Below are 108,077 nucleotides of genomic sequence, written 5' to 3' on the forward strand. Positions count from 1 at the left end.
TGATATCTTGTATTCTGTCAGTCTAAAATTAGAAACAGATATGTCCTGCTTGCCTTTCATGTAACTACGGCTGAAATTTTTGGAACGAACAAATAATAATAATAATGAAAACGACTGTAAAGAAACTTAAACCTTATAAGGCCTAATCCTGTGGAACATGTATTTAGTTTGGCGCTATTTTTTAAGTATAAACAAAAAAGCTAATGAATTGAATAAAGCTACTTTTGAGTGGACTTAAATCACTCCATACCCTAATTATGAAAAGACATTCTCCAGAGGGCAGTAGAAACAGGGTTTGGCTTCAATGGCGAATATGACGTTTATTTGTCTAGCGAATAAGCATTGCGAATTATGTAACACACCCTTCTACGCACACATTGCCGATACCTTCAGAAGAATTGATAAGCGATAGAACGTGTATGTTAAACTTTATTATGGTATTGGTGTTTCGGTCGTTGGTAGAAACATTGACAGATGGTGAAAACGAAAACAAGGAAAAGAGAGAACTTTATACTTAGAGGCAGTATTGTTTATGCGCGACTATATATCTAAATGTTTTATCAAAGCCAAAGAGTAAGAGTATTTTTGATTTACAACTTATTTTTAAATTATATTAAGAAGAACGTACTGTAACTTATAATTACAATTTCAGTACGCAGTATTTATTAATTTGATCAGTAAGCTGCTTCTTTATAATTAAATTACACACTTTGCTGTATTGACACTTTAGTTAGTATATCAATTTTGTTTTATTTCGATAAAATTTATTACTATTATTATTATTATTATTAGTTGAACTTTATCGAGTTATTTCGAAGATAAAGTTCGTTATCAATATCATTTAATATCAATGTTTTACGCTTTAATAAAAGAGTTAGGTATTTACGTTATTCTACATAACATTTTGGTACCGTTCCGATCTCACGAGTTAATACTGAAGGAAACAGTCTTTACATGAAATTAAACAAGTAGACAAGCAAATAATTATATAAAACATAATTCTTAGAAAGGAGCTGTAACTACTGTAATTGGTTTTTGAGTTTGATTGGAATACAATTAATAAAGTAAGCTGAAATTTATGTATTCATATTCAATATTTTTATATGTTGATTAACTATATTAGAATATCCATTTTTCCCCACTATACCTGTTATTCTTTCTCTGTCATTTCAGTTTTAATTATCTACTCATAATTCAACTGAAGTTAAAAATAATATATTTTGGAGAACCCTGTTAGTAACAAGACCTTCAAAGCTCCTGCATTTACTATAGCATAATGACATTAGATTTCAAACTTCTCCATACTATGTCACTTCCTTTTTAAAACTGATTCTTTGCTTGTTACCAGCTACAAATGTTATCTTTCTAAAATGATATAGAGAGGTAAGGGTTAGTTAGACCCTCTTTGTCACTTAAAACCAGGTACCCTAGAACTTTGCACATAGGCAAATTTTGAGATTCATCTAGATTGCTTCATCAGTTTTAGATACAAGTTCTTTGATTGTTTCCTACTTTAAGTAACTACTATAATTTTGTTGTGTTATCAAGGTGTGACCCCATTCACCTTATCCTGTAATCAATTACAGGCACTCCAAAACTGTATAAATAATGTAAATGGTAAGATTTTGAGCTCTTTCAAACTGCTCTATTCCATTGTAAATATTAATTCACTGTTATTTTCCCCTGTAAATGGCTTCAACAATAATTATATGTGGAGCCAGCATAGTATACATCCATCCTAAAACCCTGAAAGTACATGAAATTTTAGATTCCTCCATACTGTCTCATCCTATTTTAAAAGTTAATCTTTGCTTGTTCCCCCCATTAAATTACTTCCCTTATAATTTACTGTGGAGGGAGTCAAGGTGGGGTATGCCCCTAGAGAAACTGTATTGTTTTCCCCTATTTTGTTGGGTACTTAGTGACTCTGTGTAAAGTTTATTTAAAGAGAACACAGGCAAAATGTTGAACAATTTCTCCCCTTGGCAGAGGTTTATTGTTCCAATTTTATTTTCATTTTTGTGTGTGTGTAGGGAATTTTAAGCAAGTAGTTAACATTAATAAAGCAGAAATAGGAACATGTGTATAATAGAAATGTACAGATTTTAGTATAGGTACAGAATTAGTGGTCATGAATAAGAAATGAAGAACAAGGAATAAGCTTCAGTTTCCTAGTTAATAATGAAGTTTAAAATAGTTATTAAATAACATTAGCATTGGAATATCTTGTCATATCACTATAATATTTTCCAACTAAAAAATTAGTAAAATCAGTAACTTCAGATATGTAAAGTTACCAAAGGTTCAAGTTCTTGCTACTAATTGTAAGTACTTTTTCTAGTATTAGTATTAAATAAACTGGACTTATGATTTTATGTTTCCATGTGTATATAGAAAGTATACCTGTGTACCTCAAGTATTCTGAAAATCAGAATTATTTTCTGAATATCATTAGGTTTATCTTGCTGCAGATTAAGTTTAAAATTCCCAATGAAATCATTAAGTACTTTCTTAAACTATTTAGATACTACCTCAAAACATTGAACATAAGCTTCAATACCAAGAAGAGGAGAGTGATACACTTTTTTGAACATTGATATTAACAAGTTGATTATAATTATTAAAAACATCCTAATTTTTTAATCTTTTGGCAGTATTGAAATGAATTGAGGGTTTTTTAATTTATTTGAAACAATCTTTAATTTAAGACTAAATAATAACAAAATGGGACTACCAAGAATAAGACTGGTGTCACCTTGTTTTGGTCCCTCATTTTGCAAAAAGAATATTTCAGACAAGGTGTAAAGATTGAATAATCTTAAAGATAATATAACAGGCAACAATCACTTACCATACCTGTCAATCCAAATTAAGTTTAATATAGCACTTCACAATCATATACCTATCCAACAAAAATCATATGGACAATAAGGGACTTTCTAGTTATTTGTAAACCCACATTTGAAAAAAAATAAAAATATAAAACTATCTTTCACTTTTCATAAAATCATTGATTCCTTTCTTAAATGCTTTTAAAGTGCCAACTTGCACTGCTGCTGACAGCACCTAATTCCAATCTGTAAGCTAACTATCCTGTTTGAAAGGTAAAGGCATTCCTAACTGAATCCCAATATGTCTTTTTCTAAAATTTAGCTTGTGTTCTCTCATCTATTATTGTCTTCATAATATGGCATAAAGAATCAGAGGTCTTAATCCTGTTGATTCCCTAAATAATCTTGTAAACTTTAATAATATCATCTCTTTAAAGAACTTCTTGTATCCATACAAGATGACCCTTCAATGCCCAGAATCATTCTAGTATCCCTCTTCTGAACCCTTTCTAATCAGTAAGTGCCCTTTCATGGATAAGGAGACCAAAACTGTATACGCTGTTACAAGTGAGATCTGACTAGTTATTTTTATAGGAATAATTGTCTTTTGACTTGTAATCGATGTGTATGTAAATGCACTCTTTAATTTGATCAGCTTTACTACTAGCACCAGAGCACTGCTTGAACAGTGTGAGTGAGTTATGTTACACAGTTCCAAAATCATCTGTTCAGTCACACTGTTGAGTTGGTTTGAACCTTTATTAATTGTGTGATCCAAATTATAATTCAAAAATATTAGCTTCTACTTTCTACTAAATTTGTCAACTTGCCAATAATTTAATCTGCATACATTACATTGCTGAGGGTGTTAATAGAAATATACTAATGATTTAAAAATTTTGGACTTCAAAGAAAGCTTCAAGGTTTGAGTATGTTTTCACTAAATCATAGAAAAATTAGATGCAGCTTGATAAGAGTTTAAAGCTAACTTAACTATTTATTAATTTAGAGTAATATGTTTAAATTTGATGGTACATATCAACACACTCACTTTGGCAGAACTGTTACTCTGTAAACCTTGTGAACTTATGGAATGATATTTGATATTCCTTTTAACTTGGTAACACTTGCATATATGTTTTGCAACAAGCTACATAAAGATATTAGGTTAATTGCTTCTATATGTGAATAGTTACTTTGCTGGACTGAGTATGTTTTTGTAACCACACTCAGGAAGACTTTTTTTTTTTTCTGATAAATTTCATTTTAATGATGTTTGTTTTCAGTTTTAATGTTTATGCTGTAGCTAGTGTACAATGTATATTATGAAATTGCATCAAAATAACTTAACATCTTGAATGTAAACTGTTGACAAACTAATTTTAAGTAAATAACCAACATAAAGATAAATATAACTGGACATGAAGGATTACGGCTGCATTCAAAAAGCTTGAAATGAACATGTGTCTGTATTTTTAAGGTAAGTTATTTTATAAATATGAGTTGACTTGACAATTCATACTAAGATACTTTTACCATTTTATTTACTTGTATTATAACTTTAATTTGATTAATTTCCACTTATATTATTACAGATCCTTAGTAAAGACAGAAATATCTTATAGTTGAGGTTATTGCTGGGAACGAAATAAAAGACACTCTTTATTCTGGGTTTTCTTATCCATTTAATGGCTAGTTTTAAGAACAAAACAAGAGATGAAATACGTAAGTATTTTGATCTGTTTTTGAGCTTTCTACTACTCTTATTTGTGTGCAGTGCGCTTCATTGTGTTTTCACAGCTGTAAATCGTATGTGTTAGTCTTTAAAACCTTTGAGTAGATCATACCATATACATGCTTTTAAGTGTTTGTTTACAGAGTCATTATAAAGATTCTTGCTTGCACATTATACACTAGATAATATTTTGCTACAGGATATTTTGTAAAGCTACTTCATACAAATTCACAACCTTGTTGGTTAGTTACATATTTGTACAAGTTTTGATGCATAACTGTAAGATGTAAGTTGATCAGAATATTGTATTACAATCAGTTTTTCCTTTCTTAATACATATATTACATATTAGGAATACTCTTTATGGATATTTAATCCAAGAGAACCTTTATTTAGTTTCTACATTTTATAATGCAACAGGGACAAGAAAAATATATATTAAATTCAGTAGCAAACAGGATTCTTCTTTGTAATTGTACTATTTTACAATAACATATTTTTAAATACACATACATATATGTTTACACAGTTACTGTACCATGTAAATTAGTATTACAAAATAATCAGTGATGTCGAGAAAACCCACTTGTAGAGAAATATATTTGTAAAAATGGCTCGTTTGGGTTGAGAAAATTTTTTTTTACGTAGAGGAGTGAACAACGTTTCAACCTTCTTTGGTCATCGTCAGGTTCACAAAGAGAGAGAGAGAGAGGTAACTGACTGGAAGCTGACCACATGTTTGAAAAGGGTTGTGTAACTGAGTGTCGGAATGTAGAAGGCGGGCTTAGATGTTTGAATATATAATTTTATATTATTATTTTATTATTATTATTATTATTTATTATTTTATTTTTTTAATATAGATATAAAGGTGTTCCTTTGTATTGGTTTATTTTGGGCTTAAACTGTTGTATAAGTAAGGCTTCTTTAATTTTGCATTTGTTTGTTTATTTGTTTCTTTATTTAGTATTTGAGTGTTTTCTATGGTCATGTTGTGTTTATTTGACTTGCAGTGTTCGGGAACGTGGAAGGTGACTTCTTATGTTCTTTGAATCTGGTTTCCATTTTTCTACTTGTTTCTCCAATATAGAAGTCGTGGCAGTTATCACATTGTATTTTATAAATAATGTTGGTGTGGTGTTTGTCAGTGTAGTTTTTACATAGTATAGACCTCAGTTTTGTGCCTGGTTTTTGAATAAATTTGGTATTAACTGGAATGTCATATTTTGTTACTAGTTTTTGCCAGATGTTGGTTATTTTTCTGCGATGTTGGGAATATATGGTATGCAGAAGTATATGGTTTCATGAGTTTTTGATTCGTGAGATATATTTACTTTTGTTGGTTGATTTTGCTTTCTGTCTAGGTGTGTGCGTATAATGTTTTCTACGGTTTGTGGAGGAAACTTATTGATGTTAATGAAGTATTGTTTTATGGTGTCTAATTCATCGTTAATTTTATCTGGTGAGCATAGTTTTATGGCTGTGTTTATTTGGTTTCATAGTATGTTGAGTTTTTGTTTTGTTTCATGTGCTGCGTCCCAAGGAATGTATAGTCCAGTATGGGGGATTTTTCGGTGTATTTCTGTTTTAAATTGTGTATCAGTTCTTGTAATTTTGAGGTTAAGAAATGATATTTGATTGCTTCCTTCTTGTTCACATGTGAAGTTGATGTTGGGATGTATAGAGTTAATGTAATTGTAAAAATTAAGTGTGTGCTCTATAGATGTGAATCCTGCAATTGTGTCGTCTACATATCTGTACCAGCGCAGTGGTGGATGTAATGCTGTGTTAATTGCTTGTTTCAACTTGTCATAAAAATATTGGCTACAACTGCTGATACTGGGTTGCCCATGCTTAGGCCATTTGTTTGTATATAGTTGTGGTTGTTGAACATGAAGTTTGTCTTCATCTTGGTGAATTCTATGAGGGTTGCTAATTGGTTGCTGGGAATGTCTATAGTTGGGTTAGGGTCTCGGATATAGAGTTGTAAATCTATCTTGCAGGCTTCAGTGGTTGGAACTTCTGTAAAGAGGGATATAACATCGAAACTGGCCATTAAGGCTTTATGATTTGATTAAGTTGATTAAGATTAGACTTGAAATTAAAAGTGTTTGATGAATGAGCTGGCTGATGTTGCATATTTTGAAAATGCCCATGCTATGTATTTACCAAGATTGTAATTAAACGATTCATATGTGGAAATTATTGGTCGTAATGGACAATCTGGTTTATGAGGTTTGGGGATGCCGTATATTTGTGGTGTGCGTGAGTCGGTTTTGCGTAGGTAGGTATAAAGTGTTTGTGAAATTGTGTTGGCTTTTTTCATTTTTAGTAGTATTTTGTTTAGTTGCATTTGGTGTGTCTTTGTTAGATTTGTGTGTATTGGCTTAAATTTGTTAGTGTCTTACAGGATATTCTTCATTTTTTGGATGTATTCATTCGTATTCATTATGACTATAGGGTTTCCTTTATCTGCTTTTAGAATTTTAATGTTTTTGTCTTGTTTTAGGTTTTTAATGAAATTAATGTCTTTTTTGTAAGATTATTTTTTAACTTTCTGTTTTGTGAAATTATGTTGATGGTTTTGTGAAAAAATTCTTTGAAAAAATCGTTTAAGATGTTGTTTTTAGGTGTTTCTGGAAAATATAGATTTTTAATTTTACCTGGGAAGTTTGGCTGTTGGATGTCAATAAAATTGTCTAAGTTGTCTTCTTTCAGTTGGTTGTTTTCTTGTTTTTGTTTTCTGTGGAAAGTATCACAAGTCTCCTGGCTAGATCTTCTAAACAAAGAATTTTCTCAAAAATCATCAACATAAGAAGGTTGAAACGTTGTTCACTCCTCTACGTAAAAAAATTCTCAACCCAAACAAGCCGTTTTTACAAATAGTATTACAAAATGTATATGGTTACTTTCCACTGTTAGTGTACTTTTCTTTATTAAAGTTTTTAATGTTTCACATTTAAAGTAATATTATATGCATTATTTATTTGTAAAGTATAAACTTTAGTTTAGGCTGACACAAACCATGAGACTGATATGTTACTTTTAACTTCTTATACATGTATCATAAAAAGAGGTTAAGTCTTTGTAGCAAAAGATGCTGTCATTTGTATGTATTCATGTGTATGTAAAGGATGTTAATAGATTTGAGTTGATCTTGTTTAGAGAAATGTAGAAAAATATCAGTTTTTTTTTTTTTTTTTTTTTTACAAGTAAGAGTATGACATTTCTTTGTACATATTGGTTTGACCTAAATGTTTTATGTTGCACCATAAAATTGAAATAGGATATTTATGTATGGTATTAGACTTCGGTTGTATAATCAGATCATAGCTACTAATGTTAGTTTACTGCTTCCAGTTTTCTTTGTATTTGTGTTATGGTAATAGAAGTAATGGATACAAAAGTATTTCAACAAGCATTCTGTTTATTTTTTGGACAAGTTTTTGATAGTAGTTTTTACAGCTTGGTTAATTGTTACATCTTGACGTAAGACCTTTTAACTACAGAATTGTTTTCCATTCATAACCACAGAAAGATATTACTTTTCTTGTATTTTTTTTAAAATATGAAATGATCTTTTATGTATTATAAAATGTTTTGCTATTTAAATAAAAAGTCTCATGACTAAAATAACAATTGCTAGAAATGAATGTGAAAATTCTTTGATAGAATGTGGAAATTAAGTTTCCCACATGTAACAATTCTGGTTCTGTTAAGCTTTGACTTTATTATAAAACAAATTTAATAATCTTGTTAGGCATGTGATAGGAATACCTTAGACATTCTTAAACTATTCACTGTATCTGTGCTCCCTCTCCTTTGTGCTAACTAGAAATATACAAACACTATATCTGCTGTCTGTTAAACATGGAATTACTGATTTGCCTGTGTATGTTATTTTTTAGTTACAGGGCCCCTAATTATATAAATCATGTCACAAACAAAATTAAATAAACCATCACTACTCCAATTAATCTCATGTACTAGAAAATTAGTAACTTTACAAAATTAAAAAAAAAAAAATTATAGTGAAGTAATGGCAAGCAAAAGCATAAAATCACTCAACATGATGTAACATGTAGAAGTGACCAGTAGTGAATGATGTGTGTGTGTGTGTATAATGGTATGTGATTTGTGAGTAAAATAAATTTCTCACTTTTTGGTTGCTTAAATACTTATGTGCAGCACATGTGAAAAAATTATTTTCATGAATTGTTTTAAGATATTAGGTTTTTGTTCACTTGTGAACACATGTAAATATTGAATAGTTAGCTGCATGGCTTAGTGTGTTAAACACAGATTGATGTTGTATAAAGCACTTTTAAACATGCACTAGAAACTATTACTTTATGCTTTAGCTTCAAGTTAATGTAGAGCTGCCAACCTGGAAAGGGTATTTTTAGGGAAATCCTCTGATGGAGCAGGTTGCTTGGATGGTTTGGGCATCAAATTACACCTTGGGGGTATATAATATTTGAAAATTTTATCTCAGTGGGAAGTACCATTTTATACATGAAACAAACTAAACATTCTGCTTACTTTAGTTTCAAAAGTATGTTAAAAATGAATACATTTATTCTAAACTTCTTTTGATCTAAACTTTGTTTAAATAGATTTGAATAAACTTCTATCCTTGAATTTTTACAACTGCTCATCTCCAGAATTTGTTGGAATGCTTATAGGTTTCAGGCCGATTAAAGGCAATTTTTCCATACAAATAAATAACATAATATTGACTTGTCTTTCTGACAGGCAAAAGTAGATGCTGCACATTGACCAATATATATGGCTTAAAATTGCTGAAATAAACTTTTATTTTTAAGGGTTATACTTTTAACTTTTGGGAAAATATTAGTCACATCTGTGAGATCTTAATTAACACAGATACAAAATGAGAGGGACTCCTGTAAAATCTAGGAGAGTTGGCAGTAATGTTAATGTTGTAACAACTTAGATTTCCAGAAAAATATTTAGTGACGTAAAATGCTGGAGCTCATAATACTTGTTTTTGAAACTATTAGAATTCTACTTGCTTGTTTCAACCAATAATTTTTTATCAATTTGTAAATTATGATGTTTCCACTCATACAGTTGATTTCACTGTGTAATTGTGTTACCTTTACTTCAAAATTTTCAAAAATTTACCTCATTATTTTTGTTAACTGTTTTCTGTTTTGCAGCAACAGCCAAGTTATTAGCTCAACTGAAGCCTTCTGAATTGAATGAGAATTACAACCCTAGTGGTTGGGAAACATGGAAATGTGCTTTTGCACCTGATGAGTCGTATTTTGCTTGGTCTTGTGGAAATCGTCTAGTCACGCTTGTACCTTGGAACAGATGCAAATCTACTTTGTAAGACATACTTTCAATCATTTATATCAGTTCTTGTCATGCCACTCTATTTCTTTCTCAAGACATACATGAAATGTTTTAATTCCTTTATAAAGGGACCTGAAAGCAGGGTTTTTTTATAATACAGGGATATGAAATTCATAATGATGAACACCTAAGACAAGTTTTACTGCTATACTTTGCCAGTTGGACAAATAGTTTTCTTTTCCTCATCTTTAGTTTGGTTGATAGAAGAGCACTTGATAGATTTATGGAGAGACATGCAAATTTCTGAATTATGACCTTCATAAGTCTAACACAGGTACATAAACATTTAAGAATAAGTTTTTCTAAATCTCAGATCAAATTCTAAACAGAAATTGTTAATAATTTTAATTTACAAACCCTGTCACATACACAGCATGAACATATTTAAATGAACATAATGATATTGTTATATTGTTTCTATTGACAATAGGGGCTTGGTAAATCTTGCTTGGGAGCTCAAAAAATAATATATAATATAATAAAATTTGAAAAACCTTAACTGTTATATATAGTTAATTAACTTTTGTGAAAAATTAAAAATAAATAAAAATATAGCCATAAAACACATTCCACATTAGGACACAAATCATGATGTGGATCACTATGTAATGTGTCCCAGATTTTTGGGGTACTAGCAAAAGTAAGATCCATATCGCATTGGGGATACACCATCTATCTGATGTAACCTGAATTTCATTGGCCTTAGCATGCTTCAGAAAAAATGGGTTGATAAGGGAGCAGATATGAGTGCTCAAGTTCAGTGTCTCACATCTTTACCACCATTTGCTGTCTGTAGCCAGAGATGTGAAAATGGTTGACTTGTTACATTTATAAAAAACAAAATTTAGGAAGAAAGATAATAGAGAATATATGTCAATGGGGGAGACAGAACAACTGTCATTTGAAGTTGGCATTTCAGCCACAAACATGATGTTTGAGTATAATACCAAAATGTTGTTCCATTATACTAAACCCAACCTTTTGCTTTTAGTATAGTTCACTTCCTCCACCCTCACATGCTATTATCTGGATCTCCCAGTAATACCACTGCAATGGTTCTTAAAAACATCCAAATAGTAACAGTCTTATATAGGGAAGATGATAACTATATATATCCACTTATATAAGATATCAAAATATTGAAGTAAGTGATTCTAAGTATTTATCTGTCCATTAAGACATTTTAAAAAGGATTTTTAATTGTGCATATTATGATTTCTAAAACATACATACACCCTTTTTCACTTTTAGCTATTACTTTACTGCCATGGTTTCTTTCTTTGCCCATCTAACTACTTTTGGTCTGATTTTCTCTAATTTGCTCCAGTCTTTTATACCACACTCGGTTGTTCTGGGCAATATCTGTCTCGTGAGACTCTCCACCTACGTCAATGCATCCTTCTCTTAGTACTGTATATAAGCACTTCATTGTCTAATTTTATCACTTTTATCTTGACAAAATGGATGATGAGCTTACTGTTTTCTAGTAGTTTGGAGATACTTTGAATTTAGTGATATGGAAACATGTATTTAGTTCTGTGGTGTTCCTGCTGGGCACTCTTATGCTGCAATTGAGAGCAGACCTCGACATTTAAAGAGAATTTAGATTAATTTTTCCTATAGCTTCTTTTAGTCTGTTGGATTTTCATTCCTCCTGTGGGATAGTGGTGAGTTTATGGCCTTGGAGTGCTAGCATCCAGGGTTTGATTCTCTATGGTGGATACAGCAGATGGTCCAATGTTGCTTTGCTCTAACACAATAAATTTGTCTGACAAAATATTGCTCCAATCAATAGTAATCAAAACAGTCTTTAAATGACCTGTCAAAAACAAAAAGCAGGCCACTTTGGGATAAACTGCCTTTTATTTGATTTCTTATGTTGATTCACTGAGAGTTTGATATTTTGAACTTTTTCCTGGTTACTTTTGAGCTTGCACTTTACTTGATAGTTGAAAGGTCTGGGAGCAGATTTGTTTTTGTTTCTTCTCCCTCCACAAATATCGTGGTTTATGCTGGTAGGTGTACTTCTCAATTAGGTGAAGGGACAGTTATGCCATACCCAATATGTTTTGGGCATTCATGATTTATGTACCACTCATAGGTGAAAAAATGTTCTGTCTTTAAAATAATACATCCACCCCTCAAATTTCAGAGTTCTAAAGATTAAATCCTAATACTTCAGATGGAAGAGGAACAGATTTTTTCAAATAAGAATCTGCCCCCACATCATCCCAGCTATTCACAATCAATTAGAAATTTCTTGTTATAACCTTCAATGATAAATTTTGTCCAAATTTATATGTATAGGTTATAGAAGTTGAAATAGCTATGTTATTAGCTTAGGTAGCTTTACTATTCTTGCACTAATAAAATTTGTATTCGTGCAGAAATAGGAAGTGAATTGAATACCAAGCTATGTTACTATTAGCCTTCACAGTTGCAGAAAAAGCTTCTGTACTAATCAGTCATGGGAATGTAATGATACATAAACAAGCTTCAAGTAGGCTTAAGAATATTTTTATGTGTCACAAAGAAATTTGAACATGTAAACTCTGCCATAAATCACCAACATTATCTGTGGTATTTGAGTTTTAGTTGTGTTTATATTTTCATCACATTTAAGTGAGACAAACTATTTGGTGATACTAATAAGAGAAGATTTCAGAATGGTTAAATAACTGAGCTAATCCACTTCTTGAAACAAAGAAATCGTTAAGATCTATTTAGTTCCCTTGTAGAAAATTAGGGAAATACTGTGAAAAGTATTGTATTAGAAAGTAAAGGGTTCAATCTAAATATTTGTTATTTTTTTAAATAAATTACTTGTAACCACTAAAACCAATGAAAAACACATCAAGTACATTTATTTTTATTAGTAGGATTGTGTTATTAAGTTCTTTTAAGTTAAGCATGTGATGTAAAATAATAAGTTTGAATATTGTTTTTATATGGTAATATTTTTTCTTCTGTTAAGAAACTTCTAAACTGTAAATTGTTTTTTTAAGTTTGTACTACAAAAAATTTTGTGTGTATATATATTTAAATTAATGATTATTAAAAATTCTATCCATTTGAAAATGTTCATACAGTGCCATATGAATTACAAATAAACAAGAGAAACAGTGCTCACTGTGAAACCCCCAAAAAAAGGCAAGTTAAAGAATTATTTTCTGTTCATTCATGCAACAATTAGGCCCCAGTTGTCGGAGGTTCTGGCTCAGCTTGTCCTTCCAAAGCCTGGAGCCAGGTAAGCTTGTTTGCTCATAGTTTCTGTTTGGATGTTGCATGATTGAATAAAAGAAAAGTTTTACTTTTATCTCTTTGTTTATATAATGGTTTTTTATTTCACTATCCTCCTAGTAATGTGCCTTTTTAATGTTTCTTCAGTAATAGAGCTATTTGTGTATTTTTGGTTATTACTACTTGAAATTCCATAAACTGTAACCAGTAGTAAAGTTTACGTTTTTTATTTAATTTACATTTATGGAAATTAGTGATGTAGTCAGTACTAAAACTTTAAATATTTATTTTTTACATTAATTCTGTATAATTTATCTGTAACAATAGAAATACCCCCCCTGTATCAAGACATGTTCATGTTTTAAAGAACAATACTTATTTGTGCATTAAATCTCTCATTCTGTAACAGTTATACTTCCATATGCACTTTGTGTTATGTTTCTGTATTCACAAGGGATGTATGAATGTTGTGGTCTAGTGGTGGGTTGTTGATAAAAGGTTCAAGCTTTGTGTCTAAGATATGCCACTTAACAAGTTTTAAGTTTCTGTATTATGAAAATTAGTATAACATACTCACCATCTGCTTTGGACTTCAAAGGTTTCCTTTAAATTCACAAAGTTCCCAACATACCTATCAAGCTGCTCCATTACTCCCAATTACATACTTCTGTGGCTACTCTGAGGAGAAGGGTGGTCCATACTCAAAAACCACTATTATTAAGAGTGTGTGCTTGCTTGTGGTATCTGAGCATGTGTGCAACATTTGGTTTTGCTAGCTTGTGAGTGGAAGTGTAAACACAATTTCAAACATAGCTCCAAGTCTACTATTACTATATGTAAGCTTTGTCTTTTCTTAGATTATTAATAATATAAATTATTTGTTTTATTGTTATTTGGCCTTGATGGTGGGGAAGAAATTTCATAATCAATGTACTTTGACAGTCTTTATACTTGATGTGTGCTTGTTTCTTCACATACATAACCATCTTGCATGTAATTGAACATTTGTTTGTTTTTTACAACCCTCAGGCATAATACCTTTTCCTACTTATATCTTCAAACTGTTTGTAGATTTTATTAAACTTTGAAATGTGTACTGACTAACAAAAGCCAGTATCATAAGTATTGACTTGGTTTTGCCATATTTTAATTGTTCACTGGCTTATCAGCTCTTGTACACAAATAAATAAGAAATTTAATAGGTTAAAATCAATTCTCTTTAAACAGGTTCAGCACTGCAAGGTTTTATAACTGGTAGGCTCATTACTAAATTCTGTCGGTTAACTGGCCAGTTTTTTTGCCAAAAACTGAAAGAATCTTCAACACTATAGGATTACATTTTTACACAAAACTGCTGTAAAATAATTCATTGCATTGTCTTAATAAGCTGGGATAACAGTCACTGCATAGCTTAATCTTTTTGTGTTTTGTGTTTATTAATAACATAAAGTAATTTTACATGATCTTCAAGATTAAACAACTAGGGCTTATTGGTGCTGGCTTAATTAAACCAGATAGTCTTAACTGTTGGGCTGCAGGAAAGAGTAAACATAGGAAAGATTGAAAATTGAATTGCCACTCTCATTTGCTCTGTACAACATCAAACTCAGACATGCTTCTACCTCAAAAACAAACTCAAATGCCTTATTAGCAGAACACCACTTAATGCTGTCAGTGAGATTCATCAGTAAACCTCATAGATGTATGTTTAATAATGGTAAACTACATATAATTCTTAGTAAATAAATGTTCATACTACTTGTGTATAAATCAAATTAAAAAATATCACAACTATAAAAGAGTACAATAATGAATTTTAAAATGGTATAAAGTATACAGAAAACCACTCTCTATTATCACACTGTACAAATCTTTTAACCCTTTGTACACCTCATTACAAATATTATTGATAGAATCATTAATAAGTGATAATTAGTTAACAGTGTGTTAACATACTTTGTGAAAAGTAAAAAATAATTCCAGTAAAAGGACACACTTGTCATATGTTCAGTCTGTTCAACACAAATAGGAAATATTTTTTAAAGTGTGCAGATTATGAAGTAAAGTATTTTCCTTGTGTTAAGTACTGGTATCAGTAGATTAATAAAAAATACAACAATGGGATATTCATAATAATAATTTTTGTGTAATTGTGGCTTAGTTTATATTAAACAGACATGTAGAAACTTAAAATTTTGTTTGAGAGAACATAAACCAATAACAGAAAAACAATGAATTAATGAAAGTGCAATAGCAGTACATTTGACAAACTTAGCCCACTTCATTGATTGGGAAGGTGTTAAGTTTCTTGAACAGATTTATGATGATGAATTATGTGCCATTAGCATCATCAGAAATTGTAAAAATAAGTGTGAATTTGACTTGGAACTCATTGAAGCTCATATTTTTGTATATTATCCTCTAGTTCACTTTCAACCTATGCCCATGGACAAGATCCAGGTATTATAGGGGTTTCTACTTTATTTATAGTATTGCAATTATGTTTTAATTATTTTGAGTAGTACTTGTTTCTTGAGGCTCAAGTCTAGAATATTTTTGGTGTCTAGTGATGCTCCTGCTTGTGTTATTTTCCATCTTGGAATTGTTTTGCAGTTACTGTTTTACATGATGACAAGAATTATTTTTTATAAAAAAAAAAACCAACAAAAAAACAATCCCACAGCTACCACAAATTCTCTATTGGAGAAACAAACAGAAAAACAGAAACCAGATTCAAAGAACATGAAAAAACACCACATGTTTTTGAATACTATAAATCAAATAAACACAACATAATTGTAGAAAACACTCGGATACTAAGTAGGGAAACAAATATAAACAAACACAAAATCAAAGAAGCCCTATTTATACAACTGAAGCCAAAATTAAACCAATATACAGGAACACCTTATACTAATTAATAACCTAACATATAATTGCAATGTCCCCTACAATCCTGTATCCATTTACACTCTCATCCCCAAGATGTGCCCAGCAATGGTCAGTTGTAAACACTCTGTGTTAACCTGAAGATGACAAAAGAAGGTCAAAACATTGTTCTGTACTTTCTTTTAATTAAAGTGCTAATACCCATACCAGCCATCATGAGAATACATAGTTACTGTTTTAGTTTCTCTCTCAGGAAACATTTTTTGATTGCAACTTTGGGTGTAACTACTGACAGTTATAACATGTACTTAGTATATTTGGTTACAAAAAATACTAAAATTAGTAGTTTTGCAACCACTTTTTTTTTTTTTTTACCAACCATTCTTATTTATTTTGCATTCTTTAAAGTTTGTGTGTGTATGAAATGTTTAGTTTCTGTGACAACAAACTACCATTAGACTTTTTTTTTTTTAGTAATTATAAATTTATACAAAAATTATTGCATGTTAGTGTCCTCATTTATTATGTATAGCACTAAGGGAATAATAACTTGACAACCATACACATGAAATAACTGATGTCAGAGTTTGCTTGGGATAGGTAACATATATCTGTACAAATTTCTTGTTCTGTGGTAAATTCTGTAATTTTTTTTTTCTTAGAAGTTCTAAAAATTTGTAAAACATATAAGAGTTCAAACATTCACAGAGGCCTCCAATTTTTTGCATTCTAAATGTATAGTGATTGTCAAACTAGTTCTGTCCAAACATCTTTCTTTACGATTAGCACTTGATATTCTTCACTATGCAAATATAAAAAATTGTACACCTTTTACTGTTTTTATTCTTTCTAATAGAACATATGGTATTATCCAACTCGGAATACTACAAAAGAATCAACATTATATTGTGCTCAGAATAAAATTTCAATAAATCCATTCAGTTCTCATTGTTCATAAGATAAATTACAGAAGCGTTTGAGAATGGCCAAGTGGTTAGCATGCTGGACAATAAATCTGACGATCTATTGTAAACAACCTGTTGCCACAGAAGGAAAAAAAAAAAACAATTGTGCTCAGCATACTGTGGTTGTAGGTACATTACAAGAGTGATGATCAAACCACATTGTTTGATAAGAGTAGTTGATGAGTTAACAATGAATGTTATTTACTAGCTATTTTGTCTCTAGTCTATCACTTCAAAATTAGCAATGACTAGAGAAGATACACTTTGTGCTAACAACATCCACAATAAACTTGCATTTTAATTGCTGTTTTGTAAAGTGTAAACATTTTTTATCAGCATATGATGTTTACACTCATTGTTTTGTATTATGAAATTGTAAAAAAATAAATGAAACTTGTACTTTTTTTATTTTTTTTATAAAGTTTAACCAAAAACATTTAAAATTACTCATGCTTTGTTATTTGTAAAACTACATTTTATCAACCTTAAGTACTGGATTGTGCGATCCTAGTTACGCTTTTAGTGACCCTTTGTGGGAATAGTTTAAGTAAACTATTTGTTTATATTGATTGTTCTGCCATTTTCACTTAATGATGACTATTGTTTTAAGTTGAGACTTGCATATTCTGAGTTATGTAAATCTGTCTGGTGTTTTAAAGAAATTTGTTATTGGTGCTTCCTTGTGGCAGACTGATATTGTGTTTCTGAGCAATATTTGAATGTAAGGTTCTAGTAAATTGGAAAAAAGAAAAGGCTAAAGGAACATGATTTTTATGTGTGTGTTTGTGTGTGTGTATACATACAGGTGTATCTATCTATTAATAATAAATATTTATAAATATAAAATTCTAAGTGTACCTTGAGGGTTTACACCTGGGTATTACATTTCTTATCCACGTGTGCGTGCATCTTTTTAATAAAGCAAGCTACCAAAAATACACATGGAAGAGAAGTGTTTCTATGTTTTTGGGAAATAAAAATATGTAAAATATTTTTTAGTTATTCTGTGCTGAAATATGTTCGGAACATGCACCCTGGCATAGTTAGCTAGAACTTATCAACCTCATAACCCAGGCAAAGCCAGATAATTTTGCTGTTATATTTTCTAATTTTTCTAATGTGGAATTTTATCTCTAATATAGTGATCCTTATTTGTGTGCTTATAGTCTAAACTATGATCATTTTTAATGAATTGAAAGAGAAGTATAATACTTATAGTAGTGAAAGTATTTAGAACTTATGATCTTAAAGTAACCAGAATCATATTCTTTGTACACTTGTGTTCATTTAATATGTGCCCTGCTATAGTATTTAATACTTGGAAGGTGTGCATCAGAGACAGAAAATAACTTAAGTGCTGAAATATTCACAGTCAACTCTTAGTGAGTAATCAATGTTTGTTAGGAGTTAGTAAAAAGTGGTTGAGGAAGACTTTTGAAATGCAAGTGATAATTATTTATACAAGGATGCTTTGAGAAAGTATCTGACAGAAACCAAAAGTGCCTTTTGTGTATGTAATAACCTCAATTTTGCATGTTATTTGAGCAAGTCAGAAATAGTTGTACAGTAAAGACAAAATAACATGATGACGTAAAGAAACATTGAGTCCTGTTTCATGCTAGATAAACAGTTATCTACCTCTTCACATAATGTTCTGGTTAGTGCCTGTAAAAACATACTGTAATTGATTTTTAAGTTTTAATTATTAGTTTTAAACACTTTAAACAATAAACACATCAAAGATCTAATGTATAATTCAAGTTTATTTTAATATAATTGTGACTTAGGTTAAAATTTGTATTCTGCATAAGTTCAGATGTATGAACAGTTACACTCATATTTAGCAGTACTTTACCCTCAGAGAGGAGGTGATGTTATGAACAGTTACTATAGTTTTTAATAATACATTTCCAGCAGATAAAAGCTGATGCCATGGACAGTTTGTATACTATTCAGCAATACCATTCTCACTAGATAGAAGCTGAGAATATGAAGAATTGGTTAATATATATATAATAATATGGTTTATAATGTATAACAGCTTGCACTGAGCAGTTACTTAGGTATTCAACAATACCAATACGATTCTTGATGTATAAAAGTGTATGCCTTCAACTGTTACTATGATCTTTAAGAATGTTGATTCTGACAAGGAGTTGATGTGGTGTTTTAAGAGTATAAAAGGTATTCCTGGTAGTTGGGAGCAGTTACTATGGTGTTTTAACATTACCATCCTAGAAGAGAGGAGCTGGTCATTTGAACAGTTACTTTGGTGCCTAAAATACTATTCCAGGTAAATATGAATTAACTCTTTAAGCATTTACTAGGGTCTTTAAAAAAAAAATACTATTTTCTGATTATCATAGTAGACACGTGCAGTAATAATTAGTATGAGGGAAAACTTGTGTTTTGCATATCCTAACATTTTTTGGTTGTTGTTTTACATTTGAATGCAAAAAAAATGTACAAAATGTAAAAGCAGTGTTGTGTATTTAAAGTAATTAAAACAGTTAAGGGAATTACAATGATTGTGAGTTTATACCTAAGTGGGTTAAATCTGTCTTAAATCATACGATACCCACCAAACACTTGTAGTACAAGAGACTCTGAGCTGAAAGGCCTGATGAAAAATGGCAAATCTATTAATTTTATGTAGTAAGAGACACCAGATCTAGTGATGCCTTCAAAACTTGGGTAACAGGAACAAGTATTAAAACTCAACTGGGTGATAGTAATGATACTGTGTCCATAAACAAAGTAAGGAATTTATACATTATATTTTACACAAACAGACGTGTATATATATAACAGTTTCAGAGTCGTGTAACAGCTTTAATTTAATTTGTTACCTTGAAGATGCAATATTTCCATGAGGTATTATTTAATCCATAAGTTTTTCTAATATATTGAGCTTTGAGGTTTAACCTTTGAAAAGGTAGTATGGCTAGAATGAATGGTATACCTGCAGAAGATATTCTAATCCATATTATGGTGGACCTGAGAAGCTTGCTGGAAGGCAGAGTTCCATCGAGGTCAGATGTAACAATGGAAATGTATTAAGGTCTTTGGTACTGTAAAGAGTGCTGTGCAGGCACTGCAGTTGTCAACAGCCTCAGTACACAATAACAAACTGCAATGAAACAATGGCAGGTTTGAATACAGTAGTGAAGAAAAAGGCATTTGTCATTTTTGGTTTTGAGTGTTACTTACAAACCAGGTGGCAGTGGCTCTTGCCACCAGTCTTTTTCAGAATAATATGAAAATGATCAGTACACTTGGGATAGTTAACCATTATGCAAGAAAATGTGGAAAGAGCAAGTTTAACTACAGTAGAATAAGTTGAGACACCAGAGTTTTAAAAAAAGATTGTTATATGGTTAGATGTTTCAGGGATCCATCTATACAAATTGTTTCAATATAACCTCAGAGCTAGCTGTATCTAACAAAGTCTCTAAAAATGGCAAAAAGAGACAGTACCTGATGTTTGAAATCATCAAGATTTGTCAGATCAATTTCTTCCTCAGAGAGAGAGAGAGAGATACAGAGAACTATGATTGTTACTAGGTAAGTGAATAACAATGTTTCATTTGTATATGATATGATATGGGCATGAATGAGACATGGTGGCTTACAAGTACTACAGTGGCAACTTGAACACAACTATCATAGATATTTTTTATGGACACCATTAAAAGGTGATGAATCAAAAGATATGGTTGGTAAAATTCAAGCTGGGCCTCAATGTCATCCAATTTTCAAAACAAATCTTAACAGTGCCACTGAATAAAAGTGGCAATAATCACCTTAAAAAGTTTCATTGGTTTAGGTGATTTCTGTCTATTTTACATAGTATTTTCATTTTCTTTCTATTAACTTTTATCAGATGATTCTTGGAAATTGAAGGCTGAATATCCCAATCACACATGGAGCTATTTCAGAGAGATGTTGAAAGAATAGTTATTATCCAGAAAGGGAATAATTGAATAAGACCTTTAACACCCAGCAATACTGGAAGCTAATAGAAAAATGAAAAGAAACTTTCACAGAACTGAGCCTCTGAAATTGACAGAATTGTCAGGTAGAGTGAAACATATTTGGAATGGCAATGGATGCTTATATTACAATCAGAATAGTAAAACATATAAATATTATTTTGCTTTAAAATTGTAATACCTATTTTTGTGCCTTAGTATAAGAGATGTTATCCAGCACTTCAATGTAGTATTTTGTCTTTTTGGTCCTTCCACATAGAACATGATTCTAAGTAGGAGTAGGAGGGGTGTGTTCCATGACTGCCAGTATTGTTGTGGTTCTTTCAACAAAAATGGAAACACCTTGGTGATCAGGAAATCTTGGAATACCATCAACACTGCCAGTTGAAACTTGGAAAAAGGATTTGGAACATGTAAGGCTATAAAAGCAAATTTATCAAGTACTCCTATAGAAAATCTAAGATGTAGTTTTCTGCTAAGTAAGATGTACTCTGAAAGCTGTAAAAGTCAAAAGAATTTTAATGTCTTCAGTCTTCAATGTTTCAACAAGTATGTCTTCTGACAGAATATTTTTGTAAGTTTGTGGTAATTAGCAAGTCCTTCTGAATAATGAAGGGTGGCATTTTACTTGGAGTTTTTCAAGAAGGGAATCCACTGCTCAAAAAGCAAGACCTTAGCATTGTCTAAGAACAGGGCATTGAACAGAGCCTAGTGTCTTGTAAGAGGAGGGTATTGTGCAGAGTCTTTGATTTAGGGCCTGTTTAGAGTCCTCTTCAAGAATATTTAAATAGGATTTGCTATAATAAAATTAGATTCATTTAACATAGACTTTATCCACCATGAAGTCCTATCAGGATGTGGCACACTGACACTAATGATTCTGACATTATTACATCAAAACACTTGCCATAAGATATAATCAAACTAAATTAAAGTACTAAGTTGAACTCTAATCATTACTGACTACAGGAATTCAAGATCAAAACAACTGTATTGTGTCAACCCATTTTAGGTTCTTTCCTTCTTGTCATTGGTTGGCAGACGTTGCAAACATATGGTTGTGTTTTTAGGTCCCAAAAAGAGTAAACTGTGAAGCAAAACTTCCCCCTTCCCCTGAAAGTCTTCTCATGATGAGCAGAAATTCATACTACTGAAAACATTTTATTAAGGGCTTCAATAATGGCATCAAATAGATTATTAAAATATGTTATGTGATGAAAATGCAGAAGTAAAAAAAGCTGATAAATCACAAAAGGAACATAATGGATCTGTGAGGGTAAATTGAGAAGTAGAATCATATTTTTGTTTCACCCATGAATAAGGATAGTTTGTCTTCTGAGGGGAGTTTTTGTTCTTGTAGGTTATTATTAACACTTTCAGACATTAACTTCATATGTGTTTAACCTTTGTAAAAAAGCAAGAAAACTTGCAATCTCTAACATACCTGAACCTTGATTTTCATGCTAAGAATTACAAGCAAGTCAATGTTGTCAATCTTTTTAAACCTGAAGTGAGAGCGTAAGAATATGTGTGCTTTTCTGGGATTTCTTCAAACTGTATGCATAATTGTTATCAATTTTTATATAAAATATTACTTTTATGAAGTTGTCAAGGAATTTATTTGGGTAAAAGTATTGTGCCTAAGTGAATTAACTCTCTTACTGTAGACTTGAGACCAGGAACAGGGTTTGTAATCATTTTGTGCTTATCATTTTGCAAATTATCAGTAAACATTACAAGGCTTTTGTACACAAAATATTGGCTTTTTTATTTTTTTATTAAGTGCTAAGATTTTCTAACTAATTATTTCCTTGTACATTTTCACTTTTCAAATGTTGATTATCCAACATGCAAAGCAATTTTGATCTTGAGATTAAAAATCCTTTCATGCTTCAGAACATTGTCATGTTTAACATGCAAAATCAATATGAACTCCAGATAATTTTCAAACATTATTTGTAGGAAAAGACTGTATATTTTATCTGTTATTTTCACTGTTTTATCTCTCTATCAGTTTGGTCAATTTGACCTACCACAGAAAATTTGGAAATAGTATATTATGTTTTTTTGTTCTAAAATGACTACCATTTATAACAAGAAACCACAAATGTTTGGATTAAGTACATTAAATCTCACAACCTTGTACATCCATGTATATTTATTTTTATTTTATCACCTTTCAACCATGCCTGACTAATATTACACAAGTTGCAGTAATGTAGTGCACATGCACCATGTTACTGTACCCAGTGATATTAAAACTGATCTTTATGAAAGTGACCTATCTTGCCTATGTTCTAGTGAGCATTATTTTGTAAAATAGTCACATTTAGGTTATAATACATGTGTAATATTTTATTACTATTTACAAACAAGTTTTTAAATTTGTTTATTTTTCATAAAGCATAGAACAGTAAATAAAGAAATTTTAGAAAATGATATCTTCTGCTTGTGAAGTTTGTATTCACTTACTGCAATTTGTTAAGCCTTGTCAATTTTCACAAGTGAAGGATATAAAACAAAATATTTGTTTTAGGTTTTATAAATGTATTTTGAAACAAAGAACAACAATTACTATATCAGTACTGCAGTAATTAAGCTGTATTTGGGTGTAAAAAAATTGTTTTGAGTTTCATTATCTCTGACTTCTCCAATTCATGTCTACGAAGAAAAGGAAGGTTTTCCTATGAAAACGTGTCTCACATGCTGAAAAACTAGATGGGGAATATTCTGATCTTTCAATCAGTTATAAACACTTCATAGAGCAAAGCAAGGTGTACATAAGCAAGTATTTCTAAAAGTGAAATAGATGGGCTGGGCCACTGCGTTTGATTTGTTAAATGTAATGATATCTCGGCAAATAGGAAAGATAGGAGGTTCTTATTTTATATTAGAGGTCATCAGTTGGTGTTGGTAATTTGTTTCAATACATAAGAAATTTGTAGTTGGTCATCATAAACATCCAATTTGAACCAAGGCTGCATTCGACGTACCACAATGTACAGAAATCAATATTTAAGAATTGTTTTAAATATTTATTTTTAAAATAAGAAATTAAGTAGTGTGTAACACTAAAATTTCAATCATCTATAATTTATATCAGATTCAATGGCATACATTCATTAAGTAGTATCTCATCAAAACTTTGAATGCAAGTCAACAACCATGATGACATACCCTTTTTCACCCTGATCAAAGGAAAACCCTTCAAGATTGGGTTAATAATCTGTCAATTATTTATTATTACTTTTTACTGTTAAAATTCATTAATTCTGGGAGCAAATTTTACAGCAGCGTATGTACTTGCTTGACTTGTTACATGAGCATATAAGCAGGTGTCTGCTAAATAACAAGTTATTCTGGCATTTATTTTAAAGATTGCTATTGTTTCTTTGGTGTACTCAAATTTTTCACATCTTTGTGGTTGAAGATTATCAAAGTTTCTTTGAATTCTATCATTTTTCTTATTATTGGAGATTATAATTCAAAGTTTACTTTGGCTATTAACCCAAAATCTCTAACTTAACAACACCCACAATGGTTATAAATTTGGGGTATGTAGTATTTGTAAAATTTCTGAGCTTACTAAAAAATGTTCTTAAAAAGAACAAGAGTTCTATAAAGATGAAATGTCAGTAAATTTGTTAATTGAAGAGGTATTTAACACTGACACCCCTGCCTTTGCACAAATTTACCATTTTTAGAAAAGTGTTCTTTCTGTCTTAATTAAAACACAGAAGACAAGTGCAGAACACAATATGTTCAGTGAGGATGTAACCATGATGGGATATATAATGCAGAAAGTAAAAAGAACAGAGATTAAAAAAAAAAGTATTTATAAGGGCACTACAGAGATTTAAGTGGGGTTGATGCAATATATAATTAATATGCAAATTAATAACTACTGTCACATTTTAATATCTAATGGTTTATTAATTAAAGATTAACTAGATGGTTGATGTGCAAATTGAAATTAATAAGCTGATATGTAAATAATATTTCATATTTTAACACATAATTTATTTATTAATGAAAGGTAAATATGCAGATAATAAATCAAATTTAATTTCAAATTCATTTTTAATAACTAATATGCAGGTCCTTGATATTAGGCCTCCCAGTGGCATAGCAGTATGTCAGTAGACTCTCAACACTAGAAACTGGGTTTCGATACCCAAGCTGAGCACATGTAGTTTTTATGCTCGATTCCAACCAACTAACTTTGATGTTCTGTGTGTTTGTCCAACAAATAAGGATGTTGCTAGTTGGCATCAGGAATGTCAGAGGGTGCATTGTAAAAAGAGGACATCATCACCAGAGGATATGTTGCTAACATCAATCTTTGGATATTAGTTCACTAGATTTATAATTTCCGTTTATGTAATTAAGTGTTCTCCTGTTTGAAAATGACATGTAATTGTTTCAGTAGATTATAACTTCACAATGAATAAAGGATTGAAACATATATTTCACATTTTCAAATAGGTTATTCTTTCAGTTATATAAAACCTCTATGCTTTAAGCAGGTATCATTAATACACGTTAGTTAAATCACAGACTTAATCATACTCAAACAAATAGTAACAATGAATGTCTCGCAATAGCAGATGGTGTTTTTGTAGGTAGACAGTGTTCCTATACTTCCATGCATCTGTTTATAGTTTTCATTTATATATTAATTATATTCAATGTGTTTTACTTAGGAGGTGGGTGTTCTGTTATCAGATAGTGTAACTAACACATATAACATTATTGTATTATTATAGTTTCACTTCTGTATTTAATTTGAGTGAGACATATTTTGCATTTTTCTATGTTTTATATGTAAAACATTGCTAATTCATTGGTTTTCATTTCTGTGATTAATATTGTATAATATCTGTTCACGCTAAAAGGGATACTTACTTAAATATCTTAATATACAATAATTTGATTTTTATGTTTAGCATTATTATAATTTGATTTGTTTTATGCAAATTAAATATAGAAATGGAAACTATAATCATATACTACTGTAATTTGCATGTGCTGGTAACATTATCTGCCTGTAAAAAAACACATTCGCCTTTGTAAAACAAGTGTAATATAATCATGTAAATGAAAACTATATACATAAATTAAGACACATTAAAATCTACATACAGCCCTATGGAAATATAAAATTACCTTTGTAAGAAGTACATTGTTACTATTTGTTTGAGTTTCATTAAATGTGACACTTAACTAATGTATACTAACAATATTTGCTTAAAACGTATGAAAGAATAACCTGTTTGAAAGTGTGAAATATGCAATACATTTGAATCCTTTATTCATTGTGGGGTAAAATTATAATGTACTAAAATCATTATATTTATTTTCAAACAAAAGAATGCTTAAAGAGTAGTTATAAAAACAAAAACTATAAATCTTTTGAAAGAATATGAAAAAAATCGTTGGTAGTAAATCTCTCCTTCTGTCACTGATCATGTGATCATATGATGTTTCCTAACAACATCTTAATTTCTTGATAAAACACCTGCTGATATCAAGGGCTTGCATATTAGTTATTAAAAAATAATTTGACATTAAATTTTACTGTTACCTGCATTATTTTATTTAATTAATAAAAATTAATTAGATATTTGAACGTGAATATTTTTTATTTACGTATTAATTAAATAACCTCTGTTATATATCAAAATGCAGATATTAATTACTAATATGCATGTCATTTACATATGCATAGGATATCATCCTCTACCCCACTTCTGCCTTCTTAGTGCCATGCTGGTATATCTACTAATAGTACAAAGAAGAAAGCAAATATTACTGTTGTCTTGGATCTTGAAGTTGGAGATTCAGATGTTGATTATGACTGTAAATTGGGTGAAATATTTGGTCTTTGTAAATTTAAGTTTGGCCTTAATTAAACATCTGGTAAAGGTTATTTTGTTTACTTATAAACAGGCCCCTAATGAGCTAGTGGGGGACATTTTTATTGAAACAAAACTATCCAATCCAATTTTTTTAACTTGAATTTAAATCTTTTAGACATTTTTATTGACTAAAAAGAAGGCATTTCTTGCACTTTTCTAGTATTGGGGTTGCAAAAATGATTTAAAATTGTATATGTGTGTGTTTTTTTTATAGTAAACCCACATTGGGCTATCTATTGAGCTCACTGAGAGGAATTTAAAGTACAGGGTGTTTGGAAAGTCACTGTGCAGTTTTGTATATTAATAAATATATAAGTGCACAGTGACTTTCTGAACATCCTGTAGTAAGGTGAGTAAAATTTTCCATGCATTATCAGTTTAACAGCATGGAAGTATCCAAGTGACAAGCAAAAGTATTCGGATATTAATTAAAACAACCATGCTAGATATTGTGCAGCAAAGTGAATACCATATTATGCATGTAGCTGCTGTCAATATGTTACTGTCTGCCCATTCTACTGCTGACTGTCATAATAGCTGGGCCTGGTATAGCCAGGTGGATAAGGCAGTCAACTCGTAATATGAGAATTGCAGGTTTGAATCCTTGTCACACCAAACATGCTCACCCTTTCAGCCATGGGGGTATTATAATGTTAGTCAATCTCACTATTCATTGGTAAAAGAGTAGCCCAAGAGTTTGCAGTGGGTGATGATGACTAGCTGCCTTCCCTCTAGTCTTACACTGCAAAATTAGGGACAGCTAGTGCAGATAGCTCTTGTGTAACTTTGCGTGGAATTCAAAACAAACCAAACCATAATGGTTTGACCTTTCCTACCAGATCACAGGTGAAATTTTCATATCTCAGTTAAAAGTTAAGTGATAGCAGAAGCATAAATGGTAGGCAGTTGCTTAATTAATGATGCTGGGAATATGGCTTTATTGTTATACACTGAATTTCCTCCTAGCATTAGTTAGTATGAATACTTTCCCTTAAAAATTTATTAGTTAACAAATGAAAAGTTGTCTCTAAGTTCTCTCAAAAATACATCAAAAACCACCCTCTGAGAGTTTTGGGATTGAACTTGCATTTAATATTCAACACATTATACAGGGTGTTCAGAAAGTCACTGTGCACTTATATATTTATTAACAGACATGTTTCAATACGGACTACAGGAGGTAAATATGAATGACAATTATAAACAATGTTGACAGTGACCCCTGTTGTCATCAATACAGGCCTGGATCCTTCTTATTTTGTTTCTAAACACTGCTATCAGTTGCTAGCTTGAAATAGACTGAATGAAATATGATGACAAAACTGCACAGGGACTTTCCGAACACCCTGTAGTGTCAAGACACTCCTTGGCTTATGAGAGACACGGTAATACTCTTACTTAAATAATTTTGATTATTGTTTGTATTTAAATTCAGAGTTTATGAGAAAGTTTTCGCTAAAAGTAACAGTCAATCTTCATAAAAGTGAGTCAAATTTGCAATTAGTTTTGAGGTTTCATCAAAATTAGTTTCAGTTTTGTGTTTTGCTGGTTTCACAAATTTCAGAATCAAGTCTAAATGACACAGAGAACAAAAGTGGAAAATAATTTTACTGAATATAATACAAAAATTTATCACCACATTGTAGAGGTTTTTACCCATTTAAATTGTAAATTTGGAGTGACTTTGTTTCAGTTATTTGTACAAAGGTTCACTTGAACTGTCTTTCATAGCTGTCTCTATTTTTCAAACTGATAGGCTAGAGAGATAGAAGCTACTCAGCAGCATCCATTTCCAGCTCCTGAGCAGCACTATTAGAATAGTGAAATTTGACCAATACATTTATATCACAACCATGGACCTTCAAATCCATTTTAATACCTAAGCCATGGCTGGCCTAATTAATGGATGAAAAATATTTATTGGTTCATAACTTATGAATAAAATAACATTTATTTAGTTTTATGTATAGAATTACCAGAAACATTTCTGTAATCAAAATAAAAGTATTAATGGGAGTTGAAGGTTAAATTAATACTTGTTTTAAAAATAAAATATAAAAATACATCATCTTTTAATTAAGACATTGAAACCAGTTTCACTACACAAATAATTTTTCTAAAAAGCATTCATAAAAGCTGCTATTTTGTTGCTGTTAAATAAAATAAGTATTTTCTTTGCTATGCCTTTTTAATATGATTTTTTGCATAATGAGACAATTTAATGTAATTTGAAGTTCAGGTTATAATAATAATAATAAAAAACTACATAAATGCTAAAGAAAGCTAGTAATTTTGAAGAATATTTTAAAAAAATATTCTTAATGAGCACTTCTAACTTGATAGGCTTTACATTTCTTTGAAATTTTCCTCCACTGTTAAGACCATTCAAGGTTGTTCTAGAGTCACTTATCTCTGCTACTTAATAGTGATTATGGGAAGGCTTTAGACCATAAATGCTGCAATCTGCTTAAATGTTTTAGAATATTTAAAGAAAATTTATTTAAAATTTTTTTCTTTATTATTTTCATAATTAGGTATTTCTCATTTTCAATCAAAAAGGAGTTATCAGCAACAACCTAACCTTTGTTTTGTTTTATGCATTACAAGTGCAGCTCATTGTAATAACTCATTTTGTAATTTCATGTAAATGTTATAGCTTCATCATCAGTACAATTTCTTTTTTATTTTTGTTATGAGCATGCTTTTCCAGATATTTAATTTTCAAAGATATGACTTGGTAAAGGTATTTGTGGCATGTTTTCGTATTGTGATGACATATTGTTAACAACTTATAATGGCAAATCATCATTGTGAAGTTTTATGGGGCCAGGATTCATTACAGTAGGTGTCTGTGACCTGCTTGTGATAAATTTCAACAAGAAACAAATGGTACACAATTTACTTTGAAATAATATATTAAAACTAGTCAAACACGTACAAATAATTGTCACACAGTTAATCAATATGGTTCTATCCAGAGCTTTAAATAATCATGTTTTTGTCAAAAAGACCACACAGGCTGGTTCAGGTACTTTATAACACTATTGACGAGAAGAATTATTCTCTTCTGCTCTGTTGTTACAATACAATTTGTGATTATTTTACTTTAGAAATCACTACCATACACTCTTTAAGGCTAAACCCTCAATCATGCAGTCTAACTTCACTTTTTTCACTTTATCTTTACTAACTTATTTTAATGCTCATACTATATAAACTAAGTAATACTCATATTAAATCTGAAGTGAAGAGTCATGAATTTCTAACAATCATTCGTTCATGACTATTTGGCTTTGTAACTAACATAATTTTAAGTGAGGTACTTATATTGGCCTATAATGGTGATTATCTATATTTTATGACTTAGAATCAAACTAATGCAAAATAGCAACTGTAAATGTGCACTGTCTTACTGGGGCTATCTTCTTCCATAGAATTACCATTGGTAACTTTGTTGGCTTATTAAATCCATTCTTCTGAACTGTGTGTCTACCAGATTGCTTGTAGGTTTTTCACTTTATTGAGTGCTGACCCTTAATAACATGCCAATTACAATTTGTTTTAACAAAAACACTATTGATCAGGTAGTTAATTCCTCTCACTACTGCACAACTAATATTTTATTTGTGAGGCTTGGTCTCCTGAACACTGCATTAACAACTCTCATTAATCTGTTATCTATTAAAATATGTGATCAGACATCTTGAAAACAGGACTAGTGACTCTTGTGTTTCATCCTCACTTCTAAATTGCAGGTATATTTAGTGTGCAATGTTGTGCAGTAAGTGGAGCAACAGTTTATCCAACTGCATTATGTAAGTTTTTAAATGCAAAAATGTGTGAATTTCAAAGTGACTTCTAATAACTGATGTACTGATGTGGTAATGGAATACAGAATAGACTTTGCCTAGTTCATGATGATGAGAAACCCACTTGAAGTAAAAATGTATCTCGATGGTTGGTATGGGTATTAAAGCTTTTATTAAAATAAAGTACTAAAAAAGTTAATACCCATACTAGCCATCTTGAGATACATTTAGACTTTACCTAGGTTTTCCTTTGTTATGACCTCTAACCAGTTGATTAATTTGTAAAAATAAATCTTCACAATCTAACTAGTTGCTCAAAAACATGCTACAGAGCAGTTGTATTATATTAGAAAACAAACCTGTTACAAATGTTGTATGCTGTTTTATAATTGCAAAGTTCTTACATTGATATAAACAGCTTCACTTTTTCAACAAAAAGCAGTAGCATTGTGGATTATGTACTAGAGATGGAGTAACTACTGAAAGTTAGTAACCAAATACCAATATGAATTCCTTATGTTTTTATGAATACATATACAAGAAAAATAGTAAGTAATTTAATAAGAATACATAGGAATGTTTAAACGAATACATTTTTTATGTAATATACAATGATAATAAAACTGCAGATGATAATATTTCAATACTTATTTTTAAAGGTGACTTATATATGTTATAACTGTCCATTGTTCTCTGTGAACACCACTGTCTCAAATGTTTTGTCACTGAGGCAGTAGTATTCAGGTCTGATGGTTTTACTCAATGGGGACAGAGGATGCTGGAAAACTTGGGTAGCATCTAGCGAGTAGTGATAGGAAAGTTTCTAATAATCTGTGAGGTAGGTTTTGATCAATGTAGGACACGATGGCTGCTGCTATAGAAATTATTTTAACATTAATCCAGCTTTTTTCATACTGTAGTGTGTGGAAAAGGCAGAGGTCATGTTCAGGAAGAAATTTGGATAAATTATTTACTGACTTGTATTCATTTAAAAGTTCACCTTCTGATCACTATCTATAGATGAGCTGTCATTACATCTCGCACTAGGTAGTATTTGTGGTTCAAATCCAGACAAGCAGAAAGCGTTATGTTGATGCATTATTAGGTATTAAGTATGACATCTTGTTCTTGATGTTAAAGTGATTTAGTATTTCATCATATTGAGCTGCAGTATTATAAGATGTGTGACACCACTCGAAATGCTGACATGCCAATATGACTTTACATTTTCCTGTTAAGGATCAAATAACCAATGTCTCCAAGAAAGCTGTGCATATGTATGCTATACAACATATCCACACTGGCATTGGTGTTGGGTAGGTATTGCAAAGAGAGTTGACATCTTGTTGGACTTCAAACCTGCTCTCAATCAACATCATAGATAGACGTTTGTGACTGAGAAGAATATATGGAGAATCCATGGCTGCCATTAGGTTTTGACAATCTTTTTACTCTACCACCCAGAAAGGTTGTAGTATACTAGCAATAAATTTGATGAATTTGTTAGTGATGAGGGTTTTCAAATTTAATTTAGTTGATTCTGTACAGTATGTTGCTGTACCGAGATGGAAGTACTGGAGCCAGATATAGACTTCTGTAGCCCAACTTCATTATTATGCTAGAAATACAAAAGTATATCTCAATTATATAATATAGAATATAGTTTATAAGAAAAATAATTATAATATATAATAATGAATATAGTTCAAAACATTAGAAATTTAGGTTAACTATAAAATATAGTTTATAATAATACAAAATATATCAGATAACCTATATAAAAATTAGTGTGTGTCATGTCATACCATGCCTAATTTCTCAAAATTAGAGGAGTCATAAAAGCTAAAATGCATTTATTCAGATAGAATAGTTTGATTACAATCTGCTCATTATGATTTTAGTGATGGGAGTGTAAAAGAATCATGAGGGAGGATGCCATGAAACATTATAAATATAATGTTGTTATAATTAGCCCAAAGTAAGGATATAGTGTAAGTTCACACAAGCCAAGTCTGGAGCCAAGTGCAAAAAATTTATCATGAAAGTAAAGATATCACTTCAGTATTAAACTCAAATCACTTCTGAATTAAGCTGTTTTCTGTTATATTACCAACATTTTTAACAAACAAAACAAACCTCTTTCATCAATGGAAATTCCAAACTAAGAAGTCAACAAATATTTTTCCATTTTTGTTGACTAGAAATTTAATTTTATACTTTCAGTACATAGACGGATAACAATATTGGTATATACTTTTGTTACAAAGCAACATGACATAAAGCCATTGTTGGAATGTAGTGCACTACCTTCTCTATATATTAAAAACTGTTAATCTAATTTTTACAATAATTATTCTATGAATAATCTTAATTTTGATGTTTCACTACTTCGATTGTTCTTTTCTCTTTATTGGTTAAGTTTTTAATTTTGCAAAATTTATTTTATTTAAGTTAGCTATGACATTTGAGGTTAGGGTATATAGGATGAGGGCGGTTGAACTTACCTTATCATTTTTGATGAGATATATGCTGGTAATAAATAAATGTTATATAATACAGAGCATAGTTTGTAATAAAAACATATAATACCAAATAAATGAAAATAATAAAACATATATACTTGGACATGCATGAGCATACATTATAAACTGTATTATATTGTATAATTTACACAGAATATAGTTCATATTAACAAAAATAATAAAAATGCTTACTCAGATATGTCAGCAGGTTAAAAGTGAATATTTCCTGAACTTTTACTAGTCTGCTTACAGTATTTACACTTTGCCTCGAGGTAACAAAATATATCAATAGAAGTATGAAGTGGTCATGTACCACTGAAGCCAGTTTAGTAGCCATCTTAGATTCTCTAAAGAGGCTACACTGAATTATTAACCATGTTGTACATTAACTTTTAAGTTGGAGAATGTTGACCTGATTTAACTCTTCTGTAATGGGCATCTTTACTATGCATGTCATGATGGGTTTTAATAAATTATATTCAAAATGTAATAACTTTTTGTTCATACTAAAACAATTGTTATAGCATAAAATTGTAACTGATAATCCAAATTTTATTAGTATCAGGTCATCCCTTAAGTAATGTCTGATTTTAGGTTCAGAAAAAGAGAAAGGATTTCAAATGCTTTTAATGTTATTTAATCAATAATGTATGTTCCATTATTATTAATTACTTCCTTCCAATGATTCACAAGTTTCTGAATGCCACTTCTATAAAATTTTGGGGGTGTGGAGGAAAAGAATGTAGAGAAGGTTGTTTACGTGTTCCAAACTATTTTCCATCAAGATAGTTCTGCAAACTTTGGAATAGATGATAATCAGATGGAGCAAGGTCTTAGAATAAGGAGGGTGTGGAAGTTTTTCCTAATCTAGCTCTTTAATCTTTGTAGATGTGATCCTGGCTGTATGGGGCCATGCATTATCCTGGTGTAACACAACACCTTTAAGATTGATCAAAGCAGGCCTCTCTCTCTCTCTCTCTCTCTCTTGCAGTTCAACATTCAAGTGCTCTAACTGTTGACAATAGAAGTCTGATGTAACTGTCATATTGAGTGGCAGCAACTCAAAGTTAATCACACCAACAATATCTCACCAAATGCTTAACAAGACTTTCCTAGTGTGAAGGTCCACTTTGGGCTGTGCTTTAGCCAGTTTACCTGCACTGAGCCATTGTCTGTAGTGCTTAACATATTGGATATATATATATACATTTTTAATCTCCAATCACTAACCTGTCCAAAAAAGGTGAGTTACATTTACAAGAGTGCAAAGAAATGCAAATGTCCATCCTTGTTCTAAGGTTGGCTTCCGTTAAATCATGGGAGATCCATTTTTCAAGTTTTTTACACCTTTCTCAAGCTATTGCAGATGGTGGTGAATTGTTAAATGGGTTGAATTAAGCTTCTGTGTTAGGTCTTCAACTATTACAGCACAATCTTCATCAAGTGTAAGCAGCAGGAAGTCATTATTAAACTCAACAGGATGACCTGAACATGACACATCACTTAGGCTGTAGTCACCTGATCTGAACTTCTGAAACCATCTTTGACATTTTCTTTCATAGAGAAACTCCACACTGTAAACACCTTGAATGTTTCATGTAGTTTCTGCTGCACTATTGCCTTTTTTAAACTTATAAAGCATCATATGCCTAATGTACTCCTCAGACAGATCCATCTTCATAAAGGTTTATTTGATTAATGATCTGAAAAAGTGGAGTTGGATTAATTTCTTTTACTTGTCTGAATATTTTTATATACATCCTACTACATATTTTAGTCATTGAAGACTTCTACAAAGACAGAAATGATGATGCACTTTCTGTTTTAAATTTTTGGACATTACTTATGGGATGGCCTGATATAGAAGTTTTAATTTCTCAATTTAATAAAACAATATTTTAAAAACACTGCATTTTCCTTAGTACAAGTAATGTGGCATCCCCTTTTCTCTAATTTATTCACCACCCCTCCAAAAAGTACAAAGTTTAACATAAAGTACTCATTGTGACATTTTAATCCCTTAGGTAAAGTATAATTTTCATAGCCTTCAATTTTGTTTGGTTCCACAGCCATCAAATATAAAATCAGAACTCTTCTTGCCACACCTACCTGTCACATCCTCTCTTTCAATAGTTTTTCTGATATTCAATACAATATTGTATATAACCATTAGAAAGCCAAGATTTTAATTTATCAAATGACATTTTGTATTACATTGTTCTTTTATACATAAAAATTATTTTCTTTTTCCATACAAACTTTGTTCCACAGGAAAGTTTCCCATGAGAACAAAGCTTGTACTGAAAGAAAAACTAACGTGCTACAAATGTAACAATGACAGTCTAGGAATTTGATGAGTGCAAAATTTGCATTTATTTTTACAATATTAGGTCTTCACTAAATCATTCAGCAAGTATGAATACTGTGCTATTGATTTCAGTTTATAAGTACTTCAATTTTACGTACCAAAGTATTCAAGTACAAGTATGAATACTCTCAAAACTGTACTCAAATGCAGTCAAATACAAATGTCCCATGTCTGCTATGCACATGTCTACTGCAGACTAATTATTTTGCACTGATTCAGATTTCAAAGTACATCTCTTATGTTAATGAAGCTATATAACCTAACAGGTTAATTTTTCTCACTCAGTTTGTAATAAATTGAAATGTTGGACCTTCAGAGTTGGATAAATCTCAAGTTTTATTTTTAGAATGAATTATATCAAAGTTATATAGAAGATGGTATATAGCATGCTAATATTTCTTATTCTGAGTTTCTGAAACTTTTAATATCAAGTTCATTTATCTGCATTTATCATTTCTAAATTATAGTGTCTAATATTATATTGTATATGTTTTGGAAGGTATGTCTGTCATAGTGAATTGTGACACAAACACATGAGTTATTAAAATATATAACACAAACATTTCTTTTTCTTTACTTGTTTTTGTCTAATGCAGAACTAACATTTTTGCATAAGATGATCTCATGATCAAATTTTCTGCTTTTGTTTCATTTCTTAATATTAAGAATTGTGATGAAAAGTAATAGAAATAATAACTCTATGATTTATTAAAGGTGAATTTTACAAAAAAAAAGAAAACTTTGTAGTCAAAAGAACTGCTCGTATATAGTTGCTGTGTGCATATTTTGCAGGTTCACATTTTTTATAAAACATATGTGCTAATAAATGAAACATAGAACTTGATACAGAAAGAGCCCTTTCTGAGTGGCAATCCAAACATTTTAGTTTTTACGTTTGCCGCTAGGAAAAGTACTGTGACGTAATAGTTGCTAAACAAGCCACCAACACCAGCTCATTGAATGTAAATAAACATGGCCAGTGCATACGGAGAAACAGAGGTGGAGTGTGTTTTGACTTTGTGTTCTGAACAGTCTCGAGTAGCACCATATCAATTCAAACCTATTCTGAACGAACCTAGAACAGTTACTTTTGACACAGATCTGACAAGTTCTAGTGATGAGGACAGTTCCATGAGCGAGAGTAGCAGAACTGTGAGTGATACTGAAGAAATTAGATTATATATTAAAACAACATGCTTTATGAGGTTTATGAGATTTACATTTAATATGACAATGTCAAAGTACTGTGTTAAGATTACTTTTATTATGATGAGTTATGGAAATATCTTGTAGAATTTATTTGATTGTTTACAAGTCTACAAGGTTTTTTTTTCTTAAAATACATAACATATACTTGATTACTTCAACATGTTCAAGACATAGTCTTATTTGAATTTATCTTGAAATGTTAAATTTGAAAAATGGTATTCTTCAAACTTTTCCATATGTAAAAATGATACAAAAACATCTACAGAATGATCTACCAGCTTTTAAGCTTGGAATATATTCTATGTGGGATAGATTTGTCCACTGTCTAGACTAGGAAATCAAGGTTTCACTGACTTTCAGGTGCCACAAATACAAAACATGCTCATGAATGTGAAATGTGTATGTCTAGTTACATTCTTCAAAAACTTGTACTTTTTTAAATTATTATATTATACTAGTTATTGCTTATCGCTTTATACTGCACATATACCTTTAAGTTTGTTCTTTTCGTGATGGCAAGGGATGGCTTCAGAGGGGTGGAATCTGTATGCTGCAGGCTGAGATCAGTCCTCAGCTCTACATGAGGAAAGATGGCAGGGATGATCCTGTCTACTGCCAACGGTTTTTTCAGTCTCAACCTGCCTGGCTTGAAACCCACAGAATCCAAAACAGTGGGATCCGACACAAAACATGAGCGTTCAAAGTGATATTGACAAAGCTTTGCATGGTGTGAAGGAGTCCAGTTCTTCCTATCGGCCATCCACACCCACTGTCGCTGCCTTGCCGGTTCCTTCTCCTTGCACGGAAACGAAGAAGTTTTTGCCAGATGCCGAACAATTTTTACAAACATAAGCAACGCAGTAAACCATGTTATCATAAAACAAACATAAAGTAGCAATACCAAGACAAAAAATAGTCTCACAAAGTATATAATTCGCAAAAAGCACCAATAGATTTAGATAAAACACCAGCACTGAAAGGAACAAAATGGTCGGTGCACAACGAAGCATGTTTGGCAACTATTACGTCATAGTTGTAAAATGTCATAGAAACAGCCAAACAACTGAAAGGAACTTGAGTTCAAGGACTCGCATATTTTGTTTCATTTTTAGTGTTTAAAAGTGTTTAAAAATATGGCAACCACACAGGAATTATAACTAACCAAAGTACAGTTTCTAAGGCAATTATTAAATTTGTCAAAAATTCACCTTTAATTTTAACCAAAATAAATTTTCTGTTTATTTACTTTGGAAGATAAATTTAAAATTTGTCATTTTTCTTTGCCAAAGCAGATATTTTTTCAGATCTTGCAAACTCATCAAAAAGGTTTTTTTAAAGTCTTCTCAGAAATATTTTTATCTTAAAATTCATAAATTAGAAATTAATATTGTCATATCTTTCAAAGTATGAAAATGAAAATATATATTTACAAATTCCTTATATTTTTATTTAAAGAATACAAACATGAAGGTATTTTCAAATCAATGTTATTCTCTTAATTTATATTATTTAATCAACAGTCAAATAAAAACACAGATACAGCATTTATTTTGTATTCTTCAATTTTGCTGACTATTCAGAAGATGTTGAACAAAAATCTATTCTGATGTATTAGAAGAGGTTTGATTAGGTTAGTTGTAAGTGTTAAAACTGATATTACATAGTCAACACTGGCATTCAAAGTCTACAAGTTTCCACACTAAGTTATCTCTTCTGATTATTGGTGCTTGGTGGGATTAGGCTGGATATTGTTATTAAAATTAAACTCTACTTTTACAGAGCTTCAACAGATGACACTGATGATGAAGGTCACAAGCTTGTACACAAAACTATCACTATTGATTGTGGGTGTCTAGTGAGGTCTATTGCTTTTGGATCAGCCACATCAGAAAAGAAGCATTTAGCTTCTAAAGCCTTCTGGACACACTTCAGTGTTTCTAAGGATCTAGTCCTTGCCACTGGTCTTAACAATGGTCATATTCGCACATGGGATATATTCACAGGTAAGCTTATGTTACAAAACATAAGCATTAAAGTAATTTACTTTGACTTAATGCATGTATTCATTAATCAATTAAACTAAAAGAAAAATGTATGATAATATGTAATCACTCTATATGTGATATGACCAGTGCCAATACCAGGGCTCTTCAGGCTGGCTAGTGTACTACAGACATAGAGGATGAGTTGCTATTTTGATTAGAAGATTGCATAGACAACAACAGTTATGACTTGAACTAAATTAAGTTGAAATGTAATTTTTATATCTTTTATTTACCCTAACACCATGTATGAAAAAGCACTAGTTGTCTGGACAGATTGTGATCGAGGGTGGTTAAGATAATCAAAAATTGGAATAATTGAACATTATAAAAAATTGTATGTTGAATATATTTGATATTTCTCTGCTAGCTTGTTACCAGATCCATTTTTTTTAACTTGTTCACAATGTTCACTTTGTCAGTCAATCAAAGAATCATTCTTTTTACATTTGGCAGACATTTTCATCACGTATAAATAAACTTTGATTTTAAAAAATAAACATATATTTTTAAGTAAACTCAAAATGTACCTGTACTCGATAAGACTACTGTCACAAATGACAGCATAGACATCTATCATTTGCTTCTTAGTACGTGCACTACATGGCCAAAATATGTGGACACTCATAGGTGCTTGTTGAACATCTCATTCCAAAACCATGGGCATTAATATGGAGTTGGCCCTCCCTCAGCAGCTGTAACAGCCTCCACTCCTCTGGGAAGACTTTTTACTAGATTTTGGAACATGGCAGCAGGTATTTGCTCCTGTTCAACCACAAGAGCATTAGTGAGGTCAGGCACTGATGTCAGACGAGAAGGCTTGGCTCATAGACAGCACTCCAATTCATCCCAAAGGTGTGCTATGGGGTTGAAGTCAGGGCTCTGTGCAGGTCAGTCAAGTTCTTCCACACCAACTTTGGCAAACCATGTCTTTATGGACCTCACTTTGTGCACATTGTCATGCTGAACCAAAAAAAGGACCTTCCCCAAACTGTTGCTACAAAGTTGGAAGCACACAGTTCTCTAAAATATGGTTGGCCAACTTATTTTTCATAGTGGCTACAACTGTTGCTAATGAAAACAACGTTGGCCACATTATTAAAAAAAAAAGTTTGTTTAATCAAAATAACTGCATTTGAACTAACCTTCATTGTGAAAATTGACAGTAATTTTCATATAGTTTCATAAAATTAGGCTTAATATCTGTGCTCAATGAGCATCTTAGCTCTAGCTCTAAATTTATGTCAGTAAGCCGAGATCTGTATCTAGATTTGAGAAAATCTAGTGTAGAAAATGTTGACTCACACATCAATGTGGATCCAAACATGGAAAATAATTTTGAAATTACTATCTTTAAATTTGGAAGACTCGTTTACCAGAATAGTGAGCCACATCTCTCTGATAGAACATTTGTGTTTACCTATTATACATTCTTTGATCCTGTAATCAACAAAGGCCAAGCATTTCTTTACTCACTTGAAGATCTGAAGTTACATATTGAACCACAGATATCAAGTTTGCAGTGTCACTAACATCTCTTGACTTATCTAGTGCTAAAGAAAAATAGTCTTTTAGTTATTCAAGCAACTGATTTACTGTCTTTTGCTAACTCTAGCATTCTGCAGACAATTGTTCTTTGACTTAATTGCAAATTATTTACCTTTTGAAGAATATCTTTTATTTCTGAATCATAATTCTCCAACAGTTTCAATGACTACAATAAATATTTCTTTTACTAGTTCAGCATCAGAAAATGATTTCTTTTTTTGTGCTAGAATCCAAGCTACTTTACATCTAGCTAACTGAAGTTGTGACCCTTGGTGTGGATTTCTGTAAATAATAAACAGACCTCCCAGGGAAGGTTCTGTTCTCTCAGCTTATCTCCTTTGGGATCTATACATTCACCTACATGTTTGCTGTGCATGGTGACACATGAAGGGGATGAAAGGATCCTGGTGGTTGAGGTGTCCAACCCTAATGCACCACTTTGGCCTTAAATTCCTATAGACAGATGACCTTGGGGTGGTCTCCCTTGGGTCAGTTGGCTGGTCCACTTGGGCTAGGGTCATCAACCAACTACTAGTGTTGGATGTTCTCAACAGCTGTTGTGGACATTGTGTCTGATGCTGATGTTTAGGTATAGTGCTCATGAAACCCTGGTGTTGCTGCAGTGTTCTTGTTTGGCATTGTAGTGCATCCCCTCATAGGGCTCCATGGTGAATGGGGTCAGTTAGCAACAAAATATTCCTCTTTTTTTATTATTATTTTGGATCCTCCAAATAAAATAGTGAAAAAACAGTCCATAGGTAAACAACTACATCTTGAAGATTCTAAGCAGCAATCTTCAACATCTGTAACACCTGTTGTACCTCACTTTCTTATACTATATTCACTTTCAGACAAACCTTTAGGGCAGATGTCTCCACTTTTTCATTCAAAAGGGACTAGAGGGACATGCTGGCTCTCCAGAGTCAGTAAACAAGCTTTACTCTGGTGACATATTGGTGAAAATATCCACATCTCAACATAGTGAACTCCTCTTGTATTCAAAGGTGATTGGAGATATACCTATTGAGGTACATTGAATTCATCATGAGGAATTATTGTTGAGAGGAATTTGAAAAACATCGTTAATTCGAAGATTCTTGCTGGTTTATCCACCCAAGGAATTTCTGCAGTGAGGCGTATCTCCACTCACAAAGATGGAATTACAATGCCAATCAATGTCCTCATCCTGACATTTACAATACCACGTCCACCTGCAACCATCAAGACAGGTTATCTTAATTGCAGGGTATGGCCATACTTTCCAAACCCTCAGATGTTTCCAGTGTCAGTGGTTCAGTCACTTGAAGTCATGCCGTGGTTCCTTAATGTACGCTCCTTGAGAATGCAAGGACTACGATGCCTACGAGTGTGAAACGGACCCTTGTTGCCTCAGTTGCAACGGCTCTCACCTGTCCTACTTTCATTCTTGCCCTGTATGGTTGGAAGAAAAAGAGGTGCAACATTTGAAAACAATTCATAACATTACTTATCCTGAGGCTTGAAAGTTGCTGTCCAGCACTTCATCTCGGACGTATGCTGCTGCACTTCATTCCACAACTGCAGTGGGAGTGCAGACAGATCTCTCGATACCTCCAAGAGAATTGTTCTTAAAACAAATAAAAAGTCTTTTGACCTCCATGGTTAAATAAGTTAATGAATCAACTTCAACACCCATTTCTGTCACTAACATACATTCCAGCAAATCCCAGGATCCACTTCCTTTGGTTTTAGATTTGGGCATTTCCTCTGGTACATCTTCTCCCAACCCAAGATGCAAAACGATCATTTGTTCATGTTCTCAGTCCCTGGAATCCTCTTCCAACAGCAAAGACCTGCCCAATCAACCTCAGGGCAGGATCCCTGGAGGTTGATAGACCTCCCTCAAATAAAGAGAGTAAAGAAAAAAGACATGATCACAAACAGAAGGGCTCTCCACCCAATTTGCCTACACATAAATAAAAATGGCCACCTTGATACAATGGAACTGTCAGGGTTTGTGTTCTAATTTGCATGACTTCAAAGCACTGATTGCTTCCTACCATCCTGTATGTCTTTCCTTACAGCAAACATTTCTGAAACCCGCCGTTACAGTCACCTTTCGGCAATTTTATTTGTACGAAAATAACAGGCTGTATGATGGACAAGTGCATGGAGGGGTGGCACTGTTGGTTGATCAGCATGTGTCCACCGTGTCTTTGCCACTCACACCCTTGGAGGCTTAGCCATCTGTGTTTCTTTGGGTTGTACCATTACTGTTTTTTCTCTCTACCTGTCTTCTGAAAAGACCTATGTTCAATCCGACCTTGATGTTTTTGTTGAAAGGTTGCCGTCTCCTTTTTTTAATCCTGGGGGACTTTAATGGACATCATCCTCTCTGGGGAAGTGCTGATATTGATGGAAGAGATTTCTCTGTAGAATGTATGCTCTCTGATTACAATCTTTCTCTTTTCAATAGGGGTTCTTATATTTATTTTCATGCACCTAGTCAGTCCTTTACTGCTATTGATCTCTCAATTTGCTCCCCTTCACTATTCTCCCGCTTTTCATGGAGGATTGAAGATAATCCACGAGGCAGTGATCATTTTCATATAATTTTGAGAGAGACTGGCCATGGTTGATGCCCTGGTGGAAACTGGATCAAGAAAATTGGCCCTCTTTCACTGCTCTTGCAGAACTTGATCTTGCCATCGTCTGTAAACAATAAATTGAAAACTGTGTGGCAGCAGTAACTCACTGTATTATACAAGCAGCTGCTCAATGTATTCCTAAAACCTCGACACATTTTCCACGATATCCTCATCTGTGTCAGAATTTTTACTCATAGAGATGGGATTATGGAGTCAACAAATGTTCTAATATTAACATTTACAACATCGTGTCCTCCTACCACAATCAAGGCAGGATACCTGATATGTAAGGTACAGCCTTATATTCCTAACCCTGTTAAATGTTTTCATTGTCAATGATTTGATCACTCAAATATCTTGCCATGGTTCCTTAACATGTGCCCGTTGTGCTGGTAAAGACCACAATGCTTTTGAATGCCAACTAGAACTGCAGTATGTTAACTGTGATGGTCCACATCCTTCTTATTTTACCTCTCGCCCTAAATGGGTGGAAGAGAAGTACAATGTCTAAAGACAGTTCATAATATTACTTTTCCAGAGGCCACAGAAATTACTATTCCCAATTCCATCTATGACTTATGCTGCTGTAATACATTCTTCTACTAGAGTAGGAGTCCAGACAGACCATTCCATGCCTCCTACAAAATCCTTAACAGTGAATCTTAGTCTACTACCCTCCAAAATCAACAAAGTTAACGAATCAGTATCTACTACTATCTATGTCCCTACCACATCTTCCAGTCATTTCCCAACTTCACCTTGTTCAAGCTCAGGTGTTTCCATGGGGTCTTCCTCTCTTGACACCCCAAAAATTAAACAAACCATTCGTTCACATCCTCAATAACTCTAACACATGTTTATAAACTCCAACCTGCCTACTCGATCCAGAACAGGATCACTAGAGAGTGACCAAGTCACATCCAGTAAAGAAAAAAGCATGGTTGCAAGAAGGTCTCCGTGCCATATTCTCCTCCAAAATAAAAAAAAATGGCCATGCTAATCCAATAGAACTGTCAACATTTTGAATCAAATGTGAATAACATCAAGGATTTGATTGACTTTTATCTTCCCAAATGTCTTTCTTTAAAGAAAACATTTTTAAAACCTACTAATACAGTCAAAATTCAACAATACTCCTTATACTAAAATGACAGGTCATGTGTAGGACAAGGACATGGGGGAGTGGCACTGCTGGTTGATCAGCATGTGCTCACCTGGTCCTTGTCATTGAATACACCCTTGGAGGCTGTTGTACCATCTCTGTTTGTTCTCTCTACCTTACCCCTGGAAATAATTATCATCCCTCACATTTTGCCTCTCTTACTATTCTCCTGGCTGTCTTTAACTGGATATGGCAGGAGAATGTCTTTCCTGATGCTTGATACCAAGCTAATGTACTCCCTATTCTCAAATTACCATCCCATTGCTTTGACGAGTTGTCTCAGTAAGACCTTAGAGAGGATGAATAACACTCATCTTGTTTGGCTCCTTGAATCAAACAACCTTCTTTCACCTACTCAGTGTGGGTTCTGAAGACAACGCTCCACGATAGACCACTTAATTCTCCTTGAAACAAGAGTTAGAGAAGCCTTTTTGAAGCGACATCTTGTTTCTATTTCTTTTTATTTAGAGAAAGCTTATGATAAAACATGGAGATATTGTATCTTGCGAGACCTTCACTCATACGGATTGCTTGGCAACTTGCCACTTTTTATTAAGCATTTTTTAATGGACCGCCGATTCCAGGTCCGTGTGGGCTCAACACTTTTCCATTTTTTCCTACAGGAACTTGGAGTCCCTCAGGGCTGTGGTCTGAGTGTCATACTTTTCATTATAAAGATTAATGCCATCAGTGAACAGCTACCCCCTACAGTTGCAAATGGTCTTTTTGTTGATGACTTTCACATCTCATATCAGTCGTCAAATATGAGGTTTATTGAGCAGCAGCTACAAACTACAATCAATCATATACCTAAGTGGACCACAGTAAATGGTTTTCAACTTTCTCTCACTAAAATTTTTGTGTACATTTCTGCTGCCAACAGGGTTTTCATCCAGATCTAGAACTTCATATTGATGATGCTGTACTTCCTGTCATCCCTGAGGCAAAGTTTTTGGGTCTTATATTTGACTGTAAATTAACTTTTATTTCCCATAGCAACTTTGTATCAAATGTATAAGAGCACTGAACATCCCCTGTGTTTTCTCTTCTACCTCTTGGGGTGTGGATCAATACTTCATACTTAAAATTTATTGTGCCCTTATCTGATCCAATCTTGACTATGGGTCTATGGCTTATAGTTTTGCCAAAACCTCAGCACTGAAAATGCTGGATCCTATCCACCATCAGGGGCCTTGACTTTGCACTAGGGTCTTTCATATTTCTCCAGTCCAAAGTTTGTATGTGGAATCCCATGAACCCCCTCTGTATTTTCGCTATTTGCAACTGTCTCTTAGGTAAGCTTCCAAACTTCACTCTTTACCATAGCATCCTACTTGGGGTTGTGTTTTCCATCCCCAGTGGGCCACAGTTTTCTATAATAGAAAATCTGCTATTGTTCCTTTTAGCTTTCATATTTAGGTACAATCAGAAAAATTTGATATATTTTTGAATAGCATAGCAGTATCAACAGTTTGGCTTCTTCCACCATGGCTAATTACTATCCTCAACTGTGACCTATCTTTCAGTTATCTGAGGAAGACTGGTACTTCTGATTGGAAATATCTCTCTTTAGTTACTGAACATCTTTAAAACAATCCATCCATTCTCATGTATATGAATGGTTCAAAATCAGGTGACTCTTTGTAGGCTCTGCCATGGTTTGTTGCAGTTTGGTTGTAGCACACAGAATCCCCTCTACAGTTTCTGTATTCACTGCCAAATTGTATGCCATTTCTCTTGCCCTGAATCATATTGAAACTATGCAATATACGAATTGTACAATCTATACTGATTCACTCAGCTGTCTATTGGCCCTGACGTCATTCCATGTTAGTTACAATCCTATCCTTATCAGTATCCAAAACAAACTGGACCATCTCTCTCTATCATCTATCCCTGTCCAGTTTTTTTTTTTTGTACCAGGTCAATATGGTATTTGTGGGAATGAGCTAGCTGATAGATCAGCAAAGTCCATCTGCTCTGACTCTCTCACCATCCTCCCTGTTCCATACATGGACTATGGTCAAGTTATCAAAATCTGACTATACAACAGTTGGCAGTCAACCTGGAGTAAGCAACGAAATAATAAGCTTTTTCAAATCAAGCCTTCTTTAGCTCTTTGACCATCTTGTTTCTGTAAAGATCAAAGGGAAGAAGTTGTTTTGGCTAGGCTATGCATTAGTCACAGTTTTTTAACTCGCCACTTCCTTTTTTCTGGTACTGATGCACCAATGTGTGGTCTGTGTGGAACTCAGGTCACAATGGTACATATTTTATTATCTTGCTATCGTTACAACCAAGAACCACGATGCCATTTTAAACATATTTTTAAGGTAGGTTTGCCCTTGACATTAGCCAATGTCATAGGTGATACTGGCTGCCTCACTCATGATTTTACATTTGTAAGAGCCATTGATCTTTTAAACTTAATTTAAGGTTTTTATTGGACCATGTTTTAGTATGATTTCTTTCACACATTTTAATTTTATTTTGATCTGAACCCAGGACTGGAAAGGCCAACTTCAGGTGACTGACAGCAAGTTTAAACTTAATGTTTCAGTCTTCCTAGCAGGTCTTAATTTTAAGTATTTTTACTTTCATTTCCATATACCATTATAGCATGCTACATCTAGTTTGGCATAGATAGTACAGTAGCTTTGTGTCAAAATATGAAATACCTACCTACCTACACCTTCTCAATCTTTCTCTCTGACGAGGAAGCAGCTAATATCCGGATCATTGGCGATACTCTAGGTGAAAGCTTTTGCCAGGTAACTAGCACTTTTACTTCTTCCTTCACCTTCTTAGCCATCAAGTGTCAGACAGAGAGCGATTACTTCTTTTCTTTTGAGTTGGTTGTTTCTATGAATATAATCGTCCCTTTATACTGATGCAACTCAAGCTGTCCCTTCATCTGTCTGGCAGTACATCGGTCAGACCTAATGATGTTCATTATGAAATGCTGCTCCATCTATCTCCTGCTTTGCTTGCTATTCTTCTGATTGTTTGTAACTGGATCAGGCAGAAGAATGATTTTCCTGGTGCCTAGCACCAAGCTGTTGTCCTACCTTTCTCTAAGCCCGGGAAGGATCCCAAGATTCCTTCAAACTACCATCCAGTTGCTTTGACGAGTTGTCTCTGTAAGAACTTAGAGGGGATGGTTAATGCTTGTCTTGTTTGGTTCACTGAATCGAAGAACCTCGTCTCACCCACCAAGTGTGGGTTCTGACAACACCTCTCCAACATGGACCACCAGATTCAACTTGAAACGTTTATTATAGAAGCCTTTCTCAAATGACAACATCTTGTATCAATATTCTTTGACATTGAGAAGGCTTATGATACAACATGGAGGTATGGCATTTTGTGACATCTCCATATATAGGGGTTACGTGACCATTTGCAAATTTTTATTAAAAATGTTTAATGGACAGGCAATTCCAAGTTCATATGGGTTTGAGATTTTCCCTTTATTTTCTACAGGGCTGTGTCTTGAGTGTCACACTTTTCAGTATAAAGGTTAATGCCATCACTGAACAACTCCCTCTTACTGTTGCAAACAGGCTCTATGTCGACAGCTTTCCCATCTCATGTCAGTTGTCAAACTTGAGGTGTATTTAGCGGCAGCTACAGAGTAGCCTCAATCATTTATTGAAGTGGACCACAGCAAATGGCTTTAACTTCTCTCTCTCTCAAACTGCTTGCATGCACTTTTGCTGCTAACAGGGTATTCACACCAATCCTGAACTCTGTATAGGTGAAGTTGTGCTGTCTGTGGTTCCTGAGACAAAGTTCATGGGGCTTATCTTTGACTGTAAGCTGACCTTTATATCACACATAAAGTAGCTATGGGTCAAATGTACAAGGGCACTGAACATCCTCCTTGTTTTCTCTTCCACCACTTGGGGAGTGGATTGATGTTCTTTGCTAAAGAAATATCATTCTCTTATTCAATTGAAACTCAACTATGTATCACTGGTCTATGGCTCTTCCAAGACCTTGGCCTTAAAGATGCAAGACTCCATTCATCATCAAGGACTTCAGCTGTGCACTGGGGCTTTCTGCACTTCTCCAGTTCAGAACTTATACACAGAGTTTCATGAACCTTCTCTGCACCTCTGCCATTTGCAACTGTCTTTACTAGTAAATATGCTCTGAAACTTCATTCCTTACCAGAGTATTGCAACTGGGCTTGTGTTTTCCTTCCTCAGTGGGCCATACGTTTTCAGGACAGACAATCTGCCATTGCTCCATTTTACCTTCATGTCCAGGCCCAGTTGGATGAATTGGGTCTGTCCATTGCTGTATCCACTGGTCAACCCATCCCACCATGGCTTCTTACAGTCTTCAAATGTGACCTATCTTTAAGTCATCTGAGAAAAGCAGACACTCCTGATTGAAAATACTGTCTGTTTTTTGCTGAACATCTTTCAAACCATTCTTCCATTCCTATTTATACGGATGGTTAGAAATCAGTTAACTGTGTAGGTTCTGCCATGGTTTGTTGTGGTTCAGTAGTTGTGGGCAAAATCCCTTCTACAGTTTTTGTGTTCATTGCTGAACTGTACACCATTTCACTTGCTCTTGCTCACATAGAAGCTAAGCAGTAATCAAATTGCACTGTTTATACTAACTTGCTTAGTTCTCTACTGGCCCTGTAATCACTTGACATTGGTTCATACCCTGTTCTCACTGATATTCAAAACTGACTGGCCCATTTCTCTTTAACATCTACTTCTGTCCAGTTTTTCTGGATACTAGGCCATGTTGGTATTTGTGGGAATGGGTTCACCAACATTGCAGCTAAATCTGTCTGCTCTGTCACTATCACTGCTGTGTCTGTTACATACATGGACTATAATCCTGTATTCATGGCTTGACTCCATGCCAGTTGACAGTTGACTTGGAGTGAGCAAGGTGAAAACAAGCTTTTCCAAATAAAACTCTCTATTGGACTTAAGCTATCTTGCTTCCATAGGATTGGAAAGAGGAAGTTGTTCTAACTACACTACACATTGGTCGCAGTTTTTTAACTCATCGTATTTTTTATCTGGGACTGATGCACTTGTGTTGTCTGTGTAACACTTGGGTCACAATAAGCCACATTTTACTGCCTTGTCATCATTATGACTCCCAATGATGGCACCATTTTAAACATGTTTTGTCCCAAGGGTTATCCATAACGTTAAACAGTATCATTGGCAATGGTGACACTGTCCACCTTAGAAATGTTTTTAGTTTTATACAGGCTATTAATCTTTTTAATGCCATTTAAATTTTTTAATTCATACATTAGACCTTTTTCAATGTGATTCCCTTTTAAGAATTAAAGTACATATAGTTCAATTTGAAATTAGAAAATGGCTGTAATGTCAAATAACTTGAAACCTGGACTGGAAAGGCCAACTTCAGGTGACTATTGCTGCTGTTTGAACTACCCGTTAGTATTACTATATTACTGTCATTTTTTTCTTACAGCTGTAGACTAGATGTAAAAATTGGTTTTAATGCTATTAATATTTTTTTAATTAAAAATTAAACTTTGTTTTGTTTTACTTTTAATTTCCTTTTATGAATTTTACTTTAATTTTAACTTTTACTGGATGTTTGGCACAGATAACCTAGTTGCTTTGTACTATAAAACACCAAACCAATCTGCCAGACAACCATGAAGTTGTGCTTTCAAACAGCTAATTTCATTCATACAATTTCTGCTATCAACTTGAAATTTTACTTCGAATTTGTTGTGAAAATTGTTAAAGTGTTGGCTAAGGTTGTATACTTTATTATTCCTAAAAATGTTGTTACACAAAAGACACACTGGCTTGTTATTTGCTTCAATCACTGCAAATTTCAACTCCCAACTTTCATTAAATTCTCGATTCATGTTTTTTCAGTCACTTGCCATTCTCTTTTCAGTAGTAATGCTAGAATCAATTAAATTGTCCTTATTTTTTGAGTGTTCACCATCATCTTGATGTTTTTTTGTTTTCGAATTATCCACTTATCCATATCATGGGATTAAAAACAAAATATAGTTAAACACTTGAAAGTTTTACAATAAAAGTATGTTTGCAAGCACATGTAAAACAATGCACACTTGATAACAAACATCTAAACCAGACTGGCATTACAAAATGGGAGGAGTCTGTTGCAGTGATGAAGCACGCGACATTAGCGATGATGTGAGGCAGTGCAATTGCTGATTACCAAATTTGCGATGAAAATTAAATGATGGAAAAAGTTCATTCTTAAACTCAAGCTGGCCACAATTGTGCCATCCACTGTTCACATGTGGCCAGTGGCCATAGTGTTGCTCACCCCTGTTCTAGAATGTCATTGAATGCTGTATATTTAAGATTTCCCTTCACTGGAACTAAAGAGCTTAGCCCAAAGCATGAAAAACAGCTCCAGACCATTATTCCTCCACCACTTAACTTTACAGTTAGCACTATGCATTCAGGCAGGTACCATTCTCCTGGCATCTGCCAAACCCAGATTTGTCCTTCAAACTTCTAGATAGTGAAGCATGATTCATCACTCCAGAGAATGCATCTCCACTGTTCCAGAGTCCAATGGTGGTGTGCTTTACACCACTCCAGCTGATGCTTGGCATTGTGCATGGTGATCTTAGGCTTGTGTGTGGGTGCTCAACCTTGGAAATCCATTTCATGCAGCTCCCAACAAGCTTGTGTGGCCTACCACTTCATGGCCAAGCTGTTGTTGCTTCTAAATGTTTCACTTCACAATAACAACTCTTACAAGTTGACCAGGGCAGCTCTAGCAAGGCAGAAATTTGATGAATTAATTTGTTGGAAAGGTGGCATCCTATGACAGTGCCATGTTAAAAGTCACTGAGCTCTTCAGTATGTCCCATTCTACTGCCGATGTTTATCTATGGATATTACATGGCTGTATGCTTGCTTTTATGCACCTGTTAGCAATGGGTGTGGCTGAAATAGCCAGACCCACTAATTAGAATGGGTGTTTTACATACGTTGACCATGTAGTGTATGTACATATTTTCAATTTTCAAAATTTGATTTGGATAATCAATGTTCTACTGTTTTATCAGTTATTTTATTAATTTAACATCTTATATTTGGAAGAAATAGATAGAAAACCAACAAGGTAGGTCATTTATAGGATAGCTTTTAGTATTTTTGTTTTTTCTGCTTGTTTTTTCAGTAATTTACATTGTACTTCATCAATTTATGGATAATGGAATTACTGGGATAATGTTGAAACTAGGTGGTGTTTCCACCTACAGTTATGTTAAAGTAGAGTAATGACAAATATTTTACTTGTTACACGAAGCTCTGGAAATATTCTGGTCTTTGTGAGCTATATGTATGATATTTTAATGTAAATTCTAAAACATTTAATAATTGACATTTATTAGCCCATTATATAATTTTCAAAAAATACTAGAATTTCAATATGAAGTTTCAACAACAGTTGTTTAGGCTATAATAGTTTCAAATATATTCCTCTTAAAATTGTTTTGAAATGCATTTTGAGTAACTTGTATGTGTTTTGAGTAAAGTTGGGCATACATATAAATTGGTGCTCATTGTACAATTGTGTATGCAATACCTTAAATCAAATGTGATTCAATATATATATATTTTTTGCAATTGTAATTAAATTACAGACTGAAAGTTATTGTTTCAAGCACCAAAGTATTGTATATACACAAATCTAAGTAATGATAGAAAGTCTTAAGCATCTTGGATACTTTACCTAGTCTGTAGTGTGATCAACATCATAGGTGTAGCAAACAGAGATTAAAAAATGAGGTGGATTCATGTTAAAAAAAATATGGACCTTTTTCCCATGTAAAAAATTTATTTAAGTAGTTTAACTTGGCCAAAATAAGTGAGCTTGCAGAACCAAAGTTCCTAAAATAACCTAAAAACAAAGAACAATTTACCTCGCTGTAGTAACCTTCTGAGTTGTAAGTATCTAGGATGAGTCTCTTTAAGTAAAAAAAGTAAAAACTTTATTATGATCAGTGTTTATCCCATGACACATGATAATATATCTACATTATAAAAATTACCATTTACATGTGTTTGGGTGATAGTTTGACCTCAATCTCTGACATTACCTTTGGAAATTTATTATTATTCTGTTGAATATTTTTAGGGCATTTAATGCTAGAACTTATGGACCACAGAAATGTAGTAACAGATATTGCTTTTGCTCCAAATGGTAGTCTACTTTTGGCATCATCATCTCAGGATGCAACAATCAAGTTTTGGGATCTCAGTGATGATGGAAACATGTTCAAAACTCTCAGGATGAATGGGAAGGCTGTGTATTCTTGTGCTTGGTCTCCTGATGCTCATATGTTGGCAACTGTAGGAATGTGTACATCTGTAAGTTGCTGTTTGTATTATTTTGCCTGCATGATATTTAAATGCAAGAATTGCTAATTTACAGATATACATACAACCTTACATTTGAGCATTTAAAGGCTTTTTTATTCTTTTAGTTAAAACTTATCCATGCTCCATTAATAAACATTCATACAGTAATCAGCATCAGTGAACTTGTGAATCTTCAAATCTTTTCATGAATGGCATCTACACTTAATGCTTTAAAATATAATAAATAACTTAGGAAATTGAGTAAGCATCTATAAGTTGTAACTTTATTTGTGAATTTTTTCACTCAACTGTATCTTTTGATAGTAACATTTTCTTTTAGTCATCTCCCTACATGTAATTTTTTTGTGTAATTGTGATCATCTGGTTGTTGGAAATACTCTTCTGTCAGTCTTTATTCTTTATGTAAATCTTTCACACAGATGCGAGAGTAAGTAATAGGGTTTTGTATTTCTCCATTTTATTGTTATGATAGTAATATTATTAATTTTTTTTTAGGTATATGTGTGGGACACTAGTTCCTTTAGCCTGAAACTTAGACTCATTGGCCATAAATATGATGTCGTTTCCTGTGAATTTTCTCCTGACAGCTGTCTCATAGTAACAGTATCATGGGATACACAAGCTATACTTTGGAATGCTCAAACTGGAATAAAGTTGAAGTGCTTTGGGTAAGTCATCGGTAAATTAAAATTGATGTACAGTACTGGGCAAAGGTGTTAAGACAAGAGAATATTTTGTAATTCTTTCCATTTTATGGGGCTAATTTTTCTGTACCATTACAGATTGTAAATTTCAACAATATGGTAATGCTTCACTGATCCCTGTTGGCAATTGAACAAGCCAGGGTGAGAATACTTATTCTTTAGAATTCCTATGAAATTGTACCAAGAGCATGTCATAAGTGTTCTGTTTGAATGAATATACTAATTAAATTTAGTGTCTGAAATAACTGTCAGGGTATCCCATGCAGTGTTTTAACTATATAGAAATAATATGATATTGGTATATGCTAGAATAAATGAATGTAATACTAATTCATAAATAAACCTTGATAAAAACAGTGTTTAACACTATATATTAAGTTTTGTTGTCATGCAATGGCCCAAAAAAGTGTAAAGAATTATCAGTAGAGCAGAGAGTTTGCATAAACGCTTTATGTGGTGCTGGTTGGACTTTCTGACAAACTGCTGCAGATTTGAAATGCTCCCCAAACACTGTCTAGGCAACAGTAGGTTCAATTGATGAGACTGAAAATGTTAAATTTGAAAATTGGAAAGGAAGAGGCAGAACACCTAAACTCGATGTTACTGAAGTTAAATATCTTCATTTTTTCAGCCTTTGGGATAGAAGGAAGACTGCCACTTATCTCTAGCATGAGATAAACAACCATGTACCAAATGACAGAAAAGTGTCCAGATCTACATTTTAAAGAAATTCAACACAAATAAGATATATGGTCATAAAGTAGATAAAAAAAAACAACAACTTTTATTTCAATCTCCAAATATTGTCAGGAGACTGAAATTTTCTAAAAAAGTATGAAAACTAGACTATTGATGATTGTAAAAGGGTGTTGTGGATAGATAAGTCCAAGTTTGAAATATCTGATTCAAAGTATAGGTTGTACATCCAGTGGAAGATATGTGAAAGATACTTACTTCAGTGTATAGCACTTACCATGAAGTAAAGGGGATGTTATGGTTTGGCAGTGTTTATCTGCTGAAGCAGTAATATATATTTGCAAAAGAGATGGAATAATAGACCAATGTAAGTACCATAAGATACTGATTCATCATAATACAACCAGTGGTTTGCATATTATTGGTAAAGAATTCTACTACCAAATAGATAATGACCCCAAACACTCATTTAACCTATGCAGAAATCTTAGCTTAGGAAGAAGTAGCTAGAGTCATTCAACTAATGCAGTGACATTCACAGAGCCCTGATCTCAACTGAATTGAGCAAATATGGGATTTAATAGGTCAAATAAAACATTACTTCCACAGAAACTTTATAGAAGTGTATAAGAGACATTAGAGTAAAGTTCCAAATTACACCTTGATTAAATATGTTGCAACAATGCCTGAAAGATTGTTTGCAGTTTTAAAAACAAAAGGTGGGCACACACAAAATATTAACTGTTTGCTGAACTAAATCACTTCCACTGTTGTACTCAATATGAAGATTAATAAAATTTTGATGTTTTACCTGGGATTTACCTTTCATTATTCAGAAGTAGCCTGAAACTGAATTTTTGACTGTCCTAACACAATTGCACAATACTGTACAGATTTTTGTTTTTGTAAGTAAATGATAAGTAAATAATTTATATTGTTAATCAGTTTTTCATTTTACTGTCTGTTTTCATAATTTTGCTGTAAAATACACCCATTTGTAATGCAATTTTGGCACATTAGATTGTCAGGTTATTGGAACATCTGTTTCAAGTTTTAATGAGGACTATATCTGGAGATTTTTGATGGTTTAGCAAGGATGTTATAACATTCATCTTAAAACTGTAGGCAGTTTTAATCTTTTACTCATTAAATTGTAGGTTCTTATGTGGGTAATTATTTTATTGTAAACTGTTGTTGTTGCTAGGCCAAAAGCTTATTCCATTTTTCTTTAGTTTTTGTCAAAATGTTCTTATTATATATTCAAACAGAAGTTAAGTATTAATGTGCATGTTGTGAGATGCAAAGACTTTGTTATCAGGGTCATACTAATGAGAGAAATTAATTGTACAGATATGTGAAATTACACAGATTTGATGAAGCAAGATAACTCTTTCACTATTATATAAAAGACAGTTCCAGGACTATTGAATCTTGTAATACAGGATTAAGCTTACATTTTTCCAGACAATTCTATTCAGCAGGAAGTGTAATTGTTTCAGATTTTATGAGGCATGAAATGCAATGGCCAACAAAGTCTCTAAGCTAGCCCTTCTCTGATAATTCTTTTTTGTTTGCTTAATAACTTTTGAAAATTAAGCCAATTATTTCATTTGGAATTTTTATTGAAAGAGAAAATTTCTTGGCTCTGCCAGAACCATAACTTGAATAGTTGTCATTCATTGATTTGAAGAACCTATACAAACTCTTATGTAGGTATAGGTAGATAATCTGTTTGCCTACATATTCTCTAAGAGAGAAATATATGTTTAAAGACTGGGAATAGAGTAAAACATGGTGTTGAACAAATAATCTTGTCACACTATTGAATTCCATATTTTCTTTAAGGACACCTTACAATCTCTAGTTCATGGTGTTAGAAAAACATGTAGGTTCAAGAAGACTTGTTAGAAATGAAATAGAAACTCTAAAACCTGAGCACTTTCAAAAGGTGGACCTTTCTTCTTTAGTTTGCCCCTGAAGAAGAAAGGTTCACCTTTCAAAAGCACCCTAGTTATAAGGTTTCCATTTCATTTCTTACAATCACTAGTGATATTAGTCCTAAATTTATTTCAAACTAAAATGAAGTGTAACACAAATATTGGGCAAGATAAGTTACCTTAACAGAGGGAGAGTTGGAAGCTACTTACTAAATTAGAAGTAATTTTCTACATTATTTACACTTTCTTGAACCTTCTTTTTTTTTTTTAATCTTTGATGTATTTGAAGTTTTAACACATCACTGTTTTATGAATAGATTTGCTGCTGGCTGAGAGAACATGTGCTAAACAATTCCTTAGCATTGTGTGGTTTGCCACCTTGTTTCCATGTTTTGTAGTGGCTACAACTACTTTTTAACTTTGTGTTTAAAATTTAAGTCAGAAGTTAAACATTTCTGTACAAGTTGAAATTATTCCATTATTCTACTGGTAGCTACTTTGTTCAATATTTTAACTCAGATGTGTAGTTGTTTAAGAAGGAGCATTTCATTACATCCTGATGATACAAGGTTTATTAATTTCATAAAACATAAGACCTCATTAGCATGTAGAAGCTTCCTGTATTACACAGAAAATTTAGTCATGTATAAATACCACCACTTAATTTAGTCTATAAAAAATTGTTTATATGTAAGACTGAAGAACAGCCAAAGATGCTATAAAAAAGGAAGTTCTGTCTACAAAAATTATACTATGCTTATGAACTTTTACTGTATTGGTCTGATTATAGGGCAGTCTCAAATATCAGGTGAATCCCATTTCCAGAAACCATGCAAAAAAAAAACAGTTGTCATATGGCCACAAAATGCCTTTCTTGTTGAATATGCATTAAGGAGCTCAGTATTTTGTTTTTGCCAGTGCCTCACATTATTTTCAGTTACACCAATTTTCTAGCAGCAATACAATTATGTTTTTTAATACCTCACATGCCACCATAATTTTAAGATTTGCATTATAACTCCATTGTAACACTTTGTTAATTTGACACTTTCTTGTACCCTGTATTTCAGTGTGATCACTCATTCTTGCACAAGAAATCAGTCACTAAAATGAGACTCGCAGACAATAATCATTATATATTAGATAAGGTAAGTAAAGATAAAATATAAAGTGTAACCACTTTACTATATGTATGGTGATTCTCCGAGTGAAATGTAAGGAAGCCATTTATGTCAAACTGTACATACTAAACTTACAATGAGGTGTATAGAAACTGACAGTTTAGTATTTCTTATATTTGTGATTAGGAAAGAAAGCTAAAAAGGTGGGATGATTCCCATTTTATTGGGATGTCTGTTAGTCTAGGTGATTACACATCTCTTTTATATAAGCTCTACTTTCACAGAAACCTTCTGCCTTCTTGAAATGAAGACCAGTCTATATTACATGAGCTGGAGTTACACAGGCTCAGTCAGTATGATTATTTACTACTTAAAAAAAACAAAAAAGCACATAGAGGTGATTTAAATTTAGAAACCAGTCTAAAGCTAATTGCATGTAGTTTACTAATAGAAGATCATGTCTATTTTTGTTTTATATGTTAAGTTGATTGAGTTGTAAAAGAAAAAGTAAGCATCTGTTTCATAAGAATTACATCCAGAGCAAGAACTTTGTTGAACTAAATCTATATTTTATGCTGAAAGCAAAACTATAAATTTATTCCAAGCCTATATATTTTTTTAAATTTATTTGTGAACTTGTTATAAAAATACCACAGAAATATGGATTTGGATTCCCATTATTTCATAAATAAGAAGGTTGTGAGTTCTTTATCTTATAGAATTTTCTTCCTCCCGATAGTCATCTGTTTCCACCTCCAAGACTCATCTATGCATCAGGAGCTAATGGAACATGGGTACGGGGAGTATCCTTTTCCCCTGATGGAGCTCACTTATCAACAGTAGCAGATGATGGGTGAGAAGCTATTGCCATAGTTACCAGAGAAAACGCAAAAACAATTTAAATAGCTATTTGAATTTCTACATTTGTAAATGTTTTTATTTACAATAGACACTTGGCTACATAGGTTTGTTTACAAAATTTTGTTTTATTTTTAAACATGCAATATAAATAAACTACTGTAGCTCTGAGAGATTTGTAAGTTTTAAAACAGAGATGTTTACTTCTAAGTCAACATTTTATTGGATTTGTTTTTCAGTTACATGCGAATGTGGAACATTTTATATGAAGATGATCCTGTAGCTGTTGGATCTGTGGAGGAGGGTCTTTGTTGTACTTATTCTCCGTCCGGTCGGGTCTTGGCTGTAGGGTAGGTAAAAATTAGTCATCTGTTTATTGGAATTTGATAATTCATTTCTTTTCTTCAACAAAACATAAATTTCAGAAAAGAAAAGATAGCATAGAAGCCTAATCTGTTATTTGATTCACTACTCCTGTTGTAGTAACTGGTTTCATTGAATTCACAGTTCATCAGCATTGCTTAGAAGAGCAAATCAAATAAATAAAGTAGGCTTCATATACTGGTGAAGTAAAAACCATAAAATAAATTGTATATTGGAATGGTATGCAATATTTCCTTACACCTTAATGAAATTCTGAGGTTACACTTCTGATACTTTTCTTTACATTTTTTGTTTTTTTTTGTTTGAGATCTTTTAAGAAAATTTGCAAGCTGAGCTTTTCTATAGGCTTCATGCTGAGTCCACAGTCAGACTTTTATTTTGTGGAAAGAGGAGAGATTGTAATGCAGTAGCACAACCTTCACAGGAGCTATTCAAGTACTTTAATTGTACAGAACTTTGATTGGTTATTGGGAATGTTTTTGAATACAGTAATTAAGATTTTACTTCTTCCAAATTCTCCTGAACTTGTAGCTTATGTTAGATATGAAGTATAAGAAGATGGTTCTTCCTAGAGTATCAATGAAAGGTCTTAGCTTTTTGTTCATTAACTCTCGTTTCCAAGAAACAAAAACATCTGGCTTACACTACAGCATCCCATGCAGTTTGAAATTTACACTGAAGAAGCAGGAAGAGCTATGAACCACAGTATAAAAGAACATGCAGATAGAGAAAGACTCCAACACCCAGAAAAATCTACTATAGCTGACACTGTTACAACACAAGACATTTCAATAAGACAGATTCATGATCTTATATACTGCAGCAATGAAAATTTGAAAACAAAACTCAGTCTCTACTGACTTTTGCTTTATTAGTCTTTATTCTGAGAATTAAGAACTAGAAACTAGCAATATGTGGAACCATGTTCAAACAAAAATGGAATTCAATAACTAATCACAGTTCTTGATATTTAATGAACTCTTTGCAAAGGCTGTGCAACATCTATCTAATAAAAAACACCTTAGATATGATACAATGGTGTGTGGTCAAAAGAAGGATTTATCATGCAGCTTCTTAAAGGAATGAAATAAAAATTGGTGGCCAAACTGGTAGTTATCTTTATAACATTGATAATACCTTTACAGTAAATATTCATTCATTAATTAGCCAGGCCATACTTTTTTTGCTGCTGTTTTTGAACCTTAATAATGATGGTGAGTAAAACAAAATAAGGTTGTGTAATGGGCGAGTGCATGAAATGGCATTGCTGCTGGTGACCAGTGCGTGCCCACCTTGTCTGTGCCTCTTGCTACATGTTTGGAGATCGTAGCCACCTGTGTCTCCTTGGGTCATTCCATCTCTGTTTGTTCTCTCTATCTGTCTCTTGAAGAGACTTATGATCAGTCAGACCTTGATGCTGTCATTAAACAGTTGCTGTTTCCCTTTATAATCCTGTGGTACTTTAATGGACACAATCCCCTCTGGGGTGGTTCTGATATTAATAAGAGGGGGTCATTTCTTAGAGTGCGTACTCTAAGATCACAACCTTTTTCTCTCCAGTAGTTGTTCTCATATTTATTTTCATGCTTCTAGTCAGTCTTTTATTGCCATTGATTTATCCTTCTGCCCCACTTCACTTTTCTCTCGCTTTTCTTGTAGGATTGGTGGTGTCCCACAAGGCATTGATCATTTATCTATCATTTTGAGAAAGATTGGCCATGGTTGATGCCACCTGATCTGAGTGCTATGGTAGAATGTTGGACCAGACTGCCTCTCTCTTGGACCCTGATCCTGTTGTCTTTAGTCTTCCATCAATCAGTGACTCTGTGTAAACAATAACTAATTGCATTGTTCAAGTAGCTGTTTGTTTATAACTAGAACTTTGACATATTTACCATGGTATCCTCATCCATGGTAGTCTTCAGCCTGCCATCAAGCAAGAAAGGCTCAGAAATGGTCTTTGGATACCTTTTGTGTTTGTCATTGAACATGAAGTTTATTGAGCAGCAGCTTCAGACTGCCCTCAATTGCTTGTTGAAGCAGACCATAGCAAACAGTTTTACCGTATCTTTTTCTAAAACAGTTTACATGCATTTTTGCCACCAATGGGATCTACACTCCTAGCTCTATCTCGGAGATATTGTTTTTCCAGTAGTCCCTGAGGCAAGGGTCTTGGGACTTATCTTTGACTGCAAGTTTACTTTCATTTGTCACAAGAAGCAGCTATGTCAAGTGTACTTGGGCACTGAACATACTCTGTATCCTCTCTTCCACTTCTTTGGTAACAGATTAATGTTCTGTGCTCAGAATTTATAATGACTTCATTCGATCCAAACTGGACTATTAGTCTCTGCTCTATGATTCTGTTAGGACCTCAGTCCATTCATCACCTGGGACTTTGGCTCTGCAGAGATTGTTTTTTTTATTGCACCTCTCCAATCCATAGTGTATATACAGAGTCCCATTTGCAACTTCCTTCCCAGTATTTTATCAAGCTTAATTCTTACCACAACATCCCACTTGGTGTTGTCTTTTTTTTCCTCGGTGAGTCATGCTCTTTCAAAATAGATAGTCTGCAATTCTTTCTTTTGGCTTTTATATGCAGGCACAACTGGACAAATTGAGTCTTGCATTTGATGGCATTGCTGTTTCCAGTGATCAGCCCATTCCAAAATAGCTTCTTACTATCCCCAGATGTGATCTTTCCTTGGATCATCTGAAGAAAACAGATACTCCCAATTAGAACTATCATCTTTTCATTACTGAACATTTTTTGAACCATTTTTCTATTCCCATTCACACAGATGGTTTAAAATCAGATGACTCTCTAGGATCTTCCACAGTTTGCTGTGGCTTGGTAGTTGTGTGCAAGATCCCCTTTACAGTTTCTGTGTTCACTGCTGAGTTGTATGTCATTTATCTTGCTCTGGATTATGTAGAAGCTATGCTGTTCACTGATTGTACTATTTACACTGACTTGACTCTCTTAGCTTTCTACTGGCCCTGGAATTGCTTCATGTTGGTTCTCCTGCTGTTCTCATTAATATTCAACAATAGCTGGCCCATTTCTCTCTTTTTCATTATAATCCAGTTTTTTGGGATACCTGGCTACATTGGTATTTATGAGAACAAGATTGCTGACACTGCAGCTAAGCCCATTTGCTCTGGTGCTGTTACAGGCATTCCTGCCTTGTATATGGACTACAGTCCTATATTGAAGGCTTTGCTTTGTGCTAGTTAGCTGTTGACTTGAAGTAAGCAATTTTTATAACAAGGTTTTCTAGATCAAACTTTCTGTTATTCTTTGGCCATCATTATTTATCAAGATTGGAAGAGGATGTTATCCTGACTAGGCTACACATTGTCACATGTTTTAACCCATTGTCTTCTTTTATCTGGGACTGATCTACCAATGTATGACCTTTGTGTCACTCAAGTCACAACAGCCCACATCTTACTGTTATGCTGTCTTTACAACTCTGAGTAATGGCACTATTTTAGATGCACGTTTTCTATGAGCTTAGCTTTGACATTCGATGGTGTTATTGGCAGTGGTGACACTGATTACCTTGATTGTCTTTTTAACTTTTAGTGAGCCATTGGCTTTTTTAATTCTATTTAAATCTTTAATCTGAACTGGTGGCATTGTTTAGCTTTAACTCAATTTATTTTTACATTTTTTAACAATTTTACTTTAATGATTTATACCAGTTGTTTGGTGCAGGTAGCCTAGTGCTTTGAGCCAATAATTGCCAAACAACTATCCATCCAATAACTCATTGGTTCACATCCACCATCTTCATGCCTGGCTTTTGTCAAGTACTTGGTGAGGAGATCAGGTTTTTCCTGTAGCATAGCTTTCAATTTGGCTCCATCCATATGTCCTTCTTCCAGGAATTGGAAAGTCTTTCACACTTTGGCTTGTTCTTGGGGATTTTCAATTGCTTGGCCGACTGTGACTTAGTTTTTGGCATGGCTTTTTAACCAGGGGTCTTTGGTCTTCTCAATTTTGAACTATTAGACAGCCTTTTTGATACATTTTTTTTCCTGCTACTGTAGAATCTTTTCTTTACCTATCCTTATCATGTTAACTGTTCTCCTGGTTTCATTTTTCTCTATGACAACATAACCTTTCAGACTGGGATGTTGATATAGTCCTCCATTCCTTTACTTTGGTTCTGTTCAAACCTCTTTTCTTTGGCCATTCCTTTAAAGTGTATTTCCTTTTCCTCTCAGCCTGTGGTCATGAATGGTCTGTTTCTGTCTTTCTCACTCCATGGGTGTTGGATGTAGTTGACTTACCACGTATGGTCCATCATGCCCTAGCCACTCTAAACCGTGGGGCTCATTGCTTGTTTACCCACTTTTCTGCTTCATGGGATTGACTTGCATGTATCTTTGTAAGAGTTCAAATACTTCTTCTCTTTCAATTCTTTTCTACTTGACTGTGCTCCTATCCTTTCTGTCTACATTTTATGGATGAGAGACAAGTGTCAGAAGTGGTGTGGTTTCCTTCTTGAAAAGTTCCAATTTGACTCTCTTATCTGAGGAGGTATCCTTCAGATGGTTTCAGAGAGTACATATGTTCTTCCCTTGCATCAGTCCCTCTTCATAATCAATGTGGGATTCTAGGTAATCTTGTGAGAAGAGGGAAATAATGCATCAAAAGCTATAATTCTTCTGTACTGAAAATGAATTTCTGATAGGTACTTCCCTCCACTCACACCATTCCTCCTCATACTCTTGTGATACTTCCGTCTTTTGCCAGATTTCAAAGTGTAGGTTCGGTAGAAATGCAAAGGAGGAGTCACAGGTATCACATGAGTATAGGATACTCTTATTCATGGAAAGGTGACTCATGATGATTTACATGAGAGAGATGTTGGAATGGAAGGCTTATGGCATATATACAGAAAAAAATTTATGTATAGGGTACAGAAATGAACAAAAATAGCTAATCATGTGAATGGAGGGAAGTACCTATTGGAAATACATTTTTAGTATAGTAAAATTACAAGTTTTCCTCTCTAAAATGGTGTTAATCACTTTCTTTCTAGTAATGCCATGAAATTTAGAATAAGTTTCTTGTCATTACCCTCATACATTCTAAAACTGAATCAAACATAATTATTTATGCTAATTTCTTAAGCTATTACAACATGACATTAAATACTTTTTATCTAGGAAAATTTCATAAAACTTTGCAAATTTGTGCTCAAAGGTTGACAGTGACTAATAACTGTCTATTCATATGATTTTATTGAAAACTTGAGTTAGAAACTGATAATCTAAGTTTCCTTGGCCTAACCAACATCTATGTATTTGCATGTTCTTTTACCCTGTCATTTTGCTGCTCTAAATTAGTCATTTTTAATATCCATCTCTTTTTAAGTTATGACTTATTTATTGCTTTTATACAAGAAATAAATTATTGTAGATTATAAATCTTGTAACGTTTATATTAATTTGTGGTTTATTTCTTAAGTCTTTAAACCTGTAATTTTTTGTATATTCTGCCAATGAGCTAAAAGTTGTTTCAAAACCAATAACAATTTATTGTGGAACTTCTAGTCTATTTATAAAAAATTAATAATAACATGGTTTGTATCAGTTTTTAGCCACAGAGACATAAAAGTTATCAGAAGCTGACATCATCCAATAAGTAAATTGAGGTTTTCAGCTGAACAATGGCAGCATCTTCTCAGGTTTAGAGGGTTAAGGTTGAAACAACAGCACTAGTTTTTAGCTACTCTTGGCTTGTCTTCTTTGTTTTATTCTGTTTGATCAGCAGCATGATCCACTATGTCAGTGTTTCTCAACCAGGAAAACAAATAAACAACCATAAATTGCCAAAATATTCACATGTAATTTCAAATTATTTCTCATTGTAGTAACAGTTGGATGATCAGTAACAGTTTAGAGAAGCAGCAAATCAGTTCCTAGCATTTTAAATGTTGAGAAATGCTGCATTCTACAGTTGTTTTCATGTATCAACTTTGAAGTAGTGAGTGTTTAAAGACAAAAGTACTGAAGTATCATTGCTAATTCATAGTAGAACTACATCATACATTAAACTGAATGATTAAAATCTCATCACATGAAAAATGTGGAGGAAAATCAAACAATGTGTTTTTCTTATACTAACATAGTTCAGTTGTGTGGACAGTGTACTTGTGCACATCAATACATTGCATGAAAAGACATTCAGACATAGCTTAAACATTAAATCATTTTATTTTGATGGTTACTTTTGTATTGATACTTAGTCATATTGACCTTTTTATGCTTGTTAAATTTGTACCAGTCTTGTTTACTGTAATTAACTTCTCAGAGTTTAACATAGTTAACTCACTTAATAACAACAAGACTTTGGTATTTTGTTTAATCCTTAAAGTTATATAATGAATCACATGATGAGATTGTACTCTTTACTTAATAGCTCAGAGTTCCTCTTTTATTAAAGTAAGTTTTTTGAAAGTGAAAACACTAGGTAATTTTTAAGCTAAAAATCACCTATCAAATTCATATGGATTCTGTTGCTTTTTGAAATAATATTTTAAACTGTTTATACATCAAATTCCTTGTTAGTCGAAAACTGTTGATTACAGGGGCCTTAATAAAATATAAGTTACAAAAGAATATAAACAAAAATACCATTAATACTGGAATTAACCCTCCTTAATTACTTGTGTTTCCTATATATTTTGCATAGAGAATGAATAATTTCATACACATTTCTTGATAATTTCTTATCATTGACTCTTGTAATAATTTAAAAAATAAATTACTGTATATTATGCATATATATATTGATATTATCAGCAGTGAGCAATATAAAAAATCAGTAAGTTGACAGTTAAGTGATTACAGTTTGTGCCACAGCTAGGTTAAATGATTTTTCCAAAACATACACACCACCTCTCACAGTTATAGTTGTTACTCAACCACCAGGGTTTCATCTTTGCCCAGCTAAGCATTGTTCTGATTTTTGTTTACCGTGCTTCAGTCTTTTATACCCCACTCTGTTGTCCTTTGTGATGTGTCTCCTGATACTCTACATCTACATTAGTGCACTCTCTACCCTGATACTTTATATAAGCACCTCATTTAGCTAATTGAATCACTTTTTCTCAACAAAACGTCACTAATGGGTTTCCATTATTACAATGTTTAGAAATACGTTGACTTCTGTCATTTATATGCAAAAACGGCTCGTTTGGGTTGAGAAAATATTTTACATAGAAGGTCGAAACGTTTTCGACCTTCTATGTAAAATATTTTCTCAACCCAAACGAGCCGTTTTTGCATATAAATTTCTCAACAAGTGGGTTTCTCGACATCACTGACTTCTGTCATGTTATCTAGTTGATTTCATGATAATAATAATTAAAAATTTTCTTCTGATTAGCAAAGTGATTATGGTATGGATTCCATAATTATTATTTCCAGTTCATAGGTTGTTGTTGGAGTCTTTAATTTCGTCAGCTCTTACAGGGGATCATGATTACACCCCTATATTTGAGTATTGATCTCCAACATTAGCTCCTTGGTATATTGGTACTCAGAATAGATTCAGTCCATATCCAAGGTTTCCACTAAGTTGGATAACCTTACCCATTGGACCGGAAGCTCTGCAGTGAGTCCAACTCTTCTGTTTCTTTTTAGACTTTTTTTTTTTTTTTCTGTGGAGGTGGCCATGATCAGGTATGGTGCACCTGGCTATTCAGAAGCTCAAGCTTCTGGCATAGAGGTTATGTATTGGGGTTTAATTTAAGGCTGACATATATTTGGCTTAGTTTTTTCTTAGTCCAACAGCCACATTTTTCAAAGGTAATAACATGCATATCAGCAATATTGTATTGAGAGGAGGTTAAACCTTTTTTCATCGTAGGGGTGACCACAACTTTTTTTTTTTTTACTTGGATCTTTGACAGCAATTTTTGCACCTTTCACAATCACCATTTGTTTACAGGAGCAGTATCGACTACCATTTGATTATTGCAATTACATATTTTTGGGTCCCTAGTACTCTTCAGATTCTTCCCATCATTTTAGGTAATTGGTACCAAGTGACCATTCCATTTACTTAACGGGTAGATTTAGTTTGTGTTTATGACCTGATTCTTACATGTCATGTATTCCCTTTGACACTTATTTATTTATGCTGACCCATAGACATCCCTGGTTGGAGTGATTTATGTTGTTTGTCCACAGACCAGTTTCTCATCCTCACTATGTCCTCAAACCAGTTTTTGTTACTCAACACTCTGCCAGACAGGAATGGTGTTCAGTCTTTTTCTCTAATTCATCTGTTCACTTTTTCTTTCCTTGTTCAATCATGTTTCAATATTGGTCATGTTCAGTGAGGATCTTGAAGGTTTTGTTGCTTACACTCTCTTTGAAGACAAGGTATCTTCTGCAAGTCATGTCTAATAATATTTCCCTTTTCTATGTCCTTAGCAGCTCAGTTGAATTGCCCACTGGAGGTTACTGTGCAGACTGGTATGTTAACATCCTGCAATACCTTTATCTCACATTATTTGCCTCATCTGGCAGTCTTTTCATTTGAGAGTTTTGCTTACCCCATGTATCTATCTTAACTGTTTCTGCTAAATTATCCAGAGGGGTGAGTATTTTTATTTCTACATTTTAGGGTTCTAATCTTGTTTTTACAGTATCTCACCATATAATGAGTGTTGCCCAAACAGGTGTGCTATTATCAAACCAATTTTGCACTAGCAGCAACTGTTTTACTATAATTACTACCTGTTGCTACAGGCTCTGAAGAAATGAGGAGTTCTATAAGACCACCTGTAGGCTGACTGGGTGGTATTACTCTACTACTCTGACAGCCATTCGTGAACTGTGGTGCATAAAGCTAAAGGAGATCCTGTCTTCCTTTATATAATCACAACAATCTCCATGCTGCTTAATTCAATGTGGAACAAATGCATACTAAGAAAGGCACATGATACACATTTTTGGCATTAGCTGTTTCACATATGTGGATCATATGATATTTACGTTGAGCTTATAATATACATATATAATACTTACATGGATAGTACATTCACTGAGTTCACCAATAACATTTATTGGTTATGTGCTACATGATGATTAAAGAATAAAAGTTATATCAAGTACTATTTCTGCACTACTCTGCCATCTGGCAATGTAGTAATATTTAAGTGTTTACTCATTTATTCATACTGTTTACCTTTAAAAATGCATGTAATTAATGTTATAAATTTCCACTGTGTTTGTAAATTTTGATTATGTAGGTGATGTTAGGCCTTACCTTTGATATTACCTGAAATTTTTGGGATCATATACTGGAAGTCCAGATTTCATGTATATCTTTTCATCTTTCCATTCTATGTTCACTCATCTTTATACTTGTCATAAAAGTTACTGGATTAACATCACATATTCAAGTATTTTCCACAATACTGTGTTTTCCTTTATCATTATTATTTGCCTATACTTATTAGAGCAAAGGACAAGAACAGTTTTGCTGCTTGAATTTTGGAATTAGTACAGGTTGCATAGAATACAGTTTATGAAAATTCCACAAAGTTAGATTAATATGATTTAACAAACACTGTACTTTATAAATGCTTTCTTAGCAAAATTTCATAATTGTTATAATGTGGTGTTAGCATAGGTGACCGCAGTTGACGTCACCTGATGCAAGCATTTTACACACAACATATTGAATGGTCTGCCACAAAAATTTGTGAATCTTTGTACATAGGGTGGTGGGCAGATTTATACGAACTGCAAATGAAGTGTTAAACTGAAACTTGTCTTCAAATTATGAAAATAAACATTTATAATATTTTTGCATCTGTCATTAGACTTAAAATGCACTTCTCCTAACATTTATTCTAAAATATAAACAATTCTTACACTTTGTATAATGGATATATATATTTGATTTTGCATGAATTGAATATAGCATGTTCAAGTAATAAAATACACTTTTTTGTACAATCATATATGTCTTGACTTGCATATCAAGTGGAACTCATACATATGTATACATGTTTTTTTATACAATGCATATTTGTTCATACCATGTGGGTTTCCTGTCCTTCTATCATCTTTCCTTTGCAGTGGAGACCTCAAGGTGGAGAAGTCATCACATATATGATGGTGAAAGTGTTCTATGCCTAATGTTGCTTCACCCTCTCAACTGGTGCAAGTGCCCTTCAGCCTCTGTGTGCTGAAGTCAGTGGGCAGTGAGGTTTGTCTCTCAGCATGCACTGGGAACAAACTAATGCTTTTTGTTTTCTGTGATAAATTCCTCATCTAGCTTTTTTTTTATTTATCTGATATGGCAATTAATATAGTAGAAATAGTAGTGATATTAAATTTATTTAAATTATTCACACATACTAGAGTATGCAATGTTTATTTAAATTATAATTTAATAAATGTAACAAAAAATGCTAAAAAGTAGAACTGCTAATGCCTCCTGAAGAATGGGGATGTGCTAATTGGTCAGCTTACTAGTCATTAAACATACATCTAAGTGATCAGTCAGTTATTAAAATACTTAATAATGTACAAAATTTGAATAATTTCGTGACTGAAATTGAAAGAGAATAATACAGACCAAAATTATTTTTATACATCAGTTATTATTTCATGTCAGTCTTCTACAAGTTATAGGAAAAAATTCCCAAACTTTTTAAATATAGCCACTAGTGTTGTTCTTACCTTTAGAACTTGGTTAGGGTTGTTGGTTTCCCATCTCTGGTAGTAAAAATCATGATATAGCAACTGAAGTACAATATGAAGGAATCAGTAGCAGTTATAAAGTAGGGTAATAGTTTAAACGTGAAACCCAACTTTGATGAACTAGTTATACAATAATTGTAATGAGCTTAATGAAAGTTGATACTGCAGCTTTACTGGAAAATTTGTTTTTCTTTCAAATATGACTTACTAAAGATCAAAATGAAAATTCTACAAGTTTTTGGTTTTTCTACAGCTTGAAGTCTGATAGTATATCTAGTATTAATATTAGTGATTACATATGTATCAAAACAAGAAAGGATAGAGTATTAAAAATATGAGAGTATATACCTATAGTTAGAAATTTTATAGATATGTTTAAGCTCCATAATGTTGAAATGCACCACTGTAGTATAAACATGAATAAATGTTACAACAGTATTAGGTTTATCAAAAACGTTTGTTTGTTTGTTTGTTTGTTTTATACAGGACTCGAGAAGGGAATGTCAGCTTTTGGCAAGCAGCAATGTCAGTCAAGCCACTGCTTTATCTCTGTAGATTAGTAATCCGTCGACAAATTCCTCCTGAAAAAGTTGAAAAACTATTCATTCCAAAACAGCTCATGAATTACCTGTTGTACAAAGAATTAATATGACTGCAGCTCAATGTACCTTCTTTTTTCTTCCTTTACTCCTCTTTCTCCAGGTTGGTAGAGTGAATTTACTGAAATTATTACAAAATTGTCTACGTGTACACCAGTGCAAGTGTCCTTTCAAAAAGAGGCATCAACTGCACACACCCAAAGTTTAAAAAATATTCTATGGAAAATTAAATAAGGGTATTAGGGACAGTTCAATGGGTTCAATATCAAGAAAGTTTTGATACTTGTACAGTTTTGTTGATGGCTTGTCTTTCTCTTTGATTTTATAAATTGAAATTCTTGTGTTACTCCAGAAGTTTTGAAGTACATCAAAAGATCTTACTCTTGAGGTGACTTCAGGGAGAAAATGGATATTGGTGTCTTGAGTTATGTGCCAAGAATTTAAGTTTACAAAAACTCTTTTTTAAAAAGTGGCAAGAATATTAGTACCATATCAATAACTACAGATTTGTTATTTACTTAAATTATTTATTGCTTCTAAAGTACTACTTTCTGTTATAAAATCTTGCCATTGATGTAGGTTTTGCATTGAAGGATAAAGAAATCTCTTTTTGAAAGGTTTGTGTATCTTTTTTGCTGAAACTAAACAGAAAGAGTGATAGTATTTCAATATTTTGTGTGAAAAATACATGTTGACATCATATTTTTAACTATTCCTCTCTACCCTTAGTTCATACTTTTAAAAATTTAGTTTAATATAATGTAGACTGAAATAATACGAATTTCTTTGGTGAATACATAATAGTTATTTCAGAAGCAAAGATCCTGAATGGATCACAACATTTTGTGCATACTTTAGATATGACCACACAATCAGTAATGAATTACGTAATCAAACTTTGAATTTCTAGAATTACTAAAGTGGAATTTATGACTGTTGCTAGGCAAGTGATGTCTGCTTTGTCTAAAAGCTTGTCAAAAGACTTGAGCTTTTAAAAATGTATGTTTTTTCATAACAAGAAAATACAAGTTTTGTTTTTACTTTAAGTAAAGGGTATATATTTTTTTAGATTTTCCTAAATAATGAAGTTTAAAGATGTTTACTTTGTACTTTTTAAGATACAAGTTTCATGACTTGTAGATTCAATCAATTATGCATGTAGGGAACAAAATAGTTTGAATTTGATTAGCGATTAGTAAATATCACTTAGAATCTTTTTAACATTCATCATTTTAATACACTGTGGCAATTTAAGCCAGTACTATAGGACTTAACTATTTGTAAAGATATTTATAAATGACATGTAGTTGTATGTCTTTATTCTAATAACACATTCATTCAGCTTCAAACCCGAATATTTAATTGTACCATTCATAGCATTCCACAAATAAAATAGTTCCTGGTATATAAAGTAAAATTCAAGTTCAAAACTGCAAGAAATGGCAAACACCTCACCTATCACACACAAAAAATGCTACAATTAATTAAACAGAGAAAGAAATGACTCGAAGATATTGCAGATAAACAAGGTTGCCAGAATCGTGTTTTAAATTAATCTAGTTTCTTTCTTCTGTGCTTTTTTTCTCGTGAGACTTTCTTCAGTGTGGTTTCCTTGGCTTTTTGATGAAGAAAATTGTCTAGTGACTTTTCAGCAGTATTTACCCATCTAGCCACGGGCATTCTTCACTGCATGTATCACAAGGTCTTTTAATGAGTTACATTAAAAATTTATTTTAACAACTTTGTTTGTTCACGTTATACCAATTAGCATAGCATAAAATCGTTGCTGCTAAGCCATCTTATAATTATATAATATTAAACAAGTTTTACGCCTTTAAGTTTAAAGGCAACATTAGTCCCCTACTGGGACAGCGGTAAGCCTTTACACATTTACAACGCCTCAATGAACAAAACAGATAAACCGATGTGGCTTTGCTATAAGAAAAACAAAACAAAACATGGACAATATTAAAAAATATCCAGAATTTCCTTTAGTGTTAGAAATCGCATTTTTCTGTAGGCACCCCCTTTTCTCTAACTAATTTTTCGACCCTCCAAAAAGTACGAAATTTAACGCAAATAACTTCAGCATTTTCATCGCTCAGATATGGAGTAATTTTCATTATCTTCAATTTTGTTTGGTTATAGGGCCAACAAATACAAAATCAGACCTACATATTGCATCACTTTTTCAGGATTTATTAATATATCTCTCTTACGTTTAATACTATTATTATTAACCAATAGAAAGCCAAAGTTTTCACCTATTAAATTCTATTACGTTGTTTTCTGTACAGAAAAAAAATGTTTCCCTTTCAGTACAAGCTTCATTCCCATTCGAAACACATGGACTAGATTTGATGAAATTTTAACGGCTCCTGTCACATAGGCAGAAAAACTGTATAGTTAGGATATTGCCTGCTTTTTTACATATTATTAGTTTATGTGATTTGGTGTATTATGCAATTAAATAAAAATTTAGTGTACTACTACTATTAATATGAAAAAGGTAAGGTCAAGTGTCATAGATAGTCGACGACAAATTAAAACTTAAAGTTTAGGCCTAGATAAGTACTTTATTTTTTGTTGTTTTTAATGCCTTTATTTATTTATTGGCCCGGCATGGCCAGATAGGTTAAGGCGTGCGTCTCGTTAATATGAGGGTCGCGGGTTCGTATTCCCGTCGCACCAAACATGCTCGCCTTTTCAGCCGTGGGGGCGTTATAATGTGCGGTCAATCCCACTATTCGTTGGTAAAAGAGTAGCCCAAGAGTTGGCGGTGGGTGGTGATGACTAGCCGCCTTCCCTCTAGTCTTACACTGCTAAATTAGAGACGGCTAATGCAGATAGCCCTCGAGTAGCTTTGCGCGAAAGTCAAAAACAAACAAAACAAACTCTGTATTTATTACTATAAAATTAATAAAAATGTAAAAATTTAAATCTTGTTGTTTTTAATGTGTGTTCTTTATTTATTACTATCAAATTAATAAAAGTGTAAAAATACGAAACTGGGTTATTTAAGGTTAGATTAGATACAATAAATAATACTTTTTCACGAGGTACGTATGCGAGTAGCTTGGAGCAGTTCACTTGTATTGTAAATTGTAATTTGATAGCCTAACAAGAGTAGAACATTTCCAAGCGATTTACAACTTGTATTATAATAGCGCGATTAGTACTCGTAGTAATTCAGACGTGGTTCAAATGGCAGTGAAATAATAAAATTTAACTAATAATATATATACTGTTATGACTTTAATGCTACTTAGGTTAAAAATTTGGTCTCATGTTACAATTTAAAGTTATTATGGAGAGAAAATGATAAATCAGAGTTATTTTGATTTATTTATTTATTGTTTTTGTAAAGGGACCAGTCAGATTGACCAGCCTTGAATAGAGCGGAGGTAGAAAAGAATAACGATAAAATATAAAGTTCTAACATTTGAAATGTATTTAGGAAATTTTGATATTACACAAACATTTGAGATTACTGAGAGAAGAAAATATTTTTAATTTTGAAATGAAAATTATTTTGCACTGAGACTGATACAAAAAAGTATATATTCACGAGGAAAATTCCAATAAAAATACTCCATTGAAAACCTGGTCCTTTGTTTGAAAATGACTTAATTTTTACTTAGTCTGCCAAATTTTATGAAGATGCACATACTTTGTTAAAAGTTATAATATTAAAACTTTACTGAAGTAAAAGTGGTCACGCGGTAGGGCGTCGGAACCGAGCTAGTATTGGGAGTTCCTAACCAGCTCAATATAAATATGCTACATATCAAAAAGTATGTGGGCACCCCTTCTAATTAGTTGGTTTGGCTATTTCAGCCATACAATCTCTACAGACAAACATTGGAAGTAGAATGAATCATACTGAAGAAATAAGTGACTTTCAACGTGGCACTGTCATAGAGTGCCACCTTTCCAACAAGTTAGTTCGTCAAATTTCAGCCTTGCTAGAGCTGCCTTGGTCAACTGTAAGCACTGTTATTGTGAAGTGGAAACGTCTAGGAGTACCAACAGCTCAGCCACGAAGCTGTAGGCCACACAAGCTCACAGAACAGTTGCAACACTTACTACTGAGTTCCAAACTGCCTCTGGAAGCAATGTCAGCACAAGAACTGTTTGTCGGGAGCTTCATGAAATGGGTTTCCAAGGTCGAGCACCCGCACACAAACCTAAGATCACCATGCGCAATGCCAAGCATCAGCTGGAGTGATGTGAAGCACACCACCATCGGACTCTGGAGCAGTGAAAACGCATTCTTTGGAGTGATGAATCACACTTCACTATATGGCAGTCTGACAAACGAATCTGGGTTTGATGGATACCAGGAGAATACTACCTGCCTGAATGCATAGTGCCAACTGTAAAGTTTTGTGGAGGAGGAATAATGGTCTGGGGATGTTTTCATGGTTTGGACTAGGCTCTTTAGTTCCATCGAAGGAAAATATTAATGCTACAGCATACAATGATATTCTAGAGAATTGTGTGCTTCCAACTTTGTGGCAACAGTTTCGGAAAGGTCCTTTTTTGTTTCAGCATGACAATGTGCACAAAGTGAGGTCCATAAAGACATAGTTTACCGAGGTTGGTGTGGAAGGACTTGACTGACCTGCACAGATCCCTGACCGTGAACACCATAGCAAACCTTTGGGACGAATTGGAATGCTGACTGCGAGCTAGGCCTTCTCGCTTCACATCAGTGCCCGACCACACTAATGCTCTTGTGGCTGAATAGGAACAAATACGTGTTTCCATGTTCCAATATATAGCGAAATGCCTTTCCAGAAGAGTGAAAGCTGTTATAGCAGACAGGGTGGACCAACTCCATATTAATGCCCATGGTTTGGGAATGAGGTGTTCAAGAAGCACATATGGGTGTGATGGTCGGGTGTACACATACTTTTAGCCATGTAGTTTATATAGTGCGTACACTAGACTTATGTACTTATATATATTTATAAGTTGCTCAGCTGTGGGCCCATTCCAGATATCGTGAACTGACTACTACAAAGTGTATACGATATTCGCATGACCAAGTGGGAAAAATCAGTTATTCAATAACCCTGTCAACTAATCAAATAGTAGAATTTGACCATCATTCTTACAGCACACATGCTCTAAGATTGCAGAGCTCATTTTTTCGGCAATGGGTAATATTCCATGATCTTTCGGATTTACACTACGAGTACGCTAACAGCTTTACCATGCTTAGCGCACATTGGATGTTAAAATTGAAGAAAATTATTCTCTACGAAAACTGGATTTTTCTTTAACGAAAATGGTATTGAAAACTTAATTTAACGGTATAAAATATTTTAAATATATTTATCAACTTCGCGTACTTTCTTGGTAAAAACAATTTCACACACTATCATTTTGAAAAGAAAAATAAGATTGATTTGCTTCTTGGTGAATTGTAGAAAAGCAGCTACAATCTTAATCATTTCCAATTTTTAATAATTAAATAATTAAATAAAGGGTTGTATGCATAACTAAAAACTATATCGAATCGTTTTCTATGCATAAGTCGTACAGAATTTCACTGAGTAAACATCTTTATCACTTAGCTACGGGTAAGAACTGTCATTTCTCAGCTGGTTATGGCATTAAGTCTAGATGCTTAACGGTAAGTACTGCCAGCTCTCAGCTGATCGTGATGCGAAGTTTAATGCTTAATGTAAGCTTGTTTGTTTTCATTTTTCTATCTTGATTATATGCAGTGGCAAAGGCCCATGTAGACCCTGAGTAAAAAAATCTTTCGTAGTCCAATGTTAATAATGTTACATAAGTAAAAGAATATATTAAATTTTAATATAAATAAAAATACGTTTCTAATTGTTTGTGGAAATAATATGGCCTCTGTGTGTGTGTGTGTGTATATATATATATGTATATATATATATAGATAGATAGATAGATAGACACTTATCACTCCAATCATTTGTAACGGCTGGCCATAATAGGTAAAAGTGGTTTCCTAAGTGTTGTCTTATATGGGGTCTCAAAAACTGCATCATCAACCATGTTCTTACGAGTTGTTTCTTTGAATCAGACAGGCCCCTGGGTACCAAACGTGTTAATTCTGTGAGATGTACAAATCGACCTATATGAGTTGGGATCGACCATTAGCAGCTAGGCCTTTCTGTGCACAAAACTATCAGTCTTATATAATCGTATAACCTTTGATGAATTAGCCAGATGGGACCGTGGGGCAGTTGCCCCAGATATATGTATGCCACTTGCACATGAAGTTATCTGCATTTTATTTTGAAGATGCAACAGTATATTCTTTCATATCTCTCCTCCCCTCTCGCCCCAAATAAAGTAATTCTATTAAGTTAGAATGCCACTCTGACAAAAATATGGTTACTACTCTCGCTAGTTTTGGAAAGACAAGCGACATGATTAGCACCCATATATTTGATTCAAAAGAATATCTGACATTCAACAAAACAATGCCTCCAGGGACGTTTTATGGCTGATGAATATGTCACAGCCCTTTCTGAGAAAAGATATTGATAAAGTGAGGTTGTTAGCCAATACAGAGTCAAAGGAGGTGGTATTTGGAAGACGTGAACTTTTAATGTTCTCTACTATAGTAGTAAAATTTGAATGAAAGAGTGTTTAAATCAGCAGCTGGCTCCAAACCCATATCTTAAGCCAATCCAGTTGGGCTTTGTCAAGAAATCAAATGCTAATTTCAAGGTGTGAGATTCAGTTAATTTTTAATTCTTGGTTGGTGTTTTGTAAATAATAACAGGAATTTTTTTTAGATTTTCAATAATAGAATTTTGGGTCGGATTGTTCACTTTCATAATTATATCCTGGAAATTACAGATGAGAAAGCCCAACACTGTAGATCAACTATAACATCCATGAACAGTGGAAGACCTGTCGAAATTCTGTTTACAGGTGTGGTCTATAGACTGACCCTAATAACTTTCACAAGAACTGGTTACAACAAAACATTTAATATCGCGAAATTCTGCATAATTCTTACCATCAGTGTGCTCGATTACCCAAAAAGGTAGCGTGTGTCACCGTTATGAACCTTCAATATTATGATTAAGTATTATCCCACTTTCTTTTATATGGGTTAATTTGCATATATAGTTTGTAAAAGCCAAATAATCTTGTAATACCCGCACATTGTACTTTTAGAATGATGTGATTTTGGAACAACAATTTGATAAACTACAGCCCCGTCTTCTGAAGCTGGCACGTTTGTTATCTCCATTTTCTCATGGGCATACCATTTTTGAAAACGTAACCATTTGGAACTTTCTCCAATTTATTCTTTGAGAGTGTTTTTTTAAATAGTGAAGAGATCTGTGGATATTTTACTTGATAAGCAATTCGTTTGTATCTAGCAAATGGAACTTTACAAGGTGAACCAAATCCCTCACGTCTATCGTGGTCACTCACTAATGAATTGCCATTAGGACAATTATTCAGAAGATCCCTGTCGGATCCAAAACATGTCTGAGACAAATCTATAATATCGTCCTCTGAAAAAGTGTCCATAATTTGTTTTGGGTTTAATTTCTTAGCCTGAGCTCGAGCCACAGCATACGAGGGACACATGTCTGGATTATTTTCAACAACAGCATCATTCTTAGATGAAACAGTGATCGGTTCGTTAACCATTTTGGGTTCGACAACAACTTTTTCCCCAGCCAAACCGTATCCAAACAACAATAATATACCCTTAATTGGCAGAGTAGGTCTTACTCCAACCACAACTGGTCCTGAAACTAGGTCTGATGTTAAATAAATGTTATGAAGAGGAACATTAACAGAGCTCGAATATAAAAGCAGTATACATTCTTATAACAATTACTGAGTCACTCCAGTATCACGAAGAATATGTATGGTTTGGTATTAGCAGTGTCATTTGTCAAAGACACAGAACCAACAGAGACAAAAGGCCGAAATTGCTTCCTAACTACATTAGCCTTTTTATCAGTAGCCAAAGCAACAACATTGGATGATCTGGCGAAATTATGCCCTAGGTAGACACAAATGCACTGGATTTTGTCTCCTTTCCTTTTTTTCTATTTCATAATCCAACAATCTGACATTACATTACCAGGTTTTTTACAGAAATAGGAGACAGGCCTTCGTTATTTTGATGAAGTTTTATGTTAACTGTCTGAAGTTTTCGAACTAGAGAAGCTAAATTTTTTAGAAGAATCCTGAACTTTATTGAAGTGAACAGATACAGATTTTTATGCAAATAGTGGGAATTTCTTTTTGTGAAAAATGGTTTTATGTGTTAAAGTGCAATAATCGGAAAGAGCATTTGCTTCCTGTAGTGTTTCAACTTTCTTTTTACGATCTAAGTTTTTAGCTCGTCACTTATACTATGAAACTGTTACCAATATGCATGGAATTACACCATCGATCAAAATAAACCATTTTTCGTGGGTGAATTTCCTATAAGTTAGGTTTTCTTGCTTGTGATAATCTTTGAGGATAGCTTCTTTAACCCTGCTATGCTCCATATAATCTTCTAGAGAGAGAGTAGCATAAGCTTCTTGTGCTTTACCCATTAAACCACCCTGTAATAATAATGACCATTTTTCGATAAGTTATCCAATGATTTTGGCAACCTTATCAACTAACTAGCTGCCTTCTCTCTAATCTTACACTGCTAAATTACGGACGGCTAGCGTAGGTATCCTTCATGTAACTTTTAGCTAAATTCAAAACGAACAAACAACTTCATTTTCATTAAATGGTGGTACCTTAATTTTATTGATTGTGTTCAAAGTTTTCATTGTACCTTAATCGATTGGAATTGAGTGTAATTTCCTTTTATTCGGTCAAACTTCTTTCTCGATTTAGATACGGGCTTGTTCGGGCTCCAGAGGTTTACTCTTTCTTCCAGCTTCAATACGGGCTTGTTCTTTCCCTACTTTGATATGCGCCTGTTCGCCTTGAGATGTTAACTTTCTCTTTCTGCTTTGATACGGGCTTGCAATTTCTGAGCTTCGATGCGAGATTGTTCAAGCTTCAGTTGTTTGAGTTTTAATTGGATTTCTAACTTATTTTTATCACTCAACTATAATTGGCTAGTGGAGACACTAGAGTATTTCCCTAATGCTTCCTTACACAACAAACCATCACCGACTAATATTTCAACAATACGCTTTGTTTAGTTATGTTCTTCTCATTGGTTTTTTTAAACTCTGATTCTAAAATTTTGGCAATTTTGAGCAATTCACTTTTATTATAACTTTCTAGTTGTTTGAGAGAGACTGATTCAAGAAAATCTTGATAATCAGACAATAATCTCGATAATTTTGTTGGCACTGATAAATATAAGTTGAATTAATAATCGAATTTAAATTTAGAACGAATTTTGTCTCTGATTTAGATCTCGAACATGAGCTCCCAAATTGTTATTGTTACATATCATAATTTATCCTAGATAAGCCCTCAGTTTATTATGTTACGTATCAATTTACTTCGGATGAGTCTCCGAATTATTTTGCTGCATACATTATGTATTACAATTTCAGAGAGCCGGATATTCTAATTTGAATTTAGAAGTTAATTACATGTTAATACGTATCAAATTTATGATACTTCCCAACAAGACTGATACATACAATTTTCTTTCTTAACACATATATATTTTAATATACGAACAACAATAAATATATGAGTTATTCTAAATAATTATCTATATAGAAAAATTTTACAAACTCACAAACAATATTCATTCTTCTATCTGATCTAGAACTTGATATATTATTGACGGTCTTGGTCCACGAGACGCAAAATTACGTTTATGTTGATACAAGATACACTTTACATGACAGGAATGCTAGCTAGAACTGTTATTCACACCCGATTTTTTTCTGTTGAAGTTATGCAATGGCTTCGTAGAAATACTAACGCCAGAAGTTGATTCTCTAAAGATGAACGGGTCGTAATTCGAAATCCATAAACGTTCCCGGTCAAATATTTGTGATTTTCCTATTAATAAGCGTTAATCACAATTATAGCTTCCGATGCTTATAGTATACTGACTGTAGCAATTTAACAATATTCTGTTACTGTCTCTCGGCGCTTAAGTTTATATACTTTAAGGAGAGAATATCGAAAGTTTAACAGTATTCGAAGATACGCTAGCGCTTTCGTAAAACGTATATTGTTGCCTCTTATACTCGAGAATCTTCTACCAATATAGAGAACAGGAGGGACTTGCGCATTACACATTTAACAATATACGTTACATGCGTTAAACTGAAACAAGCGTAGATATTAAAATCAATGTATAAAAGTGAATCCGTTACAGTGGGCAGAGAGCATATAATTATTATGGGGTATTTGCATCAAAAGTACTAAAAGCAAGCTCTATTTCTATCATTGATGTAGGAAACATATCATTATTCCAACTGATATTTATGGAATTTCTCGGTCCGTTTTTAATTAACCATACTGTAACCTAAATTAATTTAGGTGTGTGAATAATATTATAGAATTGCGTATAATTTATTATTTGATATTGTACAGCGGACCAGCTGTTTAATGATTCTATATCTATGTCACATTTGTTTTCAATTTAATCTTTTGAAAAGCAATCTGTAATAAACAGAAACAAAAATAAATTAGGTTTAGATCATTCCAGTATTGTATACGATTAAGATGTTATCTGTTACAACATATCATCACAGCAAATAAAACATAACAACCAGAAACAACGTACTATCTGATGACACTTGTACCACTTGTGTCTAGGCTACACTAATTTGATAGGGCACGTATAGAAGAAATGTTATATTATGGCAGTTCGATGAGTGAATATTTTACTATATTCCTGGTCTTGAATTTACACTTTCACGATAAAAACACTTTGATATATACTTATGACTTAAAAACTGGAACACTGAAGCATTATCTTATGCAAGGTTGGCTTTCGTATCCTTAAATGTCGTGATACTTGTTTATATTAAACATTTTATATCAAAAGGGAGGAGAGAGGCTCACATATCAGTATAGTAGCAACCTCTGCCCAAAAGTATTACATTTTTGCGCCATCTATGAATAAATATTATTACTGACGGTGGCAAGTATTATGTTTTATCATTTTTTTACTTGTACATTATTTCAATAAAGTCGAACTACTTTAGTAAAGAATATATATTGATTTCCAGTGAAATAACAAGAGTTTGATTTTTCCCAATGATTAAAATTACAGCATAAAATTAAAGTTCATCATAATGGAAACAGGATATAAAAAATGATTGGTTGTAATTAAGTACAACTCTACAGAAAGGGCTATCTGTGCTCTGCCCACCACGGGTATTGAAGCACCGTTTCTAGAATTATAAGTCCATAGATATGCTACTGTACCACTGGGGTCTAGAAGAAAATGAAGAGTAAGAGTTTGTTTTAATAATGTATCTTATACTGGCTCCAAAATATTTCTACAATGCAGCATTCAAATAAACACTTATAGATAATGTAAACAAGCGTGAAAAACTTTTAATTAGATTTGAGATACATAATGTTCCTGACACACCCAAACTGGCTGCAAGAAAATATAAATCAATACTATTGGTGGATTTAATCAGACTGCAAATCGTATGGTAGTAAAGATACTATTTATACTCATACTAAGAGGAAAGAATATTGTTATGAGCAATCATGGATGTCTAATAAAATATCGCCTTCTACAAACAGCATTGACGTTTGTTATTGTTATTATTGTCAAGCAAGATCTCTTCCTCTTTTCCTGGGTGGTATGTATTGGCAAAATCGTCAACTTCAGACAGCTCTAAGGTAAATTTCATGGATTTTGTTACTTAGTTGTGACATATGGTTTCTTATGTTACAAATAACCCACCTATGAAAATACAACAATAGATCTTTATGAAAAGCTAAACAGCTCCTAGCCGACGAGCAAAACAAGCCCGGCATGGCCACGTGTTTAGGGCGCTCGTAATCTGAGAGTTTCGGGCTCGAATCCCCGTTATATCGAACATGCTCACCCTTTCAGCCGTGGAGGCGTTACAATGTGACGGTCGATCCCACTATTCGTTGGTAAGAGAGTAACCCAAGAGTTGGCTGTGGGTGGTGATGACTGGCTACCTTCCCTCTAGTCTTACACTGCTAAATTAGGTACGGCTAGTGCAGATAGCCCTCGTGTAGCCTGGCGCGAAATTCAAAAATAAAATAAAAATAATGATTTATATACAAAAGCTTTTCAAACTTATAAAAAATAATTCCTTTTATCCGGTCCGAATACCTTTATCAACTGTTCACGATGAAGGAATTAATTCTATGTTGATAAACTGGTACACTTCTCTTGACGAGAAGCTTGCTAGCTTCTTCACATGTAAGTTTTCCCCTGACAAAAGTATCTAATGTCCTTGTAGAAATATTAACGTCATCTGAAGTCAGCACATTTGATGATTTCCATTTTCTTGTGAGTACACTATTTGTGAAAAGGTAACCATTTGGAACTTTCTCCACTTCATCTTTTGGGAGAGCATATTTAAATAGTGAGGAGATATGTAGATCCTTTTCTTGCTCAGCAATCAGTTTACTTCTCGCAAATGAAACTTCACCAGTTTAACCAGATTCCTCATATCCAACATTTGTCACTCACCAAAGGATTTTCAGGAGGATAGTTACTCGCAAGATCCCGTTGGATCCAAAAAATGTCTGAAATGAATCTGTAGCATCATCTTATGAATATGTCTCTCTCGTGTGTTTTGAGCTTACATTCTTAGCCTGAGCTCGACTCACAGCATACATGGGACACATGTCTTGATTATCTTCAACGACATCATCATTCTTAGATGAAACAGTGATCGGATCGCTAATCATTTTGGGTTCGCCAACAACTTTTTCCCCAACCAAATCGTATTCCAACAACAACGATACACTCTTAACTGGCACAGTAGGTCTTACTCCAACCACAACTGGTCCTGAAACTAGGTCTGATGTTAAACAAATGTTATGAAGAGGAGCATTAACAAAGCCACCCTCAATAACCTGAGTAAGAACAGACTCACCAGTGGAAGAACTCAAATCTAGAGGCAATACACCTTCAAAGAACGATGACTGAGTCGCCCCAGTGTCAGGTAAAATATGTATGGTTATGGGATCAGAAGTGCCATTCGTTAGACACTAAAGGTCTAAATTCCTTCCTAACTACATTGACGTTTTAATAAGTGGCGAAATCAACAACATTGGATGATTTCATAAAACTAACTACATACGTTGGACACGAACGCATTGAATATTGCCTCTTTTTCTCCTTCAAACACCAACAATTTAACACTACATGACCAAGTTTTTTACAGAAATGGCAAACAGGCCTTGAGAGAATTGATGAAGTGTTCCACCGTCTGTAAAAAGATTTTGAACTAGAGAAACTGTATTTTTTAAAATAATCCTTAACTTTATTGGATTGCACAAATACAGGATTTTGTTGAGATGGTAAGAATTCCTCTTCATGATGTTTTATGAGTTAAAGTGTAATCATCGGAAAGAACATCTGCTTTCTGTAGCGTTTCAAATTCCTTTATATCCAAGTAAGTTATTAGGTCATCACACGTACAGAATTTAAATTCCCCAAGTATACATAATTATCTTAGTTTGCATTTGGGCAATAATTTCGACATAGAATTACACCATCGATTAACCTCTAATTCAAATATTTTGGCAATTTCGAGCAATTCACTTTTGTTATATTTTTCTAGTTGTTAGAGAGAGAGCCATCCACCAAACATTTGATAATCAGAAATGATCAATTATTGTTCCCACTGGTAAATATAAATTAAAGTACGATTTGAATTTGAATTTATAACGAATTTTGTCTCTGATTCAGATCTCGGACACGAGCCCCTATTTATTATGTTATGTATTATAATTTATCATAGTCAAGTCTCCGATTTATTATGTTGGGTACGTTACGTCTTAAGATTTCATATAGCCGGATATTTTAATTTAAAAGTTAATTGAATGTCAATATGTATCAAATTTATTATATTTACCATCAAGATTGATACACACAGTTTTCTTTCTTAACACATATATTTTATATACAAACAACAATAAAATTTGTAATAACGGTTACTACAAATGTTGGTTTATATACAAGAGTTTTACAAACTTACACACAATAATGAGTCTTCTAGCTGGGCTGGAACTAACTGTTTTATCAATAGTCCAGGTCCACGATGCGCAAATTACTTTTATGTTGATACACAGACAATCTTCAATTGACGGGAATGCTAGGGTCTATTCTTCACACATGTCTGTTTCTCGATGACAATATCTAATGTTCTCGTTGAAATACTACTGTCTGAAGTTAACTCACTGAATGTTAACTGTTAGTGATGTTGGAAATCTACACAAATGTTTGTAGTTTTCCGATTAATAAGTGTTAATCACAATTATAGCTTTCGTGGTTTATAGTATACTGACTGTAGCAGACCAACATTTCAAAACTGTCTCCCAGCGTGTTGAGCCAACTGAAATTTTTAGAAAACTTCCTCTCAAGCTTACAAAAGTAACTCGCCCAACACAAGCGTAATAATCAACAAATTCAGAGAGCAGGCGTGTCTTTCGCAATACACATTTAACGATATAAGTTACACGACTTCTAAGTATTTATTTAACTAAAGAAACATCACTATTAAAATAAATATGTACTTCTAAATCCGTTAGAAGTGTTTTTTTACATTTGTGGCTGGGAACATATCGATATTGGCGTAACTATCTGTTAGTAGTTTCGCGCAGATTTCTAATTGCTGTAGTGTGAGCTAAATTAAATGTAAGTGCAATTTTTTATCAGTTTTAATTATGACACAACACATTATTTATTTACGTGAATGTCAAATTTGCTATCATTATTATTTACTTATTTTAATTCAAATCAGCCTGTTTTACTTAATTTATTGAAAGTTCATACGATTGTAGACAGTTCCCCAATTTAATACGATTGCAATTAAGTGGATCTTTTCTCTCCTTAGACTTAATGTACGTAATGTATATTAGTCTCTGTGTTCTGTTCAAATATCGAGCAGTACATCTTTAATACGATCATGGATTTAATGAACGAAACGTAGCACAATAAAAAATATTAAATGCGTTGAAAGATGTGAAACTCTTTGATTACGATTCATAACTTAATCATGGTTTGTTTGTTTTTTGTATGTAAATAAACTACTAGTTAATTCTATATATTTTATAAGTAACAGTTCGTCTGAGTTTTTATAACAACTTGAATGTATCACGTTTTACTTACAGCATGAACGATAGTTTCAGCTCTTATTAAAAGTTATCTCATTGAAAATTTGGCGTCACTGCGTTCCGTATGCATGTCTTTAATCCACCATCCAAACTGTTGTAAACGGTCTCGTAATCTAGGGAAATAAAACTTCCATTACCTTTATTATGTCTGTATAAAACCCTACTTAAGCGTAATTCTAGGTAATGAAGCTTTTATATGCCTTATGACCAGCAGACGACGAAAAGCACAATTACATGAAGCTGTATCATAGCAGCATATCGTCTACTGTAATTAGCAAAAATACCATGAAAGGGATCGATTGATTCATCTTGGTCTTATCGCCAGCTAGCTAATAACGGCTTCATTAGTCTAGTGGAGGTTTGCAGCACCATCCTGTGTGGCCATCTCGAATTACCTTTTATTGATTTTTTTCTTTGCATGTATTTGAATTAATTACATAGAGCAAAATGAGTTTAACTAACACCTTTCCAAAAACACTATAAGTGAGGATAACTTTAGTACCTATTATAATTTATCTCGGACGATTCTCCGATTTATTATGTTAGGTACGCAAGGTATTAAGATTTCAAATAGCCTGACATTTTAATTTTAATTTAGAAGTTAATTAAATGTTAATATGTATAAAAATTATGACATTTGCCAACAATATTGGTTTCCCAATTTTTTCTTAATACAAATATACTTTAATATACAGACAACAATACAGTTTATAATAAGGGTTATTACAAATAGTTATCACAAATAATGATTTATATACAAAAGCTTTACAAACAATGCTGAACCTTCTATCTGGTCTGGAGTTGAGTATTTTGTCGACGGTTTACGGAGAGCGAATTAATTCTAATTTATATGCAAAAATATTACGAACTTACAAACAATATTAAGTCCTCTATCTCGAAGATTCACGAGGGGCAAGTTAATTTTATGTGGATACACAAGTACACTTCACTCGACAGGAGTGCTATGCTACTTAGCTCTATTCTTCAAATGTGAGCTTTTCCAACCGAAACATACAATGTCCTTGTAAAAATGTTAACGTCTAAAGTTTGTAATGTTCGAAATCTTCAAACGTTCCTGGATAAATATCTAAAGTTTTTCGATTAGTAGGCGTTTGTCACAATAGTAGCTTTCGAGACTTATAGTATAATGACTGTAGAAGATAAAAAATATATATAAACTGTCTATTGGTTCGTCGATTTATAACCTTTAAACGAAATTTTTTAAAGTTCCCTCGGCAAGAATATCGGAAGATACACTAGTACTTTCGTAAAACATATATTGTTAATTCCTACACTTGAGAATTTTCTACAAATATAGAGAATAGGCGGGACTTGCGTAATACACATTTAATGCTATAAGATACGGATATTTCTAAATATGTATATATTAAACTAAAAGAAACATAGATATTAAAATAATATTAAATACGTTACACTGCATAATTGCTTAAGCTTTGACAATGCACTGTTTGTGACTTCTTTGTCAGTTGTTACTGCTAGCGATTTGAAAGACAAAATAGCTCACTTACCTACCCATAACTCAGAGTAGTGGTTTGCCAGCAAGAAAAACAACTTTCTATTTCTGGAGGTCATATGTTGTTTTATTTGCAGGAAAGTTGGTAAATTACCAATTAGCAAACCATACAACTTGCAAGCTTTCAAAAAGAGGAAGTTAAAGTGTTACTTGAGTGAATCTAAGCATTCAAATTTGAGCTTCTGGAAATTAACTAGAAGAAGGGAGGTGTGTCAGGCATGCGGCACTATCTAGTACAATACAATTCTATATTTACAAAAGAAAGAAAAACTCGTAAGTGTTCAAACTTTTATCAAAATTAGACAATACTTTAGTGATGTTTGCATTACAATGAGAGACTGATAATATTTTAACATAATCAAAGTTGAGTACATAGAGAGTGTTTCTAATTTTATAAATATATTAAGCCAAATAACAACTCTAAATAGCAAGTTCTTCACATTGCTGAAATTACAATGAAACTATTTCAGTAACATGTTAGAATGATCCCGTGATTGAAACAACACTAAATAACTGCCTCAATGAAGAACCATAATTATTTCATGCTTAAAGTGTCTCAGTAATGAATTAGTTCGATTCCATGACTTAATTCTAAAATTTTATGAATTAAAGAAAATAACACTGTATAATAATGTCATCCATGCTATATCTACGCTATAATTTCTTGCCGAAGAGGCCGTTCACCTAATATCAGAACTTATCAGGTTGGCTAGAATATAGCAGACATAGTAGTAGTTAAAGTGCTATTTATATCATCAATTTCAAGAAAAACTATTATGGCTTCAACTAACTTAAGTAAGTAAATTGTAATAACTATCGATTTTATTTAAATAATCAACAACTTAGAATTATCTCTACCACTATTCAAAATAACTAGCAAACCGGCAAGCTAGTCTTACTGTTACTTCGACCAGGACAATCCATAGCAGGAACAAAATAAAACTACATAACTAATTCTAAGGAACCTATGACTGAACTACCTCAATAAATGAATGGGTTTGATTCAGCCCACAAGGAATCATTTTAATAACTGCTTGATTTAATCCACAAGAATGGAGAAAAGTGTAGAAATATGAAGACTATATATGTAAGGACCAGCAAAAGATGTAAAGATGAAGGAAAACTCTCTCTGTAGTTGCAATAAATCAGTTTGATTCCTTTACTAGGATGAACGAATGATGCAGTTCATTAAGGTTAACTATGTCATGCCAGTGTTAAACTGTAATTAATCATAAGTATCTTAGCTACAATGGTGTTAGCCATGCTTTGTCAGGGTCAACTGAGTTATGACAGCGTTAGGCCGCGACTCAGCATGATTAATCAAATACGTTAAAGTTAGGCCGTGATGCACCAAAGTAACAGAATCACAGTAGTTTTGGGCCATAACTTACCAAGGTAAAAGAAGTTGTATGAGTGTTAGGGTGTGATTCGTCAAACTTAACTCAGTTTCAGCAGTATTTGGCCGTGATTCATCATTACAACAGTGTCAGACAATGCTTCATCAGAGTTAACTGAGTTACAATATTGTTATAGTGGGAAGTGTGTTTATTATTTAATTTGTTTAACTCCTACATGTTCAAATGAATATAAATATATATGTATATATATACAGACAGTCCTCGACTTACGTAAGGGTTACGTTCCGAAAACGTTTACGTAAGTTGGAAAGGCCTAGAAGGGATATAGGCTGATTTAATTGTTTTGGAATTTCGCACAAAGCTACTCGAGGGCTATCTGTGCTAGACGTCCCTAATTTAGTAGTGTAAGACTAGAGGGAAGGCAGCTAGTCATCACCACCCACCGCCAACTCTAGGGCTACTCTTTTACCAACGAAAAGTGGGATTGACCGTCACATTATAATGTCCCCACGGCGAACCCGCGACCCTCGGATTACGAGTCGCGCGCCTTACGCGCTTGACCATGCCGGGCCCGGTATGTAGCACCGTGGTTTTTCATTTAATTTGTCAGATGGTTCACTCTGAGTGGTTTCTTAAGCCTTCGTTGCTTCTAATTGCATAAGGTCTTCAACGAATAGTTTTTTTTCATGTATTTCAATTAGCTCTTCTATATCATTTTAATCAATTTTCAGATCCAGCTTCTCAGCAAACCTTACAGTTTTATTTGCAACTTCCTCAAAGTTCGAGACCTTCTCGGACTGGGAACATAGTTCTCCCACATATAATTCAAACAATTCTGCGTAACCTCTTGCTACGCCTTTGCAATGTTGAAAGTTCCTTGATAGATATTGTATGATTTCCAAAAGTTTCCGAGTGTCTTATCAGTGTCCTCGACAGCAGCCAATGTTTGCTGAAAAGTTATATGTAAATAATACTCTTTGAAATTCGTAATGATATCCTTATCCTATGGCTGGATAAGGGAAGTTGTGTTTGGTGGAAGAAAGACCACCTTGACGTTCGGATGAAAAATCATCGAGATGAGTCGGATGGCCGAATGCATTGTCGATAACAACCAATATCTCGAATGGGATGTCATGTTCAAGACAAGTTTTCTTAAATTCCGGGACAAAACATTTACAGAACTAATATTTAAATAAAGTAATAGTAATCCACGACTTTGGATTGAAACGATAATAAATGGGAAGTGTTGCCTTACCGATTCCCTTAAACGTGCGTGGGTTCTCAGAGTGAAACACAAGCAATAGTTTTAACCTGTAGTCACCAGCTGCATTGGCCCCAACCAAGTAAATGAGTCAGTCTATATTTTGCCGTTTTAAATACTGCCATTTTTTCTCTTCAACTGAAATGTACGTGCGATCAGGCATTCTTTTTCAAAACAACCCAATCTCATCTACGTTAGACATTTATACCGTGTAACCACCTCCACTGATTTTTTTTGTTTCAACTCATCTGGAAACAACTTGGCAGCGTTAGCAATGCCGCTGGCAGCTTCACTACTCACTTTAACATTATGAAAACTAGCACGATGCTTAAAATGGTTAAATCAATCTCGACTAGCTGAGAGTTTCCGGGATATCTGAATACTTCTCCTTTATGTCTTCATAAAGACTTCGCGCCTTTGTTTGAATCGTCAGGAAACTTAATGGTACACGCCTATGCATCTGATCTTCTATTCACAACATGAGCAGTTTCTCCATCTCATGGATGGCGCCAGTCCGTTATTTTGTTACTATTATAGAATTTAAGAGGGCAGATCTTTTCACATATTCTTTGATTCGTTCATCATCGTTCACTATCGTGTTCACTGTAGACACTTAGAGACCCAGTTCACACACAATAGACGATAAGCGTTGTCCACCCTCATATTTCTTTATCATCTTCAGTTTCATTTCTAGATCTATTTTAGTTCGTTTACGAGTGGATTATTCACCATTTTTGGCACCAGTGTGTCTTTTTCCAGTCATGATTAGGGCACAAAAATCACTTTCACACAAAAAAAAGAAATTACTGCGAGCAATGCACAAGATATGTGAATGAATGAGAGAGAGAAGGGCGGGCACATAGTAGAATCTCTAAGAGCAGTTGATTAAGTTGTAGAAATGACCATGTGGCGATAACACTTTGATAAGATGACATAAAGTAAAGTTTGCGTAAATCGACAACTTAATTATGAGAATTCTTTACGTAAATGCGAGTTTTCGCATATTAAATAAGTCGGGGTCCATGAATTATAGCAACAAATTAAAACTGTTTATTAAATGAGGCATACTAGAGTTTCAGTTTAATGGATATAATAAAATTAAAGTAAATGAGAAGAAACCTGATTTTCTTAAATGCACAGAATACTTATAGAATTCACTTGACCCTTTTCTTAATTATTTGAAACCATATCTGAAACCCCGAACAAACCCATCACATATTTTAAGGTTGTGAGGACCAGTTTAAGTCTAAATCTTTACATCTTGCAGCAATCGGAAAACCGTGTTAAATAAATAGCTTTTTCACAAGATGACAGCTTTGGGATGGTTTTGCTTACCATTAAGCTATTACGTTACCATAAAATCATAGAAGGCACAATAATTTCTAATTACACGAAAGTAATTTAGCATGGTAATGTTTAACATATATATATATATATATATATATATATTCATTGTTCAAATGAAACATAATTCACTGTTTTTATTTTACACTATATCAACTACTGCATTATTGTTTCTTGACGAAATAACGACATGGTTCCTCATTTAATGTTTAGCGGTCCTAGCCCCTTCTGTGTCAGTTACTTCCAAAGTGGGCCCGGCATGGCCAAGCGTGTTAAGGCGTGCGACTCGTAATCTGAGGGTCGCGGGTTCGCATCCCAGTCGCGCCAAACATGCTCGCCCTTTCAGCCGTGGGGGCGTTATAATGTGACGGTCAATCCCACTATTCGTTGGTAAAAGAGTAGCCCAAGAATTGGCGGTGGGTGGTGATGACTAGTTGCCTTCCCTCTAGTCTTACACTGCTAAATTAGGGACGGCTAGCACAGATAGCTCTCGAGTAGCTTTGTGCGAAATTCAAAACAAACAAACTTCCAAAGTGGACAAATGTAGCCTCCTGTCGGAACTAGAGTGTAATCGTGCATAGTTCTTGAGAAACAAAATAGTTACACTCTTACACTACAGTTTATAGGTTTTTTACTATTGTTATTTCTTTTGTGGACATTTTCACGGGTAAAACTGCATTTTCGTAAGTTGCATCTGCAAGTACTTATTAAAAGGTTTTGGAAAATAAAAAGTAAAAATTTTAAGAGTATCTAGAAAGCGAATATGTTGTTTTTTTTAATTTCTACATTAGTCTGTTGTAAAAATCAACTTTTACAACTGGTAACACACTCTTCAGGAAAGAAATAATTTTAGACACTCAAGGTTTTCGGAAAGAAGTTTGGGAAGCTCTTGCACCCAATTTTGAAGCATTATTTATATTTGAATTTCGCGCAAAGGATGAGGATGTTTGGTGTAACCCGGATTCGAAACCGCAACTCTAAGACTGCCTGCGGGTTAAGCACCTTAACCATCTGACCATGCCAGCCCTGATTTTGAAATATGATTATTATTATTTATTTATTTCTATATACAGACCGCTTAAAATTTCAATAATCGCTATTGGTTGTTTTTCTGTTTGTTTGTTTGTTACATAACACAACATAATGAATGTAAAAATTTACTTTTTGAGTAGTGGTAAAACATATATATTAACTTATATATATAGGTTCTTTTGAGTTGAGAATTCTTCTCCAGTAGGTGTCTATTAGCTGTTCGTGATACATTCGACGATGAATGAACAGGACGCACTAAACTTGTTTCTAAAATAATCTATATATATTCGAAACAAGTAAGACGGCGCATAAAAAATACTTATACTATGTATGTCACAGTTCAATCTTAAATACTACATAGTTTTCTTGTTGTCCGAAAGCCATTTAGGCCAGTTCATTTGTCTTAAAATTCAATTGACAAACCGAACTATGTTTCTCTAGTTTTATCTTAAACACTAAAACTATGTTTCTCTAGTTTTATCTTAAACACTAAAACTATGTTTCTCTAGTTTTATCTTAAACACTAAAACTATGTTTCTCTAGTTTTATCTTAATGTTTAATTCATTTACTCTTCTTCCCTATCTCTCTCTTTCTTCTTTATTTTTTTAATTTTATCACAACAGTATCAGTGTATAATTCACTTATGCTGCCATGTGAGTTACTGCAATGGCATCCTGAACTTTTGATACTTGTCTGCTTTTACATATTTAAGCCTTATACCAATAAACGTCTGCTTTTCACATATTGGCCTACTTCCAAATAATCGTATGTTTTTGGCAAAATCCATACAAGCAGGTTCAACTGCTTTCAAACACCCGTTGACAAGATAAATTATTCTCCTCAATTGTCAAAAACTGTTAATCTCACTTTAACATATTATCAGTTAGACTAGTTATTTCTATGACGGCTAACGTAACGTTTTCTAACTTTTCTCTGACCGAAACTTCCTTTCACTCGGCTTTGCTTTTGGTTGTTTTCACGCTATCTGGCCTCTTGTCTAGTCATCGCTATTTATATCTCTTACTGAGGAGTTCTAGCAATCTCGGTAACATCGAAATCAATAAATTACAAACACAACTTACAACAATTATCTTATTTTAAATATCTTATTATATATATATATATGTGTAAATAAAACTAAACAGTTATGAATTGTTAACCCAGTGTAACAGGTTCACTGTTGTACATTTATTTTAGGGTCTACGTTTGTTTCAGTGTAATTTCCTTTTTTGCATGTGGCATATATTCTTGATTGGGTGTTGCGCAAGTCTCGTCCGTTCTCGACATTTGTAGGACTTTCTTGCATTTAAGAATCAACAATGTACTAGGTGTGTATGTAATACTAGTGATTGACAGTATTGTTGCAAGTGAACATCGATATTTATGTTTATGTGAATGTTTTCGTCTCGCGTGATTGATAAATAAAAACCGACGCACCAAGAGACAAGAGATTAATATTGTTGATCAGCTACAGCCAGTGTGCTATAGATCTCAGAAGATATAACAGTAATTAACGCATATTAATCGGAAAAAATACAGGATTGGACCAGGAACATTTATAGATTGTGAACTTTATAAACCGTTTAACTTCAGCGCATTATTTACGATTATCTACGAAGATATTAAATATCATCATCGGTACGTGTCAGCGAGTCAGCGGTGTGAGGCCAATTAAAATACCTAGCTTAGCAAGATGTGACAGTATCAACTCAAAACTAATTTGCTTGTAGTGGACCTGAATCGTCGATACAATATTCAGTTCTAGACCGGAAATCTGTAATTTTGAAAAACTGTTGTATAAAAAACATCATTTATAATAGCTATTAGTAATAACTGTTATTATAATGTGTATAATGTTTATTTGTGTATTAAAATATACTTGTGTTAAAGAAGAAAATTGCGTGTATCAATCTTCTTTGCAAATACCATAAACTTGATATATATTGACATTTAATTAACTTCTAAATTCAAATTAAACTTTCCAGTTATTTGAAATAGTAACACCTAACGTAGGCAACATAATAAGTCGGAGACTCGTCCGAAATAAGTTATAATACGTAACACCTCAAAATAGATTAATTAATACTTCCTATAATAAAAGTGTCTTATATATAACAATGAGGTATCTGTATTTTGTACACTGTGGGGAATCGATTTATGAATTGTTTTTTTAATTGGAGGTCTTTATCTCCGACCCACAGAGAGGACTGTACTGAACATATAAACGATTAATGTTTTTATCAGAGCAAAACTTATTTGAGCTTGGTAAGGAGTATAATCAATTAAATGTATTTTTCTTACACTCTCCTTTATGTATATTAGAATGCATTGCTTTATCAGTTGGGTATCCTCGCTATTAACGATATTTTCGGCTCTAAACACAATTATATATCACGATATCCAATTAGCTTAGGATATTTACAATTATTTACTGAACTTTTGTTTGATTGTTTTAACGCAAGGTTTTTTGCACACTGTCTGCTACAGGGAATCGAACACCTAGTTTTGATATTGTAAACTCACCGCTTACACACATTATACTGAGTTAACAATGCAAAACAATCTCTATAATAAAAGTATAATAACAAAAATTCATAAAACTAGATACTTTATACATTCGAACTAATACTGTTAACGAAAGTGATGTATTAAACATAGTATGATTGGTGTTCGAAAGCAACTGCTGGATTCTATAACTTCTGTCACCTCATTAAATACGTAGAGCAGACAAGAAAAGAACAACAAATGTGTAACAACAGAAAAGTAAATATGATGTGATACTATAAAGTTCAATGGTAATAACAAAATTTATAAACCGAAGTTATAACTCTCGTAAGTATTGAAAATAAAGTAAGTGGTAAAAACCAACGTAACTTATGATGTAATTTTATGCTGTATATAGCTTGTATTAATTACGTCGAGTACGAGGTTAAACCAATGTGAGATAAAAGTGAGGATGGCCAATACACTAAAGCAGTTTATTATTACCTTAAATAATTTCCCCCAAACTGTAAAAAACTGCAGACTATGATCACGGTTTTTACCTCATTTTCTTAATAACGTTTAATTGCAATACTGCCGGTTATAATTAATATGCACGGCTTAGATATCAAGTTAAATCATGTTTGTATGGCACAGTACTAAAGTCAAGAAGTGAAATTATCAACTTAATGAGCCGCATATTACTTGAAAATCAAATACAGTTCTCCTGAATCCATTTAAAGTCATTGACAGAGGTTATTTATGAATACGTAATAATACAAGTCTCATTGAAAATTCTTCTCGAAAATCCTGAAATTTTGAACATTTCTTTAACCACTTACTTTTCATAAAGATCTTTTTTTTTTCATATCTCACGTATTCATTTTTAATATTGATATACAATTAGGCTAAATGGCCATGTGAGAGACTCCTAAAATTCAGCTATAGAAGTCAGTAAGAGAAAAAGCTAACAACAAGCAGCACCCTTAGCTACAAGACCTTTGTACTATTCTTTGAACTGAATAAAAATATTGACTATTACTTTTATAACCTGTCCACAAATGAAAGTGCAGAGTTTTTAGCAGTGGTACATCTCGAATTCCAAATACTTAGATCGACATTTCGATAAGCTAACCATTAGGCCACGTCCAGTGTAAGGAAATTTCTTACCATGGGGAACTGTTCGATGATAGCATTAACTCTTTTGGACAATAAATGTTATTAATGTGTATGTGTGTGTGCTATCTGCTGAGTCCACCGAGAGAAATCGAACCCCTGATTGTAGCGTATTAACGCGTATAAAAAACTTATTGCTCAGTACTCTCTATAATTCGAGAAGGTAGATATTTAGGATAGCCAAACAAAGTTCATGAAATCTCTTACGTAATATAATTTATATCGAACGATTCTCCAATGTATTATGTTACGTACTTTACGTCTTACCATTTGAAATAGCCGGGATTTTAATTTCGAAATTAATTTAGTTTCTCAAATTTATTATATTTGCGAACAAGATTCATACACACAATTTTCTTTTTTAAGGCAAATATAATTTAATATACAAACAATAATATAATGTATAATAACAATTATTATAAATAATGATTTATATACAAAAGCCTTACAAGCAATACTGAGTATTCTAAATGGTCCGGAACTGAATATTTTGTTGACGGTTCACAAAGCGCAAATTACTTTTATGTTGATACACATACACTTCACTTGATGGGAATGCTGCTTAGCTCTATTCTTCACATGTGAGTTTTTCTCGACGTAAATATCTAATGTTCTCGTAGAAAAACTAACATCCGAAGTCAATTCACCGAAGTTTTCAATGCTCAAAATCTATAAACTTTCGTCGTCAGATATTTGTAGATTTCTGATTAATAAGCGTCTGCTACATTTATAATTTCCGAGACTAACTAAAATGGCCAAACAACATTTTGCCTCTCGGCTCTTTGGATTATAAACGTTAACGGAAGGTTCTACAAAATTCAATTGGTCCAACAATACCCTAGTAAAACCTTTTCGTAAAACGTATATTGTTCATTCATATAAACGTGAATTGCGCAATATACATTTAACAATATGAGTTACATACATTTCTAAACGTATATTAAACTGAAAGAAACATGGATAATAAAATAGTATTAAATCCGTTGCACTTCCCTCCTCAGAAAACTGAAATCTGGCGTTAAACAGTTTTTAACTAAAATGTATGACAAGTTTTGCAAAACTGGGAAAAATCTTGCTTAATTTTTGGCCAAATGAAATGTCTCATAATTTTGTCACACGTCTTGTTGACACCAAGGTGATCTTCCATGCGAAGCTAATTGGCAACTTTCAATATTTCAGAACGATATACTTTTAGAACAACAATTTGATAAACTACAGCCCAGTTCTCTCTGACGTTAGCACAATTGGTGAACTCCATTTTCTCATGACCACACCATTTTTGTAAAATTAATATTTTGGGGCTTTCTCCAGTTCATTCTATGGAAACATATTTAAATAGTGAGGAGAACGAAGATCCTTTTCTTGCTCAGTAATCAGTTTACTTCTAGGAAACGGAACCTCACCAGCTGAACCACATCAACCACATTCATCATTGTCACTCACCAGAACACCAGATTGTTGATTGTATATCTCTCTGTAGTCAGACATTTAGATTGTTGAACATATGTTTACTTCTACAGAACCAGAACACCAGTATGTTAAGTGTACATATATCTCTTTTCAACTACTGTTGAGCATATGTTTACCTCTACAGAACCAAAACACCAGTATGTTAAGTGTACATATATCTCTTTTCAACTACTGTTGAGCATATGTTTACCTCTACAGAACCAAAACACCAGTATGTTAAGTGTATATATGTTTCTCTTCAACTACAATACCATACTTTGGAGAATATATATCTTCTAAGAACCAGAACACCAGGCTTATCAGTGTTTATCTGCTGAGAACCGCAAAAGCAGGCTGTTGAGTGTACATCTTTTTAGAATTAGAACAATAGATTGTCAACTGCGTGTCTCCCGAGTCAAATAATACCAAACATTTAAATGTGTATCTCCTTAGATCTCGAAAAACAGTCTATTGAGTAAACATCTTTATAGAACCATAATACCATGCTGTTTGGTCTATAGCTTCTGAGCAGCAGATTACCAGACTGTAGGGTGTATATCCGAAAACTCGGAAAATCAGACTGCTAAATGTACATCTCCAGATAATTAGGAAATCATGCTGTTTACTGTACAACTCCTGATAACAGAAACCGTCTTACAGGACTATTATGATACCTTTAAATATGGTTTGGTTTTCTTTTTTTTTTGTCTTTTCATAAGAATATTGCTCAGTGATATAACAGAATAAACCTTTAGAGACGTACGTGACTTTAAGGTTTGTAAAACTCAAACTTTTATTTTTCTCAGTTATTCGAAATTGATTTCATAGCCTTGGACGAATTTTTTTATTTCACACCAGTCCAGTCTTATGATCTGAACATGCTTACTAACGTGTTACAATAATATCTACAAGGCCCGGCATGGCCAAGCGTGTTAAGGCGTGCGACTCGTAATCTGAGGGTCGCTGGTTCGAATCCCGGTCGCACCATACATGCTCGCCATCCCAGCCGTGGGAGCGTTATAATGTGACGGTCAATCCCACTATTCGTTGGTAAAAGAGTAGCTCAAGAGTTGGCGGCGGGTGGTGATGACTAGCTACTTTCCCTCTAGTCTTACACTGCTAAATTAGGGACGGCTAGCACAGATAGCCCTCGAGTGGCTTTGTGCGAAATTTAAAAAACAAACATAATATCTACTTATTAACTACTCCTGTATCTCACAACTTGGTGATTGGTCAACGCTACTCAGCACGATAGAGCTATTGGCCAATGAGAACCTGAGTAACATCCATCTGCGTCACTCACTTGTTTTTCGTTTTTACTTGTTATTGTTTCTTTTGTTCAACGTTTTGTTTCTATGAAAGCAGACCAGACGATATAAACGTGAAGGAAGCACTTGTACGTCATAAGTAATCTTGTTACAGCTTCTCGGTTTACACTGAATAATGAATGCTTGCTTCCAAAAACAATCGATTATTTTAGAAATAACAATTGAGTCAAGAAAATTAATTGGTTGCTTTACTCTATATAAGTTCTAACTGAGAAGGTCAGATATACTTGGTTTGCTACGTACAGAACGAAGAAACGCAGAGGCAAATGCCTTTTGTTCGCTTTACTATATTACACATGTTTGTGTAAATTGTTATTACCAATCATCTCTCGTCCTTTGAGAGCCTGAAACGGTAAATAAAAGTATACCCTCAGCTGATGTAAAACGAAAACTTTTTTAACTCATGTCTTTCAATTTAATTTCCAATTGTATGTAACAGAATAGCAGTAGTTGTGCATCAAAACCAAAAACACAACATTCCAACCAAAGCATGCATAGCCTCGTATTAAGAAAAGATTAATTAACAGAAAGAACTATAACAAAAAGTGCACGATGTCTGAATTACCAGCAGTTCCCAATAATCGCAGGCTGGATCAGTGTGATAGGTGTAAATTGTTCCTCCGATCGTTCATGGCTCATTTGTTCTCCCACATAGGTTATGCTATAGTCGGGGCATTCACGTTTGAGTCCTTGGAAGCCACGCACGAGGTCATGAATCGCTCTCAAATTAGAGGATTCAGGAAAAACTGACTTCAAGATCTATGGGAAATCACTAATGACCTGAACGTGCTGTATGAAGAGAACTGGACGGTGGCAGTGGCTGGAAGGCTGAAGCACTTCGAGCAGACCGTTGTCAACGCTGTCAAAAACGAAGGATACATATGATGTCGAGCTACAATGGTCTTTTCCTGGAGCATTGTTGTATTCCATAACTGTTATTACAACAATCGAGGAGTTAGATTCTTTTTCTTTCCTTTTGAATAATACTGTATTCCATAACAACAAAAAGTCAATATTTTTTTCTAGAAAACTGTTTTTATTCCATAACATAACAGTTATTAAAATATTTGATAACCTTCGTCTTTTTTTTTCTTCTGGAAAATTGGCGTATTCGATGATAAAACTATTATTGCAAGAACTGTTTGTTTTGAATTTCACGCAAAGCTACACGAGGGCTATCTGCGCTAGCCGTCCCTAATTTAGTAGTATAAGACTAGAGAAAAGGCAGCTAGTCATCACCAGCCACCGCCGACTTTTGGGCTACTCTTTTACCAACGAATAGTGGGATTTACCGTCACATATAACATCCCCACGGCTGAAAGGGCGAGCATGTTTCGTGCGATGGGAATTCGAACCCGCGACTCTCAAAACACGAGGTGATCGTTTTAAACATCTGGCCACGCCGGGCCTGCAAGAACTGCTAAGCTAATATTCTATATAATGCACATTTTCCCGAAATACTTCTAGCCAGGCCAGACATACTGGTACTTTTAAAAACGCTCTGTTTTGTGATAAGCTTCCATATTTGGAGAAACTCTTCCTTGAAAATTATCTAAGACTTATAACAGCAGACTTAACCCAGGAGAACAAATTGAATCAGAGACTAAACCACTGCTATCCCTTAATATACAAGTAATTGACGAAAATAGCACCATAACAAAAACCTGCATCAAAAGTAATGGTATTTCTCAAAGCATTAATTTTAATAATCACTAACATTTAGGTAATTTTGGCCATTACGGGTAAAGGACATGTTTAAAACTAATTTCTCTCTCCCGCACATACACGCACGAAATTTACGTTGTAGCAGAGATCTTGAAATACTTGCCAAAAAGAAATTACTTTTATATCATATTGAATATATTTTTCTTGTTCCAACAATTTTTTGTTTTCCAAGTAATGTATGTGTGGAAACTCGACAGTAAGTACTAATTGTAATATCAAAGGTAGCTTAGTCTAACCTTTTGTAACATGAATGCTATTTGTCATAATATTAATGAAGAAAATGTCAGGTTATCTTTTATTTGATCTATAAAATCAGTAGTTGACAGGATTAAGTTAGTTATTTTGACCGTACTATTGATGAAAATAATACCAGCAAATGAGTTCTTTGAATGATAAAATAAGTAAATAAAATATAGAAAATAAATTCTTTAGGCCATAAAATGAGCAAATAAATTATTAAATGAATAATAATATTAATGAAGAAAATATAAGTAAATTAGCTCTTTTGAACCACAATTTGCGTGAAAAAATACTAGACGCATTTGGGCCATATGTTTAATGAATTAATTCCTTCAACCAACCCCCCAGTGCCACAGCCGTGTGTCTCTGCGGACTCACACCGCTAGATACTGGGGATCGATACCTGTGATGAGAAGAGTACAGATATCCCATTGTATAATTTTGTGCAAAACAAATTCTTCGACCACAAAACGTGCGAACGCGAGAAGAGCACGTTAACAATTTGAAACATATTGTTAACGGCGAAAATATCAGCAAAATAGTTCGTTCGATCATGAAGAAAGTACAAGTTAAATAGATATTTGAACCAAAATATTAAGTAAAAAACACCTAAAATTGATTATTTGTACCAGAAAATAAGTAAATAAAAGACGACTAAATTAGGTATGTTGACTACTATATTACAGAAGAAAATAAACATATCCACTAGCCCGTTTTTTTGAGTAAAATAATAAGACGAAACTAGCTGCTTAAACCATAATATTAATGATACAAATGCTACAAAATTACTTATTTGGACCATAAAACGCATGAAGACAGTATAAGTACATATTTATTTGGAGCATAATATCAATTCAGAAAATGCCAACAAATTAGTTCTTTGACCTACAAAATCAGTGAATACAAGTAAATTAGTTAACTGGACCATAATACACACGAAGAAAATGCAAGGAAACTAGATATTTGAACTTTACTATTAATTTAAAAAACTAACAGTAAGTTAGGATTTTGTGCCATAAAATAAATTAAGACATAGGAGTAGATGAGTTATTTCGACCACAATGTAAAAGTAATTGAAAGTTATTTCTAGGATTATAAAACCAGTGAAAACAGTGTGTTTACTTTAACTTTTTCGAATATAATAGTATTGAATAAGTTATCACTAAGTTAGCTATTTGTACTACAAAATTAAGGTGCCAACTGCCAAAAATTATTCCTTTGGAGCTAAAGATAAGTGAAGAAAGACGAATAATTTAGTTATTTGAACATTAATATTACTAAAGAAAATAGCAGCAACTTAGTTCTTTAGACCATAATATGAGTCAAGATAATATAAGTAAATTAACTATTCCGAACATATTATTAATAATTAAAATAACAGCAAATTTGATCTTGATATACAAAATGAGTAAAGAAAAAATAAATTAACTGTTTCTACTCTATTATTAATGAAGAAAATAATAGAAAATTTGATCTTGATATGTAAAATGAGAGAAGAAAAACAAATAAATTAACTATTTCAACCATAATATTTTTCTAGAATACAGCAGCAATTTAGTTCTTTTGAGCTTTAAAATATAACAGAAAATACTATTAAGTTTCCTATTTAGGTTATAATAGTAATGGATAAAACACCGGGAACTTTTAAAACATAAAATAAGTGAAGATAATGTAAGTAAATTACATATTTGAGAAAAGAGTTAGTTAGTTCTTTGGACTTTCGAATGAGTAAAGACCAATAGGAGGAAATTAATTATTTCAAACATAATGTTAATGTATAAATAACCAGTAATTTAGTTCTTTCGACTTAAAATGAGTGAAAATAACACGAATAAATTCGCAATTTTGACTATAATATTCATAAAATAATATATAATTATTTTTCCACCATAACATGAGTAAAGAAAATAATTAAAATTATAATATTAATGAAAAATGTACCAGGAAATTAAATCTTTGAAACATAAAATGAGTGAAAAAGAATATCAACAAAGTAACCTTTTTGACTATAGGAGAAAATTGTCTTTCTAGATTATGTTAGTAATGTAAAATACCATATGAAGCTAGTTGTTTGGACCATAAAATGAGTGAAAAAATATAAATAGACTAGCTATTTCAGTCGTTATATTAATATGTGTGTTTTCTTATAACAAAGCTATATCGGGCAATCCTCTGAAACTACCAAGGAGAATCGCACCACTGCTTGTAAATCCGTAGACCTACCACTGTATCAGCGGAGAACTGTTATATCAATGAAAAAATATAGGCTAACTGATTCTTTTAACAATAAAAAGTGAAAATAATACAATTATACTAGCTGGTTATTTGAATCATAGTACTGGTGAATAAAATATGGGCCAACTAGTTCTCTTGACCATCATGTGTATACGAGTGAAGAAAATAATAGTAACTTAGGTATTTAAGTTATAATATTAATAAAGAAGATAGAAGAAAATTAGTCTTTCGCCTAATTTGTGTTATACAAATAAATTAGCTAATTTGATTATAATAGATTATAATAGATAATTAGTTTTATTTACCACAATATGAGTGAACAAAATAATAATGAAGTAGTTGAATGGACGATTATAATTTTTTCTCAAAAACGTTAACAGATCGCTCCTTCTTATATAAAATAAATGAAAAACAATGCGATTTATTTAGCTGTTTGGACACAATATTAATATAGAAAATACTAGCAAGTTATTTATCTTGAATATAACATGTGTGAAGAAAATAACAGTAAATTAGCTATTTAAATCACAATATTAATTTAGAAAGTACCAATAAGTTAGTTCCTTTTAACATAAAATGAGGGTAGCAGATACAAGAAAGTTGGTTATTTGGACCATAATACTGAGTGACAAAATAACAGCAAACTTCCTTCTTTGGCCACAAACAAAAGAAGACAATATAAGGGAAATAGCTAGCTATATTGGCCACAATGATAAATTAAGAATATACTAAGAAATTAATAGTTTGGACCATAATATAAACAACTAAAATAATAACAAATTATCTATTTAAATGATAATATTTATGTATAATGAAATACCAACAAATTGGTTCTTTCAAACATTGAATGAGTAAAAAATTATTTGCAAGTTAACTATTTAGGTTACAACATTAATGTACAAAATAAAATTAGTTCTTTCAACCATAAAGTAAAAGAAAATAATACGAATAAATTAGCTATCTGAATCATAATATTACTTTTTAGACAAGACAAGTAGCTTCTGGACTATAAAGAAATAGCTTCTAAAGTAACTGTTTCAACCATAAAATTAATGAAGAATTTGTTTGTTTTTGAATTTCGCGCAAGGCTCTACGAGGGCTATCTGCGCTAGCCGTCCCTAATTTAGCAGTGTAAGACTAGAGAGAAGGCATTATCACCCACCGCCAACTCTTGGGCTACTCTTTTACCAACGATTAGTAGGGTTGACCGTAACATTATAACGTTTCCACGGCTGAAAGGGCAAGCATGTTTGGTGCGACGGCGATTCGAACCCACGACCCTCAGATTAATGAAGAAAACACCATCAAATTGATTCTTTGAAGCATAAAATTAGTGAAGTAAGTACAAGTACATTAGCTATTTAGACGATAATCTTAATGAAGAAAACATCAACAAGTCAATTCCTGGTGCAATAAAATGTGTGTGTAGGAAATGCGAGTAAATTACATATTTATATCATAAAATAACTAAAAATAATATAAGTATATGAGCTACTTGAACTATAATATTAATGTAAAAACTACTAGCAAATTACCTATTCTGATCACAGTATCAATGTGGAAAATTAGCTATTTCCATAAATATGCTAAAATAATATGATTAAATTAGTTGTTTAGACAATAATGTTAATGAAGGAAGTATCAGCAAATTACATCTATGTTACATAAAATTAATGAATCAAATAAAAGTAAATTAGTTATTTGAATCATAATATTAATGTGCAGAAACACCAGCAGATTATTTTCTCGACCATAAAATGAGTGAAAATAATACTATTAAATCATCCATTCGAACCATAATATTAAGGTAAAAAATACAAACAAATTAGATTCTTTCGACCATAATTTAAGCGAAGAAAATGATAGTAAATTAGCTACTTAAATTTTAAACTATTATATTAATCAATGAAATAACAATAAATTGGATTTTTGAAACATAAAATAAATCAATAAAATTGGAAGAAATTAGTTTTTCAATCATAATATTTGTATAAAAAATACCGGCAAATTACTTATTTAGACCATGAAATAAGACCTTCACTTTCGCTGCTTTCGTCCAGTTCTCCCGTCCTTCCTCTCACTCACAAATACACCACTCCATTTTTTGAAATGTTAAAAATAAAGTAAAAACCCCACGGATATTTTAAAACATTTCTCATGTAAGGGGACGAAGAGGAACTACAAAGTTCCTGAACACCCCAGTTGGAGAGAGAACTCTTCTGATTTCTCTCTCTCTAAACTAAACCCCTGCCACGATAGTTTTGTTTGGTTTGTTCACACAACACCAACAACATGTTAACAACTACGTACATACAAATCAATCTTCTTTCACACCACAATTTCCCGGTAAGATACTAGAAAGCTATTCAGGTTCAATCAAGAGAAAAATCACCATGAACTCAAAAATTAACATTAAAAACTTGAAAAACACTTCTCCGGACATGACCAAATACCAAATATTATTCTCAAAAAAAGGCTCCAGTCTCCTATTACAACATCTCACAAATATCATGAATACTTCAATACCCTGACGCATGAAAAAAAGCCATTATCACCACGATTTCAAAGAGACAAACAAACAGGACAAATCCTGATAGCTTCCGACCCATCAGCCTGTCAAGTTGTCTTGGCAAACTGATGGAGAAAATTATTTCAAATCGCCTCCTTCATTTCTGTGAAATAAATAACAATTAAACAATAGATCACCTCATACGACTCACTGAATCAGTTCACAAAACATTTAATAACAATCAGATGTATTTTTAGATTATAAAAAAGCATTTGACAGTGTTTGGCATAACGCCATTAAGTGTAAATTAACTCATCTGAAAATAAACCACTTTTATCAAATATGTATCAAACTTCTTAACAGATAGAACAGCCCAAGTAAAAGTCAATAGAACCTTATCAAAATCTTTCAAAATTACTGCAAGAGTGCCCCAAGGATCCGTCCTCTCGCCACTCCTGTACATTATTTTTGTTAGTGATATGCCTTTTCCCAGTCTAACGTACACTTACAATTCACAATACGCAGAAGACATTGCTATATGTAGTATATCTAGAAATCCACTAATGGCCATGTCTCGCGTTTAAGAAACACTAAATAATGTCTCGAGCTGGAGCAACAACTGGAGATTTGTTCTAAATTCAACAAAAACGCAAGCAATCACTTTTTATAGGAAATTAAAAAGACACAGAAAACCTCTGGAAAAAGTAAACATCTCACTCGGCAATACGCCTATCAACATGAGCAAGCACATCACATCCCTTGGCATCACTTTCGACTCAAGATTAACATGGAAAACTCATGTTATCAACATACACTTATCCATCAAAAAACGCATTTCACATTTAATGACCATATCTAGCAAACATTCAAACTGCTCACTAGAGACCATCATCCAAATATACAAGGCTTACATCCGTCCGTTAATAGAATATGGTGTCAAGTCACAAATAATATGTCTAACAACACACTACAGAAGATCCAAGTACAACAAAATAAAATACTAAGAGCAGCAAACAGACTACCATCATACACACCTGTAAACTATGTACACCACATCAGTAACCTACCAACCCTTAGAAACAAGCTCACAGAAATATCATACAAATATTATTTAAAAACAGAACACAGAAATCAACTGCATCATTATGTAAATTAGCCAGTGCGCCTAGAAAATAAATTTCATCATATAACATATTTGAACAATTACAAATCACTCAACAAAATACATAATCACAGATAAGGTGAATTTATGTATACATTTATATATATTTCTTTTTCAGATTCGGGTACAGGACAGGTAAAACTTTCGGCGCCTGTCCTGTGAAAGTGGGTTTTCTCGGGGCATTGCCGTTTCCCCCCACATCCAAATCTCAGACAATGGATCTTTAGATCCCAGCCAAGGCAACACTACTGCCCAGTCCTGAATCGGATCGTTTTACGTTGATATCTGCTTGTCGAGCTTTGGCCTGGCTCACTTCTCTGGTGTCGCCTTTGTTTCACCCCCCTCTTTCTCACCCTTAATTTTATAATGCCCAATCGCACTTCATCACCTTAAACAAGTAAAAATTAAATACAGGCAAAATTCCAAGCACAGTTAAATAATCTTTCACGTGAGGGGACAAAGAGGGACCACAACGTTCCTGGTCACCCCTGTTAGGGAGAGAATTTTTTAGATTTCTCTCTCTCTAAACTAAACCCCTGCCAAGTTCGTTTGCGTTTGCACACACTGACTTGAAGATGAAAGGCGGAAGACTTTCGAAACGTCGTCCTCTACACTCGTGTCTCCACAACAGGCAGCTGCCGTCCATTCTACAAAGTTTCAAAACTATTTAATGTTTCGTATAATTGCAGCATTAAATGCTAACTGAATATATGTCAAAAATATGTTTATAATGTCTCCACTTTTTTTTACTCAATTCTGTAAGGTCTTCAATATTCCGTAAATCAAGAAGGGAATCACCACTGCAAGAATTTTTGGATTTCTATTACTGGGATCATATTAAGAAGACCTGGCTTGGCCAGGTGGTTGAGGCACTCGACTCATAATCTGAGGGTCGCAGGTTCGAATCCCTGTCACACAAAACATGCTTGCCCTTTCAGCCGTGAGAACGATATAATGTGATGGTCAATCACACTATTCATTGGTAAAAGAGTAGCGCAAGAGTTGGCGGTGGGTGATAATGGCTAGCTACCTTCCCTCTAGTCTTACACTGCTAAATTATCGACGATTAGCGCAGATAGCTCTGGTGTAGTTTTGCGCGAAATTCAGAAACAAAACAAACAAACACATTAAGGAAACAAAACGTTCGGCCGCGTGTCTTGCACAGCTTTCAAATATCAATAAGTTAAAAAGGAACATTCGATACTCACAGGTAATTACCTTTGGTATCCTGCAGTGTTATTGATCATCACCATTATGTGGTAGGGTAAGGTTAATAGTGAGACTATCTGACAATATTCCAGACAATATACGAACTGCTTGAATAATGTGGTTTCATTTGTGCTGACGTGATGGCACAGTTGTGGGTATTTAGTTCACGGCAAACGGATTTGTGCATGGATTTCTTTTTTGTTGTTAGATCGGTTTTAATCAGACTTCACAGCAGGACCTCGGGAAAATACTTTTCTACTGCTGTTTGAATTTTTTGGTGGTTCCATAATATATAACACATTTCGGTACACTACATACTTCAATATACTTTAAGACTCAAAAGTTGGTACTAACTATAAACTAATGAAACGTTATCACTCCAGCAGTGCGATATTTGAAGCCAGGCTTAGAATAATCATACGCTATCTGACAATAAAAGAGCTTTACCGGAAAAACTGCTTTAACCGTAGTTGCTGTGTTTGTTAAGTGCAAAGCTATACACGAGACCATTTGCTCCTTGTTCACCGCGAGAAATAGAACCTCAGGTTTTAGCGTTATTAGCCTCAAGCCAGCTGCTGAACCACTGGAGGACACTTCACTGTAAGAACAATAAAAACGTTTAATTAATTCATTCTAAGTGTAGATCCACTAAACTGTAAGAGGGACAATAAACCGAACAGACTATGCACTCTAATTACTTTAAAAATCACTCTTTATACACACACACAATTTGAAATCTGTTCTGTTCTAATTAAGACTGATGTGATACAAAACATCCATCCACTGCCATATGCGATTCTTATCACATTTGTTAGGACTAATAACCTTCCTTACTTTACCATGATTTACATCCTGGAGCTGTGTTTCTTGTACGGGAATTCGATTTTAAATAATCTTTATGCTGCCATGAGCGACAAATTCTGGCATCCAATTAGACTTATTCTGCAGAGATAATTCTAGAACGTATTAATTTAGATGACTATATTTTTAAAAATACTAAAAAACTGTAATTTTCTCCTTTTTTAACCTAAAGAAAAGTATAACTGTAACAATAAAGATTATATTCGC

The 108,077-nt window shown here is 33.1% G+C and overlaps 1 protein-coding gene across 9 annotated transcripts; it reads left to right on the forward strand.

The window, feature by feature from the left end:
- Positions 1-285: 285 nt before the first annotated feature.
- On the forward strand, positions 286-73,258 carry LOC143244583 (WD repeat and SOCS box-containing protein 1-like). Of its 9 annotated transcripts, none has more exons than XR_013025213.1 (11): positions 286-573; positions 4,427-4,556; positions 9,750-9,921; positions 13,142-13,195; positions 38,640-38,863; positions 52,388-52,620; positions 53,128-53,300; positions 57,830-57,943; positions 58,188-58,298; positions 69,562-69,777; positions 73,042-73,258. XR_013025213.1 is itself a non-coding variant. In XM_076489540.1 (11 exons), the coding sequence occupies exons 3-11, from the start codon at positions 9,907-9,909 to the stop codon at positions 69,725-69,727; spliced, it is 1,125 nt and encodes a 374-aa protein (XP_076345655.1). In that variant the 5' UTR covers positions 298-573; positions 4,427-4,556; positions 9,750-9,906; the 3' UTR covers positions 69,728-70,290. The 9 variants fall into 9 exon arrangements, 6 of the variants coding, with proteins under 6 accessions (XP_076345656.1, XP_076345650.1, XP_076345654.1 ...); XR_013025214.1 differs by lacking the exon at positions 73,042-73,258 and adding an exon at positions 68,449-68,578 and having other exon boundaries at positions 69,562-69,700; XR_013025215.1 differs by lacking the exon at positions 73,042-73,258 and adding an exon at positions 68,449-68,562 and having other exon boundaries at positions 69,562-69,698.
- Positions 73,259-108,077: the final 34,819 nt, after the last annotated feature.

Source organism: Tachypleus tridentatus, chromosome 2, assembly GCF_004210375.1.
Source record: "Tachypleus tridentatus isolate NWPU-2018 chromosome 2, ASM421037v1, whole genome shotgun sequence".
NCBI classification, from domain to species: Eukaryota; Metazoa; Arthropoda; class Merostomata; order Xiphosura; family Limulidae; genus Tachypleus; species Tachypleus tridentatus.

Excerpts from the sequence above, each read along its gene's own strand:
- LOC143244583 (XM_076489535.1), top strand. The coding sequence starts at position 4,520 with ATGGCTAGTTTTAAGAACAAAACAAGAGATGAAATAC. Across the intron at positions 52,621-53,127 it reads CTGTAGGAATGTGTACATCT|GTATATGTGTGGGACACTAG; the intron begins GTAAGTTGCTGT and ends ATTTTTTTTTAG. Across the intron at positions 58,299-69,561 it reads GGTCGGGTCTTGGCTGTAGG|GACTCGAGAAGGGAATGTCA; the intron begins GTAGGTAAAAAT and ends TGTTTTATACAG.